Genomic DNA, 113,031 nt, shown 5'->3' on the forward strand with positions numbered 1-113,031 from the left:
TCCCTTTTGCCTCTCCAACAGCAAACCTGAGTGCTGGTTGTGCAGCATGAACATGGCCACGTTGGCCTCCCCTTGGAGAGTGCAGGGCTGTGGGTACACCGCTTCTGAGAAAGACTGTACCAGCTGTGACTCGTTGCACAGCTCTTCAACAGCAGAGAAATTGAAAAGGAACGAAGTAACGCAATGTGGTACCCAACCCATCATGTCTGCAGTTGCTGATGTAGCGGTACCCAAAACATGGTCCTCTTCCACACTCACCGATGCCCACATCCTTTTCAGCTTCCTCCTTGGCAGGGAGGCTGCAGACTTAGTTCTTCTACTACCTTTGCGTGCACAAATCCTGAGCATTGGCATATTCCCTCCCTAAAACAAACAGGATCACAGTGCTCAGGCCCAGTGTGGAAACCCTCACTCCACCTCCCAGTGCTGCTCCTTGCAGACAGTCATGGGTAGAGCAAGCTTCTCCAGGGACCCCGACTCTCAGAGCAGCAGGATTCAGACAGCTTTGCACCTTCGCTCTAACAAGAACCAGGCACATGCGGAAGCCAGGCATGACACAACCATCTCCACTTCCTCCTCAGTCTCAAAGCCCACAGGGGCCAAAAAGCAACCAGCCCACCAGGGGCTGCCAAGAAAGGATTTGAATGAAGTAGAGAACAGTGCTGGTCTCTGTGGGGTGCCCACACATCAGGTGCTGTTCAGTTTGGTCATCCTGACTCAAATGTGGCAGAGAATAACTTGGAAAGGCACGGAGCTTATACAGGAAAACCAGCTGGAGATGTGGAATAGCATCTCTGCCAGTGGAGACAGAAGAGACTGGGACTCTGGACCTCAAGACTTAGCAAGAGAGGGGTGTCTGCACTGTAAATCCCAAACGATGTGAAGACGGTGAAAAGGAAACAACTACTTGCTGTATTCACGCCACCTTATCAAGGAACAGGTTCACAACAAACAGAAGGAAGCACTTTTCTACCCAATTCACAGTGCAGTTGTGGAACTCATTGCTACAGGATGCTGTGGAGGCCTAAAGCATGAAAGGGATGATGCATGGAGAAGAGGAGCCTACCAAACATGTCTGTCGCAGGAAACCCCTAAACCACTGATCGACAGAAGCTGCATGGGTACGAGAAGGGCTCCTGCTGCAATTTGCTGCTTTATTGCACATTCTCTAAGCATCTTCCACTGGGCACTGCAGAACATAGGATGCCAGACTAGATGGACCCTTGATCTGCATCAGCTGTTGCCTGAATCAACTTCCACCCACAGGTAGGGTTTAGTTAATTAATAGGTGGGGTTATGCCCAGAGTTATGCCTCCAGGCAGATGGCCAAGCCTTCAAAGGACCTTACATACACCGCTGCCACAGCAGTTTCCAAACCTGCTCCACAGCTCCCTGCTCAACCTTCTTTCATATGCAGCCTATCAGCACGGCAAATCTGCCACAGGGAGAAGTCCCCTCCAACCCAAGCCTCCTTCAGATGGGTGGGAGAAAAGATGAGATAGCAGCTGAGAAAGATCTACAAGTTAACACGCCTTTCCATACCAAACAGGGCTGAAGGATTTGCACTTGGTTGGGTTTGTGGTTTTTTTTGACAGAACGTTTGAAAGCGATAGTCTCTCTTGGGAACCCCTAGGCCAGAAAACCGTGTGACTCCCTCATGGCAGCCTTGCATCCTTACAGGATTGTCACATTTACACTCGCAAAGCGATCCTTCTGCCTTATCCATCACTAGGAAAAAAGAAATAAATCTCAAAATGGTTTTCAGAAAAGCACACGTTCTTTGTGTCTCTGTGGTTATAAAGAGTAATATGGATGGAATATGATTAATATGAACAAAAGCGTAACGCCTCCTAAACACTGCCTGTTTAAGGTTTCTACTTCCCACCCCCCCACCCCCATCTAGAAAAGCCTGAAGACTTGCTGTCACAGAAAGAAATCAACTAAAGTTCCTCCTGCGAGTTTCTGAAGACCTGGTCATTTTCCACTCAAGCTAGTTGATTTACATAGTCCTTTCATAAAGGTATTGCAAAGTACCTTTTGAGAAGGATGTGCTCCATCTGCGTAGTTGTAGGAACAGGTTACAGGTACGAACTACAGGACTGGTTATTTGGCTGCAAGAATCATCAAGATGGCACTCTTCAGTCGTTGGGAAATTACATGCCTAGTGCAAATCCTGCCAACTCTTGGCAAATAACCCGGTCTGTTAACTTTGAGACAGGGGAGTTGGGTACAGACATTGCCCTGTATATCTGTTTCTTCTTACTCCAGAAGTAGTACGTACAGTGTAAAAAGGAGACTCCTATAAACCACCCAGATTTTACTAGTTTTTGCAAGGGAAAAGGTGACTCAGTGAACCATGAAACTTAGTGATGCTTGCAGAAACCCCCCCCACAAAACAACATCCAATTTAAGAATGTTGCCTATGACGTTCATTTAAAAAAACTGATTGCAAGCAGATGTTTACAATCACATGCTTGAAGATCAAACATTTGCACTTAGTGTAAGTCCCTGTCATGCTGAAAGAAACCACTTGTATAAAAATTAAAATCAGTAAGTTCCACATTTCCATACAGAAACATCGTGTACATGAAACTGGGTGCTGTAAAAGGGATGAGCATGGGAAGGATTTAGTCATGTCTCATTCCCAAGGGGACCTTTTGCTCCTTTAATGTTTTATAAGCCCATTTCTTATTCCACCATCTGCAATGAAATAAGGACAAGAGGTTAGTTAGGGACTGCTTTGCACTGAACAGAGCAAGTCTGAGATTCACATAGTTTTTCCAAATCAAGGACAAGATTCCTACTACGAGTGACTCAAACACCTGTTTTACTGTTGAGAGAAGAGAAAAAGCAAAGCCAACCTCTACCCTCCTCGCCCCCAGAGGTCACAGCTAGACTGCCTAACAGAAGGGATGCTAACTGCCTGGGACAGTTCACGAGCTAGTTGAACTCTTCCTCAGGCTCATTCTTTCACTGTTGCATCCAAAGGACTAGGATAGCCCATCAGCACTCAAGATTAATGAGACAGCAATAGCACCATAACTGAATTGAACCAACTAAATTCCTGTGCAAGTCCTGTCCATGCTACCCCAATCCCTTGTTGTCCAAGCTACTTCACAACTAGTGGCCCAACTAATGTCCTCTGCAGCTTTCAAGGCAGTGACTAAAAATGCCTTTTAACTCTTAGGTTGTTCTTGAAGAAGTATGGTAGGGCAGCAGCAAGTTATTTTGCTAAATGAACTAACTTCCCACATAAGCATAGCTTGACCTCAAGGGGACTAGTTGCATGGTCCGCTGGAGAACAAACCAGACAAGACCAAATGGCCAAAAGACTCAAGCTCAACTGTGTTCCACATTCACACCAGATCTTGAAAAGATCAGAGAAGAACAATTAGCCTGGAACTACTCGTTCCTTAGAGCAACTTCAAGGAAGAGCTAATCTGTTCTTGTAGCAGATATGATTCTGGAACTAACACAACACTTAGCACATGTGCACCAGCAAGAAGTTGAGATGTAGAAGTTCAACATTTCATGTTAAATAAGTCAAAAGGAAACAAAACTACTGAATAAGGTGTTGTGGAGCAAATGAAGAAGACATGCAATTAAATTAAGAGCAGTACAGAAATTAAATCTGCATAAAATACATCAAGTTAAACTGTGCAAGTCAAAAAGTTTACTTTTTGTTCCTCCTCCTCTTTTGTTCATCTTGTTTCACGTATCTCAGTCTACATAACTTGCCCTTGGTCATTGCATGAAGGTTGGCATAAAATAATTCTTGGTTTTGGCAGGCAAACAGCATTACCAGGTTGAACATTTGTCCATACTGGTTTTGTGAATCCATAGGGGAACAAGGCCTGGACACAGGATCAGCCATTGTGGAACACTCTACCACTTTGTTTGGAACAGTGGGTGACGACCGCTGTTGTGACTCATTACTTTCTATGCTATTTCAGTAACATAAAGCAGCAGAACCAGCACCTTCAGGAGCAGTGAGCTGCACAACAGAACAGCAACAGCCTTATTCTATATGTATATAAAAAATTCTACTCTTTCTCCTTTTGCCTACAGCAGCAACACCCACTACATTTATTTGTATTCACGTAGAACCTCCAACAAGGAGCATTCTCTTTGCTATTTTAAGCACACTGTGAGTATCAAAAATTGCTCTCTGCAGCAGATACTCGCACTAGTCTGAGACTACAGTATTTGAATCTTTACAAAAAACCACATTTTTCTACACTGGCCCTGTCCTGAGTGGTTACAGCATTGCTCCCACTACTTCTGAGGAGCTAATGGCAGCCACTAAGTTTTCCCAAGGCACCATGGAGTTGATTTTAGGAAGTCATTATTGAAAAAAGCATTGGTTCTTTATCTCAGCTTTCAATTTCCCCTCCCCCATCTCTTCAAGGGCAGGAGAAAGATATTTGAAAAGTGGAAGTCAAAGATAACAATAGAATTTGATTTTGAGAACTTCGAAACAGCTCTCACTTACCAAGATAAAGACAAGCCAATACTCCAAGGAAAACAGTAACAAAGTAACTGTATAACGACTGGAATAAAAACTTTACTATGATCTAGAATTCTGCTTTGGAGGTTGATAGCTACTAGGAAAAATTCAACTTTTGTATTGCATATTATCTTACGTAAGAGTTCATCTTTTCCTACAGAAAATATTCTACACAAAAGCCATTCAAGTCACGCAAGAAACAGGCACAGACCTACTGAACTGAAATTGGAGCACAACACGTAAAAGGTCTGAATGGCTGCACAACAGAGCAGAAGTCATTGCATGAAGGTTGGCATAAAATAATTCTTGGTTTTGGTAGGCAAACAGCATTACCAAGTTGAACATTTGTCCACAGTGGTTTTGTGAATCCATAGGGGAACAAGGCCTGGACACGGGATCAGCCATTGCAGAACGCTCTACCACTTCATTTGGAACAGTGGGTGATGAAAAGAAAATGAAAAGCCTTACTTTAGAAACCAGCTCAACTGGGCAAGAATATCCCTGCATGCTCAAACAGCCCTCATCACCCAAGGAAGCAAACGATGCCACTTGGAGGGCAGTCATCCCAAACCAGTAAGTGCCAGGTAAACCCAGCCTTGGTGCTTTGCAGAGGGGCAGTGCAGGGAGCGTCCCGGTTCAGGTACCAAAGGTGTCTGTGTCCCGAGACCACGGGTGGGATACCACCTCCTACGCACGCTGTCAGCGGAGCAGTACTGGGCAGGGGACAGCGCTGCCAAGTTGGCTCAGGAGGTATCGGCACTTGGACGCAGGCTGTCAGCTCAGCTTGCAGGAAGTGCCAGGTATTAAATCAGGATTTTGACTCCTCCTTCAGCCTCATCACATCAGAACTACAAGCACTTAGAAAGCAAACACAATCTGAAGTATCTTACACACAATGAGGGAATCATTTTATTAGTTTATGGAAGACAGCAGCATAACAGTACAAAAAGTTACAAGAGTAGCAGAAAAAAAAAAGTGTTTTTGGTTTAAATACTCAGGATTATACTGGGGAACATGAGAAGGATAGTACCCTTTTCTAAACTAACTCCTAAGCAGGTTATCAAAATAAGTTTTGAATATTTAGCACAAGTAAAAAAGTTACAACAAACATCATTATAAAATGCTTTAATAAATAGTTTCTTTTCTGAAAGATTTTTTTAAAGAACATGTCAAAAAAATGTACTAAAACAGAAGATCCTGCAAAGCAAATCCTGCATTCCTGTATAAAATAACTGATTTCGAAACATTCATGTTTACATTGTTCATGGGCCAGAGTTTACACTCTCAAACATCCGCTCCTCTCACTGGTAGGGTAACTAGGTGTATGTAGTGTTATGCTTCTTCAGTAATTAAAATAAACTTATGGTTTGCCAAGTTAATAGCGATAATAAAGCCTTTAAAAAAAATTTGTTAAGTCTTCCATTACAATAACCATATCTAACGAGGTACTCCCATCTTCTGAGCTTGCCAGCCTTTTTTCTTTAGAACGAAAGATGAATAAAGCACAACAGAAACAAGACTGAGGAAAATATTGTTCCCTTCATTAGGCCTGTATTTAAACGCAAAAAAAGTAATACCACATGTAATTAACATATTCACAAAAGAAAAAAACAATGCCTCACTATGTTGGTACTGTACAGTAGATGCACCCGTTAGTGTTCTTGAGATGGGCTGAACATGGGGATAAACAAACATTTCTGGATCTATTTACACGTAAGTGGTTATGTTCCTAAGTAAATACAAATGACCAACAGATTCCTAACATTGATTGTATTAACATAATTTTCTAACCTGGACATAATACCAAAAAAAAGTCTTATAAACTGCCATAAAACCTCCTTTTCTACAACATAAATTAAAAGGAATGACATGTAAAAAAAAAGACCAAAATATTTAAGTTATTAAATCAAATATACAGAGTGATTCATTTAATATGTACATATTTACAAAAAAAGCACTTTCACTATTAGAAAATAAACTGTGTCAGTTGGGGAACCTAGAGTTCTCACAATTTTACTATATTGATATGGCAGTCTTTGACAGTTGCTATAGAAAAAGTTTAATCTCAAGGCACTTGTCACATGCTTCAATACTGCAATTCTAAAGTAATTAAACAGAAATAAAAAGGCCACTTTTAAACCACAGTTGAAAGATCTCTATAATTATTTTTTTTTGTTCCTATTAAAAAGTGTGTAAGGCAAATTTGGGAAAAAATCTTACAGAAGCTACTAACGTAACAAGTGCTGTGAGCTGCCATTAATAGAGATTCAAAGTCAAGAAAGCAGTTTAAAGTTCACACAATTTCCTCAACCAGGAGGTTTTAAAGCCACCATTAAATTAGAGCAAGTAATAAAAAGAAATACATTCTGTAAACAGTGTACAGTCTTTTGTAATAAACTTTACACATATTGAAAATACAACCTCTCCTCTGCCACACAGCGAGTGTATTATAAGTAAACTTTACAAAAATAGCAACTATCAAAGATTACTCATTTTTTTCATCTGACAGTCATTGAATAATTTATACAAGGCTAAAGAAACAAAATAAATTTTATTTATTATTTTTATTTTTTTTTTTTACGCAAAATAAAGAAACTATGAACATTTGACTCCAGATATTTTTAGTCCTTGATGCAAAGTGGAGATGTCAATTTTTCCCCTCCCCAGTAAGCGTAGGCGCAGTCTGCCTACATTCCAAATACAGGTTAGTCTCTACTGCCTTCAAAGTTTGACGCATTCACATTTTTTACAGATCTGTTGTCCATTTTGCCTATTTGATGGGATTTCTTTACTGGACTGCTCTCTGACGTGTCAGATGCCTTTGTCGGCAAAGGCTTTGCGAGTTTGTGAGAGAGGAATTTGTCCATTTCCTCATCTCTTTCTTCCTCTTCATCCTCCTCTTCCTCATACTCTACATACTCCTCTACTGCATCACAAGTTCTTTTTTGAGGAGATATGAAGTTCTTGCATTCATAACGAATGTCTTTGTTACTGTAAGATCTGTCTATAGGATTTCTTATGGGATTTAAAGGTGCCCACTGGTTATTGGCACCCTCTTCTCTGGGAGGACGACTTCTCTCTCTCTCTTTTCTTCTCTTCCGAGTCCACCACACGCAGATGATTATACAAGTCAGCCATACAATACTAAATACCGCACAAAGAATTGGAACCAAATAATCTAGAGGGCAAATAAAAAAAAAAAAACACACAACACAAAGTCTTGAGTTAACAGAACTAGATCTATAGCACCAGACATATGCAAGAGAAATATCCATACATAACTACGTTACCTCTCGAAAGATTTGTAAGAATAAGCGTCATTGCAGCACAATGATAGTGGTCTGAATTCAGCAGTCCATCTAGAAATGCTCTTTACTAGTTTAAGCTGAGTTTTCCCTGTGTACTGAGGTTTGGGGTGGGTGGGGTGGGGAATGCTACATTTGAGATTATTTTTTTTTCCCCTCCAACAGACAAACTGGTTATATAAACAGAATCGCTTTCTCAAGCGCCTAAGGTAAGTTGACCCAGAAAACTTCAGTAATGACTCTCTCAAGGGGGGTGGAGGGAAGGTGGGGGGAAGAGTTGTAGGAGGCAGGCTATAGAGTACTATGCCTCTAAGTTGCTCTACAAGTACTGGCATTTGCATCAGAAGTATGTCCTGTGTTTACTATCAGAAAGAAGAGTCCTTTACCATCAAGTCCAGATCTATATATCAGCCATCTCAGAAAACATTCGGGTTAGAGCTATGTAATCAAATCATTCATGCACTCTTTAGGATGTTCCAGTTTTAGTTCAGAGTAAAACACCTGAGTATTGTCCCCAGAGACAGGAGTCTTTACTGCTCAATAAACAAAAGGAGTTACGGCAATTGCTTGTCTCCACGTTCCCAGTCACAAACCCCACGAGTGCTCTCCCAACCACACAGACCCAGGTTCTTTCTCTGGGAAAGAATTCCTGAAAATTTATGTATGCTTGGGCTTCTTTTTCCCCCTCTTCAAGGGCTTTACTGCTAGGATAGAACATTTTTCTGCTTTTCTTGATAAGCAAGAATTCTCACATGGTAAGAGGCAATAAGACATGAGGTGCTCGGCTTTTTGTAGAGACAACAGGACTGCTCAAAAGCTCTGTGTACAAATCATGTCAACCTATCACTCCGATTTCCAATCCAAACAAATTCCCTCTGCAGCTTTAAGACAACTGCTTACAGAATAACCTGCAAATAGCTGCACAAAAACAATCAACTACTTCAACACTATGGTCCATTCTAAAATTTAAGAATATATTCAGAAGACATTTAAGTGGAATATGACACGGTTTCAAACCTTTCCTTCTGATAAAGGGGGATAAACTGTGGATGTGGTTGGCCTTAAGGGATCTAAAAACTGTATGTTAGTAGTCTGCAAAAGGATTGTCCTCTTAGGAGTAACTACTATTCTCTCCTCATTTTTCATAAGCAATCTAATATTAAACCATGAGTGGGGGGGAAATACTTCAATGAAAAAAGGAGCTCTTCATACCAGCTTCCCCAAGATTACATCACATTCTCACTGCTATCACATCTAATATTTCATCATGAGCGTGGATCTAAGTTTACTTTAAGATTCTTATACAGAGGTCTGTATACATATTCTGAACTTGGAATATTTTTTTCTTAAAGCTAGAGGAAATTTACGAAGCATTTAAATGATCGCTTCCATCCAGACACTTGAGCACCCCACAGAAATGAGATTCTCAGAGAGCTTTACACCACATTTTGTGATAGGTTTCTATCTAATTCACCCAATTAAGGGGCAGCAATAAAACAAATGAAATAAAAGAACATGAGAGTCCAGGTTGCACTTTACTTCATAACTCCACTTAAAGAACTAGGGGTGAGAAGTCAATACTGAGCATCCATATTAAAACGAGGAGCCTGGAAACCATTCTCTATTACTAACTGCAAGAGAAGTCAAAGTCTCTCTACTCTCTTAGGAAAATATTTGAATCTTATAGAGATGGGAGGAAATTAATCCCTATCCCTTTTACCCTAGCATTTAACACTATCAGAAGAAAGAGGCTAAGGGATGTCAGAATCTCAGCTTGATTCTTTATCTTCTATGCAATTTCTGTTCAATACAAGAACAAAGCTAGTACACTCCTTCAGGAGGGCCAGGGAAGTAGTACATTTACCAGGGCTTTAACAGATAAAAGGCATTCCCTAGAAGGGAAACACAAGGGAAGTGGAACCAGGCAGTTTACTAACTAATTGTTTGGACTATGGGCGTAAGATCTTCCAGAAGATTATGTGGGGAAGGTCTAGGAAAAATTTGGGAAAGTCTCTTGCTATTGTAAGATTTCCACTCTGGGGCTCAGTTGAACTTGAGCCGACTGCTGGTCTTCCAGCAGACCATCTCCTGCCTCCCCCAGGCAGGAACACAGGCATGCAGAGCTGTCACCTGCTTATACTGACGTGGCTCTTGGAGAGCCAGTATTCAGAGATAAATGTTTCCCCGGTCATACCACATCCTCATTAAGGGGGATGGACATTACATTTTAAGCCAGCTGTGCGCTTGTGAGAAACATTGAAAAAGACAGCAAAGTTTTATGTTATCATGGCCAAGTACTGGAGAATACTAGGCATCCTTAACTGTCATTAAGGTAAACAACACTTAAGGACTTCGGAAGAGACTTGGTATCACAGTATGTGTCTTCCCCCTTCCCCCCATTTTCGTTACCTCACAGCCTCACTCCTATAGCGCAGCAGCACCAAGGGCTGAGGTTGGGTTCAGGTTAATGTGGGGAAATAGGAAAGGATTGGAACAGTGCATGAGGAGGACGCTGGCTCTTGTGAAAGCTATACTTAGACTGGAGAATGGGGTTGGAAGTCAGAGCCAAAGCAGTGGCAAGGGTAGCTAGGGATATTACACTAGGGATGAGGTTAAGTTTGAACTAGCAGACAAGCACAGAGTCTTGATTTTAAAACCACCTTCTCTTCAGTTAGTAAAAGCAATTAGCAAAACAACTCAATCTACCTTTTTCCCCAACATGTAAAGAAAGATGAGAAAAACACCTGACAGCAGGGGAACAGAAAATGCTTACGCACACAGAGGACATATGCATTTGGAACCTTACCTGATGATGAATTCCCAACAACAATGGTCTCTACTTTGACTTCAGTTACTGCCAACATAACAGTGCTGTTTTGCCGCTTAGTGATTGCATTTACTATTGTATTAGCAGCATTCTGTATAAGACTATTATCTTGTTCATCTCGATGCGGGACGAAAGACTAAAGGGAGTGAAGGGCAAAATCAAAAAGTTATTGCAGTCACTTAACTGTGGAAATCTGCCTTTTAAATCCAGCTACATCTTAATTGAGTTCACTAGGTTGAATTTACCTGACAGTAGTTACAAACAGTGTCCTAAAAGTTTACTGTTGCAATAGCATGGCTGGCTCTATCCAAACTGCAGATACAGCGTCAGACTTGGTGGGTAACACACCTACTTGCTAATCTAGCATACCTCAAATAAAAGGCAGCTGACTTCCATGTTACTTACACTGCTGAGCTAAACTTAGTCATAGTTTGGAGCACTTCAAGACATGTGGATTAATCTAGATAGAAGCTTGGACTAATAACAGTCTGCTCTATTTATACCATACACTTTGCTTCCTGCATCATGGCTCAGCATGTTCTTCACAGTACTGGTAGAGACAGTCAATCCAGCTTCTGCCTGGATGAACACTTTACTACAAAAATTAACTCTTTCCTTGAAATTAAGCAATACACAAGCCTTGAGTCATTGGGCTGTAAATGCCTCTGCAGCAAGCCTTTAGCTCAGCAGGGCAACAGTTACTTTCACCTACTCAACTTGCACCTTCTTCCACTTAGCACTTATTTATTTAATAAACATTCTCAAGCAGTCACACTCTAAACGCACAGCAGAAACTTCTTCACAAGAGCAAATCCAGCCACCTGCAATCATATCTCCTTACTGAGATCAATAGCTCAAGATCTGACAGAACAGATAGGCACCTGTTCACTAATTTGGGCTGAATTAGTCTTTACAGTAATTTAATCAGGAGGTTTAGGGAGTCTTCTGTCATTAATGAAACCTGTGTTTCAGCTATCTAGCATTATAGGAAATTGAGAGATCACAAAATTGCTTTGTAGGCAGGCTAAGCCACTGACTGCAGTACCTGCATTGAAGTGAAACAAGCTTAAATAACCTTTTCCCAGCTCAAACTAAAAATAAAACATTTTCCTATATATACTAATGCAAGTCTCATACTTACAATAGCAACTTCCACTGCATTCTCTGTGGAGTAAGAGAGATCACACAGTATTATCAGAGTTCTGTCCCTAGAAACAGTCCTAGTAGCTGGTAAATACCGGATCTCAGAACAGATATTTTCAGTTGTAGTGCCCTGTTAGAAGCAAGGGAGATTGTATGACTTTAGTTCAAGTGAAAAATAGTACATAAACACCTTCAGAGTTTTTGCAGTTACTGAGACCTGATCAAGGTAGCAAAAGGCGGCAGCAAGGAAGGGCAGAAAAGCGAACAGGATTTCGGAATGAAGGGTGAGAAACTGAGCTTGCATGACTATCCGAATACAGTCTGAGCCCATCTTGCAATATAAGAAAGTAGTTCTTTGAGATTTAAAAAAGAAAAGAAAATACTCAGTACAAACCCTAGTTCTGCCTTGTCCTTTAGACAACGCACAAGACAAGGAGTCTCACAAACCTGCAAAATTTATTTTTACAGCAAGCAGTCATATTAGAAACATTAATCTTCCATGCTTTGACATGTAATATATCCCTACATATATTGCCATTCTTCATTAATAATTCTGTTCTTACCTGAGGGACTTTGTCTCCGTTAAAAATTAAAGTAATTCTAGCACAGTCATTGTCCAAGTATCCAGAATTAGGCAGACACTTGATATTGGCAGGCAGAGGTTCAGAGGCACTGCATTCTCCCCAGTCCGTGCATGGCGGCTGAAAACATTTCATATACTTCTCCTGGCATTCTTGACCCATGGGACACTGGTTATTCAAATTATCCCAGTGTCTGTGTAGCAGACAAGGTTTTTTCCCACACCACACCTAGAAATTAAGAACAAAGTACTGTTACAGTTAATTGCTCTTATGCATCAATTCAAAATAAGCAGTTTACACAAGACTGTCATGATCTACTACTGACTGGAAAAAAAAAATCCGTATTTCAATACTGCTGTAGTTTTAGTAGCAGATGGGGCTCACTGTCCCACAAAAAGAGGACATTTTGCACAGATAAGAGTAAAAACTGCAAAAATTACCCAAGGCACACCTGACTAGTCTTATCTCCTTAGAGCCTTACAGATTTGTCCCACATAACTGAGTTACAGTAAAGTTCAAGCATTTATTTTAAACCAGTTGTCTAGGCTTCTATGATCTAGAAAGAGAAACACCTCCACAAAGATTAATTTCTTCAGCACTTATATGTAACTCTTTAGTATTTAGACTGAAATCCTTGCCACAGGATGCTGAATACATTAAGAGTTGATGCATATTGGTGATAAGCACTGTCACTTCAACCAGTCTCCTGAAATAAAATAGTATGCTGGTACCCCCAAGTTACTGAGGTGCAGCAAGCTCCCAAACACAGCTCCATGTCATGATGTAACCTTTAAAGTTCTATATAATATTACACAGCTATTAGTTTAGGAACTTAAGGATCTCTTAAAGCACAATTATCAGCAAGAAAGCGTATCTGTTCCATCATGCATGAAAGAACCAGACACCACATGTGGATAAATTGCATTTACTGCACCACCATTCCTGAGACTCTAGTTACCTCCACATACTGTTATGTTCTGAAGACATCTCAAACTTGAAATCACAATGCCATAAAGGGTCTAAAATAGCATTTCTAAATGAGTAAGTGCAAGATTTAGTTCTTTGCCTACGGTACATACATAGCTAAACAAATTAAGATTAAGGATGGATAGATCAGCAAGACCCAGAAGTTTTTTAAACTGGTGCTTCCAGTGAAATGTGGGAGACAGCCGTGTGAGGCAACGTTATAAGTGCTATTAGTGCTCATCTGGAGCTGCCCACCTAGCCCTACAACTTGTTAGCAGCACTGATCTTGTCTCTCTCCAGCTGTGATATAAAGCTGTACAGGTACCAAAAATCCATGGAGAAATGATCTATCAGGAGGGCTGAAAGGCTTGGAGCACATATACCAGCGTGTTCAATCTGCATTTAGGCTAGTCTTATTTTAAGTCACAATCACCAGAATATAGGCCATAATACATATACAAAGGTTGTAATCTGTCAATTCATAAAACCTACTGAAGGATAATACAAAAAAAGTGATCATTACTCACTGAAAAAACTTTTCCTCCCACATGTCTTCTACCTTAGAACTAGCGTTTCACAAAATTAGGAGCTCTAAAACTCTGTTTGCAAAGCTTTGGCAGAGTGATTTATTTATCTTTTCAAGGATCATTATTCCATTCCAGTTCATACTTTTGTGCAAAAAGTGCCTTTCTGCTTCTAGAAAGCTTGTTCTAACCAGTTAGAGAGCAGGAGAGTAGCTTATCATTATAAAGAATATCCCACAAGCATTTTTACAGGCAGTCATTAGGCATTTTGTCCTTTTTTTCTTTTAAACAAAGCCAGTTTGGGGGAAAGATTAACTTGTGCATGAACAACAGTAAGTTCAGCCAGAAGGATTTAATAAAATAGGTCAAAATGCCTACCTTGGTGCAGTCAATACGGCCATCCAAACAGTGGCAGTTGTTGCATTCTTGATCCCACCTGCTGCCATGGGGAAAGGTTATTCCTTTAAGCCAGCAAGGTTTTCCAATTCCAATAACTACAAAAAAAAAACAAACCCAACAACACACTCAGACACTTGACCTCTGAGTTACTGAAGCTATACAGATTTACATTCAAAAAAATACTAGCTACTGTTCCTAGTCTGTAGCACAGACTACTTGTGCATAAACTCTATACCGGCTACATTGTACTCTACTGGTTTTTGGGTAAAAGCAGACAGCAGATATAGGAATACCTTCTTGGCACCTAGGACCAATTCTTCCAGGGGGACAAGTGCATCGGTATCCATTTATTTCATCTATACAAGTGGCACCATATCCACAAGGGGAAGACTGGCATTCATCAATATCTAGATAACAAAAATAGATAAAACTCAATGTCAAGGACATAGAACATTGCAGTTACATGTTTACAGTCTCTGTAATCAGACAGTACCTGCTTTCTTAACAAACAAAAGACAGTTTGGCTTCAGAATTAATCTCCTAACTGGACAGTTCTACCATTTTAGCAGTAACCTCTAACAGATTTCTCATAATTGCACGTTAATTGAAGTTCTGATGATCAAAGAAGCAGTCATATGCTGACTCATCTCACAGAGCAAAGGTGTTGGACAGCTGAAAGTGCTAATGTCTTCTCCTTCAGCAATAGAACTGAAGTCCCACATCTTGTGCTAGCACTAATCTCAGACATTTAGGTTTCCCAGAAAAGCACAAGCTTTCCAGAAGTTATCACAGTGCAAGAGCTGAACAATGAATTGGCTCAACAGTGCTCAAAAAAGTGACTTACTGCAATACAATTGACTATAAGGAAGAAGAGTAATAGCTTAGTTTGTAACAGCCATTTCGTGTTACTTTATTAATAACCTTGATATAGAGAGAGTAGATTAATTTAGTATATACACACTTAGCACAAAAGCCTCTTTAAAAAACCTTCAAAGATTCAGAGGCTTAACCCTAGAAATCTACTGAAAAAGGCAGGGAAGCATAGCGCATTCAGATGCACAGCAGTGTTCCTTGTTATCCTGGGGAAGTGACCAGGAGTATTTGATGCAACAGTCCACCAACAAAGGCGACAGAAACCAACCTGGCAAGCTGGGAGCCACAACTACTTCATTTTCAAGCATAACCATTCTCTTCTGAAGCATCTTTTGAAAGGTTTTCTGCCATTAAAAATGAATGCCCACTCCACGCCCTCAGAAAAACTGTTTAAAACACCAATTCTGAACTGATACACAGTAACAAGTCATCATCTGTGTTTAAAGGACTGGACTTCGAAAGCAAACATTATGAACAGCAGTAGTGGGACCATTAACCATGCAGGCAATGGAAAATATCAAATGCATGTGGAAGGGCTTTTGGTTCTATCACAGCTTCCTTCAGAAGTACACCAAGATCAAGTTTTATACAAATACAGAAGAATATAAAATACTAAAGTGTTATAACTACTCTTTCTTCCTCTCCTCAAGCTATGTAGATTTAAGATTCTCCAGCCTCTGTATGCTGAAAAAAGTGATTGTTAACTCTGTTTTTGTTATCAGCCATAAAAGGCATTTTTGTCAGAGCTACTCCTTTTTCTCTACACCAGTCTAAAGCAAAATAAAAAAGTCTGCAGTCCCATTACAAATGTACAGTATTTGTCTTTGATTACAAATAGTTCTCTTTGCATTTCTTGTCTGTAAAAGGAGAGATCCATATCCCTCATTGTGTGTCCAGACCTAGACATCCGATTTTCTGTCACCCCTGGTCCTGTGTCCAGAGATCACTAAGCTGATGCTACTACAAGTAATACAGTCACCCTCTGACTAGAAGGGCTGGCTCATTTACTATCTGCCAGAATGAGGATGAATTCTCAACTTGACAGCACACCACCATACCGATGGAGTGGAAGGACAGAGTGCAAAAGCCTTGAGGCTACAGAAGACACAAAGTCTGATCTTCTGAGGAGATAGAAATAAAATAAGGTATCTATCACATACAAGTCAAAATGGAAATATTCATTAAAAAAATCCAAAACCAAAACCATCTTCTAAAACACTCAATGCAGTTTTAGGGTCTTCTGCTCCCCCTTTTCAGTTTCTATCCTTCAGGATAACGTCAGTGTAACAGGTTTGGTTTATAGTTTTGAAAGACCTTCACCATACTTCTGTTATTCACCAGCACTACACTCCTGCTGTTTTGGTTTTCATTTGTGATTTATCAGTGGATTTCGGTTTCTAATGTTAAACAGAACATCCAGTGATATATGTCATCTTTAACAAGCTGCTTATCAAGAAAAATACTTAAGCTTCTACGAAGCCTGCACTCCAGAACCTTCAGAATTGTCTGACAAAATCCAGCAACCAAGTCTAAGTATAAACCAAGCCAACTCATTTCAGTTCCATTCAGTGAAATGAAGAAAGGTACGTAAGTTGCCATTATTAGCAAGGTATCAGTACCTGACTGACTGACAGGTGGCTTCTGCTTTGTTATTTGAAGTTCAGCTAACCTAATGCGAAAAGGGTCACAGGGTGTTCTTTCCAACTTGTGTGTCAGAATGGTACAACCTTTCAGTACCTATACCAGTACTTACTAATTCTGCAGTCAGGACCAGCAAACCCAGGCGCACATTCACATCGAAACCAATTCACACCGTCAACACAGATGCCTCCATTGTAACTGTAAAAACAATAAACCTATCATTAACACAGACTGTTCTCAGAGGTAGATTCACTGGTCTAAAGACAAGCAAAAACCATAGGTCTCATGCAGCATGTTCAAATGCAAATTTCTATAGTTGCTATTCACAGTACTTTCCCACCACTCAGGAATGCAGAACTAAAGTACCTGCTAATACATAATACCAGTCTACTTAATAAGCCATCCACATTGTTTCATTGCTCTCCAATTAAAGCTTTGTTAATTAAACCTTTTGTTGCTGTTTAGAGGCACAATCTATCCCCGTCAACAGAGAAAGCATAATATTAGACATTAGCATTGCTTAGTAAGTCACCTGTTAAAACAGCAACATCCTACAAAAGTGCATGCATGCACGGGGAAGCAGATCAACAGAACTCAAGGAGATAAGACAGCACTGTAAAGTGAATATGGGGAAAGCCCGAGGTTTTGCAAGGGTTTGGCTTTTTTAGTACACAAAGTACAAATTATTGCATCAGAATGGACAACAGAAAAAGATAAGGTACATGGTTTGCTTCATCCACATATCAGTATTTTTCCCCTTCAACTATAAATACCAGCCTATGTATTTTAAATACTCCCATTATATCTTCCCAAAATAGTAATTTTGTTTTAAAAACACATGTATACATAGTATTTGATCCAACAGGACATTTTTTATATTATCGATAATTATTTCCTGTAAACTAACAGGTTTTGGTTTCTCATTTTTTATTCTAAAATTCAATTTAGATGCTTGAAATGTTATCAAGACATTCATTTCATATTACTGTAATTTACTAGTCAGTTCTGGCATGAAAACTACACAAATACTTTTATCTGTTCACATATGAATCAATTCAGGATTGTTTTGTGGTCTTTGCTGCTGTCAAGGAATAGATAAAGCATAGCAAAAGTTTGGTTTAAGATTTTTACAGAGGCTGGCTTCAATTGTTTTAGGCTAGAATGAGTTCTAATCTAGAATAAAAATCTGTATTACTGTGTTCACTTATTTTCAAAACAGGTACAGAACCGCAGTTCACATACTTACCATGGATGAGGGTTGCAGTCATTGGTATCTATAAAAAAAGAATATGGACTAGTGTAACTAGTGGCACACCTATTTTCTAATGTATATTATAGTTCAAGAGACACTGTATTTGATAAGGAAAGAAAAATAGAGAATTGAACATTTTCTTCCACACTCGCAAAGGAAGTTTAACTAGACATAACAGACCAATTAAATACCTTCAATTTCATGAACAGACTGACAAATGCAAAATTGTACAGCTTCAGTGTTATTTTGATAGATCAATGGCACAGACTGATACACAGCATGATGACAACATAATAGAAATAAAATGGTATCAGTTGCATTGGTAGAGGGTAATTCAGCCAGGCTCTAAAAGCTTTCTAAAAGATTACTACTGCTTTGGCACTTCACATGTGCATGTGCAACTAGTCAGATTTCTTATAACAAATCCTTCCCATTATAAATAGCTCTAAACTACTTGATAGCGTTTATACTAGTACTGTCAGTTTTAAAACTGCTAATTAGGGCAAACATCAATACAACAGTAATTTCACAGTAGATTCAGAGTAAAAACAGAACTCAAATTTAGCTTTTCCATTCCCCCCCTCTCCCTTTATGTTACGCCTTTAGGAGGAAAAAAAAATAATCCAAGTTACAGGCTTTATTCCACCTAACCAATTCATTGTGTTGGTACGTCAAAGTAGTTAGCCGCTATCCTCGGAGAAAATGATGGAATATACACTACTGCCTGCATTTCCACATACTTTTCATTATTAAATTATTTCTGAGGGGACTTTTTTTGTTCGGCACATATTCCCAAAACCTATTTTTATAGGAGGCTGAAAGTCTTATTTTGGCAGAGACTAGTTGCAAAAAGCAGCATGACAAGGTCTCCATTCATAACTTGAGCGTCATCTTCTTTACCTACCTCCCACCCTGAATGATTCAGATATTTTGGCAGATGAACTCTATAAACTTGCTTTGTTTCAGTTAGCAGTTCTGTGCCAGACACTCCTAATATCCCAGGGGAATGCAGGGGAAGAAAGGAGAAAAGCCTTACTCTGTGTGCATGTACGTCCCTCCCATCCTTCTTTGCAGATGCAAGAAAAGGAATCTCCACTGCCAACACACGTTCCATCATTCATGCAAGGGTTTGGAATACAGCTGCTGTTTTTAGCTTTGAAAACAGAAAAAGTCTCTGTTTAGCACAGAAAACAAAAAGTATCATCTGGATCTGTCAATATCACAATCCTGAAGAGCATTTAAGTCAACAGTGCAAGACTTGCAAGAAGGTTGAGACTCCCAAACCAGTCACTTTGCATGATAATCTCTCACCTACCTTCACCATCATCCCAATTCAATTGTTTAATTGAACCATGATATTTTATAAAAAAGATTGTCTACTGTTTCCCCATCTGTGTAAACATCCTTCAAATACTGCTAAATTCTTACTTTGGCAATGAGTTGCCCAGGTAGTGAGGTTTACTTCATAATAAAATACTAGTGTTTAAAATTCAGATTTTGAGTAAATGCTGCAATTGTACATATAAAGTAGAAGAACTAAACTAAATTCCCTTCATCCAACTTCTTGGTCCTAATGGAAGTTTCACATTCAAAAAAAAAAAAAAGTACCATGGAGACTACATTCAATCCCCCAAAAGCTCAAGAGTAGCTCCCTATGGTAGGCAGAAACTGCAAATCCCCTAGCAAGAATCACTTAATTTTATTTTTCCTGAGTGTGTCTGCTCATACACCTTTCAATCACAAACTTATTCACATTATGAACCATCGAGCAAAGCAGGGGACTAAGTTCCCAAGAAAACCTTTACACAGTGGTCTCTAAAGACTAAAAGAGAGGGGTCAAGACACAAGTCCAAGTGTTGTAAATCTGCCTAGCAGTAGCTGTGTAAGACCATGTAAGCAGCCTGCAAAGAACAGCTTCCTAATAATCAGTAGGATGTCAGGTAAGTGGAAGAAATTACTCTAAACTCCAGTCACCAGTCAACCAGAACACCTTTGAACTACCCAGCTAGAAGAACAGTGTGCCTGTTTACTAAACAGTTAAGTATTACTTGAACACTTCTCCGCTTCTTCTGGAGACACTTATCTGTAGATGATTTTAAAAGCTTACCAGTGTTGCAAGTACTTCCTATCCATTCTGGAGGACATGAACAGCGGAATGTATCTCCATCATCATAGCACGTTCCACCATTGCTACAAGTATTCGCATCACATTGGTATTCACCTATACGTCATAATAAAACAGTTTTAGCTTCCATTACTCCTGCTGAATTTTAAGACCAGGTACTTTTTTACCACAGTTACTTTTAAAGAGACTTCACATTTAAATGCAACAGTAGTTCTACTTGCTGTATTTACAGTAAAAAATCAGAAGGGTGGAATCCAAATGCATCTTTTACAACACTATTTCACTACATGAAGGAATACATTTTTTAAATATTCCATTTTGTTGCTGGGAAACTGGAAGAGGTAATGAAAATATGCCTGTTATTTCACTGCAATTGTTTTATTTTAAATTTCAGGAACTCTAGTCTCCTGAGAAAAAAGAAAACAAATCTTTGGGTAAACTAAAGATCAAAGTAAAGAACACTTACGTGAATGGCAAGTTTTGCCTTTCCAGTCATTCTTACACTCACAATAGAAGTCATTTACCAAATCAATACATCGGCCACCGTTATGACATGGGTTAGGAGAACAGTCATTGAAATCTAGAAAAAAATTATTCAAATTAGATGATCTAGCCTAGCCAAGGCCATGAGAAAGTATAAAATACTTCTTTATAAGAGTAGTAGGTTGTGCACTATTTAGGAAGACAGCATTCCTAAGTGTCGTGGGGTTTACATAAGCAGGGGAAAAAACTCTGATTTAATACAGAACAACATGAAATAGGAAAGATTTTTCTGGCCATTTAAAGCAGAAAAGTATCATTCAGTATGGCTTCTAAGTAGACCACCAAAATAGTTTCATTTTTTCAGCAAATAGCTGTATTCTGACCTTCAGAAAAAACTTGCTAGTAGGGACCACAATGTCCTGAAAAGGAGCTCCAACGCAGGACATCCACACAGGACAGCTGAGACTCCCTCTCCTGCTTTACGTCTCAAAATACAGAGTGCCTTTAAGCCATATAGATGGCTTAACAATACATATACATATATGTGCGTGTATACACACATTCAACATATACATAGGTACATGAATTTCAGAGAAAGTTATTTTCACTTGAAACAAATGTTTTAATAGGTAGAACATAATTATTCCAGACTGAACTTCATCTAGACCACACAAAAAGCTCTTCTGACAGCGATAGCTGCCAAAAGTTTCTCAGTCTTTATTTCACATCTCAATTGGTGCATGTCCTGTAATAAGTCTCAGCAAGTCCTTGCTATCATGTTTAAGAAGGGGCTTCATTCAGAATAGAAAAGGAACCAGCTGCAGTCTCCTCTGAGTTAACTTAACCATCTGCTGGCCTAGTACACTACTTTGTCAACTAAGGCCAGTATGTCTCAAGCCAGAGCAGCAAGAGTAAAGGCCTGCTCCCACTGATCTCAGAATACAAAACACTGACTCATATTCATCAAGAAAAAATTCAGGCTTCAGCAGTTCTTGTCTTACTAAAGGAATAGATATTAAATTTATAAATTCCTTCAGTAAGGTGGAAGGACATTATAACTTGCACTGGCTTCAAGCTAAAAGGCTTTTCAGGTTTGGAAAATACTGTGTATGAGTGGATTGGGTAAGGGACAAACTTTTACATACAGTAAGTACCAAGTAGTACCTAAGCTTATAGCAATAAAAGCAATATAATGAATAGACCACCTAACAGGGTCTCTTCTCCTGAGATATATCCTGTACTTTACTGAAGAATCAGATTATGGTCCTATTCAAGAAACTGAGACTTTCACAGCTGCTACCCAAAAATCTTCTTGAAAATCCTTTTATAAATAACAGTGGGTAGACTAATTACAGAACAGAGAAACTACCCCATTGTTATTAACCACATACCAACCGTCACTAACAGTTACAGCAAAGCTGTAATATTTGAACCTCCAATGCTTAGCAGTACTCACTTGTGTCACACAATTCTCCTTCCCAGCCGCTTGAGCAGAAACATCTAAATGAATCGACCTCATCAATGCATGTCCCACCATTCTTGCAAGGTTTCCCAAGACAATCATTGATATCTATGACAAAAAGTCAATTATTACTCAAGGCTGTCTTCACCTACCTGAAGGAGTGATCAACATTTGTGTTCCTAGGAAACTCAGTACAGAATTACACTCCATTTGTACGTATGTAAGAACAGCTCAAACATCTGTTTTCAAGCCTGGTAGCATTTCTAGATGTATTCTCTCTTACCTTGCAAGTTGAAACAAAGTGTTAAGTTCACCTGGCAAAAATATCCCAGTGTTAAAAAAAAACCAACCCAAAACAACAAAACACAACCCTAAAAACCCCACCAAAAACTGGAACACCAATACACATGCTCCTCCTAAGCTGTGCTGTCAGCGTGTCTGTCCATTCTTTATCATTCCCATGTTGGAGAACTCCATGGCTTCCTGCAAGACTGTGCATAAACGTAGTGGATACAGACACATTCACACTGAAGTTGGACTAAAACCAGTTTTCTTTCATAGAAGTGTGAACCGCTACAAAACCTGTTACCAGAAGAAACTGCATTTCAAGCAGTACACCAGAGAATGATCCATGCAACTTTATTAAAATTCTAATGTTTTATTTGAAGTTGTAAAACTTCATAACAAAAACTAAGAATGTTTTAGAGCAACAAAATCATTTAGAAGAAACTTCTACTTACTTTCATGACAGTATATTCCAGTAAAACCTCTTTCACAGGCACAAGTAAAGTTCCCTCCTGGCTGACTAATACACCGTCCATGAGGCCCACAAACATTAGATGAAATGAAACGGATTCCTTCTTGGGTAGCATTAGTGAAGACTTCTATTGTACAGCTGTCTATTACTAAGAACAAGAAGTGTATCATCAGACATAATCTGCATCACCAATCACTTCTTAGTTTTAAAAAAGTTATCCAGAAATTAAGACTAATCACAATGCAAAAGTTAAACTGTAAGTTAACTTCTGCCTCTTCATAAATAAGGGCTGTTAACAAGCATTTCTTCTCACTACCTACTTCACAAAGTGAGTACAAGAAAAGTTTTTCTGCATTATGCTATTCCCAGAAATACTACTGTTCTTTTTTTAATGCACCACCAATACATTAAGACAAGTTTCTGGACAACAGCAGGTACCTTTACAAGAGTTATTCTTGCAGTGGTCCTTGAGATGAGAACAATTCTTTCCATCATAGTCATCAGGGCAGGCACAGTAATAATCTCCTCCCAGATCATAGCATTTAGCCCCATTCTGGCAAGGATTAGGTTCACAGAAATCAATATCCATCTGTAAGAGACACCATAGTTAGCAGCAGCTACTTTGTCTCCCAGGAGTAAGCAGTATTATCTGTAGTGCCAAAGCTGATGAAGCTAATATACAAGGAACCTCAAGTTTTAAGAAGGTTTATGAATCACATATATTGCATTCCATCCTATAACACAGAGACATACTTCAGGTTACTGTGGTCAATCCTAATACAAAGCATTTCTGATACTGCCAAAAAGATACTCCTTCGCAAGAGGCTGAATAAACACATTTGCAAGAACTTACTTAGCAAAGAACAAGCCATTAAGAGAATCTTACCATTACTATTCTGGATCATTTTAAGTCACTTCCCTGTCCTTCACTCCCACATACCAAGTGCTACAACACAAATTAAATACCAGTGCACTTGTCAACTTTGTGTCTGCAAGACACTTAGAATACAGAGAACCGTAGAAAAATCCTATTACCTAGAGCGACTTCTCTTCCCATCTCAATTAACACATATAATTTATTACAGAACCACATAGCTTGAAAGGGACCTCTAGAGGTCAGCTACTCCCCACCTGCTCACAGTGGGTCTAGCTAGACCAAGCTGCTCAGGGGCTTATTCCTACAGATATTATCACCATACCAATTTACACACAGAAATACCAGGTACATTTTGAATGCTTCTTACCATCTGAATTAAAAAGCAAAATTCAAACCTAGCTTCATAATATAACCCTTAATACAGACAAACTGCTGTAGCAAAGCAATTCTACTTCTACATCTTATGCTGACACAGAAGATCAGAGTGGTGATGCCCTAAATTGGCCTCAAAATCCAAAGGAATATTGTTACATCACAGTATCTTTCTTCTAAATTGTTGGTCTCAAGGATTGCTTTCTTCCCCTCCAATGAATTTTTCCCCTCTCAACATCTCATGTGAGAAAGATAGCTTTCTCAACATTACAGACATAAAAGTAAGTCCAATAGTGGACTTTGTCACTATTTTCAGTAGTTCTGTAGCTAAACAGGAGAAAAAACCAAAACTAACTAAAACAGAAAGAATGCAAATGGTGCTAAGAATTTAATTCAGAGGAGTACTAACAATTCCAGCTGCAATAGAGAGATTTTTCAGCAAGCTATTTTGTGCTCTCATATGGTACATTCAAAGCAAACTACTAAGAACAGCTAAGGTCTGAGAAAGATTCTCATATCTCCTCTATCAGATGTCTCCATTTGCTTCCTTCCATTAGTGTAAATTTCCCCTTCCCAATGCAAGTTCAGTAGCTGGTACTTTAGCATCTGGAATCAATGGTAGATATTTCCTGCAACACACAAGGCAAGCAGCCAACTCCCCCCTATTATTCAAACCCATTTGCTAAAACTTTAATTACATAGTATGGTATGAATCAGCCAAGAGTAGAGCACTCAAGCTATGATCCTTATGTAGAAATGGTACAGGATCTATCAGGTACTGCATCAGTTTAACAAAACTGGTCAGTATCTGCAACCTTTTTAAATTTCAAATAAAAGGATGGCATTGTTTCTTTAACAATGCAAATAGAGTAAGATTACTTCAGCATATAACAGACATCACTCCAATACCCTCCACAAAAAATTCTGGAGCAAATCCAACAAAATTCTAACACAATGCCTCCAGTTGATACTGTCTTGCTAACCATAATGCATGAATTTGGCTATCAGCAAAAGCCAGAAAGTGCATACTTAGGGCAGTATAGTTTTACATTGAAAAGTCTAATGTCCTCCCTAGAATGAAGATCTTAGTGATAATTCATAAAGTACTTCATGATAATTAACACTTCAATATTTCAGATCCGAATTCTTATTTAAGCAGCAGAACTACACATCCCTAAAATGATCTCAAACACAAAGTTCTGAGAGCTAATACTTGAGTATCTGTCTGCCTTTAATTATGTGGCTACTCCTACCAACAACAGCAGGATTCCTTGAAAGGCAATTCAGTTTTGTACTTCAAAGTTACTAGGATGAAGACCCAGTAACAAAAGACCACAGGTCCTGAAAAAATTTCCTTCAAACATTTAGGAGAGCCAACACCTATGTGCAACAACTTGCAGTTTATCAGGCTGCAAATTAAAGTGCTACAGCACCGCACAACAAATTTGTTTATTCAGAGTATCAAGTAACAGCTACATTAGTCAGTAGCACTTTAGGCTTGGGTTACTCCCATTTAAACGCAGAGATATGTTTCTTTCAAGAACTCAATCCATGAGAAGTATTGCAATAATGTCACCACTGCCCTCACCTCACAGAAGACTCCCGAGAAGCCCTGTGAACACAGGCAGCTGAATCCATTTACCAGGTCTTTGCAACGGCCTCCATTTTGGCATGGGTTGCTTTCACACTCATTTGTTTCTGTCTCACAGTTTTTTCCTGTGAAACCACGAGGGCATAAGCAATGGTAACCATTCACTTCGTCCTTCACAGAGATGGAGGAAAAAAGCAAGAGTAGAAAGATTTGTTTAATGATAAAACTTGCCCACAAGAATTCAAGTTATCTCTATATTCTGGATTTGTGAACTGCAGCAGCGCCAGATAAGATTATTTTGTGAAATGGTGCAAGAATCTGTAAGTGCAACACTACACTTAACATTTAACCTCATTTAACCAACCTGTAACTGCAAACTATAAAAATTCATAACTAGCCAAAACAAGATTAATTTTCAACATGGCATGTAATAAACAAGAGTTACCTTACAAGTACCTCCATGCTGACATTGTCCACGGCAGTCATTAGTATCTATGGATAAAATACACAAGGCATTAGAATTTGTAGTGGAAGACTGTAGAATACAGGTCTAACAAAAGAATGGAGATCAAAATTTTTAGAAAAGATTTTTCTAGATGTTTCCATGGAAAGCAAGGACACTTGATGATTAAGAGATTCTCAATTTAAAAATATGTAATAGAAAATGACATTACATATTTCTATTACACTGTAATCAGCTAATTTCATATCTAACAGTTTTTTAATTTTTATTTGAATCATCACATGGTATCATAAAATATTTTTAATTGAATCAGCACATGGTATCATTCATAATCAGGGATGAGCGAATAGATAATTCTAATAAACCTCTCCCTAAGTGTATATCTAATCTCATTTTAATACCAATTAAATGTCCAAATAAATTTTCAAACAGGATTTTCAATTTAATTTGCTGGAGGTTAGAAAAATCCTGACAACAGGTATTTTTTCTTGTACAAGTAAATGGACATATCATTCATCATAAAACTTTTTTTAAAGACTAAAGCATCCTATGGTCAACATATATACTAAAGAAATACTAACTGATATGACAATTTACTCCTGTCCATCCTGGAATGCAGTCACAGTAATATCCACCAATGAGATTTTTGCAAGAGTAAGCATTAACACAGGGTTTCCCCTCACACTCATTAGCATCTGTGAAAGAAGATAAAAGAAAGAAGAGAATAAAGAACAAACCCAGAAACAGATTACCACAGCACCAAGCAAAGTTTCCATGCAATCCAAGCATCAGAAGCTCATATTATACATTGGTAGGGCTCTAAAACCATTTATATACCACAGTTTTTTAATGCACACTTGTCTACAGTAGCACATGCATGTTATCTTACTTATCCCTTTGCCAAAACTCAAAAAGGCAATATGTTAGTCAGGGCAAATCCCTTCCTTGCCTTGATAAGTTTATAGTCACTGTTCTGCCACCATGAAGAAGGAGCTACCATCACCAATGCCATATTTTGAAACAGAAAAGTTATCGGGCATTCTAGAAGAAGTACTGTAAGTAAACTTAAGTTGGGGCTTAAATAGTTACAGGTTAATTTGAAACTTCTGACTGTAAAATCTACTAAAGAGCAGCTAAGATACCAATAACAACACATCTTCAATAAAAATCATGTTGAACACTTACACAGATTTATTCATTATTTAGGAATAATCTCCAGTGGTCTTCAAAACTTTGGAAGGTAGTAACTTACCAAGCTGACATGTTGCTCCAATCCACTGTTGTGGACATATACACTCAAATGCATTAATGCCATCAATACAGGTCCCTCCTTGAGCACAAGGGTTAGATGCACACTCGTCAATATCTGGAAAAGTCAAAGAGTGCCTTCCATTACATCATCTAAAACTTGGCTTAACCTGTTGGGTTTTTTTACAGCATGATATTATCAAGCTGTATGAACCCTTCCAAGCGAGTGGCCAGTCATCAGTAAATGCATACCCACCGATAGCACACGTTGGTCCACTCCACCCCGATGGGCAGTGACACTTGAAGCCTGATGAAATTTCATGACAAATTCCACCATTAGCACAGGGATTAGACACGCAAGCATGCTCCGCTGGGGAGAAAGAAGGAAAGAAATTCTTGCTAAATACTCTTCCAGTATCAATTAAGCAGAACTCACATGGTTAGAAATTGCATTCTGATTAAAAGTGACCAAGAGCATGAGCAGTGTACAGAAGTTGGAGCCTCCCTCTCCCAGCCACAGAGTAAGATTCCCAGGAGAAGACTGAAAAAGGATTTTACTGACGATGCATGATCCTTCATATCTACTGACTAGAAAGCCTAAAGATAGATGATGGGTCACTATGTCAATATCTCAGGAGCTAGAGAAGTTCTCCATTAACCTACTGCATTCAGCCATGCACTTCCATATCTGGAGTGCTACAGCATTTTTTTTTTCTTTCCCTTCAGTGAGACAAAACAGATATGCTGTACACAGAAGTCTGAACAGTAGTAATAATTTAAGTATCAAAGGTCTGTTTAGCTTCATTCTAATACTGCTCCTTGGAAACAGCAAAGAATAGAGCTACTTGCAATTATAGGCAGTCCTGCTTGTTGTCACTCCATGTAGGGCTGTAACACTTGCAGAAGCTGTGCTAAGCAACAATCAAGTTGAGGAGGGACAAGCTGTATGCCATCACTTTTGATATTTTCTCTCTCAGAAGCCAAGAAAGCTTTTGGAAAGAAGAAAATAATCCCCTTACTAAGTAAGAGTTTCAAATCGTTGCTAGCATTTATGTTTTGAAAACTTTCTCTTAGGAATGGTTATCTAGTTTGCAAATTGAGTTTACGTAGCCTATGATGTTAGGTACTAGTACCTAAAGCAGCACATACCAATCTACTGCTAATAATCAGCACGGAACTCATTAAGTGTACAGCTCCCTTTATCCCTGCCTCCTTATTTGAAAAGCCAAGGTGCTTCCCCAGAACTTCTGGGGCACGCCAAGACAAGATTTCATCTATTTTAGCCAAAACTTTGCATCACATTCTACCAGCTGCAGAAAAATTCAGATTTGGATAGTATCATTAATACCATATAGCAGTCTACAGAAGTTCAAAGGAGATCTACATCCTGACAAATGTGAACACCTTCTGCTGATAATAGTTCAGTGAACTTAAGGCCAAAGAGTTACGTGAAAGGAAAAAAAAAAAAGGTTCTTTCCATCTACACTTATAACTATCAAGGGATAGCAAATTCAAAGCCAGAAAACTGTGAATGTCACATTTATGAAAAAGGATTTAATAGTCAATCATGGGAAAGAAAGTCACTGCACAACACCCAACTGAATACTAAATGTGAAAAAGTTGATCTGAAAGTTTTCGGTTTTCTCCAAACATCAAATAGGCAAGAAATAGAAATTGCATATTGTGTTTCACAACAAAGGGACAAGTAATCAGGAAAAATCTCCAAATACCAGAATAGTCTCCAGTACATGAAAACTTTGGTCTTTGTGTAACACATCACAGATATAAATGAAAATAGCAATATGCTTTCACATTGGACACAGAACTGTTAAGGCTCTAGACAAGACGGCATACTTCATCAAAAATATGGTTTAAATGCTTTCCTCCATTTTGCTAATGGGAAGAGGAAAGAGTTAACTTTGTTTAGACTGCTCAAGTTGACTCTGTAAGAGGGCTTGAGCACATTTCCATAGTAGTTAACATCTCATTATTAACACAAATGAAGTCCCATATTGAAAGATTATTTTAAAAATCAAGTTTCAGTTGATCAAAAAGGATAGTCAACACATTTAGACAGCCAAAAATTGAGCCAAAACCACACATGACAGTTAAAACTGAAGCGCCCATCATAGCTACCTCCTGTAGTTCCCAGCTTGTATAAGATGCATGTTTGCAAGCAAGCCAGAAGACAAGAAAAGGTGTAGCAGGGAGAACAGTAACAGGGAAAGGTGCAACTGTAACCCATTTCCATGAAACTATAGCCCAACTGCATGTTTAGATTAAGGAAGTGAAGAAATCAAAGGGAAAAAGTACTCTCAGTCTTATCTAAATTCAAGGGAAACTGTTGCAGCATTTCTGTTGTTTTCAGTGGGTTTTTTGACTAGCCAGCCTAAGGCACTAGACAGGAGAGACTGAGCTGGCCTATCCCGCTATCACACAAAGGAACAATCAAGTTGAAAGGACAGGTTGCACACTACCACTGTTCACACCTCCCTTCTCAGAAACAAAGCTAGCTTTTGAAAAGGAGAAAACAGCTCCTCTAGTCTAAAAAACAAAACAAAAAAACCCAAACAAACAAAAAACCACAAAAACAGCCCCCCAAAAAACAACAAAAAAACAGTAAGCATGTAAGTGGCACCTGGCTAACTAGAATGTAGCCATGCCTAAAACAGTTTCAGATTTCTAAAGATACGTGCAATATCCAAAAGTACCAATTTCGCAGTTCTTTCCAGAGTAGCCATCTGGGCAAGCACAGCGATATTCATCTGGTTCAGTATTCATACAGGTTCCACCATTCAGGCAGGGATGATGACTTCCACAGTAATTCAGATCTGGACAGAGAAAAGCATCAATCAACAGGGAACACAAATCTCACCATTTTAACCCCTAGTCAGACATACAGATGTCTTTCTGGCTTGAATATTCACCCACATCATCCCCATACTCCGTTAGCTAGCCTATCATCATCCACAGAACAGGAAAGGATAAGCAAGAGGACAACTGCATGAGAGTTAGAAGACTCAGGACCATTCCAAGTCTTTGGTCTTAAATTTCCAACACTTATGACATTTAGACATGATCTGCCACACAAGAATTAGGCAGAGAGATACTCAGGTAGTCACACACTAGCAGGAAAAAAAAATATGGGGGGGTTAATGAGTTATCAGTTAATCATGCAACTTTATTTTTCCTGTACATTGATGTTAAGTACCTTTGTTACAGAGCAGGCCACCCCAGTTGGTTTCACAATTACACTGCCATGGTTCATTACAGCTCCCATGAGCACAGCCCGGGTAGCGGACACACTCATCACAGTACTGTCCTTGCCAACCATAATGACACCTAAGATGTAAGTTTACATGTTAAAAGTTAGCAACATGATGCTTAATTCTCAGCATTACAGGTATTTAGAACACTACACTTACCATTCTCAAGAACAAGGTCAACTGTTCAATGTGTAACAGGCAACACAACTTTATTTCTCCTGTTTAGAAGGGACATACTAGTGCTGTTGAACATCCTTACTGCAACTCATCTTGCTCAACCGTATTACATACTACAGCAAACACCACCAAGCACTACTACATGTTATAAGAACCGTACATAAACTAGGCTGTTCTTTCACAAGAAGTCCCATCTTCACATAATCATCACACACTAGGATAAAAATTGTGATTGGTATAAAAAAATAAATTGAAATTACTTTCAAAAGGAGACTGCTGGCTTACTGCACCAAGTACCATAGCTTTTTTCTCTCTATCAAGACAGTTTTCAAGATATTACCTAGTCTGCTTTAGAGTGCTACAAGTCTTGAAAGACCAGGGCAGCCAGAGAGGCATGTCTTGACAATTTTCTCAGGATTTAGTTTCTTAAGAGAACCTTTTTTACAGATTTTTCCTATTATATCCTCAGTGATCTCTAGTGACATTATGACAAAAGTGCTCTTTGGAGAAAGGAGAAAAGAGAACAGAAATAAAAGCTATTAGTAATTCATTTATTACAAAATTTTAAAACTGTTTAAAACTAAACCTCTTCAGAGACCAGTATCTTTATGTTATCTGTAACAGAACTCTGCTAACAAAAGCAACTGATTATGCTATAGGAAAAGTATTAAAGTCTGAACTGAAAAAGAAAAAAAAAAACAAAGAAGGAGGACATAGGCTAATGCTTTTTTTTTTTAACATATATTTCACACACATTTTCATAAAAAAGAAATAGTAAGCTTGCTCTTTTGGAAAAACAAAAAAAAAAGTTCTGCCTGTCATTTTAAGAGTATTTCTTACAAACGATTTAAGAGCCATACTAGCAATAGAGATGCATAAAAACACACTGAATGGGAGCTGATCACATGCATGCTAGTAGAGCCCTAATGCCTAGAGGAAAAATGCATTAGAAAGGAAACTATTTTTTTTTAGATTTAACACCACCATTCTATTATCAACATGCTTTGAATACCAACAGAAAATAAATTCTTAAGTCTTTGGGGTGTGGTGAGAGAAGACAAGGAAAAAACTATAAGTGAGTAGCCTTGGTTCCTTGTGAATATTTATTTCCCCCATTTTAGTAAGCTGTATCAATCCCCAAAGGAATAACATGGGTTATGCCTGCAGCATATTATTTAAATTTCTACTATTTACACAGGCAGAAGGAATCTAGATGCAGATCTTTGCAAGACTTTTTTTTTTCTATAGACTTGTCAGTCCCAGTATCTGCTCCTCATTCTACACCTCACAGCTGTGGGATCCTACAGAGACCCTCAGCCGTGTACCTAGCCCAGGGGCCTCCAACTGCTCCTCTGAGGAAGCCTGGAGAACATACATATTTCAGAAGCAGCTTTCTTTTGCTGTATTAGCAGTAAGAGGAAATAAATACTGCTCCCACTAAATTTGATCTCTTCCTTCCTCCTCAAGGACAGAAAAGAAAACAAAATCTTTGCAGGGGCTGGTAATAAGCAATAATAATAATGATTAAAAAAAAAAAAAAAAGTACTGTAACTCACTTTACTGGCCCCAACCCAAATCTCCATCCACGCCAAAGCTGGCACTACTGCCAGTGATTCACCATGACTATCCTGGCCAGAGCCAACTCCCCACCCACATATAACAAGCATTTTCAAGGGCTGAAAGTCTGCATCACAAAGCAAATAATCACAGTAACTCAATTTGTTTTCCAAACCCAAAGGATAACAAGTTTCTTTGTTCAACACTGCACTGGTGATAAAGAGTGCAAAGAAAAATACAGCCACCTTCTTCGAACTAGGAGGCACCTTAAGCACCTACTTGAGTTTGTAGGTACGCTCGACTGCATTAAAATTAGTTCAGCAGAAAAGGGTGGCTGGTTTTTCATGATACTCAACACAAAGTTTACTGTCAGTTACCACCAAGCCTGAGGGAAATAATTTCTAGAGTCGAAAAGCAGTCCAAAGGAACACAGTGTTTACAAGTCAAAAGGTTACTATGTGGTAAGCTGATCAGCCTTCAGTTTACAAGGAAGAGTAAATTAGGATTTCCTCTTGAACAGGAAAGTCTGGTCGCATCCTACATTAGCAGGTGCTAGAGCAGCTTTAATTCCACTTCCTTCTAAAAAGATAATGTTTACATGGATCTCAGCTCACCCCTAGAGCAAGATGCGATCAATAAAGTGAAATCAATTCAGAAATGGGCATTGTCATTTATGAGAAAAATATCAAGCCAAAACACAAGGATGAAAAAAGGTTAATGATCCACTATGAGAAGCCCAAAAGGTACAGTATAAAAGCAACATCTTTATTTAAAAAACCAAACCAGAATTCCTTTTTAAGTAACAACTACTATGTAAAAGCCAAAAGGAAACAGTTAGGAGTGGGCTAAAGTTACTTCTTCCCTGACCCCCACAGCTGAGAATAATCTGTTGGAAGTTTCTACAATTCTAAATTTTTTTCATGTCTGACTAAGTAAGAGCACCAAATTTAGAGAATTCTTAAGGATTCCCATTGTTCAATGGGCAAAGAAAATTCTTACTGGAATCAAGATTCTACTTCCTCTGTCCTTCCCCTCTGCTGACTTCATCAGGTCTAACTTGTCTTTACAACCAAACGCACACAAAACAAAAATCAGAGATCTTAGCCCTTGCTGGGTTATTAGCAGTACAAAGAAGCTACCATAAATAGATTGTTACAGTTTAGTAACTTCCTGATGGAAGGCTGAAGTACAGGCATCTGCTCCCAGACCAAAGCATCCCTTCCGGTCAGGATTAACGCAGAGCAGGCAATAGGAATAGAAGAACAATTGCTAGTTATCTTGAAACCAAGAACCTGCAGAAAAGATCCTGATAGTTCTACAGACACGCTTCACAGCTTTCATTTTCCTTTAGATGAAAGTCTGGTGGGCAACAGGAAAATGAGAATTTAAATACATGGTTGGAGGAAGGGGAGGTGGCAGGAATTAACATTAGCAAAGCTTCTAGATAACATTTCTGTCTCGAGATTAGAGAAACTGCAACCATGCAGGAAAAATACTGGTGTCATTGACAAGTATATAAAGCCACAATAATTTAACTTGTAGTGTATATTTGGTTACAGTAAGACAGTGGGGCTTCAAACAGCCAAATTCCAGGATAAGAAAGACTTTCTACAGTAACTCTCAACATGTTTGAAGTAGTAAATTTAGTATCAAGGAATCCTACAGAAGCACCCGTCACTACACACAATTCAAAAGATACACAGGTACTCAAGAGGCAGGAGCAGGGCGAAGTGCAGAAAGGAGAAAGAAATACAAGACTTGGGATTTGGTGGTGTTTTTTTCTTTTCTTTTCCCAGGGCTATTAAAAAAAGCTAAACTAGTCAAGTTCAATAAAATAGATTTTTCTACAGCACTGTGCTTTCCTTATGTTCCTCTGAAACAGTTATAACTAAGGAAAAAGCTGATACTGATGCCTTTATTTTCCTCTGAGGATGTTTGTGTTATAATTACTTACTGAAAGCTAGGTTGAAACTGAGCATTTCCAAATCAGATGGCACAAAGTGTTGGAAAGATCTCATGTTGCTGTATGTAAACAGTTACATGATTTGTGAGGACAAGGCCCTGAGCAATCTGGTTTAGCTAGTCCTCCTTTGGGCAGGAGGTGGGACTGGACGACCCCGGAGATTCTTTCCAAACTCCATGATTTTATATCAAATCCTACAATAGCACTTATGCAACTGATGTGGAAAAGCAAAGAGATGTACCCTGTCCTGATGGTCTGTAAACCATGGTCCCTCAGCACCTTGCATGATTAACTCCTCATCCAAAAGGAAGACAGACACCTGCTACATTGCCAAAAGTTAGTGTGCTGTCAACAGTCAACTTTAACTCTGCTGTTTAATACTATCTTCACACATGGTTTATTCCTCTGGTTATTTGAGAGTTCTGGACTTTCTGTGCAGAAATTTCAGCTGAGAAACTTCATATTGCAGGTCTCATCCAACCACTAATCTACCCCGACTAACTGTATGAAAAGGCTCATAATACATGAGAACAAGAAGATAACTCAATAGGTTCTGTTCTACACCTAGCTACAGAGCTTTGTCAGCACTTAACACTTAAATACACCTAAACCACTGTCCTGCTTTCAGCTGGGATTGAGTTAATTATCTACTTAGGAGCTAACGCGCTCTGTATTGGCTTTGACCTGAGACTCTGCAGTTTGTCAGCCCTTGCTAGTGAAACGGCTGGAAGGGCACAAGGAATTGGGAAGCGGACACAGCCAGGCCAGCTGACCAGAACTAGCCAAAGAGGCATTCCATACCATGGGACATCATGCCTGGTATGTATACCTGGGGGGCTGGCCAGGGCAGGTGGATCATTGCTCAGGGGCTGGCTGGGCATCAGTCACAGGCGGCGAACTGTTGCGTTGTGCACCATGTGTTCCCTTCTTCCTTTCGCTCTGGATGTTATTCTTTCCCTTTCCCTTTTCATTATAACTGTTATTGTCATTATTAGTGTTCTTTCATTTTTATTCTATTTCAGCTATTAAATTGTTTTTCTCTCAGTCCTCGAGTTTTACATTCCCTTCCAACCCTCCTCCCATCCCTCTGGGTGAGGGGGGGAGTGAGCAAGTGGCTACATGGTGCTTAATTACCAGCCAGGGTTAAACCACAGCAACCACCAGTGTGAAGGAAATCAAAACTAAGCTGTTTCTGAAGTCTATGTCAGAACATGGGGCCTAAAAGTCAATTTAAAAAATCCCTCCATAGGGAGGATGTAGGCAACATGGTGTAAGTCTTTAATTACCATAGGTTATACTTTAGTGGTATATTGCACATCCTACAAAGGCCAAAGTAAAGATTACAGAGACATATTTACACATCATTTTTTAAGCAGGCTTTTTGGAGGGAGCTTCTCCCACTCGTATTTCAAATGGAAGCTGTGGCCAAAACACTGAACACAGGAAAACGAAGCAGAACAGTGACATTAAGAGCAGAAGCAAAATGCATCATTCAGGGGTGGGGGAGAAATAACCCTCTTAAATGGAAAACCACTAAATTTTCTAGTGACGTGAACAGGATGGCGTTGCATAGGCCAGAACAATAGCTTTATATTAGTTATTTACTTAAAATAACTATAAGAAAGTCTGTTTAATCTTTTAAGAGATTAATTATTGCACAGCAGGCAGCAATATGGTCTAGCTGTTAGATCCTACAATTCTGAGCATCCGGCTTCAATGTTATAGTTAGTACAGTACTCATTCACTAAGATTTGTCACGGAACCACTTTCCCCACCTTCCTACATTTGAAATGGGCAAGATAGCTTTGTGAATAGGGAAGGAAAAGATGAACTTAAATAATTTAATTACCTGAAAGCTTGTCATCTTTTCCTCCCACCCCCAGCATTCTTACTGCACCAAATGATACAAACCTTTCTCTACAAACTTTTTCTCCTCTAATAAAGGAAGTTAGTGAAAGCTACCCTTCTCATTTACTGTATTTAGAGTTTTGTGAAGGAGCTGATAGGAGGGACGATTTAACCCTTGCTCAGTTATCCTGCAGTAAGTGGCCCTAAGGGTGTGCTTGCATTTGCATTAGTTCACACCAGGAGCATGCTTTTTAAGTGAACTGCCTGATTGTTCCTGTCGATGGTGTGTTGGTTCTCATCAGAGCTGTTTTGGAACAAAGGAATTGAATTCCTTTTAGGTTAAGCTAAGGTAATGTAAGACCATGTATGCCAGGAGGCCACCTAATGTGTTCCAGCTGCAAACAGCCATTCAGTCCACAAGAACAGATGAGAGCTAGGCTAAAATTTGTTTAAAAAACAGCCTTAAGTGGTTTTAGCATGGATTTTGGGTTCTCAACGCTGCTTTGATCTACTATTCTAATTTTTCTGCAGTGCCTACTATTGCAAACACAAATTAAAGCACTACATGTTTTTACTTCCTGTATACCTGCTCACATTCTCCTGGAAGCAGCATCCACCTTTAGGACATACTCTCTGCCTTCCTACTCACTAACCATCCAAGCAAGTGCTGAGTGTGCCTCAGTTCCTTCACCAATAAAACATGGAATTCTTTTTTGTCTGAGTATGTTTACTTGTGAAATACTTGCCAACAAGGCATACCACTAGGACATAAAAAACAATAGTAAAAGCATACTGGTTATATTAACAGGAAAAAGAACTTGCATAATAAGACAGGCAACAATTGTAACAATTTTACAAGTTCTTGAAACTTGAAGCTGTGAAATGGTATCTTGCATCAAAGAAGAGACTAGGAAGAAGATGTCCAGGTACTAGTACCAAGTGCACTCCTGGCAGGGCCAGACAATAGCCCTATGCTCCTTAGGGACCACAGCTGCTCCAAGACCACAGGAACTGAAATGGTCAGATGCCACAGCAGCTAACGCACTCCTCAAGGTTTTTTCTAGTTTACTGTTCAGAACAGCTTATGAGCTGTCTCATAATTCCATTCCGGAACAATTGTGTAAACCAACCATATCAAATAGATCTGGCTGATCAATTTGATCTAGTTAGTATGGAAGCTTACCATCTCTTACTTTCTCCTCATTTTTAGGAGCAGGCATTTTATTGCCTTCTTTTTTTCAGTCATTTATGATCTTTTGTTAGTCCTCTAGAAGTCTTTCAATAACAAACTGTTTTGAAATGCCTTACCAGATCTCCTTGTACCCAAGAATGAGTTTACAGGAATCCAGCTGTCTGGATTTTTTGGGTTTTCATTTTACTGTTTTTTTTCCCCTCCACTTCAGAGTTCCCCAATGCTGACTGTTAACCATGTAATCCACCCAACTGTCCTGAAAACACAAGCAACACATTAGTGATATTGGTAGGCCTTCTACTAAAAAGGGTGGAAGACTATGCAATCCATTAACATTTAACAAAGGATGTCTAGAATACTATGACAACCCCAACACTCCAGGTAGTTAGCTGTACCTCATTTTGCAACTCAAGCTTTTGTTCCTGTATCTCCGTAAAAGTCTTGAATAATAGTTGAGCAGGTTCTGGCCCTTATAGTGACAGAGTAAGGGAGCAAAACCACTTGGGAGAGCAAAACCACTACAGCATCTGCAGATACTGCTGGACACAAGAAATCAGCCCTGCAAGCAGGGCTGAAGTGGAATACGAGGACTACAAAAGGCATGGCACCGGACAGGACGTTTGAGAAATCTGTTTCAATAGGGCAAACATCAGGTATGTGATTAAATAAAAACAAACAAAAACCCCACCAACACTGTAAAACCAAAATTGTCACATATAGTTCAGGAGTAATTCTAGAATAAGACAGTTCACAGCACAGATAAAACAGTTTACTTAAATTTTTAAAGACTGTATGCTTGCTTTGCTCACCTTGCACAAATTCATGTTAGAGTACTATTAGCAATCTCACTTCCAATTCATTTCCGTTAGTCTACACATTCTAAAGAAAGTTTTCTATCACAGTTGTGTGAAGCAAGACTTGCATTTCCCAGGACGTAACCTAGGTCCTACCATAGCTCCAGAAGCTGAACACAAGCTGAGCAATGTTAGAGAAGTGATCCCTTATGTTTTGCTTTGGAAGAGAAATTTAAACATTCAAAGGCAACAGGAAAAGTAGAAACATTTCTGAAAACACCATCTTCCTGGCAGGAATATGACAGTGTAGGCCAAGATACGAGGCATATCTGGACTTCTGCCAAACCCATACCACTCTGGATCACAAGGAAGTGAAAGATTAAGCCATTAAGCCTACTGACAGTTTATGAGTGGTACCAAACATACTCAAGTCAGCAGTTTTAATCAAGGAAGGAGACTGTCACTTATGGTTTCTCTATATTCAACTTTCATAATTTCATAAGGCGATTGAGCCTAAGCCAGTTATAAGCCATTAGATCAAACTTCATTCTTCTCTAGACAGTTTAATGGAATTTAACAAAGTACTTAAAATGATGCAAAAACATACAAAAAGCACCAACCATCATTGCTTGGCCATGTTGCTTCTCTGACAATCCTTCCTACTACTTTGTGCTGGTGAATCAATCAATGAGACCATTTGCCCTGCCACTGCAGGCTTAAAAACAAACAAAAAACAAAACCCCACCCACAAAAAACCTGAAGAAGATTACAGTGGCCAAACCCTTTGAGTCTAGATATGAATAAAGGTTTTTTTGGTTGTTGGTTCGTTTTTGTGTGTGTGTGTGTATGCACGTGCACTTTGGTGTGGTTTTTTTTTAAGAACATTTCAATCTCCCATCTTTGCAAGAGTTAGCTAAGATGCTTTTGCTTTCCTCAAGGATGTAATTTTGCTATTATTTAGCAATTTATTTTTTTTTTCTGAAATGCCTCCACAGTCACAAAAATCTATCACCTAGACCCAGCCAAACCACAAATCATTCCTACATCAGGTCATGCCCCACTTATTTTCCATTTCTTTGAAGAAAGCTTAACAGAAGAAATGGCAAACTTCATAACTCCATAACTTTCTCAAAACAATGGGTACATGAACCTGCCCAACAGATGATGTACAGTTACAGCTAATAACATATTCTTTATCAACAGTCTGCAGCCATTCAGCTACTGAAGATCCATTTTTGGTATAATGTTTAATCCAAGAACAGCTCTAAATTACATTGAAACATCAAAGCATGGAAGGTAGATCCTTTCTATGGGAGTTAGGCTGAAGCCTCAGAACCATTGCTTAAGTCACCTGCATGTTCATACAAGTTGAAGGTGGAAACAATTTTCCAACTTTTCTATTTATAAATGCCACTGCAGATTTTTGAAACTCATTAGCTAGTGGCACCAGTAGATTTCCATGAATCTCAGGCCCATGTTTTTCTCGCATTTTCATTTTCTTTCTGAATTAAAAGGACATTGTTTTCACCTGTTAAATGACAGTGGCAACTGTCCAAAAACCAGGATGAAGGAATCCAGATTATAATTCAATAGCACGAAACAGCAGTTTCTTTTAAATAACAGCTTCCTTTGTACTGCTGAAGATAAAGGTCATGTCTGTAAGCTTTGCTTATTTTTAGTTCAGCATCATTTTTCTACAGAAAGCATTATCCATTTGGGTTAAAAGCAACATTTCTAATATAGCCTAATAACTATTACAGAACACAAAGTTAAAGTTATCTGTGTGAGCAAGCTCAGGCTACCAAATCATATTTAAAGAGGTAGCCAAGAGTCTTATGCAATACTGCAGATAAGAGTGGCCACACACAGAAAGGCCATTGCTTTTCTTCAACATGCTGATCACAGATCCATCACTTCAGCAGACAGGCATTAAGAAACAAGGCAGATGGCACGCAATCCATCTGAAACGAAGTCCCTCATTCCTTCCCCCTGAGAATTCTCTGAGAATGAGAAGTCTCTCATTCTCATTTCAAATGAGAGAATGCATCCAACAAAGCAGTGAGATTTGTGATCAGAATCCTTCAATAGACTCAGCGTTATTTTTGTGAGCTTTATTTAGTTGGACAGGTTAGAATGAGGCATCTAGACTTAAAACACTAGATGCTTCTTCATGGCAGTGAACTGATGTAAGGAAAGGTTTCACTCATGAGACCACCGACTGACAGACACCTTAAAGGTACCATGGCCACCCAGCCCCCATCTTCAAAGGTTTTGTACTCCCTTCCTCTCCAACTTCTGTTTTCCCAGACACAGCTGGTATCACACAGAAATGAAAGCTAAGAAGGAAACTGCATCATCCCCTCTCACCCCCACCAAAAAAAGTGTATTGTTTTGTATTTACTTAAACTTGTTGCTTTTTTACCTTTCTTCAAAGGCTCATTGCATTGAAAAAGCAAACATTCACAGGCTCTTAGGACACTCCTACAATACCTACAGGACTTCAGAAACCCTTACATGAATTAAAATTCATTAGAGTAGGTTCTCAAGGGGAAAAAAAAAAAAATCATTCTTGGAAGGCTCCAGGAAAGGCATACTACTTAGTTGGGCAGAAGTGATACTGGCCCAGCTCACAACCACAATCAAAATCTCTACTTGCAACTAAATAAAAGTATCACCAACATTAGTAGGGACACACAATACTTAAGATTACAAGCAAAACATTTAATGATACAAAAAGATCACAGACAATATTAAATAGAAATGTTCTTTTTTACAAAAAGGAAACTGTTTTAAACATCTGCCTTGGGGAAAAAAAATATCTTTTAAGGGAGGTTTTATAGCTCTTCAGCAGTAAAACTGCACATGCGCTGAAGCGCTGCAGCTCGTACACTGGAATTTACGGTTTTCAGTCAGTTCTGAGAGCTACAACACAACAAATCTTTCAAAAGTCAACAGCATCTGATTGGTTTCTTTCTGTCCTGAAACTTCTCTGTGGTGCAATGATTTAAGGTTTACTTTGTTATCTGCCATACCCCACTGTCAGAAACTTCAGGCTCTTTAGCAGGACAGGACTTGCTTGCATGTCACCCAAAATACCTCAGACTGGCACTTCAGCCCCAGCTTAGCTCTAAGCCCTGCGAAGCTATGCAACCTGAATCTTATTTCTGCCACTTCTGTGATGGTTGTTGCAGTTACTAGTAGGAGGATGAAGCAGAATTGCCTTAAACTATCACAGCTTGCCACAAATGGTATTTGACAGCTCTCAGGGGTTCTGGCAGCCAGTTCAGTTTCACATCATTTCAAGCAAGCAGATTCAAATACAGCTTACAATGGAACTGCTGCACAAATCTGCTCTTACAATGATGCATAACACCTCTAACCACAAATAAACTCGGGAACTTACACAGGATCCCAAACTTGCAAGTACACCTGCCCCATTTCTTCAACAGCCAGTAGAAAATAAACACCCCATTTCCCCTTGACCTACTACACTGGATGCCTGAACCTTTACAAGGAAACAATCAACTCCCCTTGCTATCACAGAGTCTACTTCAGCTTCATCACAAACTAAAAGAAACATTTCAGACAGTTCTTTCACATTTAGGAAACAAAAACCATTCACCTGGGGTAGAAAGTTTTGGTTGGGTTTGCCACTGTATCTCCATTGCTACCAAAAAGACCTTTTTTTTCTTGGAAAAGCTAAGTTTACTGTATTTTGGTGATCAAATATATGTATTAAACATTCTAGGACTGTGAGCATTTCCTAGTCTTAATAGTCCAAAGAGCAAGTTCCCCTTTTTATTTGAGGGGAACAAGTAGCACATAGAGATCAAAGCCCCCAAGGATTTTAAAAAGAAGAAAAAAGATTATTCTCGTTTGATAAAGGCAGTTTTGGATTACATGAAGCAAATCTGTTCAGCCCTGTATGTGAAAAAAAGGACTGCAAAACAGTATAAAGTATATGCAGTTCTTACACACGTGAAATCTCCTTCAGACCTATTTCCATTCATGTTCTGACACAAGATTTTTTCCATTTTAAAGTAGACTTCTTAAAAAGTAGCAACATACACAGAAAATGCTAGAAATATCAGTACTCCAAATAAAATACTCAAGTGCACACAGACTTACTTGCATTCCCCAGGTGTACTGCAACCCCCATGGAGCAAATTACATCCTTGTTTACATACAGCTGTAAATATAAGAAGAGATTTAGGCATCAGTCTGGGCAGCTAGGTATCCATTAGTACAGCAGCAAGCTGAACAGTTCCAGATAGGGCTTCTGTCATTTAGCCTATTTGTTAGCTGTGCAAAGCAGACTGTCTTTTGCCATGCTCCAATAGCTGTTGCTTCCAGCTAGCTACTTCACAAAACACAACCCCATTACAACTCTTTATGAAAAGAGTAACTTAAGGTAACTCCTTGAAAAAGTTGCTACCAAATACATTTGCAGAAAGAGTATCAGCACTGAAATGTTTATCAAATACAGGTTTTGTTGGTTTTTTTGTTTGCTTTTTTTTGTTTGTTTGTTTTACACCTGGTATTAGACTGGTATTATGCTGGAAATCCCAAGCTTCAAAAGATACACATGATCTTGAGTAAATACTAAAAATGGTCTCCCCTGTCATTAACAGGCTTTTTACTGAAAAGGGCCAGAAAACAAAACTAAGTACTTAACACACTCTTCTTTCTGTTGAGGAATTTTAGTGCTGATTATTCACTGAGACTGAAGGCAAAATGCAGAGATTTGATTGAGTGGTTCATTAAAAAGGATGACTACACTTGAATTTCTGTTCACATTAAGATCTATTAAAAAGCTTCCAGTCTTGCGTACATTACACTTAAAACTTTTTCACTGCAAAAAAGTGTTATAAAGGCATTTTTACAGTATCAAAGTCTACAATATTACTGAAATCATCGCTGTTCAAGAAAAGCTTACGCTACTGGATGTAACGTCATTTTGCTTTGAAGTAACACCACCATCCAATAAAATCAACTTGTAAAAAGATGTTTCACTATTCTAAATCTTAAATTTGTTGTACAGCTCCTGTAGCGCACACTGCAAGCAACACTGTATCCTATGCTGGGCTCCACTCTTCACAGAGGATATGTTTTCAAAGATAATAATTTAAAAAGACAATGTATATGTTAAAATTAATATGCTACAGCCCTCACACTACAGAAATACCTACTGCAGTTTACACCCATTATATATACACTAGACCTAATCTAAAATGAAGCAAACAATACTACCTTGTTTACATTCTTCTCCCATCCAACCTTCCATGCAGGCTTTGTTTCCATTTTGATCACATGTGTAGTGACCAACAAAGTCATCTCGAGGGCCACAAAATTTATTGCACAGAGCACTGTAGTAGTTTTCATCACACTTCACTCTTATTTGTACTTCAAAATGGGCAACAGGACCATTAAACTGTAGTGTCTTCCATCGATCTTCTGGGTTGATCATGCCAGCATGTGCCACTCGTTCTATCAACAAGTCTTCACCTTTTTAAAACAAGGTAAATTCAATAGGCAACAAATTTGAGAGATACAAGAGCATATAAATTCACATCAAAAGTATTCAACTGGTTAAGAGAAAACCTAGTAAGAAAATGTTATGATGATAGAGATGTACTGTATAACTGAATTTTCCTTTGCCTTGCAAAGTCCGTTACAGGAAGGCCAATTTAAAAGAAGTCTCCCAAAGGAAATATTAAAAAACCCTGGAACATAATCCATAGGAAATAGCTTATTTTTCAAGTCAGCCAAACATACCACACCCACACACGGATAACTAGCAGTTTTATCTTGATCTGAGGCTCTTTTTGCCTCCTTTTTGTTCTTATAAAATTGCAAAATCTGCATAACCTCATAGCCGAGATAAAAGTTCTCTGGTGCAAGTTTAGTTTTAAAAATAAAGCAAAACACATAGTAAACTCACCTGGCTGCAAAATTCCTAAGCAATAGTAAGTGCTCTGGTAGGCTTGTGTTATGTACATAAACTAACTTTTTTCCATTTTTATCATTCTCTCTACAATAAAGGCAAAATATCTTTAACAAACATTTCATAGAACAGTGTGTAGCTAGTATTTGACCTTTTGAGAAGAAATATACAAGTGAACCTACGATTGTCAAGGGGCCACTGTCAGCTCTGTATCCTGCCTACCCTTATCCCCAATGGAAATACTGGTAATTGTGATTACTGTTGCAATATTTTATAAGCACCCTGCCTTGCCCTCACAGAAAGCAGCAGCACTGCTACTGCCAGTTTGCACTGAGACCAAATGTGCACAAAGTATATCTATCTATCACACGAGACAAGATGATTCTAGGATATAGGACCATGGAACTGCCAACAAGTATTTTCATTTTTATGAATATCCATTTTGTATTTTTATCCATTTTAACTCTTGGTTTAGAAGCTTCAGTACTAAGCAATAAGATGCAATTATAGTCAGTAAAATTAAATTACACAGTTGGTTCAGTAAATGTTAAGAAAAAGCAAAGCACAGTAAGGGTAACTGTAGACAGTGAGTAACCCCAGTGAAAAGAGTTTTCAAGTGTTTTCACTATTCAAATCCAGCAACATCCTACCACAAGAGTTTTTCTAGGTGGCTCTACAAGCTGCAGCTGGAACTCCAAACACCATTTAGGAAATAAAAAGTTATAGAAGCTTCACTTGTATATATGAATTTCATACTCATTTATGAAATAGCTAGAATATTGCCAGCTCAGAACTTCAGCATCCGTTTTCTTTAAATAAAGATTCTTTAAAATGCACTTTAAAAGAAATAAAGAACTAAGAACTTGCACACAGGAAGAGACTGTAATGGCAGCGACATAATCTAAACTTCAGATTATTAATACAAAACATGGCAAGCTGGTAGCAAGCAATACTAAACTATAATTTTCAGCAAATGCCTTTCACCTCTACTTACTTTCTAGAACTCATTCATCTAATCCATTTATAAAATAAAACCAAAAGGAGTAACTTTCTCACCTAGAAAGTTATTGACACCATAGAAGTATCCTGTGCATCTTATCAAAGCTGTACTCTCCCTCTGGCATGTAAAAAGGCTCGTGACAATTTTCAGTCACTCCAGTATTAAAGGAAAAAGAAAGCTACAGAACTGATGGGCTCTGCAATGTACTCTGTTACCTTAACATCTTTTTCCAAGCTTGCTTCTATCATAAAAATCTTTCCTCTACTGAACTTACAAAAAAACAAAGAGCTGTTTTAATTAAGCATTGAAAGGTTCTCCAATTCTTAAGAATTCAAAGTGTCTCTCTGATTTAATATTAGAAGTGGTATTGCCATGTATAGGCTACAATTCATGCTTGCCTGCACAAAACATTTTATGGCTAGACAAGACACATTGAAGTCTACCTCTGTTCTTTAATTTCTACATGTGAACTCCTGTCATCCAGCAGAATGTGGTCAGTAGCAAAGCTGACAAGAAACCGGCAAGCTAGAAAAGGCTGCCTCTTACTTTTGCACTGAGCAGGTTATCTATCATACCACTAGTCACTACTAAAAGCTACATGATTAGATTCAACATTCTTTTATAACCTTTTCCTTCTCTAAGGACTATTGATCTGAAAAACTAAAGGAAAAGTGCTGAATCACTGGATGCTCAAAGAATTTGAAAAACAACAAGTATGTCTAATAGAGCTATTTTCCAGCTATAAGCAACACATCATCAAAACAGCTGCAACAGCCACTGCTGGAGAAGTGTTTCCTCAAAGTGCATCAGATGGACTGAAGAACAAATCCAGAGATTAAGAGAGTGGTTTATGTAACAAAAATCTTATGAAGCATCTTCATGTTAATGCAGATTCACCAGTCGCAGTTAAACAACAGCAACAGGCATTACACCTATTGCAAATATACCTATGCAGAATAGTCCTCTTGATACCTTGGGGTCGAGAACAGGGGAAATAACCCAATAGTGCTTTTTTTTTTATTTATTATTTTTTTGGAGCATTCAAACTTTATCTCCACAAACTCCTCTGGAAAAGAATGTATTGAGTCTCAAGAGCTTTTCCCCTAGCTTGTATCAGTAAAAGTAGGACTTAACAGCCTAAACAAGCAAACCAAATAATTTACTCTGAACTACAAAAGGCATCAGGAAACCAGCTCCAAGCCATTTAGTTTCTAATACTAAATTCTTAAGTACCAGAGTAAGCATAAGAATTATGTTTTACTTCAGATTTAAAACGGATCCAAAATAGAAGGTCCATCTTTCAAAGAGATCTGTAATCACAGGAACATGTTTGTCAAGGTTTCTCCTTCCTCCCTCACAATGCCAAAGTGTTTCTGAAGATAATCAGTCTCCCACATTTAACTGTTTTGATGAGACAAGTTTGCTCCCTGCATCCAGTTTACCATTAAAATTAATGGTGTTAGGAACTGTCACACACATTATTTATAGCTGTCAGTAAAGGCAATGAGCTGCATAACAGAATTTGTCTGGTTATTGGTCAAAAAAGCAGCATATACTGCTCAAACCTCCCTTCCCCACACACATCTCAGAAGCAGTAAGGCTTCTCTTCCTTGTACTAAGAAGTTTTCTTCTAAAAGCCTCTCTAGATAATCAGATAGTAGCACAGATGCTTGCATAAAAGGAGATGATGGCTAAAAGGTGGTTCTTTAATGTTCCCAAGACATCTGATTTTTGGAAGAGGAAGCCTTATCTGAAGGGTATTTTAACTGTAACTGCAATCAGGAGTCATGGCTACACTTAGATAAGAACGCTGCTCATCAGCACCCAAACTTTTAGCAGAGGTCAGAAGTTCCCAACAAGCCACTCACAGGGCAATACAAAAGGTAATGCTGGTAGCTGTTTGCAAAGAAACACACACATGGTAGCACATGAACTTCATGTCCAAAGGAACAGGAGGTGCCCATCTCAGGAAGCACATTCTCCTCAGCCTTTTTCAAGCAACCATTTAAAACACCTGTAAGGGCATATTAAGCCTCCTACAGACTAACACAGAAGGCGGCAACCACTGCATCCCTGCAGTGGACATGGTCAAATAAAGTTACTTTACATGTGAAGATCACACAATCACAGAATGGTCAGGGTTGGAAGGGACCACTGGAGACCACCTAGTCCAACCCCCTGCTAAAGCAGATTCACCTAGAGCGGGTTGCACAGGATCACATCCAAGGGGCTTTTAAAAGTCTCTAGTGAAGGAGACCCCACAGCCTCTCTGGGCAGCCTGTGCCAGTGCTCAATCAAGGTAAATAAGTTTTTCCTCATATTCAGATGGGCCTTCTTGCATTGCAGTTTGTGCCCGTTGCCCCTTGTCCTGTTGCTGGGCACCACTGAAAAGAGCCCGGCCCCGTCCTCTTGACACCTGCCCCTAAGATATATATGCATTGCTAAGATGCCAGCTTGCTTCACAATGGCAGTGCTGGGTTAGGCATTGCCAAGAGCTCTGCTATACAACTAGAATCTTGTTAAGTCAAATGACTTACCTGGAAAGCAGCCTGAACTGCTGTGACAGGTAACAGAGAACAGGCCCTTTACAGTGACTTTGTATCTAAAGCAGTTTCCTCTCCCCCTCCTCACCACTCTCAAAGCAAACTAGCAGTAACATTATAGTGTCATGAGCTTACCTCCAAGCCAACCCTGCTGCTCAGAGGAGGAAAAAAGCACACTTGTAGTTCAGGAATCAGAGTCTGAAAGCCCCTCTTAGAGTCCATAGTTTGTAAGTACTGGGGAAACATTTGCCCTGGAAGACTTCTTGTTGAGAAGGTACTTCACAGATCTGCTCTGAGCACCCCTGCCTTGCTTTCACTGAGTGCAAGTAAAAATACAGGATGCTAGGACACAGAGAGAGGGAAGAATGACAACTGTTGTAAAATCTTGAAGTTGTTCACTGGAAACTCTTCTTTCCAGGTTTTGAGGTTTTTTTGCTTGTTGGCTTGTTTCTGTTGTTGTATTTCAAAATACTCACTTGTGAGTCCAAGCTAGAACACAGGACCTGCATTTAACTTTCAGCCTTACTCATCCCCATTAAATAAGAGCAAAATCTGACTTTGGAACTAATTAATCAGCTTATAAAGAGACTCTGACAATTAATTTGATTAATCTTTCTTACAGTAGCAACAGAAGACACATGTAATCTGATCCAGAGATCAGCACAATATTCAGGATATGATGGGGAGTTCGGCTTTTCACAGACTCTTTCTTCATCCCCTCCAGGATGCAGATAGTGTCTTTTCTCTGGAGGAGTTGCCATATTCCCTTTCCTGTTCTCTTACATAGGATTTTTTTACTGATCTGTCCCTGTTTGGCAGCTCAGCAGTCCTTGCAGAAATATAACGGAAGTGTCTTTGCATCTTGACAGATTCACAAGCCAAAACCTACTGGAGGGACTCTGTGCCAAGACCATGCAAAGGAAAAAAAAAAAGCCAGCATTAAAGAATTCTTCCTAGGAACCCAATATGCAAGTCTAAATTACAGCACGGCAAAGCAACAATCTCAATTACGGAATTGGTAAAACTACAGAAACATTTAACTAAGACAAGTATTTAGCTAGTCTTCTGCCAAATCACAGGCCACGACAGCCTTCCTAAATTCACATGACAAGCCTTCTAGGTTTCAGATGCAATGCAACTTAACAGCACCTCTCCAGCAGCCTACATTAAAGGGAATTTCACCTTCCATTAGCAGTTTCTCAAGAGAGCTAAACTGTAACTCGATGCTGTATTATAGACTCCCACAGTTCACGGAAACTTTAAGGAGATGGCCCACTGTGCCTCCAGAAAACACTATATCCTGTTGGCTTGAAGTTCAGAAAAAAACCATAAAAACTACATCAATGCAAGTAAATAGATTTGTTAGAGCTGCATTAAAAACTAGAAAGCATAAGAAAGACTTGACACAAGCTTAAAGTTACCATGCCCTTATCAAGTGTACTTAAGAAGAAACCTGGGGTTTAAAGCTACATGTTTGCCAGAGGATTCTACAGACTCTAAGACATAAACATAGCAAGTTACAAGACCATTAAGTAGCTTATTAAAAAACAAAATTCAGCACTTAAATGCATACAGATCTGTTTTGCAGGATAAGCTTTTCGTGTTCACTCCCTTCTACACCACCTCATGAGCCCATATGCCACCTAGAACAAGGGCACAAGTATCTCAATATTCGCTGTACTATTTGCCCCTAGGTAAATTATTCCCAAGCTGGAAACTAGTGAAAGAAGTTAACTTCATGAAGTACTTTTTGAACAAAACATTCAAAAGGACTCCCCCAGTTTGTTGCTGCGTAGGGTACCTAAATTTATTCAAGATTCAGGCCTACTCCGCTCAGCACACAAGATCTCATTTTTAATACCATGTCCAGCTTCAAGAAGTGGCATTCAAGAACGCTGTGGACCAACTGAAGGGTTGCGGCAACATGAATTACCAGAGATCTAAAGAAAATATACCTATTAGAAAAGGTTGAAGGAGCTGTTAAACAACAAGACAAAAGAAGCTTAATTCTAACAGAGGAAGGGCACAGGAACAAACTACAAACTCATCATTACTTTGTCTATCAGTGGAGATAAGGTATGTAAAAAAAAAAATCTAAGTTAGGAAAGTCTGTCAGGAAAATGCAAGTGGAGCTGGTCCTGATCTTCCAAGAAAAGGACCTGGAAACTCTCACATAGCCTTAAAATCAGTTGAGCTTTGCCAATTGTTTATTTTTTATCTATTTAATTTGATACATCTTGATAAGGATGGTCAGTGAAGCAGCAGAGAATGGAACCTTAATTAGAAACTGATGATGACTTGGGATATAAACCTTTCCTATCTTAATGCCCAAACACTTATCTTCCTCTATATTGATCCCAGTCTCGATTAAATAGTCCATCATTAACCACAACAAAAGCCTGAAGTTCACAACACTTGCAGCCAAAAGCACCAATTATTTTAAGACAGGTTTGTAAACCACTACCAAATATTAGGTTCAAGCTGGAGTCCTAAATCAGCAACAATATGGCAATCAGCACCTTCATATGATTTTGAAGTATTATACAATAATCTTTGTTTTCTTTCAGATCAATAACCCTGCTCTGATACTGAGCTTTAGCACTTACAGACCAGAATTGCAAGGTAATTTTCGGTACTTCAGAAGAAACAAAAAGGAGAAGGAATCACACCAGGATTTAGAACACACTAATCAAAACCATCAAGCACGGTTTCTTTATGGGAAGCAAGAATGCTTATTTGTTTACCTGATCATGAAAAGTATTGCATAACGTGGTTATGGGTAAACTGAGTAGAATGTGAAGTACAACTCCACAGTACAGATTGCTTTCCTTTTAGAAAAGGCCTACAAAGATTTTTAAACATTTTTTAAAAGCTAATTATCAAGAGTCATGTATTACAACCTTCACTTACTATTGTTCATTCTTCTTCCTATCAGTAAGAGTTTTTCACAGTTCCTAGCCCAATATTCACTGCCTGGATTTGTACACGCTTGCATTCAGACTGATTTGAAGAGATGGCTAATTGCAGCAGCATACCATTTCCCTTCTCCCCAGTCTGTGTACATACAGCTCAGAGTAATAAGAACTGAAAGTTTTACATAAAATACTCACCAGCTTTTGTATCATTATCCCAATCCCATGCTTCTATTACTAATGTGAACGATCTCTGAAAAGAAACAAGACAGTAGTTAGTAACAAAAAAACTAGTTACACACCAGACAGTGATTTGGAATACACAGATAATGCTGCTAACAAGAAAGCCAACTGAGAGCAGTTACAAATTTTACTTCTCTGCTGTCATGTGAAAGCCCTTGCAGGCATCTTCTCAAAAGCATGAAATGTAACAGCATTAAAAATTATGGGGCAAAGCATGCTAACAGCAAAACAAAAAACATCCCACACACACACCAAGAACTGAATTATTATTCTTCTCCTCCCACTGCAACTAATTTTCAGCTAGCCCTAAAAGGTTTGAATGAAGTGAGGCATTCTGAGCACTGGAAAACAGCTAGGATATGTAAGACTTAAGTACTAAAGACAAAAAAACACAAAAGAAACCAACCGAATAGAACCAGAGCCATCCTTTACGGAGATGTCTATCCAACAGATTTTTTTGCTGTATTCTAGAAAAACATATATATCTGAAGAAGAAACACACAAAATTCCACCCTGCATCTATCAAAAATTCAGAGTTTTTTCTTATGAAAGGGGTAGTGTGAAAAATGGACCTGCAAAAGACACAGCAGGAACATCACTGTTAATGGAAGTGCACTGGGTAGTACACTTTCCACTGAGGAAAGAAGAAAAGCATGATTTCAAAGAGTTTTAAAATTATATGGAATGAGCACGAAGGCTTTACTTCACTAAAGCATAGCTTTAGACATTTTTCTTGGTTTTATGACCAAACATGCAAGTTAGCTGTTGATATTCAAATACTAAACTTATTTAGGAAGAAGTTACCTTATGCATACATGTAATGGTTGCCTGTTTTGAGTTTAACATGAGTAGCTGTCAAATTCTTCCAACTTCGCTATTTTTCAACTTCACCAAGCTCACAGAGATTCTCACATACATTTAGAACCAAGGAAAAAACCCTCCAAGAACAGTTACTGCATTGCAACACTATCCTAAAACACTCATGTATACATCTTTGTGCTTAGAGGCAAGCCACACCAAAACCTGAAGCTCATTAAATACAGCAAGGCCAAGCCTTAATGTGCGCAGAATTCACAGGCTAATGATCTACAAACTCACATGATCCTGGGGACTTTCAGCCAAGAAATTAAGAGCACCGTTTTAGGATGAGGATTATGTAAGAATTCAGCTATCTTTTATAGGGTGCTTAGGACTCTGTTACTGTTATCTCAAGAGGTGTAGATTTTTACTTCGAGATAGCTCGTGCTTTCTATGCCTCTTGCCTCCCCACCGAGGAGGGGCTTGACCACAACACTGAAATATCCCTATTTTAGAACAGCAGCAGCAACAAGACAAATCAGTGCAGCATCCTAAGCAGACGGGCTCTTTGCCCGAGGTCTTTCATGACTAGAGCAAGGGATTAAGTCTATTCAGAAGGGCACTTAAGTGAGCACATATTTTCCTACTGCTGAGTTACATTAACATATAAACTATAAATTATGCCTTTGAAAAACATTTTTCTTCTTACTTTCAGCTTCAGACATATAGTAGGGAAGATGATTTTCCATCATTGAAACTGATAAAAATTTAGTGGTAAATATTTAGGTTACTCTCAAGGAAGGAGGGAAAAAGGGAGGTCAGCAGGGACTATACTGGACAGAGGCATACTGAACTGGAACTGCCTTTGGAAAAGGACAACTGATTGAGATCAGCTTAGAAAGTAAACACCTGTACTTCTGAGGTATGACACCACAGCAACAACTCCACAAATTTTTTGGAAACAAATGTTAGTGGAGCATTTCAGTAGCTTCACCCTCCAGCTCCCTGCTCTCCCTGCCCCCCTGCAGTCTCAGCATTTAGGGAAGCAGGACAGGATCCTACTGCATTCTGAAAACACTACCTACCGCCCCCCTCCTAAACTGCTACCAGAAAAATAAATAGTATCAGCAAATACGTACCATATAGTAATCTTCTGTCAATTACAAGTCTCTTTATTTTGCCCTAGGCAGAATTCTGATCCAAAGCTGTTATGCACCTCTCCTGTTAACAACTTATCTTCTAACATATTCCCCCAGTTTTTCCTGTGTTCCATTGATCTGTATTAGAAATACAAAATAGTGCTCAAGTGCTCCCAGATGTCCACTTACTCACTTTTATATAAATGCTGGTCTTTCCTACTGCAAATTGGCTGTTGCATCTGACTGCCCACACAGGCTAAGGCAGAAAAAAAAAAAAAAATTAAGCTGGACTTGCTGTCTTAGGAAACTGATCAGTCAATTATGCCTTCCCATCATTCCACTTGAGAGCAGATTTGTATCTTTGCCTAGGATGCTAGAGAATTCTTGTGGGTAAAGAGTTCCACACAACACACTGCTCCTGCACGCTCATGCTGGAAGGTGTGAATGGGGATGAAGAGACATTCTACCAATTTTAAGATGCGTAAAATAAGTATCTCTGGTGGCAAATCTGACCACCTAAGCTGGCATAGACTCTGGAGTTGAAAATATTCCTTTACTACTTTATAAAAACTTCATAGTATGTCACAAGCATCTATGACTGGCACACAGCTCTTCTTCCAAGATGTGAAACAACTGCATTTTTGGTCAAACAAGTGACCCCTGCAGCCCGTGTTGCCTCCTGGTGGCAGGCAAGGCAGGGACGTGGCTCTGCAAGCCCCAGCTTGCACAGGCTTGGTCTCAAGCATTTGCTTTTACCACCCTCTCGCTAGTGACCATCAAGAGCTATAAGCCCATCTCTAAAAAGCTTAAAGAACATACACAAACAAAGACAAGACCTAGACTATTAAATCCTTTCACTTACTAGCACCCCATAGCCTCAGTTTCCCCACATCTGCTTAGGGGCTAACAGGCTACCAGTTGGATATTTACACGTGAGCAAGCATGTGGAGGGTAACATTTTAGGAAGGCTTGTACCCACACTTGCAGGAAATTAGAGATGTTTTTCAAATGGCAATAAACTGTATTGATAGACAAATGTGTATTTACTGGAAGATCAGTTCCAGCTGGGACAGTTCTCAGTTGTGCAACTTCCCGCTTTCTACTGACAGTTACACAGTCACCCTTCAAAAAACCCCCAACAGGCACAGGAATAATGTAACCAGAAGAGAAACTGATTTTTGTGGCTATTCTACCTCTAGAGAAGACAGTTAACTTCACAAACCCAACTTGTCGTCTTTTCCTCACCCTCCAGCTAGTTAGTAACTTTAAAGAGGAATTCCTCACCACGGTAGCATGATGGATCATCATGTTACAATTACTACATCTCAAAACAGGAAACTGATCCTTAATCTATGGTTCAAAAACACTTCTCACCCCCAACCACAAGTCTTCCACTAAATCTGCCTAAATTCTTTTGAATTTTGCACTTCACTTCAAAACAACAGCTGAAAATTTACAAAGCAGCCGTGTTACTGAAAGCTTTCATGGTATGCTGCACTGAGAGCTCTCCAGTTATTGCTCAACTATCAAACGTCTGACTATCAAAAACCATTTATTAGTGGAAATTTTGATATCCATACACTCACTCAAAACTGTAAACCTGCCCAACAACCACAGTAAGAGCTATAGGCTGCACTGATATAAATTCTGAGGAATATTTTTAGCTTATGTAACAGACATACTTATTTTATAAAAGCTCCACCATTGGCTTGCATTAGTCATGTCTGCACTTTCTGACATAAAGTCTAACACAGACTACCCAGCACATCTGCTAGTACCAACTGCAACTCACTCTTCTGTAGCACAGATACTTACACCAGAAAACATCTTTAATTGCACTTACAGAAAACAATTGCAGGACTTTCATTACTTTAGCTCTTGCCCAGAATCTAAGATCTACCCATACTGCAAATCTTTAAACCCCTCACATCATCCAGCAGTGTATTGGCTCTTTGATGTATCATTAAAAACACCAGGCTAGCTTAAAAGCTATTTAAGGTAATAAGTTCTCCACAGAGGCTATTGATACAGATCTAAGTGTGCTCAAGTTCCAGCACAAATCTAACAGAAGACTCTCATTTTCTAACAAGTATCCTAAGAATGCCCCAAATTCATGCGTCTCTTATACATAATGTACGCACACACTTCTATTCGAACTTGCACAAAACTCTTGCTGTAGGCTGGTACAGCTAACACTTCACAACAGGACATGCACATTCCAGTCTGTTCTTATACTTAAGAAAAGCTTTGTGAGGTACTGTCTGTTGTTCAACTAGTACTAGCAAAATACTTAGAAAATATTTTGAAAGTGGGGGGAAGGGATGGTGGTGAACAATAGCACTGAAAATGCACTTGATTCTACTGACTTTCGTGTCTAGGTTTTTCTTCCAGAAAGAATTAAACATAAGGCAGTATTTGCACTTGTCAAATCATAAAATAGAAGATGTTAAAGGCTACAAGTCGGAAGAGCATCAGCACACTTCTGCAGGAAAGTACAGCCTTACTAAAGCACTGTTTTGTAGGAGTTAACTGTACAGATAATGCCAAGTAGTTTGGAAAGATACAGATTAAGCCTGTTTATCCAAGTGATGCTGCTGCAGTTGTGTTTTTCTTCTCAGGATTGGTGTTGACAAAAGCAACTTCAAAGCATTATTCCACTGTTTACACTAAACAAAACACTCCCCATACTATCCCAGCGACCTCCTTTCTGGGGAGGGGGGAAACAGACCTGTAATATTGGTTTGGCATTGTCTTTTCACAAACTATTACTATTACTTTGATATTTGCAAATTGACATTCAAAGGCGGGGTGGGGGTGGGGTGTAGACAAACAAGACATATCAGACTTTTAATCCCAAGAAAGATGATCAATCTGCTGACAGCACTTTCAGTCAGGTATAGAACTTACGTTCTCCAACTCAAAGTCTGAAAAAAGCAAAAAGTGAAGGTTGAACAGAAATCAATGTTTTCTGCATCGATATTGTGCTATTTGTATTAAAATGCTTTTATTCTTTTATCCTAAAAAAGAATTACCAATTTCATGTGAATAAAAGGACTGACTTTCTACAGGGAAAAACCTTGGAAGACATCAGGAATTGTCTGTGAAGTAGAAAAAAGGGTGGTTCCTGAAAAAATCCAGAGCCCACCTTATCTTCCTGTTTCTCAGTAACACAGTAACTGTACAGTCTCATCACCAGTCAATACATTTCCTTTCATATTGCGATCAAGGATAAGCAACACTGGTATTTGAGCACTTCAAGTGCAAACACATGTCAAACAGCAGCCTATCACTATCCTTATTACTAGTCTAATTTTTGTAACTTCTGGAAGAAGTCATTGCCAATATGTCTTGCAATGAAGTCCGTTAAGTCTTGATTAGCACAATCAACTCACACTTGCTTTCCAAAGAAACTTCTAGAGAAGTGAAGCAAGCACAGGTCCAGGGGCTTCCCCCTCTTCCTCCCCCCCCCCCCCCCCCTCCTCGCCCCCAAGCAGCCTGCTTGCCATGGAAAAAGCTGACTTCAAGGCAAGCATATTACATTTCCTTCCCCAGGAGCTCTGCACCAAGTTCTTACAACTTCCTCATGAATAACCCAGAGGTGCAAAGGGAGTAAGGAAAACACAAAGAATGATTCTAGAAGGTCCGGGACTCATCTTCAACACAGGTTTAACAGCAACAGATGGAACAAGCTTGCAGGTTGACCTTTTAGAAGCAGACATTATAAAGCCATAATGGAAACCTTTACTGAAGGAATAAGTGCTCCCCTTTTTGGGGTGGTGACAGTGGTGGTGTTTCTTTTAAACTTGAAGGGTATTCCAGCCACACTCACATGCAAAAACTTGTCTGCTGAACTCAGAGGCTATTCCATCACACAAAATTATAGGGATGCCCATCCTCTAAGCCCTCATTTTTGAGAAGCAAGCACCACTGGTGTAGCAAGTCCTAGACAAAAGCCTTCCCTTTGGAAACCAGGGCCAAACAATCACATTTTGTTAGGAATGCTGTGGAAGGCCAGGTTACATCAGCAGCAGATAGCAGAAAGCTGTTGAGCAAGTTGAAGCCTTCTATTTGAGAGCAATTACTGCAGTTATACTCCTTCTGGCCCAGTCACAAAAGCAAGACAATGTTTACAAACTTTGGAGCCCTCCTGTTGTGTGAGTGGAACTCTACCAGTTAGCCCCACCTGACAATCTTTAGGAAGCCTGCAAAACCAGGGGTGTAAGGGGGATATTTTTTGCCATGGTTAGCAGCCAACAGGCAGATTATCTCTGCCTACATGAGTTTGAACACCTCATTCCACTCCTACCCCAAACTAAGCCAAGTCAAAACTGAAGGGGGGTGCATGTGTGTACGCGTATGGGGGTGGTAGGAGGAAACCTAGATGTCTAGACTATTAAGACTCATTTCATTGCAAAATGAGCACAAATAAAAACAACAGGTGAATAAGTTAGAGTCAGTCTTGGAGTTGATACATGAAATTTAACATGCAGGTAGACTCACCTTCAGTTACAGAAAGTTACCCAGCAACTAGGTAGAAGAATCCTACCAACAACCAGTTGCATGCATCTAAAAGATAAAACAACTTCAAGGAGGAACTCAAAGGGGCATTACATCATCTATTTGGCAGTGCCTAGTATGTTCTGAAACAGGAGCATAGTGTGCTTTTTCCAAGGTGATAGAACTACTAGATCATGACATAGTTTACCAGATGATATATCTATAGGAAGATCTTCAAATGAAGGTTTGAAGATACTGTGATCCTGCTGCAATGGCAGAATGCAACAGGAGTTTCTCAGTATGAGGGGTCCTTGATATATCACAGGACAACAAACATTTTAGCTGTGGAGTTCTAAAAGTCATCTTAAGTCACATATCAGCTTTAGCTAATGCCTGTAGAAACAATGACCTATTTTCAGGTAGCTCACAAGAGGCCAAAATGCCGTATCTCCAACTAGAGCTCCTCAAGGGAGGACATTAACACAATCACCTCAGACCACATACAAAGTCAAGAGAAAGACCACTGGAGATCCACCCACATATGAGAAGCTAAACCATCAGAAGGAAAGACTCCACAACTCTAAGCAAATCTCAGCCAATTCAACCTTGTGACAAATGACAAGTCTTAGAGGCAGTATTTGTTCCCAATACCTCAGTACCGGCCCTGACATTTGACAGCACCCTGTCAGACAGCTGCTGAAGACAGAGCAGCACCCCTGAGTAAATGGGAAGCATGCACCTCACTAACTGTTTTTACAGTGCCAGAAGCAAGTCATTATCTTCTTATTTATAAGAGCTGTGTGAGATCTGACCAGGCAGTAGTCATGTCAAGACTCCACCTGAAGGAAAAACCTTGACCTGCTGGCTACTCTCAGCTCACAGGAGACTAAAGGTTCTAGATAGTCCATTCCTATTTTAAAGCTGTGCCTTTCACACTTACACACATAGCAGCAATGCTAGTCCTGTGGAATAGAAGTAATTCCTCCCTCTGCTTTTTGTAGCTATCTGCTCTTCATCCCCACCCTACTCCAACCCCCCTCCTGATTCCAGCATATACACATCTCTGCTGTACTCAGCTACATTAAGCTCCAACTCTGAAGTCCAAGCTGTCACCTGTAGTCACTTAAATTTGAACAAACACCATAGGACTGGCTTCCAAATAATTTTCCTTACACTTCCGGAACTAAACACAAAAAAGGCATCGGTGAAAACTTGGCTACTCTGGTACAAGGGGTCCTGTGATAGCTTGCCTTTGCTGAGAGCTTCCAGCAAGAAATGAGAACAGTATCTATGTTTAATGCCAATTTATGCTATCAGCCACCACATTTACCAGTGCTGTTGAAACACTTCTATTTTACTGCAAATGCTTCCTGCCTGTGGCATCTCCAGTCACATCCTGTGTGCCACAAGTCTCAACAAAAGTATTCATTTATAAAAGTAATCAATACATCAATGGCGACATAGATTATTTTTTTGTGCCAACCATATGAGCAAGCACAGAGCTCATGAAAAAAATAATGAATTTAATCTTACGCAAACGATCAGTAGCTACAATTTTATTCTAGTGACTAGAATAGTGGCATTCTAGGTGGTCTTTAAACTAGTTCTTAGGCTAACATACACAAAGTTTAATCTTACCAATTCTTTCTTTCTCTTTCCACAGTATCTTTAAGAATTCTTTGCACCAACTCTCATAATGGGAATACAGTATTTCAAATCTTGTCATTTAAGCTTCCAAGCTTGCTGAATGTAAACTGATTTTCAGACAGCCTCATATAACCCTGAGTTAATGACACCTGTAACTTGGTGGTTCTGAGCAAATTTGTATTGCTAATTGAGGTTTCACAATGTAAGTCTTGTGACCCATCAATTCGATAAACAGCTGCTACTCCTTCAATCCATCAAAGCCATCTTGTATTCAGCATGTGAAGGGAACTCGCTTAGCTAGAAACAAGTTCTTTGATCAGATCGCAGTAAGAGGTTTGCTTCCCATTCTCATCCATGTCTTCACTATATAATATTCAGAAGTCAGTTGCAGAGTGCACCGTGGCTAGGAGAGGTTAGAGAACAGGGGCAAAACCAAGGAAGACTACGTTCGGTGTTATGCCACTATGTGGTTCTGTAACTGAAGGTGGAGGGAAGCAGTGTGGGTTCTCCTGTTTTCCCTCTTGCAAGAGATGGGATGAACAGCACCCCTCAAGACAGAGATGTTAGAAATCAAAGGTCCAGAGAAAAGCAACAAGAAGGAAAATAGAATCAAGTTATTTCCATGAGAGGAATCAAAGTGTTGGTGAAGACTTCCCAGCCTAGAAGAAAAACAACAGGAGTATGTTATAGATGTCTACAACACTACAAAAGGCCCTGGGGATGGTTACGAACAGATCATCCGCTTACTTGTTCTTGAAAAGAACTAAAGGGCATCAAATTAAGCTTACAGCAGCCACGGTGAGAAGAAAAGAAGGAAGAGAAGATGGCACTTCATGCAAAGCTTGGCAAAATGTTACACAGAATTGCCCAAGTGGTTTTAAGAGCTTTGTTGATCCAAGGGCAGAATGGCACCAATACATAGCAGAGACCAACCACAACTAGTTCAGAAAGTTCCCAGGCTGAAAACAGAGCTTGGAAGAAAAAGAAAAAAAAAAATTCCATATTCTTGCCCTTTGCCTTCCATGAACATTTGCCTATGTTCCCTGAACTCTGGTTTCAGTACAGGTGCTGTTGTGAAGCAAGTATTCTGCTTTTCCTGATGGCTGACATTAAAACAAAAGTACAAAAAAAAATTACACTGTAGAATCTTGTATGCCTGTCTGAACCATCAGTATCTATCCCAGGGTAATCAAAATCACGACCAAGGAATATTTGAGGGGAAGACAGGGAAGCCAGGATAAGTAAAAAAACAGTTCTAAATTAGATTTATAATTATACCTCAGAACTCTGCTTTGAAAGCCATGACAGAAGTAGTCATAATTGAAAAATTTAACCAAGATTCACCTTTCTGCAGTACTGAAGTGTCACATAAAATAATTGTAAAAATCACTAAAACATGTACACAATATATGCATAGCAAGCCATGTAACCATTGCAGTAGATGGAGCAAATGCTATTCAGAAAAAAGACAAGAGCTGAGCTAGACCTATTAATTGGGGGACCTTACTATGCGGAATAAAGGTTTAAAGGACTGTAGGCTTCTGAAACTTCCCCTTGAGGAAAAGGTAATCACTCTTAAAAGACTGTCTGGATTAAGTCAGGTGACACAAAGCACAACATACTGTCATCCAAAGCCAGAGAAAAGAAATGCACAAATACAGCAAGCATTTATCATTTATTAACTAGCTGAAGATTGACAAGTGTCAAGTGAAATACTAAGCCTACTGATTCTATAGCAATTTTTCACATAAAAATTTGTCAGCACATTTTTGATAAAAATCATGGTTTAACCATAAGAAAACCAGTATTTGCCTTGGGGAAGACTAAACTGAGGCTTACACAGAAAGGTAACTGAAATAACTAGGCACTTCAGCTCCAAACTAGCTATTCTCTTTACAGTAGTCAAAACCAAAGCCAAAGGTGGCTGGAGCTTCTCCTAGTTACTCTTACTCCACTAAGAAAGTGATTCTGTAATGTGTATGTATGCCACTGAGCCAAGTATCACGGTTCTAGACAGACATGTTCTTCTACACTAGCTGAAGAGCAAGCAAGAAATAGTTCCCCATTAAAGGCCAGACCTCTCAGTCACTTAGGTACTAGTCTTTCTAATATGGAACAAACAGCTTTCAAAACATCACCTGTATTCTCCAAGAGGAATTAGAGGAAGAACAGAATAGGAAGGGTGAAGATTAGGTTAGCAGGACTGGCACAAAAGCTGTGAAGGCAAGAGTATTTGTGACAGTCTGGAGATAGCAGCTAACAAGAAAGAAGAAGTGTTAGAACTTTAAAGCTGAAGTGGAACAAAAAGTAAAAATGTCACAGACTTACTGAAGTTCCCCTAACTTGACCGAACCACCTCAAAATGCAACACTGCTACCCATAAAACCTGTCTTCAAATATAGTAAGGAATCCTTGTCATTACTCAAGATTCCAGACAAACTACAGGAAGAATCATAGAATGGCTTGGATTGAAAGTGACCTTAAGACCATGTAGTTCCACCCCCCTGCCATGGGCAGGGACACCTTCCACTAGACCAGGTTGCTCCAAGCCCCATCCAGCCTGGCCCTGAGCACTTCCAGGGATGGGGCATCCACAGCTGCTCTGGGCAACCTGTGCCAGTGCCTCACCACCCTGATTGTGAAGAATGTCCTTAGATCTAATCTAAATCTACCATCTTCCAGTTTAAGGCCATTCCCCCTTGTCCTATTGCTACAGGCCCCTGTAAAAAGTCCCTCTCTGGCTTTCTTGCAGGCCCCCTTTAGGTACTGGCAGGTGCTGTAAGGTCCCCCTGGAGCCTTCTCTGCTCCAGGCTGAACAACCCCAACTCTCTCAACCTGCCTTCATAGAAGAGGTGCTCCAGCCCTCCAATCACCTTCACAACCCTCCTCTGGGCTCACTCCAACAGGTCCATGTCCTAATTACATTGGGGGCTCCGGAGCTGAATGCAGTGCTCCAGGCGGGGCCTCCTGAGAGCAGAGGGGAAGAATCACCTCCCTCAACCTGCTGGTCATGTTTCTTTTGAAGAATATCCAGTCTCCAGAGCAAGCCAGATTAATTGCCTAGATTTCTAAAATATGATCCTAGATACTCTGCAGGGATATCTAGAATCTCCTGATAAAGGGAAACTGTACATATATCTGCTTAGCCCTTTGGATCTGCCTCAGTAGCTCTGAGGCCAACAGTGGCTATAGGCTTAGTCCTGGGCTCAGACAACACAGATCCAGAACTTGAGCCAAGATCAGACTCCTTCGTGACCCCTGCAAACACATTTTAGACCAAAAGGAACAGGGGTGGGGAAGAATTAAGACATTACAGGCCTTCTGGAGCCATAACTATACAGGTGAACCTATTTCAGGTCAACTTTTTGCTTTGAACTTTTGCACACTGTCCAGTAGGAAAAAAAAAATGCCCTAAACGTCTTTGTCAGTACCCACAAAAGACCTTCTCCTTCAAGTCTCTAACAAGTCATGGGAAAAGACTTCCAGAAACTCAATGCCATTCAACAACTCAGTAAAACTGCTTTTCTTCTACATAAGGAAGCCCACCCCACCACACACACACCCCAATCTGCAAAGAGCATGGCAGATTTTGCCTGCATCTTGGAGGTGAACTTCAGATCTCCTGGACAGAGGCCTAGCACCCCACGAAAAGCTTTAGGCATGGAAAACTGGCCTCAAAAAGGACAGCTTCACCCAACTGTCAGCTCTTCCACAGTTGACTAAGCACTACAATGCTCTGCTCACACACAACCACTGCAGAAGAACAACCAACACTATAAAGAAGGATGATACATACAGAAAGTAAAATCCAGGTGAAAACAGTCTTAAACCGTTCTGCTTTGTTTCAAACGGCTGATGAGAGCTAATGATGCACACAGAGCTAATGCAACCAGCAAATGCCCGCGCTCACAAGAAGCATTAGCCCTTCCACTGCCACAGCCCCCCTTCTGCTAGCTAATTTACCTAACACATCCATAAACATGAAACCTTTACACAATGTGATTAAAAATTAACTGATCTTTAAATATCCTTTGATATAGGTGTTAGCGTGTCTGTTCCATTGACGTTTTCTGGAAAGTAAGTGGGGATATAAGAAGATATAAGTTAGATAGTAGAAAAACGAGCCAATTACCAGAACAAAACTGTTGTAAATGTAACCACTACCAAAGCAATAGAATTTGGTATGGTATACTACAACCATACAAAAAGACAAGACAACATCCCAGTAGTTTACCCTGAGGGTAGTCAAACAAGTACCAGTTTGTATTGTACCTGTTTGAGAAAAGCAGGAAAGCCTAGTGTAACCTCCCCAGGTTTCACAGTTCTAGAGCAGAAGCAGCAGGAAGGGAAATGAAATTAACCCCACATGCATCAACCCTGCAAACCTGCTAGAACCTCAAGTAATAGCCTTCCCTTCCATCCTATTCAGGGAGAATACAAGGTGTTGATTTTTAATGAAGATCAGAAACTGAGATTAAATAAGAAGTTATACAAAAGAGAAAGTCTAGCAATTCCAGCAGATGTTTCTCTGCTAGTATCTGATTTTGGGGAGGGGGGGGAAGTCAGAAACCTGCCAGAAAACACAGGTTTAGATGGAGGGTCACAGGATTAAGTTTTAATAGATATTTTGCCTGATCATTACATAAAAGGAAATAAACAAGCTATTTACATTTTAAGATACTTTAATGACTTTGCCATCTATTAAGATACAGTCCACACTACCACTGCTGAAGCTAGCACTAGCAGTTCCCAGAAATCCACTGAGTTAATCCAACAGCAAAGAACAGAAGAAAGTATTGATGAAATTAGAGAACAGAGGAAAAAAAGCATTTTAGAAAGAGATGTGTACGAGTACAATACCATGCAGACAGCTGGGTACTCTCTTAACCTCATTTTATTAGATTTAAGCAGGAGCTTTCAGCTTTGCTACCACCTTTGAACCCTTTCAGACAAACTTGACATTAACCAAGTATCCACATTCTACTCTTTTTCTAAAGTTTTGGAAGAAATCCAAGATAAATTAAGCCCATTATACATACACTTTCTTGTTGCATTAAAGAAAGTGTAGCTAGATTGTCTCTTTTGAAGTGTATGTAACAACCATGAAGACCCATTAATGGTTAGTGCAAGATTTGTTTTATGCTAATGTTTAGAATTCAAAAGATGAGCTAGTAATTAATACTGGTCTTCCCCTCCCCTCCATGCGGCATGGATATTAGTGTCCTCTGGGCACTTTAAGCCATGCATCGTTATAATTTCAACTTGAAGTCAAGGGGGAATTAAACTAACTATGTAATAACATACTTTAATTATTGTTCTAAACACAGAACACCTGCATGCACTCTTTTGTATTGGAAATATGCATACTAAGAGGGCGGGCAAATACAGAAAAATAGATATGCCCCCAAGTTCTAAGCATGCAAAGTTCCCAGGAATAGAGAGTAGTGTTTTAATCTTAATCCTTTCAAATAATGTTAGCTGCTGACAGCACTGCAGTCCTTCCCTTGTTTTTGAAAAAGCAAATGCCCACAAAACTAATTCAAGCTAACGAGCCTAAATGTCTTGCCGAGGAAGAGGGGAGGCCCATCTGAGCCTCTGTTCCTAAGGGAGCACAGAGATTAGGGTACTGGCTTCTGAGCCCTCTTCAATGCTCTCAGTCCTACCCAACAGGGTCAACTCTGGAGCTAGCTGGGCAGCATCAGCCACATATGAAAGAGGACACACGAGGCAAAGGCAACAGCTGCCTGATCAAGCATTCACGGAGCTCCAAAAAAGAGGCATCATTTTTCTCCAGTGGTGTTGACTCCTAACACAGGTATCTGTATAGTTCACCATAAAGGAACACAAATGTCTAGGTTTTATTGCTACATGAGCTGTACAACAGCTTCAGCCAATTTGAACTTCACATTTTCACATGAAAATTATCAAACAGGTTGTAAATTTCCTCACAGTTGGTGACAAAAATGTTGTTCATCCAGAAAAAGGGGATAACACATTTAAGTTGTCCTTTGTTTAGGCCCCAAACTGAACACTAGTTCATTTTTTAATTTCTGCATATGCCAAAGAGGCTGACAAAGTGGGTTTTTTTCTGTTTGTTTCTCTATTTCAACTTTATAGATAGCTGCCCACCTTCCCTTATAACCTCCTCGGCTCTGAACCAGGACACTACAGACACAACCACAGCTACATTCGTATCTTGTTGTGTTCCATAAATTTACAGGAATAAGTTGAAAAGAAAAACAAGTCACCACTGTAAGAGATGGTGCAAACTCTTTCATGTAGATCATACACAAGGAACTTGAATAAAGGATTAAAGAGAGATTCTGCACACAGACATGCACACTTAGTTAAATACACATGGTAGCACCAGAGCTAAGCTGTGAAAAAAGTTTATAAGCATGTTCCTGAACAAATACTTGTATCATATTCCAGCAGCAAGACTGAATCTTCTGAACAGCACTTTGTGGCTACAGTAAATCTTTATCACATGTTTGCAGCACCAACCACTATGTTGTTTTTAATTACTATTAAAAATGAACAGCTTACAGCAGCAAATGAATGCAGCATACAATACATGTAGCCTACAATTCAAAGATACCTATTTGAATATATAAAAACCAAGACCTGATCAATCTCATCATAACAAAGCAGCATCAGAACTTTAATATAAAACCATATCTTTGAGATTAATATAAACTGGAAGGGATCTGATATAGCTTTCTTTTACCACAAAGCAGGCAAAACCCACAAATTGACACATTTTTGGAAGGAAAGCTTTAAGTGTAGCAAAGTACATGGAACAACCTTTGAAAGCAGGCACTTGCCCTGTAAATTTACTCTAAGCAAGTGAATTAAGAGTGCTCCTCTACTTTTTCCCTTCTCCCACTGACATGGATCCGGAAGCTATGAAAGGGAGATCATCTCAGCAAAACTTTACGTTCATTTCATTGTTGACCCCTAGTTACTTCTCTGGTGGGTACCAATATTACAGCCTTCCTCATAAGGATGAGTATCAATGGAGAATAGAATGAAGCCACATAAAGCAAACTAACATTAAAAAAACCCTGGAGACTAATTTTGCTAGTCCAAAGCTGGACTCATAACTCATGAATATGTACTAGTGAATACTTTTCAGTTTCTTTAATACTTTATTTGCCACTGACTCCTTCTGCATGTTCTGTATTCTCCAGACTCCTGGCAAGCTGAAGTTTCACAGACTAAGCCCTTAGGCTGGACTTTCAGGATTCGGTAGGGACAACCAAAATTATCATTGAGAGCGAGCTGCCACAAGTCAAGAGTATCTTTTCCTGCCAGCTAAAGGTTACTTTGTTTACCTTACATTTGCAGTGGCCTGGGAGTAGATACAAACAGCATGAGAAGATCTGTTGACATGCAACAATTTGTTCTGTCTAGACCCTATGACAATTATGACCTGACAGTACAGTTTTAAGTCCAGGACATGCAGCGTTAAAATAAAAAAAATCTGAACTCTGGAAGTTAACCTCTAAAGAATTGTCACCAGCTAGGTTTGAGCAGCCACTTTACTCTTCACCTCTCACAGAGCAAGAGGAGATGCAAAGCAACTGCAAGCTATAAAGCACACAACAGTGAACTTACCACAGCTTAACAGCAATCATGAGAAGGCAATGCAGGAGCACTAAATATCTGACAACCAACATCTTAAGTGTGTATGCAAGTCTAAATATTCCAGTTTCTCTACCTCCTTCCCTTCCTCACTTTCCAATAGAAGCAAGTGCTGGTCTGTGTGGATGAACCATAGGAACAAATAGTCTCGTCCAACAAAGGTCTCCAACAGCCAAATACAACATTAAAACATTTTAGGCCTATATATAAACATATGGTTTACACAACAGTTTATTACCAACACAGGAGGTGCCATCAGCTCATTGTTGCATACAAAACCCAATTATTAGTGAGGGGCAGCAGGTAGTTATACTTGCTCTTAATACTGCAAGTAAACACAGCCTGACTTCTAGACTTCAGTGATTCCATGCAGCCAGTTACAGTAAGAACTCCATGTTGCGATATAAGGAAAATCATGTTTATTGCAAAGTAAAACATAATTAGAACTATAAAGAGCACCTAAAAAAATTATTATCTGTGCATTATATAAGAGAAAGGAACTGCCACTAAAGGCTGTTAAGCAGTAGTACAGGTTACCAGACCAATGCTATCTAAAATTGTCCTCAATGAATAGGAAGAACAGTAAGTGGTTCCAAAGCCTGCACACCCTAAAAAACTTGTACTTCAGTCTGGATTGGAGCAGATCAATGATGAAGCTATTTACATATTTCTCAACTTACTGCTTAAAGCACATGTAAGTCAAGCCTTCCAAGTATGAACAAGCTCCCTAATTAGAACTTAAGTTCTCCACTGAAACCCTGGACCTCTAACATTAAAAGTTTACATTGTGTTCAAGTAGACATTAAACTTTACAATGCTGTAAACAGAACTATACATATTCAGGGAAAAAAAAAAGATTGAAAGAATCCTGTATGATGTCTTAGGTTAACTGCCAGCTCATGTGGTATTTTACTACAATTTGCATGTACAGAACTGCTTCTGAAGGAGTAAAGAAAGCTAGCTCTACCTGAAACTAGCATTTTTCAACCAGCTGTAGGACACTGCATCAATATTAATTAATACTGGCTAGTCACTGAAAGTCTGAAAACGTAAGATTTATCCAATTTGAACATTAGATGCTTAAAGTTACTTAAGCCAATATGTCCAGTGTACTAGAAAGCACTGGAGAGACTCGAGACCTAGTGGACTACCTGGAAGTAGAACAGTCATTGCAAGAACAATTTAAGTATAATAATAATAATCATCAAATAGTAGCAAACTGCACAAAAACTACCAGAACACATCCTGCTAGGAAAAATATATAAATATATATATATAAAATAAGGACTTTCAAGCCTGAAGCCGGATGTAAACAGATTACAGTTTACGTACTAATAGGCCAGTCTTATCTCAGATTTCAAAACAAAACAAAAACAAAACAAAAAACCCAGCAAAACTTCAGAGAATAAGCACCTGTGCGTCTGTCCAAGGAGCATATAATTGGTTACTCAAGGACTATTAGGTTGTTTCTTAGCAACCTCTGCAAGCTCTAATCAAGTGAGACTAAGATTGTAATTCAGCCTTGAAATGCCTTGCCCCTTCCACCTAATATAGCATTGTCACTGCTATTGAGGAGCAGTCATTTCAACCACAGATAAGATCCATGCTTACTCTGTGTTTCAGCTGAGAGTTCCTCTTAGCACTTACTAGCAGATCTTCATGTCAAATACACTTTTTACACTTTATTTAGTATCTGAAACAGCAATTAATAAAATGGACCTTTAATGTTCTTCCTTTTTATACAAAATAAAGGTTAACTACAAGTCTAAGAAAAAAATCACCTTGGGAACAAAGTTTAATAAGGGAACATAAGCTATAGCTCAAGTCTTAAACAACAACATTTTACAACAGTAAAACATTGTCTGAATAGAATTACAAGAAAAATGTTTAATAGCAAAAGCAAAAGTAAAGATATTTCAGGTTAATAGGAAGCATTTACCTCAACGCTGGATGGTATTTAAATCTGGTGATGCTGAGATCTACCATGTCAAACACATTGCATTTCTAAAATTAAGTATCTTTGAGCAAAACTCTAGCCATCAGACTAGAAAAAAAAAGCCAAAGGCATCTGAGTAATTGAAAAAAACACTCAGCTGTTCAGTCCTAGTCTAGCATCTCTGCCATAGTATCAACAGACATATGACAGTCTCCATTTAAGACAGCAGTCTTAAAGATTAAGTTTTATAGAAAGTATTTTTCCTTATACAGTAAGCAAAGGCACCAAAAGTCTATGGTTAAATCAGGGACAGCCACTCCTCCATAACTCAAGATGATCTGCATGACAGCCATCACACAGCTCTCTTCAGCTCTCTCCCTCCTGACAGGTCTGCCTGGTGTAGAGCAGGAGTAGGCAGCAGCTATAAGGTCCCACAACCCATGGGAGGTGGAAGTTCAGCAGCTGTCTGACAGGACCTAGCACAGATGGTCTCAGCCACCCCTACTGGTTCATATCCCAACCCTGGGGGCAGCGGCATGGGGCGCAGTCAGTCCACATGTCTGCCTCCTGCTTGCAACCATTGAAGATGCAGCTCGAAAACCACCAAATGGTTATGGCAGACAGTACTGCCAGTGGTCACCTCCAGCCAAAGATCAACCAATTTTAGACACTCAGAACCAGAAGCCAGAGCAGCTTTCTGCCAAGAAGCCCAAACACATATCAGAGTGCTGAAGAGGAAAAGAATGGTGGAGTTACTGCCAAGGAACAGTGGCAACTACCCTTTGGATAAGCATCTGGCTAAGCATTAATATGCCAGAAGCAACATCAGTATATCCTTATTCCTCACTCTTTGAAGTAGCTTCCAAATTGCTGCTCCCAAACTCCTTCCAGATTAGAGGATTACTAGCAGCTAGAACTGGAGAGGACCAAGGGAAAGTAAATTGGTGTGCTAGCAGGAAAGTGACCCTCCCTTTTTATTCTCTTCAGTAGGCTGAGCAGCTCTGAACCAGAGCAAGCAATGCAAATAGGACCCACACAGAGTTGACAAAACATTGGCCTTGTTTTCAGAAGAGGGAAGGGAGGCTTTCAGGCACACCGTATTTTAAAGCTTCTGCAGGTGACTAAGTATATGATGTGATCATAGCTGCTTTATGAACTTAGAATAGTTTCTAAAGTATGTTCATAGCATGTATTTCAGAGCCAACACTCACACAAAGCAACAACTACAGGAAAAACAAATGAAGGAGTCAAACTACACAGAAAGGATGAATTCCACTCATCTCGCCTACATGCAGAGACCCAATGGTGCTGCTTAAGAAGGGCCAGACAGCCCACAGTTGCAGCACAAATGAAAGTAATTTTAAAGGTTTTAAAAAAATTTAATATTATCATTTACCTTGCATGTCCATCTCAAAAATAATCCTTCTCATAAATGAAAAAATTGTAGCAACCAATTAATGACAAAGATTAAAAATGCATTACACCACTTTGGCTTTTTTACATCCGGAAAACATAGTAGTTTTGCCTTATTTATTGTTTGACAGAAACTTACTTCGTTGCAGCTTCTGTGGTGATAAACAGTGAACCCTAACAGTAACTCAATGCCAGCTGGACCTGTGCAAGGAACGCAAGCAGTAGCATCAAACACAGAAGGTAGCTTCTAGAACAAAGCTTCTCAACATCTACACCAACAGATCTCCTTGAACTTCAACAGGATCGCTCAGAAAGTCTACAATTCAGTCAGAACAGGCCCAAGTGGGCCAAACATCACGTCTGGTATAAAAACAACCAATTATAGTGTCACCCTAACCAATTACATTAAAGATAAACCTGATTGTTTAAGATTAAAGCTACAAGTAGTCATGTCTTTACTAGACCTTTTGTATGCAATTTTTTTTTTGAGAAAACAGTTTTTGAAACCTCTTCAAAGTGCCCAAAGGCAGTAGCACAAAGTCTCTATCACACTGTGGTGCATGGAACATGCTCTGTTTTTACCTCACCCTCTTTTCCAGCTCACATCCTCTAGTGTTAAGAGTAATCCCGACTGCTTTAATACCTATTCCATTTTCAGTCAAAGATTTAATACCCACACCAGCTGTGTGGCCAAGAGTGTAGCATTTCACAGATAGGCTGGCTGGAGTACCTTCTGGAATAAAGATTAGAAAGTTGGTGAGAGGTGTATAAGCGCTCTGCTCTCAGTATCTGGGAGGTAAGGTAGTTTGTCTTCAAGTTTTGAGTTCAGCCTCAGTGTTTCCAATAAATAAGCAAGTGTTTATTTAAGGAAGCTTTGAAGGAGTATAAATAGAAGTGTTCTTTACTATCTGACCATCTCTGTGACATTCAAAAGCCCCCCCGAACTATAAGGTACAAAAGCTTAAATAGTTAACAAAATACTGTTCTCTGAGGCATATTTGTTTCAAAGACACATGAAATTCTAGGTTTAGCAACATCAATGTAAGAAAGATTAAGAGTGCAAAGAACATTTCTGCTTAAAATTAGAAGACAGATTTTCTATAGTTACATGAAACTTAAGTCTTTAGGCTTTCTATTCTGGGCAAGCTGCAAATAGTTGCTGGCACACACAGCATGCCAATAATAAATCCCTTTTTCAAAGAGGGGTTCTGAAGTGCTCACCATTAAGGCCTTGATTCTTTTTTAGAGGTGACACCTGCAGCTGCTATTGAAATCAACCAGAGTTGTCACTGCCCAGCATTGCTAAAGTCAGTCTCTAACCCAATTAGCTTCTTTTAAGAAAGAGCATAACAAACCCCAAAAGCTACTCCTTGCATTCATGTCACCTGAAACTAAAGGGATATCATTTATATAATAAACCACTCCCCCAACCTCAGCCTTTCATTTCTCATGAGAAAAGTTTGAAGGCAAACACAGTACTGAGCAGGTGAAAGCGTAAGATTCCCCCTCTACTTCCCCAAGACTGAGGAAACACCGATCCACATTTTCTGACCCACGACCTAGCTGTCCATGAATTGCAACAGGCAGGGCAAAGCTTTATGAGCACAAGCACTGCAGGCGTTTTGTCAAAAAAAAAAGAAACAGTTTGGCATGGCAGCTCCACAGCAGTCCTGGAGACTACTGACAAACCAGTCGGGCAGAGTCAGTAAGCAAGCACCAAGTTCAAGGTGGTAGGGAAGTGGTCAAGTATTAAAAAGGAAGTTTTGTGCTATCAGCAGAGCCCTCCCCACCCTGGGGAACGAAAAAAAAAAGTTAGGCTGCTGGCAAATAAGACATTAAACATTTATGTAGTTCATCAATATATGGCTATCAACTACATTATTTTTTCCATGCTGACTTCCTCTGCTAATGAGGTGGGATGCATGTGCATTACAACCCATCACTACACCAGGTCAATTTTACATTTTGGCATAAGATCTTGCTCTTTCTTCTTATTCCCTGCCCTCAGGTCTTACGTGGGATTGTGTTTGCATGCACTTAGTTTTTTTTAAGGGGAGTTTCAATGGAACAAAGTACAACTATTTAGAGGTAATGCTTGCTGTGTATCACTTGAAAATGCTTCATTTGTAAAATTCTGATCTTTTTCATGGTAAAAGCGTACCTACTGTTCCTCAGGTACAGTTGTGTACAAGTACCTTTTCCAGTGCTAAATGCCCTAACTTTAACCTGCCTAATTGAAGCATACCTGTCACAACTGGTTGTCATTCACACTGACAGGATGCATGTTTCCTCTATCAGGGAGCACAGAGTAATTAATCCAGGATATTTTTGTCACAAAGCCTCAAGATCCCGATCTTGAGCAGTGATGGCTGTGTTAAGACAGAAGGTAGACCAACTGTAGATCTACCAGCCAAACAAAAATAGACAAGAGCATTTCCTACAGTCAGGCTATCAAGCTCCCTACAGGCAACAAGGATCCCAGATAATGCACTTCACGGCTAGACACCTTCCAGAACCTCACCGCCTTGTTTTTTCAACGTAGAAGGACCAAGAGAACTTGATGCAGAATCCTGTACTGAAACAGACAACATCTGAAAGTGCCAAACACAACACTGTACCCTTTAAGTAATAAAAGCTGTAAGGTCAAGCATTCCTGCTCAGGTTTTGGCAGGGGAGGGGAGGGGTTGCTTTCTAAGAAATTCAACGTTTACCACTGCAGCCAAGTTATCCTCTCAACAGCTTTACATATTTGATGGTTCATGCTCCTGTCTGTGTATGTTTTAGATCAAGACTGAACCCTTCCAGGCATGTGGATGAGACTCACACATGGACTGCACATGGATGAAACTCACACAGAGCCTGGCTATTAAATTTATGTACTTTCACAAATTCTTATCTACCTGAAAATTAACAGTCCTTCAGAAGTTTAGAGAGGTGCTATAATCACACTATAAATAGGAAAAAAACCACAAGATCAGTGCTTACAAAAATAATAAATCAGTTGCACACATTCTAGTGGGGAAGGCACTCTTTATCCAAGCAAGTTGCGAGGACTGCCTGAACCTCTTATGACCCCTACTTCAGGCAGGTACACAGAGTCCTAGCTGAGCACCAAGGAGAAAGAAGTGAAATTGCTGGTCTCCGTTACTTGCCTCCAAGGCCTTGAACTCTGGAGTTCACCTGTGGAGTTGAGTATACTGTACTCATACGTATATTGCACTGACTGTCACACTAGAATCTCAAAAACAGAGGAGCTGAGGGGAGATAATGATGTATACTGTAATACATGATTTCAACATCCACAACTAGTCAGAACAATTCTTCTATGTGACTAATTAACTGAAGTAATGGATGGCATACCAATATTTATGGTGCAGGAAAAGCTGTGAATTCCCTGAGGGAAGGAACAGGGTGGAGGAAAAAACCCACACACAACTCCATTTCGTGCCATCTTGTGAAGGAGCATGAAAAATGGTTCCACACACCCCATCCAGCAGAACATCTATAACTTTAAAACATCATCTTCAGAAGCAGCCTTCAATTAAACCCAAATCTAAAATCCTGCCAATAACCTAATCATTACTGATAAACATTGCTGCACAAGGTATTTCTGCAGCGTCAGTGTCTGAACAAACAGCTTTGTGGTAGAAAAAAAAAATATGCTCAAGACTAATGAACCTAAACTGTGTAAGTGATCAGAATCACTTTTTCAAAGCTAGTTGAATTCTTCAGTCTTTTTTGTTTTAAAGTTGTACATAAATTTCAATTGTATCATTTGTTTGTTAACAATCTCAAATGAGCTTCAAGTTTTACAGGAGGAGGCAAAGAAAAAAATGTGAGGTAGGTGGGTAAAGAAGACAGCTGTATTGTTCTAGCTGTTCCTCAGCCTCTCCCACTGCCAGATTGCCGATGATATATCCCAAGGTAGCAATTTTAAGAACTTTTTGGCAATATCCCAAGTTCCTCTTGCAAATCAGAGATCAGACAAATGATATTAAAAAAAGACAGGAAATAGGAATAAACTGGATAACTGACACTGTATCAAACAGTGGAAGCCACTGAACTCTGGTACTGCAGCTTTACAGAAGAGATACCTTGTTCACATCTTGAAGTTTTAGCATGTAAAATTTAAAAAAGAAAAAATCAGCATGACAAAACCAAGGCAAAAAAACACCTTTCAAGATACTACTTGCCTTACAGCTACTGCTAGCTCAGGACACTGCAATATCAAACAGACATCAAGAAAACCTCCCTCGAGCAATGTATACACTAATACATTATTCTCCTTAAGTGAGGGAGGTATTCAGATGCGGTTCAGTAAGAAGCCCACATACACCAATTCTGGCTTTCATTAGGGTTGGATTTTGCAGTCTTACAAATCCAAACTAGAACTACTGAAGTAAGTCTTTCACTCACTGCCACCACCAAGGCAGATTTGTTTCAAAAGCGAAGGATGCAATTTCTGGTTCTCTTTAGTCTTTTCCCTTCCCAGCACATTCAATACAGGAACATTAATTTCATTTCGTTACTGGGGGTGTGTGGTGTGTGTGTGTGTCATACAAAAGACTATGTCTATATTGGCGTTTCTTGTTTGCAAACTTGAGTATAAAAAGAATATTTTTAAATTACCCCAGGGAGCTGAAACCTAACCATCTAACTCCATCTACTTCAAAAACCCGTTGCGTTACACTAGCATTACGATTAAGCCTCTCCTTGCAGGGTCTGTACAGCTTACATACAGTTGTGACGAAGATGCTGCTGCATTCCCCATCAACAGACTGCATAGCCAAAGTTCAAGATGTAACTACAACGTACAGGAGGGACTTTTTTCCATCACTGCATCCACAGACTGCAATACAGGGACTGTTTTTAAAAGTACAGCTACTCCACACCTTATTTTTAGACTCGAGGGTGGGCAGGGAGAGTATTGAGTAAACCTTCCAAAAATCAGCCAGCCACCCACTAAACTGCAGTGGCACTATATAAATAAATTACTGGCTGCTTTGCAACAGCTGCAAAAAACACAACCAGTAGAAAGAAAGACCAAATATTTCAAGTCCTTTAAAACACTGGAGGCAATGATACAAGAAACAGCAACAGACAGGGTACTATATGCTAGAGATGCTGTGGCCATTTACCTGCAAGAGGCAGGTCAAACAGGCCTTTCTTAGGACTGGATGAGCATAGAACAACAATATCCAGCTGCAAGGTTAGAATGTGCTTATTCCAACAAAGAAAACCCAAAGTAGGCTGGGCTTGGAGACCTGCATTGCAAGGATGATCAAACTCTCCTGTTTCAAGTGGCAATACTAGAAACTGGCAAAATAAAAGCATGAGTTAAGTTACCTTTACTTCCTCACACAGATAACTTATAAAGCGTGAGGTGCTAATGTTACCAAAATCTCCTACAGAGGAGTTTATGATTTCACCAAGCCTGTACTAAATGGTCGATAAATAGGAGAAAGCATTTTCCCTTTGATCTTATAACTTCAGAGCAAAATTCTGAATACCCTGTCTTTATGGTATTGGCTATATCTATTAACGGGAATGCTTCCAAACTCAACAGGCCACAGGACCAACAAAGGCAATTAAAGAAATTGCCCAGCTTGGCAACCAGAATGCAAGTGCCTCTGTGCAGAGATTTTTATCGGTTGTACCATTTTTTTCAATCATCTGACCTCTGCAAAGCCCCTACCTTCAAATAGCAGTCAGTTCTTAATATAAGGTGCACAAGCATCAGGCTGGAGGGTCCCTGGTAGCACAGAAAGTGATTTTAAACGGCCTGGGTTCCTTTAGCATGAAATACAAGTGGGCAGGTTTGTCCCTGGCCATTATTAGCAGTAGCTTGGCAGGCAGCAGAGATCCTGCGAGCTGCCGGGAGGGGCCGGCAAGGGCCATTTCACGTTAGTCACCAGGTGCCAAAGGTAACCCGCAGGCTCCCGATACTCACCCCCCCTGCTGAGCCAGCGCGCTGCACCACCCCCGCTCCCCGGTGCCTCCCAACCTGCCACCTTGCACCCCGCGGCCCACTCGGAAGGGCCGAGAGCGGCAGCCGCGAGGCTCCCTGCAGGAGCCCACCTGCCTGCAGCCCGGCCCGGCCGCTCGCCAGCCCGGCCCCCGCGCCCAGCACCCCCGAGCGGCAGAGGGCAGCGCCCCGGCCCCCGGGAGCGGGCCCAGCGCCGGCTGCAGCCCCCGGGGACGCGCCCCTCGGGCAGGCGGGGGCTGAGGGAGCGGACTGGGGGCGAGTGACGGCCCCCCCCGGGATCCTGCGGGCCGGGGGCAGCACCAGGGTCCCGCACGGCCGCAGCTCCCGCCGCCACCAGCCGGGGCCCGGAGCCGGTCTGTGACAGGATCCGAGCAGGGCTCCGCTCCGGAGGGGGCAGCCCCGGCCTCCCCCCGCCGCCCGGGGGGCGGAGAGCGGCGCGCTCGGCCCTGCGCAGGTGTGTGGGGGGCGGGGGTGCCGCCCCAGCCCTCACGCCCACCGCCGGCGGCTCCCGCCCCTCCGGTCCCCGCGCGCGCCGCCGCGCGGCCCCGCCCGAGCCCCGGGAGGGGCGGCAGCTCGCGCCCTTCGCGAGCCCCGGCACGCGCCCCGCGCGCCCCCACCTGCGCCGCCCGGCAGCGCCCCCTGCCGGGGGCAGCCCCGCGCTGCGCAGAGCCGCGGGGGCTCCGCGGCCCCGGGGCGCGCTGCTGCCGTCGGGCTTCGGCTTTCAGCGGGATTCTCTCCGCCCCCCCCCCCCCCCCAACCCCAAGCCCCCTCTCCGGTTTTCCCCGCACCTGCAGCCTGCTCGGGCGCCCGTCACGCGGTCAGTCCGCAGCTGCCCCCTGCCGCCGGCAGCCCCCAGACAGGCCGTGGCGGCCCCTCCGCCGGGCCGAGAGCTGCGCATCCCCCCCCCCCGCCCCCCCCAGCCCCGGGCCCCGCTCCACCGGCCCCGACCGGGCTGCGCTCCGGCCGCTCGCCCGGCTTTCTTAACGGAGGAGCGGGCAGGCGCTGCAGCACCGACGGGGGTGGGGGCGGAAGGCACACACAAAAAAAGGGCGATAACAGCGCGATCATCAACCTACCGGCCACGCAAACTGAAAGGGAATAACAATCCTGCCCGTCTCGGGGGTTCTGCCTTGATGGGAGTATTTGTTGCTGTTCAAATAGAAAATATTTCCACCGAGAACGGGGGTAGATCCGAATCCGTAGTTGCAGGGTCCGACCGGAGTGATCTTGGCCTGATATTCCTTGAGGCAGACTTTCACGTAAGTGTCGCACTCGTCCCGGGTGCAGTCCTGGTTCTGGGGGCTTTTCATGCCATCGCAGCATTCCCCATTGAACAACTCGCCGTTTACATTCCGCACCGAGTTAAGCTGCAGCTCGAAATAGCCCGTGGACCGGGACACCTAAAAATAAAAATCAAAGGGGAGACAGCCTCGTTACTACCGCGGCCGGGGGCGCGGGGCTGCGGGGAGGCGCTCCCCGGGCCCCCCCCCTCCAACTTCGGCCGGCCGCGGGTCTAGCCCCGCCACGGCGGCGCGTACGCGCACCGGCGCGGTATCTCTATAAACAGGGCAGGCGCAAGGTGGACGCGGAGCGGGGAGGAGGGAGACGTGCCGCGGCGGCGCCCCGCGGCCGGGCGCGCAGCCCCCCGCGCCCCCCTACCTGCACGCAGGAGGCGAGGAGCAGCGCCAGGCCGAGCGCGGCAGCGCGGGGGGCCCGGCTCCGCCGCCCGGCGCCCCGCATGCCTGCTGCTCCGCGCGGCCGCCTCAGAGGAGCCCGCCGAGCCCACCGGCCACGGACCGGCGGCCGCTCGCGGCATGGGCGGCGGGGGAGCCGCCCGCAGCGCGCCGGGGGGCGCAGGGCATGGGCTGCCGGCGGGGCCGCCCGGAGCGCTCCGCCGCCGCTCCCCTCCCGCGGGCTCCGCTCGCCCTCTGTGCGCCTCGGCTCCGCGGACACCCAACAAGTAGGTGCCGGAGTGACAGCTTCATTACCCATTCGCCGCCGCTGCCGCCGCCTTCATATTAATGAGGGGGACGGCCCGGCCCCGCGGCCGGCGGGTGGGGCCAGCGCCGCTCCCGCCGCGGCTCTTAAAGGGCGGCGGGCGGCGGCGGCGGCCCCCGCCCTGCCCTGCCCCGCCCCGCCGTGCCGCTGCCCTGCCCTGCCGGCAGCGGGGGGTCCGCCAGCCCTGGGGACGGCGGGGGTGCCCGCCCGCGGGCGCGGAGGAGCGCGCGCGGGGTGCGCGCACCCACGCGGGGTGGGGAGCGCCCGCAGCTGCGTGTGAGTGAGTGGGTGGGTGGGGTGCGTGCGCGCGCCGCCCCGGAGGAGCGCGCAGGGTGTGCGCGCACCCGCAGCGTCGGAGGAGGCGTCCGTGGGATGCGTGCACCCACAGCTGTCGAGGGGTGTTTGGGGTGGGCGTGCCCCTGGCCGTGGACACGTCCGTACTCATGCAGAACTGCGCAGGGTGCACGCGTGTGCAGGCACGGAGGAGCACGTGTGATGCAAGCACACGCAGTCGAGGAGAAGTGTTGTGTGGGAGCACCGCAGCAGCGTGTGCAAAGTTCATGCACTCCACAGCTGTGGAGGAGAGCGCAGGGTAGGAGCACCCACAGCTGTAGAGGAGAGCGCAGGGTATGAGTATCCACACCTGTGAAGGAGTACACAGAGTAGGAACACCTGTGGAGGAGAGCACAGGGTAGCAGCACCCACAGCTGTGGAGGAGTGCACAGGGTGGGAGCACCGGCAGCTGTGGAGGAGTACTGTGCACTCACAGCCGTGGAGGATTGTGCTGGTTGGGAGTGCCCACAGGCATGTAGGAGCACAGTGCATGCAGATTTAGCTGTGGAGGAGAACACAGGATGGGATCATCCATGACTGTGGAAAAGCACGCGTGATGCATGCACCCACAGCTGTGGAGGAGTGCATGGGATGCACAGGCCCACACTGATGTAGGAGGTGTGCACCCCCAGCCACACAGGAGTACACACAGCATTGCTTATAGAGTTCTCTCGGTGACATGTGCACTACACAGAGCAGATGGCCGAGTGATGGGATCGTGTCCTCCTCCAGTGGTGGCTCAAGCAACTATGAGAGTAACTGAGCAGAGATTTCTCCTTTCGTTTAAGCATCCTGTGATTTTGATCCCTGCTGACAACTATGAAAGCTATACATCCAGACAACTGCGTGCTGTGGATATGCTATCAAAGCCCAGATCCGCAGTTCGGACCTAAGTTTTCCTTCTGTTTCTCTCCCTCCCCCCTCTCCCTGTTTAACTCTTTAGCACTGATCAGCCACTGGAGTGGACAATTGGAGAACAAACAGCTCAGAAATCAAAGGGCTGTCATGTTCCCCTGCACGGAAAACCTTTCAAAGAGCCTCCCCCTGCCTTTTCAGTGCCCCGGCTGCCTCCCGTCCCTCCAGCAGCCAGCCGGCACGCTGCTCCTCTGCTATTCATGGCCAGCATGCAGCTGCAGCTACTCTCCTAGGCTGACACAGCAGCAGCTGCTATATGTGTGCCAGCTGGCTAGCTGCTCTCCAAAATTCTCTTGTCCTCCCTGCTCCCCTTGCTTTCCTGCTTTCCTGCTTCCCCATCTACAGACCTGCTTCTCCTTCCCCACCCATGTCTCCCACTTGCCACAATCTGCTCCAGTTTCCTATCTCCCCACTGTCCTGAGCCTACCCCTCTGCTGTCCCGGTTCACCTTACTTGCTCTCCAGGAAGCATCCCTTACTTTCCCTCTCATCCCTCCTGAGCTCAAACAGGAGCTCTCTGAAGTGGAGTGGTGAATATTGCTTTTAATTATTTTATGTGTCCTCTCTTTGAAACTGTGCCTCCCAACATAACTGCATTCAAGCATTTTTTTGGTTAAGATAACCTCTGATATAACCACCCTTAGAAGGCAGCAAAGGGAAAGCAGGGGGAGCTGAGGGAGGGCCAGTACCTTGGTCTGAGGTGTTATTTTAAAGTTGCTTTGTTTTGCTAATCAGAAACTCTGCTGGGTCCATACCCTTGCCCAGCTGCACTGCTTGCTGGGTTCCAAATGGACAGGCAAATGCTCTTTAGTTTTTAATTACTTTTTCTGGTGGCTGAAGGGAAGGAGTTTCTTAGATGAGCTTTCTGCCTAACGATTATTTTTGCAGTGGATGGCAGCCAAAATATTTTGCAAGACAGGTATTTTGTTTGCATGTATCATCATAAACAAACATAAAACCTCATAATCTACATTCAGCATTATGTGGTCAATATGCCTGTGGAGGAAGACATACATTTTTATCACTAAGCTAAGCAAATGTAATACAGAAGAAAGATGATCCAGTAGTTACAGCATATGCTCCGTCTCTACAGAGCCAAGCTCGGTTACCTGCTGTATCACAGAATTTCTTTGTTACCTTGAGCACACTGCATGCTCTTTCTGTGCTTTGGTTTCGCCTTTGTAAATATTCTACAGTACTCAAAAACTCTGCTGCCATTTTAAAATGCCTTTTCTTGCTGTAACCTGACTTCACAGGAGCAGAAAGTGGAGGTGCAGCTATTTCCAGGCATTCTCTCTGCTCAGGAAAATTTTCATTTTATTCTTCTTGGTGCTGTAGCCCCATTTTCAGCCTGAACTCCCGGTGGTTATTATTTCTCAAGTGCCATGGATTTCGCTCTGATCTTCTTCAGGTATGGAAAGTTCTTTCATTGTAGGTTTGCACAGATAGTGATGGTTTTCAGAAAACGCAGCAGAAAGATTTCTTAACATACAAACTCTGAGCTTTTAAAAAAGCTGGGTGGGCAGATCGGGAGGTGAGCGCTGAGCGAGGCTGACGGGAGCAGTGCCTTGCAGCTGAGGCAGCCTGCACCAGGTCCTCCCTGCGGTGCCAGCCCTGAATGGTGACAGCTCAGCCTCCGGCACAATCCCTGCCTTCCCACCAGGCCTGCCTCTGGCTAGCATCCTGAGGAACGTGAAGTTAGGTTAGATGAAACACAAGAGGTCCTGAGCAGTCCTTGGGGTACCTTGGTCACTTCTGACGGGCCACCGAACTCTTCTTCATCCAGGAGTACGGTGACAGGGTTTGCCGCCCTCTTCCTCCAGTGCTTCCCGGGCTCTGGACCGCTGCCGCAGGACAGCTTGCAGGACCTGGCTTTCCCTGCCCCCAGCAAGCCCGCTGGAGGTGGCTGGCTCCATAACTCATTCCCAATCAGCTGCGCTCTCCAAGGCCCGCTTGAAGCCCTGGCTGCCAAGTGTGACGTGTCTCCTCTTACACCCACACCTGCAGCCCAGCCCGCTGTCACCCAACCCGTTGCCTTTCCCGGCCGTCCTGCATCTGGCTGCACCCTGTGCCAGCAGCTGTCCTTTCCCCAGTGGGTGAGGCCAGGACCGTTCCCTCCCCGCTGTGGGGTCATTCTCCTGTCCCTTTCCCCAGGGAAGGGTCTCTGGGCCTTTGTGTTGAGTCATGGGGCCATGGTGCAGCCTGGTGCAGGCAGGCACCTGCTTGCAGCTCAGGGGAAGTCAATATAAATTCCCCTGTGCTGAGCACAAGCTTTGAGGTGCTCTTCCTTCACTCCCTCCCGACCAAAACAAGGGCTGTCATGATCCAGATAAAAAAACCCCAAACATAAATATCCTTCCATCGCTGCTCCCTCACTTCCTGCTGCTCCTTCTCCTTTCTCCAGCAAGCCCTGCTGATGGTAGCAAGTGGGAACTGGGGTCTGTGCATGGAAAAGGGGTGGAAACAGGGCTGAGAAAACTCATGCTTGACTTTAAATGGGGTTTGAGCTTTCAGTTCACAGTTACTCATCCTGCATGAGGGGCGCGACTGGAGAACATCGGTCCCTCTGGCAGGGAAGGGATGCGCTCATTGCCAGTCTCAGGCAGGGTGGAGTGCCGGCATCCCACACCTCCTCATTCCCAGCTCTCTGGGCCAGGATTTTTGCTTTTGTGCTCTGGCTGTGCACTTATGCTAATTTTATGCCTGTATGCAAATTCTTTGCAAGTGTGCTCATTAAATCATCTGCATAAAATATCCCTGGAGGCTCACAGCGGCTAGGAAGGGGCAGGGTTTATCCATTTGCCTTATAGACAGCAGAGGTAGAGGGATGTCATTAGTCAGTATGAGTATGGATGTGGATATATCTCATTTACCCGGGCCAGAATGTGTCTGCTTGGGAAAGTTAAAGGCAAGAAGATCATTTTGGATGTTGTCCATCTGAAAATTGGCAGGGTAGGAGTTAACCCTCCCTTTCTGGCCAGAAAGGCTACAGCTGCCTGTCCTGAGAGCAAGGCACTGCAGGACAGAACCAGCTGTGAAGAATTAATTTCTCTCCTTCCTCCTCCATGAGAAGCCTTGTGAGCTGGGGCTAAGATTATGAATGAAGAAGACTGCTCAGGAAGAGAGCTAGAGGGTAACCAGAGGAGAAGGATTTTTCTTTCTCTTTGTGGAAATTGGCTGGAACAAGGTATTTTGAACTTTGCTATGGACTTGGCAAGGTACAGACATGTCTTCTCCCTTGAATTTGACTGAAGAGTCCTGTTGGATTTGTGTGGCTCATGTAGTATCTTTAATGAGTGTGTACATGCACGTGGGTGCTCTTCATGGAAGCAAAGCAGACTTGAACTGCAAAGATGTTGTTATGAAATATCTTCCAGTATAAGTCCTGGGATTGGTTTCTCTTAGTTAGGATTGAGCTGCATAGTACAGCCCAAGAAAAGACCAAGCAGAGAAGACATAAGGTAGTGCCTATATTTGTCTTCCTTTCTGACTACTACTAGGAATGTAAAGTTATGTTTGATGGAAGTTGTGCCAGGAAAGGAGCTGAGATCTTGGCACCACCCTTTCCTATGTCAGGGGTTGCCCAGCTCTCAGCTGGCGCTGGTCTCTGCGGGCTCCAGAGCAGAAAGAAGGTGGTTTCCTATCGTTTCAACTTTGCTGCTTGGCACGCTTTCTACTTTTGGAGCCTGGTCTTCTGCCAGCAGAAGCGTATGCTGAGTCTGGCTTGAGAAGTCAGCTGGTCTCAGTTTGTACGGCTCGGTACTAAAGGCCAGCAATATTAATAAAATGAAGGAGATGTACTGAACAGTCTTTGAGAGTTCCTCCTAACTGATCACCTCCCGTGTTTCCAAGACCTGCCGAAAATGTTAACACTTGAGGGTGAGGGTGGAGGTGTTAACTGGTCACTTGCCGGGCGAGGCGGGGGTGGGTGGGGGAGAGGAATTAGAAAACCAGCCTAGCTGATCTGACTTCTGAAACTCAATCCACTGCTTTAAAAGTGTAGTTCTTGCTTCCTTAGTGGCTTATCTTTGTGGATTTTCAGAAGACGACCCATCTGAGTAGCCTTCTCAAAACTGACTGAACCATGCTGTATCCACTATCCACAACCAACTTTTGCTCTTCAGGTTCATTGCAATCATTCTCAAAGACTCTGTGACTTCCCTGGTGTGTGAATCAGACAAAATAAGGTCAGAAGGGATACCCAGAGATTATCTAGTCCAAGGAAGGACAAATGGCCCCTGCTTCTTTCATAACATGGGTATCTGATCTCTTCATAAAAACATCCCCAGATACAAATTTCTTAGCTGTGATAACCTGTTCTAGTGGTTAGCTGTCAGAAAACGTGTGCTACTGCATTGCTGTGCTTTGATCCCACTTCTTGACCTGTTTGCAATGGATGTGGAGCCCAGCATATGCCCTTCCTCTCTACTGCTACTCTTCATGTATTTGAAGACTGTTGTTGTGCCTCCCTCTGATGCCTTTTCTTTACAATGAAAAAAAAAAAAGTATTTTTATGGTTTTACATGATCATAGGTCATATTTTCTAGACCCTTGATCATTCATGTAGTCTCTCTGCCCTTGTTCCTCTATTTACTTAAAATCCAGTGCCTCAAATGGGACACAGAGTTCCAGTGTGATCTAAGCAGCACTGGATGAAGTGAGAAGACATCACAGACCAGGCAGAAGTCACTCCTAATTATGCAGACAAGTGTGATTATATTCTTTTAATTTTTTTTTTTCTCTTTCTTGCAACAGCATGATATTGTTGGCTTCCGTTTGGTTTGCCATCCACCAAACAGCTTTTCAGCTTTGGAGCTTTAGATCGTGTCTTCTAGTTATAAGAATGTCATGTGAATGTCAAAATCCCTGATAAAGGATAGGGTTTATTGCATCTACTAGTTCTTCTGTACCCTGCTGCCTCAGTAATAGGAAAAATATCTGGGTGATTTAACAAATCTGTGTCAGCCATTACTCACTTTCTTGTTATTTTCCAGATGTTTACAGAACATTTCTTTATTTGTTCCAATTCTCTCTGGGAATTCAAATTCAAAAAGAAGTTATGTCTCCCTTAACCAGCCTTCTGACACCTTGCTGGTTCTCTGTGGCGTCCCAGAGAGCTGTTAGCAGTCTAAGCACATAATACTTAATCCAGGTAAGTGTTCTTCACTTATTCTGTCTTCTTTCCAGACTGAGATCTGTCTCTATCATCTGTGGCACTAACTGTGTTAACCATTTGGGTGCGAGTGGTCTTTTTACTGAAAGCTGAAGTGAAAAAGGCAAGTACTTCCACTGTCTTCACATCATGCATTGCTCGCTTTCCTTCCCTGTTGGATAGTTCTTCCATGGCATTCATGTCACTAAGAAAGTATTTTGTTTTCTTGATGCAGTTGATCCTGTTAGTTGTGTTTCTTTTTGCATAGTAACTTTTTCTTGTTTGGCCCCTACATCTTCAGCCTATGCGTTTACATTCACATGCAAATGAATCTCTCTTCCATTTTCTGAATGCACTATTTCTTGTGTTAAAGGTCAATGAAGTGGTCATGATTTAAGCAAATCATCTGTCTCTTACGACAGTTGCTTTCCCTTCTCTGCTGGGATTGTTTGAATTGATGTCCTTACCATTGTTTCTTTAAGGTGCTGCGAACTTTCCTGAATTCTCTTTTCTCTGAGACTTGTTTCTCATGATTATCAGTTCTATGAGGTTTTTGAAATATGGTTTCTGGAAGTCCATTGTATTTATTTTGCTGTTCTCCTTCCTTCCTTTCCTATGACTCGTGAACTCTGTTGTTTCATGGTCATTCTCACCCAAGCTGCATTCCTCTTGCATGTTATAAGCAGTTCCTTCTCTTTAGTTAGAGTCAAATTCAGTTCTCGTTTTGATTGTGTATCAAGGTTTTAATCTCTTCTTATTTATTTCTCATGCTCTTTGCATTATTTCATCAGGTGATCCATTATCCTCTTCAGCATCCCTCCAATGATTTTCTTACGAGTAATGGTATTTCCCCTAGTTTATAACGCCTCTGTCCAAGTACTTGGTGCTTGTATTTCCCCATTCACTTTTGAAACCAGTCCTTGCAGATCCTAGTTGCATTAATTCTGCAGGTCAGGACACAGAGATGCTCTTCCTGCCTTGTGAGTTGAATGCTAGTTCTGATCGCCAGTTCTTTTTATTGGGACATCCATCCAGGTTCAAGCAAGTCAAAACCTTCTTGGTGATACCACCTGCACAGCCATGCATTCATTTCCAGGAAAAGCGTTATAGGTAGCTGGTGCCACTCATGACCAAAACAGCGAGTGCTTAATCGTGGAAGGAATTTTTCCTTCCTCCCTTCATACATGAACTGGCCTGACTAATGCTGAGAAAACCCGCTCTGGATATGTTGATTCTAGCCAACTGCCAACATGCCAGATCTCTAATTCCCCTGGAAAATTCACACGAAATTATCTAAGATGCAGTTAGAAGTTTATCTAACTGAAACCCAATCTACCTTTAGACTAAGCCACTGACATCTTGGATAATCTGTGGTCAGAGGAGGGAGGCCTGACATGCTTCTCCTGTGTCTAGACCACTTGGCAGAGCAGGAGCTGTTGTTGACAGGAGATCCTGTTGTCCTGCTAAAAGTAGACAGCAGAATTCAGGAAAATGTGATGAAATATCCATGTCTGTGGGAAGGGCATATTCAATGAGAAGGGAGGAAAGCAGGCATCTATCTATGTGATTAATGGTTAAGGTGCAACATATTGAGGTATCAGATGTATGTACATAGATATAATGGTGCATTTCTCTTCATCCAAAGACATTCCTTTCACCACAGTAGTTGTGTGGTTGGCCTTGACCAACTTACAGCTTGTAAAATGCAAGTAAGGTAGAGAGTATGGTAGATGACAGGAAAAAATGTGAGGTGTTCAAAGCTAAAATTCCATCTTCTCTGTTTGAAGCATCCTACTCACTGTCAGTGGAGTAGGGTTCATGCATTCCTCACTGCTATTAGGCAGCTGATACTGTCCACTATTTCTGGTCACCTGGAAAACCTACCCAACAAGGGATTGTTTTATGTTAGGATCCTCTGTCACTTAGGGACCACTGTAACACAAAGTGCTTTAGAAGTAAAGCAGTCAGACCTAAGGAAATGCAGAATTCTACATGGCACTGCTGAACGCCACCCTGGGGATGTCCCGGTGTGAGCATCGTGCCAGCCCGGCCTCAGCAGTGGAGATGCGCAAGAGAAGCTCTTCCAGTGCAAAGATCCAGTAGTGCACCTATTCAGTGACACTGATTTAAAAAAAAAATAAATAAAAAAAGATGACCAATAGCTAACACATTCCTATAGTTGGGTTTTTTTTCCAGTTACTAATGCATTTATTTGAATCGCTGCTTGATGCATAATTTGATCTGATGTGCATGGTCCTGCAATCTTTCTTCTCCCTCACTGGCACTTCTAGCCCCTTATATTTTGATAAATGAAGTCAGATCTCTTTCTAAAAACTTCTGTCTTTGGGCTTTTGTGTAGATTAGGTTGTCAGAGAAGTGACTGTCCACATCACAGCTCTTGAACTAAAATACTTGTCTCCATTAACACTTGGATCTTGGTCAGTCTTTGACTTTTCTTTCACCCAGTGCCTTCCAGCACTTTCTGTAAGAAGGTGATGTGCAGGAGCAGACCTCTAGCTTGCAGAAGACAGCTCAATTCATTTGAGATAAGTGATTCTGAGCCAGGACATCCATTGTGCTAGATCAGAGTCACATTCACAATTCATCTGTTTATGCCCTGATTAACCATTCAAATAAAATTTTTATCACTCCTAGTTAAAAGCAGACATAAATGAGAGCTTCCTCTTCCGAACAAGAGACTGTGCTCCAAAACAGAATTCCTTCTTCCTGGAGCCAGGCAAAATAACCAAGAGGGTCGACAGATGATTCATCTACCAGTGCTCTCCATCAAAAACTCTAGCTAAAACAAGATTACTTAGAAGAAGAGTGCTATTAAAGGAGGAAACTGCTGCTGTAATTTTGTTAAGGAACATGAGATTATTTAAAAGCCTTTTTAAAAGTGTGTTTGTTCCGGGAGAGGAGGGGTGAGGGAGGATTTTAGAGGAAGGGAGAGAGATTACTAGTCTTTCTTGCCTATAAAGATTCATGCTGCTTGCTTTGCCTTAGCCAGCAAGGGTAGTGATTTCAGGAGCTGTTGTAAGTCATTACTCCAGCCCTAATGAATAGAACACAACCTACACCTTAGCTTTGCAGAGGCTAAAAGCTTGGGGAAAAAAAAAGGTTGTGGGGCACAGAGGATTTGGTGCACTACACTGCACATAATTGCAGGTTAAGATTTTTTTCCAGCCTGCATTTTTGTTCCTGGCCATGATGATCCCTAGCATACTCACACAGCAGCAGTCCCACGTTGTTAGGTATTGCTCTGTAAACTCTCAAAGCCATGAGCAAGCAAGTCTCAAAGGATGTGCCCTGCTTCACTCGCCGATAGCCAGTTTTGCACGTGCCTAGCACATGAAGCAGCGATGAAGCAAGCAGTGAAACAGGCTGCCACCGCTTTTAGCACACTCCGCTGTATCTCACTCACAGCAAATTACACAGTACATATGTGTTAGCGCACTGACCCTGTAGGAAGTGGTTCAGGGACCTACAGGGCAGAATCTCAAAGGTGGGTGATTCTGCCAGGGTGGATCTGGCACTGGCTGCAGACCTTACCTGGGGATTGCTGTTGGATCTGGTCTGCCCCTGGAGCCCCAGGTCCCCCCCCAGAGTACAGCTGTCCCTGGGATCGAGGGCAACGCCTTCACCTGGGAAGCTGGAGATCCCGTTCTGCTTCTGAAAGTGGCTTCTTCACGTACCAACTGGATGTACTGTAGGCATTACTGTGAGAGAGAAAGAGGATTTGTGCTCTGCAGACACAGATCACCGGCCTGGAGTTACATGTAGCCACTCCAAATGTGATTCTGTGTGGAAAAAGCTAAGGGACCAAAGGGATCCATTAAACCAGATGCTTTGGTCGTATGAAAAGCATTTTGTGTACAGTGTCAACTCACAGCCAGAGCTGTGCATTTTGATCAGATTTTCAAGGTCAGTCGGAAAGCTGATGGTGATCCGGTCTGACTTCAACTGGTTTTCAGGCTTCCACTCCGTTTGCTGTTATTAAAAGAGAGGCTTTGCAGCAGGGCTCCCCACGTTGGGCTCAGGAAGGGCCACTTACTGGGAAGGATATGGCCTGAGAGCTGCCTAAAAAACTGAGAAAACACTGCTGAGTGGCAGAGAAAAAGCTCCGGGACACGGTACAGGTTGTGTCTGTGCATTTATCCCAGGCAAAGGAAGAATGCTCTGGAATGGAGCTGATACCTGTTCGTTAACTGTGTGTTGAAGTTGTGCTGCTATTGTAAATTAATGGCATGTTTTAAATGCAGAACTCCACTGAACAGAATGTTATAGAACTTTGGCTTTGTTATGGGGCGGGATGAGGAGTTTGGAGGAACTGTGGCAGTTCTGGACTTCAAAAAAAGAAATGTTACACAAAGAAGCTTGGAAGTTGAGAGAAGTTCCAGCAATGAACAATTTTGAATAAAAAGATTTAATTCATGCTGCACAAAAATGTTCAGGATGTGGCTTGTTTTCTGTAGTTAATCCCTTCTAAATATTTAATAAAAAATAAAAAAAAGAGAGAGAGGGGGAATGGAAATGGTGCTTTGTTTAAAAATAGGACCAGAGGTTCTACTAAACACATGAAGAAATCCTACAGTTTATTGTACCCTGGGATCCCTCCCCTCGAACAGGCTCACCCTACTCGATGCAGTCCTAGAAGAGCCAAAACCGAATTAGCATTTTAAAAACATATATCTAGGATATGGTAGCTCCCGAATTTGGGTTTAGCCCTCAAAGCGTGTGTCCGAGGCATATGCCGCACACAAGCCGTGATGTATGTATGCAAGGAAACAGGGGAGCAGACCTGCTGCTACTTTAACGGCAAACCGACCCTTGTCTGGAGAGATGCTCCCCCAGCTCCTGTGTCAGACCCACTGTACGGCCAGTGCAGGCTCCCCTCCTTGCCATGCCGTATGAAATCTCTCTCCACAGGCCAGTAATGTGCCCGGGGCCTCTGAAACCCTGGATCTATCCAGCATAGACCAAAACACACGGAGCTGGCTGCACGCCAAAACGCAGGGTTTTGTGGGTGTATTGTGTCCTTGCATATATTTCCAGGCAAAACATATTACACCTAGCTTCGGATGCCAAACTTTTCCAATTATGAGAGAACAGTAATTCACCAAGGAGTAAGTATTCCTTCAATTTCCTTTGCTTGGAAATGATACTGAGAATCTGTTCTGAATGGAGGCAGATGAAAAATGCTACATGTTAATGCATATTCTGGGTTAGCTGTCTTTGTTAAATTAGAATGAATGCTGTTCATTTCCCATCTGGTCCTCTTTGACATTACTTCCAGAATATATTCACAGCTCTTATTTGTACAGTACAAATGGCTGGCTGTAGTACCAACTTTACATTTTATAAGCTGCTAAAATGTTGGTGCCAGATCGCAAAATAATGTTCTACTTCTAGGAAGCATCTGTGGACATTACTTGCTCCAACAGCTTTCTTTTTTTCCTCCCCTTATTTTCTTTAAATGTAACCATATATGTGAAGTGAGTTTGTTGTCAAACCAAGTGAAAGTTGACGGTTTGACAGTCCTGGAGCCTGCAATCCTCCTCACACAGCGAAGATGCAGCAGGCAGATCAAGAAACGTGTTATCAGCCTCCTCATCTCTTCTGTGCAGTCTTCCCCGAGGGCTGAGAGAGCAGATATTTCTCCATCTGCAGCTGCTTGTTGGTGCCTTTGCTGGCTGCTGTGCTGAGGGATTTTGTGCTCTGGATCCCTGCACACTTGGGTTGCCCTGAAAAATAGCAATGCATCAGAAACTGAACAGCTCTCAGCCAGCGCTGGATCCAGTGCTGCTGACCTGAGCTGGTTTTCTGATTATTCCTAAATCTTCCAATCCGTGAGTGTTTGTTTCTGGTGGTTTCCTTAGCAGGCTCCCCATTCCAGAAACCTCCACCCTTGCCGTCCGATGTGTTTCAGACCTACCTTGGTAAACAGAGTGTTGTGATCCGAAACGCCCACGTTTGTCTGCCTGGAGTGACCAAGGGCTGCAGCGCCACGCCGGGAATTCTCACCATAGCAACTACTGGCACTGACAGAATTTGGTACTTATTAAATAGGCTGTTTGTTTACCTCTCAGACTGTGAGAGTAGGCTACAACCTGTAGTGAAACACCACGAGCTGAACAATGCTGTGCTGCCACTAGTATCTTCACATGTAAAACAGATAATTACTGTGTTCTGTAAAGGAAACGGATACAGAAAGCCTGCGTGGGGTAGGAGTGTTGAAGATGTAGGGTGACACAGTATTATTATCGGAAGATCAGCAAGCATGCTCATCAGATGCTGCCAGGCGGTCTTAATGGATCCAGCAGAAGGTGAGTCCTGCCAGTCACATCTCCTTGACAGACTATTTATGTGACTGTGTTTATGGAGGTCAGTTCATGGGCTTAGCAAGCAGCAAATATATGGGCAAAGACCAAAAAGAAATTACTGGCACCCCAGCAGAAAATAAGCAGGCTTGCAAATAGAAGCTCAGTGATCAGCCTCTCAGGGACCAAATATATGGAAGTGGTTTTTAAGGTGTTTGTCAATGTCCAAATTGCAGAATCCCATAACAGTGCAAAAGTGATTTTCACAGAACACCTCCCGTCATCTGTGCAACTGTTTCAGTTCTGGCAGTGTGGCAACTGCCGAGCTGTGGTGTCCCGTGGATGCTGTGCACTGGCTACAAACTGCCCATGCATGCACCCTGGCAGCAAAGCCTCAGGGCAACCCTGTAAAATCAGCTAATGAGTCCCCAGCACCGCCAAATCCCCAGAGAAGGGACATGTGCAACATGGCCAGAGCACAAACTGGGGGCACCAAGCACTGAGCATCACGCATCCTGTGGCACGCAGCTGCAGTTTTTATCCAGCACCCGAAAGCGTTGCCCACTCTCCCACATATCACCTAACAGCCTGTGATCTGGGTGGGAATTCCTGCTTGCCCCTGCCTACCACCTGCCTGAGCACCACGGAGGCTGAGGATGTTCTCAGCCATGAGGGGCCCAATCCAGGCAGCAGCCACAGTGCGTGGCTATAAGATGCTGAAAAAGGAAAGAGAAGCCATACTGCATAACCCCCTCCTGGCATCCACACTGAAAGGGGCCAGGGCTGCTGCTTAGATCCCTACCATAGGCAGGGAGGGGAAGGGAGGTGGGCTGGAGTCACTTCCCATACCATCACCCCATCAGAGCATTTCTGTAAGAGGGACAGGTCTGAGCCCCAGTGCCTTCACCTTTTAGGGAAGCACAATAGCTGTCCGGTCACGGATGGGATGATTAGGATTTTGTGCAGGCAGGTGCTTGCAGGAAGGGAGGGCAAAGGGGAGAAATACCTCCATAGCAAAGGTGAGCCCGGAAAGCAGCCTCCATAGCTCTGCTGGCTATAAAAAACCAAGGACTCCACAGGTGTTTATTAACACTTTTCCTCAGGTCTTACCTTGAACTAACCTCTCTCCCTTTCTTATGCAGTAATTCTTGCTCTTTTTTTCCCTAGCCTTATCAGTTTGTTAGCAGTCCTTTCTTCTGTGCAGGTGCTAACCCTTCTTTTCACTTACCTTAAGTAATTCACAAAATTAAGCTTAAGGAATGGTTCTCAGATATCCCTATACTGGAACTGCTGCTTCTCTTTCAAACCCAATGAGGGGGTTTAGACCTGGAAACCTGCCTGTTTTCTCCAACCATGTGAGCTTGTATGATGGGTCGTTATATTTCCATATAACCCTGGCCTTGCTTAACAGCAAGGAGAGGAAAGCCCTGTGCTCTTGTCCCCATTCCCCCAACTCTTTCAGCACCTGTTTAATTGTAGATGCGGAGTGCTATCCTTAGGGGTGCCTTGAGCATGAGGCTGGGGGGCAGTTGCAGCGCACTCCTCACCTCCTAGCTAACAAGAGCCTCAGTTTTCAGCTTTTTGTTTCAGCATCAGTGGGAGGAGGGATGGAGAACACCTCTGTATCCCAGCCAGGCATGGGTGCGCTGCCGGGGGTCTTCCAATGGGTTTGGCTCCTTGTCTGAATGTGTGTGTGGTGGGAACCAGAGGGTCTGGTCCCCACAGCTGGGCTTTTTCCTGCTCACAGCAGCAAGGAGATACCCTAGAAGACAGCGGGTAATAAATTGCTACTGCAGCAATGGTTTTGGCTGCCAGGATCTTGGGAAGGCTTGGGCAGGCTGGGCCACCACAGCTTTGCTGCCACCACTTCGAGCACAGCTCTGAGTGCAGATCATCCCAGCCAGACCCACACCTTGATGTGTGGGGTAGCACTGCAGTTTGCTTGTATATCACAGACCCTCATGACTTTGGTATCCTCCAGTTCTGGGTGACTTTAGATGGCAAAGGTTTCATTTTCTGAGGTGCCAGGCTGTCCTTGCTCTTGCTGCAATCAGGGTAGAGCACAGCAGAAGCAGTAAATTAGAACCTCCAGTTTGGTTAGAGAATGGGGATAGCAGCAGCAGCATACCCAGAGGGGAGAGGTTATTGCTCTCCCTTTGAAAGGGCAAGGATGGAGTTCAGTGAAGGTATGAGGATTAAGCAAATGCTAATGGTGAACATGTAAATGGGAGATCAGATTAGATGGAGGGCTGCAGGCCCTTCCTTACATGTAGGGACAAGCAGAATTGTGGGGCAGCTACTGGCCACAGGGCTCTTCTCTTGCTTTGGCTGCTCCTGCCTTTCAGAACAATGCTGCTGAGCCTTGTTTCCAGGTTGGTCATGGCAGGTTACTATGTTGCTTTTGTTCCAGCCTTACCACGTACTATGACCATGGACATTTTACTTTTCGAAGTATTTTTCTACTGACTGTCATAGGAGCAGGAGTATGACCCAAAATGTGGCCTTGAATGTGATCATATGAAAGACCTTCAACAGCTAAAATTTCTTCAGTATCAGGCATTGCGTGGGGCTTGAAGATACAAAGATGTTGAATGATGGTTTCCTGCCATTCAGTTCTGCAAGGAGAGGGGCAATGGCATGTGTCAGGCTCTGATGGGATGGTAGTTCCGCACTCACCCATGGGACCTTTCAGCCAGCCTCATCTGCACCTTCCTCAGTACAGGATAAAATCATGGTCCCTTGGAAATTCACCATAGGTTCCCAGGACAAAAGGACACTTAGAAAATGTATCTTTGCTGAAGAAGTACTCACTGTGCAAAATTAATTACATTAAACAGAAAAAAAATATTTGCATGTGGATTTTGTACGTGAATTAGTTAGGTAAGAGGGAATGTTTTATTTTCACCAGATTATTTCTTGCTGCCTTCCTACTTCCATGATTTCTGAAGAATTGCAGTTCCCCAACTGCACTTCAAACATTGAGAGCGGTTGTGGACAGTGTGGAGTTGCGCACCAGAAGAACATCGGCTCATTTTTCTCAGTGCATAAGGAGGTCCCAACATGAGTCTTTTGCTGGATTCAAACCATCCATGAACACCAGCAGTCACTTCTGGTTAGTGCTTTAGAATAACATCAGTGGCTTTCCTGGGGATGTGTTCAAAGTAGGGACTGCTCCGCATCTGTAGGTGCAGGGTTTCCCTGTGGGGAGGGAAGGACCTGACTCAGTGCACATTAACCCTGTGGGACAGTGGTACTGGGCTGTGAGGGAGGTGGAGGTCAGGAGCTGAACCTCTCCCCTCCCAGGCCCTGAGCTATGGGACTGCCTGCAGATCCCCCTGCCCACTTTAAATATGCTCCTTCCCTCTGTGAAGCTGCACATCCATGATTTGGGGCTGAATCGAAACTGGGTTTCAGGGGCAGCTGAGCCCAAACAAGACCCGAACCCCAAAATTTATCCTGTGTCAAACACCTGGGAGACGACTGCTATGAATTAGACAAGTCCCTTTGTTTCCCATTTCTGACTCATCCTCTTTTACTGCCTCACGTTTCCAGCAATGAATAAGTCCAACTGCCAGTTTGGAGAATTATTTTTGTGACAGAGCGTGCCTGATGGAAGAGACACCCATTGCTATCCATTTCCATTAGCAGCCTGTCAATAGAAATCAAATTACACGAACAAGGCACTATCAGTGCCAACATCACTGCAGGAAAACATTAATTAATCCTCATTTACATTAGTCAATGCTACCATCAAATAGACTCTTCAGTTGCTACAAAAGACATTTCCGCAAATGATTGTTGCTGTCTGATAAACAGATTCACAGAACCTCACTGACTCACTTGTTGGGCACTCGCCATTGCATTCAGGGTCTGAACCAAGCAAATGCTTTGTGGGCTCCTATTCAAAGCCCAGGTTAAATGCTGGGCCTCCGGGTCCTATCCAAACCACCCCAGACACCAAAGAGGTGGGGCTTTGGGCTTTAAAGAAAATAAATCCCCAATTAACTTACAACAGTCAAAGCAAATTTATTTTTCTAAGGAGCTCGTGATGTGCCTGTCACTGTTACATCTAAACATCACTAAGGGTCTAATGATCTTGCAGAGGGTGCTATACAATAGGAGGAAAACAGGGGGGACCGATCCTTCCCTTCTGTCTCAAGAAGGAAGGATTAAGAGCTAAACTCTCTCCTGAGTGAATGTGTAAGACAGACGTGCTGTATTTAAATCACGCGTTGTCTTTACTTTTGGAGTTTTGAGCCCTGCTGAAATTCGGATTTGTGAACAGGCTCTGTCTTCACCGCAGGCTGAATGAAGCTCTGGACACCACTGCCCTTTGCGAGGCTGCAAGCCCTGCAGCTCATTCACCTCCGGGGTCCTCTGCCCAGCTGCCTGCCCACCCTCTGGGAAAAGGAAGCAAGGAGCAGGGCTGCTGCATCACAAGAGCTGTCTTTAGCACCCAGCTTTTGGGAGATCAAGAAAAACACGGTACATGGCCAGATTCACATCTGGGGCTCATCCCGTGCAGTAGAAGTGACAACAGTGTCACTGTAAAGGGTCCTCATGAACCCAGAGGCTTCCCTGATGCTCCCACACTCTCACCATCCCATCCATCTGTTGAGCTGGCACAACTGACCTCACTGCCAAACATCATGGATGTGGATCTGAAATGTAAGCAATGCAACCCTGTTGCCAGCAGGCCTTGGTTTCCTTCCAGGGCACCTCCTGGGGAGGGAGGGTCTGCCAACTGGGATGGGACAGAAAGCAGTTTGGAGAAGTCAGGTGGCTGCTTTGGAATTGTAAGCCCAGTTGTTAGATCTGGATACTGCACGCAGCAACATTCACGCTATTTCCAAGCCCTCTCCTGGATGTGGAAGGAACACTAAGACCCAACCATCAGTCCCAGATGGGGCGCGTTGTTGCTCCGGGAGCTGCGGAGGCATCGGCTCAGGCTGAATGACACACCAGGCAGAGCTGGTCACTGCAGGTGTCTCCACCTCTACTAGAAGCCAGAAATGAAGCCAGCAGTCCTGGTGACAAAAAACAGTGATGAAGAAGGAGTGGTGAGGAAAAAGCAAAGAAAACACCAGGGTGTCTTTAAATCATGGCAATGACTTTCTGCATAAGTTGCGTTGCACAGCTGGCTTTGCTGGCCACTGAGGTGACCGCGTGTACCAGCACTGCAAACACTTGATTGTTCTACTTTGCTACGGGAGACAAATTGGTCTAATGGGAAGTGGGAATGGGTGGAAATGGAAATTGTGATCACCAGCAGCTTTTGCCAAGAGATATGAAATGCCATTAGCAGTTCTCCGTGGCAGACTGCTGGGTCGTGGGCGCTGCTCCTCCTCCCTCAGTGCTCAGGAGAGTACTTCATCCAGCCACCACCACTGCTGGGCAGCTGTTTGGAGGCATGGAGCTGAAAATTCTTAATTCTGCTGGAGACCTGTGTGCTTGTGCTTGGGGTCTTTCTTTTACCCCTGAGGAAAAGTAGTACTGGTATGGGTCTGTACACTGAAAAGTGCTATTTTGAGCCAGTAATAGGGGACAGAGAAATATGAGAAAAATCAGCCTAAAATCTCTGGATTTGGGTAGGTTTTGAAATCCTATTCATTGCTTTGACTGTATAGTGTCTGTCACTAACTGCTGGTTACTGTAATAAATCTCTAAACCTACTGTAAATGCCCTTCTATTTCTTTCCTTCCTTTCACAAGGCACGTGTTCTACCACCAAATGACTATATGGGGCTGTATTAAGCAATAAACAGCAGAGTCCAGATAAAAAAGCTTAGCTGGAATAAAGATAAGGCAGTACCCACACAATCAGTGCATGCACAGGCAAAACCAAGAGCAGGAAATGAGAGATGCACCTCACGAACACTGCGCACAAAAGCAAAGTAAACCCCATAACCCTTCAGACATCTAGCCTGGGGAAGCGGAGATGTAAACAGCATGTATTTATTGGTCCTGCCTCAGCACAAACTGTCCTGGGAGTGCAGGGACTGGCAGTGGTTTCCACCCTGGGTAGGAGATGCTGCAACGGGGCTTTGAAGCTCTGCTGGTCCGTGTAGGGGCTGCTTTCTGCGGTGCCCAGCCTGTCCCCAGGTGTGCAGATCACCAGCCTCATGCTCCACCTCTCTCTCCGCTTAAGGATCCATTGCTAGGGAAAGAGCATTCCAGTGCACATTCCCCCAGAGCTGACACTTGAAAAGATCTCCGCAGGAGATGACGGTGAGCAGCCCTCAATGAAAGCATGAGCTAAATCTGATTCACAGCCATCATTTGAACCGTGTTACCCAGTCACCTGCTACCTTGCACCGAGTGCCAACGCTAATATAATGAACCGCTGAGCCTTCACTTAATAGCTACACTGTGACTGAAAAGCGGGGGACTCCTACATCATGTAAATTTGCCTAGATTTCATACGCCTACGGCTGACCTCGAATCCCTTTTGAAATGGTTTAGCTCCATTTAGAATGGATTTATTCTGGGTTTTTTTGTAAAGTAAATGAAATGGGAATCAGGTCCCTAATGTTATGTTAAACTGCATTGAATTACCTATGGCAGAAAATCTCAACTCAGGTAAAATGGCAGGTATCTAACATTTTTATATACTTATCTCTAGCTTTCCTTGCATAAGCTGCTTTTTTTTTTTTTTTTTTTTTTTTCTCTGAGTCTTTACCCACTTTTCCAGATCATGAACCTTTCTGCTTCGAAGCCAAGAGTGAGGATGTAAGGGCTGTTACTTCAGGGGATTCTCACCAGGCAGAACAAGTAAAATCAGGAATAATTAGATAAAAATGTGGCACCATGAAAGACTGATATTGCTGAAAGCAAAGAAACTGTGGATAGTCTTACCTTGGGGTTTTTAAAAAGCAGTGATTTAAAGAAGCCAACTGCAGTATGTGTTAAGACATCAAAGCCAAAAATCACCTTCAAATTACTCATCACCTTAGAAAATGCCCATTTAATTGAAAACAATCTCCTTAACTAAACTCAGAGACTGGTTTCAGTCAAGACCTCATGGCATCTGACCAAGGCTTTATCCAGCACACAGCCAGGGTATCTCCCACGTGGCCAGTATTCCCATGGCACGGTGACGAACAGTGTCCATGTCCCATGCCCCCTGGTTTCTCCCGCAGCCTGGGGACAGGCAGCTATGCAGGGCACAAGGGACACTCTGCCCAGTGGCAGTGACAGAGGTGATTTCATTCTCTTTTGCTCCTGGACACAAAGTGAATCCAGCCGGCTGGAGGCTCAGTTGATTGTAAGACAAGGTGGGAGACCCCTGCCTCCCACGCTGTATGCCACCTCCCTCCAGCGTCTAAATCTTGGCACTCCAGGAGGGGCTGGGGACTCACTGGGAGCACACGGGGCTCTGGGGAGCTTTTTCAGTGTCTGCCAAAGAAAGAAGGTGGTGAGTTAGATGAAGGAGAAGAGATGGTCCAAGGAGGGTGTTCAAACACCACACTGGAAAAACTGTTTCTTCCCCTGCACCTCCCATTGTGCAAGTTGCACAAAATATATGATGTGGCAAATGACTTGCTTGCAATTTTTTAGTGTTTTCCTCATTTTCTATGTGCCCACCATGAGACACTCACTTATTTTACTGTGATACATTGCTACCATGCTTCACAGCACCTGAATGCCTTCCACATGAAGTGGAGAGCCAAGGTGAAGTCCCTGGAATTTAATGATCATTGCATTATTTGCTTTGCTGTCTTTCCTGTCCCTTCATGGGTCTGCTGAGCATCCACGTATGCATGCACTGGGGGAGGGAAGAGAGAGGATAGGTGGGAGATATCCCTTGACTTGGCTGTGGTTCAGTAGGGCTGTAAGGGCACAAGCGCTGGATTAATACTTGACTTCAGATTTCCAGATGTCTGAGTGCTCACAGCTGATGCAAAGCTTTCACGTTCGAACTACAAAGTCTGCTTGATGCTATAAAACATGAGCATACAGAAACATCTCCAGCCAAGCACTCCTAGTAATTGGGAAGGTGGCAATTTTGACCTTAATCTCCTAGCTTCTCCTTTTTCCAGCTTTCAAAAAGAGGTCACACTATCAGGTCTCTCATGGAGTCATGCTGGTGAACTCAGTGCTGGCAAAACAGCTCAGCTACTGCAAAGAGCAATTGTTAGCAATGGGGCAAGAACACTGAGGTGGTGGTGTAATTAAAGACATCCTTAATCCTGCTGTTTTACCTGTGCAGTACTTGGTTTTGTGGTACCATTTATTGTTTCAAAGATATGAACAGTTCCTTATCAGTCCATGAGAAATAAGAGGGGAAAAAAGGATCATCCTCAGAGATTGCAGTTTCATGTCTTTATCCTGGGATGGTTGTTCACTGACTCACTGAAAGTAACTTGAAAGATTTTCTACCTTTAATGTGAGTTACATCTCAAATGAGACACAGCAACTTGGTAGGGTGAAAAGCTGCTGTAGAAGGGACATGGAGAATTGCCAGGATGGTGAGATATTGAGTACGTTTGGCTACACACACTTCTTAGTTGTGTTGCTGTAATCCTTGGAAGTCTAGCTGTGGTTCAGCATCCCATTTTGCAAAGTTCTTGTTGATTCTCCTCCTTTATTGTACATTTGCTTTGAGATAACAGATAATTGCATTGGAAATAGAAGTTGGGCAAGAGACCAGGACGGGCTTTTGCTCTCAAAGGCTACCCAGAAAAAGTGGGGCATTTCCCTGGATAAGTACATGCCAGACATCCCATCAGGATTGTGTTTAATCAGTCAACAGTGATGACCCCCCTAAAAATTGCCATTTGCCTTAGATAAGACATATCTCTCTGATAACCTCAGTATTTGCCTTATTCAAGATATTTCCCATAACGAGTACAATGAACTAGATGCTATTTGTTTAAGCAAAATTATTTATGTAGGGAAGGCTGGTGCTGTGACTCTCATACTCGCAGGCACTCTTGGGTAGCTGACAGTCACAGGGATGTCCTGTTCCAAAGGGGCCATCTCCTGCAGGGCTGTGGTGAGCCACCCCAGCCCCCTGCCCACTGCTCCTGGGAAGCTCACCCACATTTGCTACAGCCCAGCTTGCCATGGAGAGACTGAGCAAAACCGCTGATACATTTTTATTCTGTGTTTTCAATGTCTTTCTTCTGTTTTCAGCCAAGGTCTTCCCTGGTTTTCAGGTGCCTTGGTGGCTGTGGCCAGGTGGTGGCCAGGGACAGAGAGTGGGTGAGGATGTGACCGGGTCCACCATCTGGAGGACATAGAAGTGGATTAGAGCTTGCATGGCTGGGAAGAACAAGCCTGTGTCTTTCTTATCTGGTAAAGCAAGAGGCTGAACATAGGAGACATTTCTATGCAAGCCAAGAAATGGAGGAAATGCTACAGAAGGGAAATGGAAGAGGAAATCTCCTACTGGAATCAAGGCAAGCTTTCACCCTCAAGAATACTTCTGGAAAACAATCAGCAGAGATTTTAACTTTTTCACTGCAGTTTATAAATACATATGTGTGTATATATATATATATTATATATATATATATATATATGCATGGATGTGTGTGGGGGGCTGTGTCTGTCTATGCCAAATCCCCCAGCCCAAGCATGGTATGCTGACCACTCAATTGAACCTGTGAAGAACATTATACAGACCTACAGACCCAGGAATGACAAGGATTTTACAAGGGGCATATACACACACAGGACCCCGAAGCCTAATAAGGAAACTCTTTACCATTTGTTTAAAGACTACATAATTTATGTTTTTCATCATCTCACAGAGAAGGTTGTTTACTTTGATTTGTTGATGCAGCAATTTTAAACATACTGTATGGTATGTGGAGTCTATCTGGAAAAGAATACACCTTATTGATCATGGCGTAGCCAACCCGAAAGCCATGGCACATAAAGAAAATTGAGTGTAAAGGATAGAGAGAATACCATTCTCGCTCATGTTATGCACCAGCGGCCTTAATGCAACGTTTGTGATCAAAGACACCTTGCAGGAAGAATTGCAGAAAAAGTAAAGGGAAAGGTTAAAAATGCCAGATTTGAGGTGTGCCTTGGGGGTAGAAGGAGGGAGAGGCACCCACGGAGTCACCACAGGCTGCACAGTGCCCTGATGCCGTGGGTTGAGGTTTGAGTTCTCGGGGACAGGTAGCCGTGAACCCAGAGGAACAGCAGCGAGGCTACTCCATGGAAAATCTGCAGTGATAAATTGTTTGCTCTTAATATAAGCAGGTTCATAAACCAATCTGATTCCTGAAGCCTGATAGAGACCAGATACCAGAAAGCACATTTTCAGCTGCAGAGCTGGCAGAAATCATACCTGGGATCCTGACCCAGGTGTAGCATTACATCGTGCTTCGAACAGGTTTGATTAGTTGCGATGTCCTCGTGAACTTACCCAGCACTGTCACGTGTGGTGAGGCTCTGAGGGCTAAAAAGCTTTGATTTTGTCATCACAGGCAAAGTGTTGTGTCTTGGGTGCACACAGGCTGCCTGGCAGCACTTTGGGAGCACGGACTGCTCTTTGCTGGGCTGCCAAGCAAAGCACCATCGGCTGCGGGGCTGCGTGTGGCACATCGCCACTACCTGCAGCATGGAGGTGGGCAACCTGGACAGACGCCTGAGATGCAGCTCTCCCTGCAACTGCCCCTTCTGTGCGGGAGCCCGGCCAAAAGGTCCCCTCTTGGTTGCAGAGCGGGTGTAGCAGCAATGCCAACCTGTGGGCTGTGACTGTGGGTACCAAGCCAGGGTGACCCCATGATTTCCCTCTGCACACATCTCATCACCCCCTCCACCCCTCAGCTCCTACAGCAAGGAGTTTAATGCCCCTCCTTTTGCTCTGGTTTCCTTGCATCTTCTCTTGTTTTCATTTGCGGTACACAAGCACGCTGATGATTTTAAGTGGGGACAGCAGACCTTCAATTCTTCAAACTTTTTACAAGAAAAGAGTGCACTTTGCCTAATATGGGCTGCTCCCTGGGCTCTTTGCTTACATCTATAACTTTAAACAGAAGGAGTGGGTTTTGCTGGTGGCTTTTATTCCCTCCTTGCTCTCATTTGTTTTACTGTAAGGAAAATGTGGCCATGTAGTCTCACTTCTTTGTGCAAAGGGTTCGCATTCAGGCAACAGATGAGAAGTAACAAATTAAGTTCAATAGCACATTTTCATAGACCTGATATGCAAAATCTGAAAAAGCCAGATTCTGCCTTCAGTTCCTGAGCCAGATTGAAGTAGGTGGGCTAACCAAACTAAAATCTAAATCAAACCTCTGACTTTGTTTATAGTAACTACTTTTTCCATCCTGAATGCTCTTAACATAAATTGTTTCTTTTTTTTCTTTCTTTCTTTTTTTTTTGGGTGGGGGTGGGGTGGGGGTAATGTTTGCCTTTTATGTTTACATCTTAATGCAGCTGGGAATTTATTGGCAGTATCTCTTATCAGAACTTCTGGCATTGTGCCAAAAATTTATTGAGGCATTTTGTAGATACAGAAAAAATAACTTAATCTTGCAAGGACTCTTCCCTGTCCTGTAGCTTAATTTTTCATTAGAAGTCATGAAATCAAGATATCAAGCAGCAAAGTGGCTAATGGCTAGAAGTGGACTAAGAAAATCCTCTCCTTATCTCTTCCTCCCACTTTGCAACTGATATATTTTTAAACAAAATGAAGTTTTAGCTCCACTAAAGTATTTTGGCTTTTGTCAGAAAAAAAAAATTGATGACTTTTCTGGAATAGAGAAATGCTTTTTATGTAAAAATGACTGTTTCTGCTAGGAAAAATGTCTCAGCAGGAATATTTCAACTAAATTTACTAACAGCTGTGTGCCCTCTGTTCCTATTTATTAGTAGGATATATTCCAGTCAGTACTTGAAATTAAATAGGCAGTTATTAATACAAAGTAGTTTCAGCCTCTGAATTCTTATGTTCAGATGATTCAGCCTGAATTTTCTTTGTTCATGCAATAATCCTTATTTTCCTGTTTGAGAGATGCACTTGGTTTACCTTCAGTGTTCATTTTGCACTGAGGACCTAATCAGCCGCCACATGTGAAGAGCATAAACATGCAAATCCTTTTCAGCATTTCATCTCTCTGTTCCCTTGGTTTGTACTGCAGCAATACCCACGTTGTCATTATAGATACATATATGCCCTGCTGGTATATAAAGAGCAACAGCTAAGGGAGCATCAGGCAGTGTGAAGGAGGGGAGGTCACCACCATGTTGTCTCTTTTGGAGACTTGGAAGGCCTGCAGGTGTTGCCTGCATGGCTTGGTGCAGTGGCCCAGGTACCAGCGTGGTACTGCCCAGACACACCAGCCCAGGCCAGCGACCCATCTCCAGGCTCGTTAGCTCCAGCCATGCCGAGTTTCAGTGAAACCAACCCTTCCCACTCCTCCCTCCCCGTTACTTGTTCCTGCCCTGCTCCATCCTCTTGGCCATGCTCGCAGGAGGGTACCGGCATCTGTTGAGGACAGCGGCAGAGATCAGATTTGGCTGCAGGGAAAATGTGATTTATTATTTTTCCTCCTTCCCCACATTATTTTCCAGCTGTATGTTTCCTGAGCTGGCTGACAGAGATGCTGTGTGGGTAGGTACGTGGTGGGAGGGTTTCCCTGGTGCTGGCGAGGGACAAGGCAGGGAGAGATGCAGGGATGCTGAGAGCCAGCTGTGTTCTTGAACAAGACTCCTCACCCCTGCATCTCAGCCCAGGTGGCCAGAGCAGCCTCTGGTGAAACAGAGCCCAGCTGCTCCAACAGGCTCTTCATTAAGCCACTGTACTTGTGACTAATTTCTTAAATATCTCTTTTCCTTCTTATATTCTCTCAAGAGCCTCCTGCCCTGCAGTTGACTCACATGTGAGCAGGTGCTGCCGGCAGAGATGGTGCATGCCAGTTTCTCCACCCCTGCCTCTGTACTGAGCCCCAGTGCTGCTACCCCAGCGTCCCTCGTCTTCAGCACTGGGGACGGATTCTTCCCAGACTTGTCCTGCTGCCTGTGGGGTCAGAGAAATGATGTCGTGAAACATCTCACAACATTCAAAGACCCATCTAGGTGAAGAAAAAAGCAATGTTACTGTTTGCTTTACCTCTCCATGAGGCAGAAAGGGTTTTGCAGTGCACAGGGGGGGCTGGGCCTTGGAAAACAAAGCCTTTTCCACCCAGAGTCATCTCATAATTTCTGTGACGATATTTCTAAAGAAATCACTGTTCTCAGTGCTGAGTACTGCATGGTGCAGTTTATGGTATTGTGGCCAGGCAGTCAGGGTAGGCCTATGAACAAGCTGGTCAGCTGCATAACAGGGATGAGAATTGGATTTAGCCATAGCTGTCACACCACTGACAAATTAACCTGCCCTCCTAACCCAGTCAGTCTTTCTTAAGAGAATGACAGGAGGGGCCAAACTCACACGATGTTGTAATGCAATAATCACTGGAGGACTTGGTCAAAAATTGTAGATCTTGCATTGCCTGAGAGTAAAGTAATTCAGCAGCCTCAGCCCCCTGCATACAGCTCAATGTGCACCGAGAGAAGGCATGGACACCAGAACTGGACCTCATTTTGCATCGAGGGAGAGGTCAAGGAGGAAGTCAAGGGAAGGGGTTGCATTTCCTTGAGCCAGGCATGGGCAAGGGGATTTTGACTGTGGTGCTGCTGTGGGGTGTCCCCTCTGTCTTCTGGCAAAGCCCTTTTATTGATTAATGGTTAAGGCATAATTTGAGGTGCTGTAGGCTATGGGAGAGGAGAGGAGGCAACCGTGTGTCACACACATTCTTTGTATTGATGTTCCCTTTGGTGGCCCACAGGTCACATCCTGGTGCAGCAGTTCCATCCATCCGGAGAAGACAAGGAACTGTGGTGTGAGCAGCAAACACTGCCCAGCTTCCCGATTGCTCTGCATGGACACTGGGTTTGGCCAGTGAGACTGAAATGGCACAGCCCAACTATTTTGGGAGCTACAGCTGCTCCTGTGAGCCGTTTGCCAGCCTTGCTCTGCCCTCTCTGCTGCTGGAGGCACTGCACGGTGTCAGCGAGGGCCATGAAAACCAGCCATCCCTGCAGCAGCGGAAAACATCACCTCAGAGCACTCTGCACTGCGAAGAGAAAGGGCAGCAGTTGCCTGTCTGCAAGGACCTCACACCATGTTGTTAATGTTTGGTGGCAAGAAAAACATCACTGGGAAAGACTTTCCTCCCCAGTGCAGGGGCACGGCTGCACTCTGTGTCGGAGCTGTGCTGAGCCAGCCAGTGGATCTATACAATTTCCAGACTCCTTTCTTGCTCGTCCTTAGCTTGGGAGAGCAGATGCAGCATCACTGAGCTCATTCCTGCTTTTTCTTCCATATTAGGCAGACCCCTAAGTGTTGTGCCCTTCACAGAGCTAACATGATCTCCAGATAGCAGCAGATGGCACTCGACGGCTTGTGTTGTGTCCGCAACTCCTCATGCATGTTTCACCCTTCTCCAGGCTTCAGTTCCCTCCCCCCAACATTGCGTCCCATCACATCATCTCTTGGGGGTGCACCCGCTAGACCATGCTCTTTCTCCTGTTCAAAGCTAGCCAGCTGGCACTGGTGGATGTGGGCTCCTAATGAGCAGGTACCACTTGGACCAACTACTGATGCTGTGGAGAAACGGTCCCCAAAGAGGAAGCAAAGATGTCTCTTTGCCTTGGCCAGCGGCCTCCCTGTGACCTGTACCAAATGACAAAAAAAGACAGTGGAATAACTGAAAAATGCCATATAACCTTTGTTCACCTTGGCCTCTGCTGACACATCGTCCCCCTCCCATGCTGTCGGGCTGCAGGGGAGTGAGATCATCCACGCTCTCACTTGCGGCGGGTCAGCCCTCGCTGGCCCACCTGGTGTTCATGTTGCTAAATATAACAAGGATGAGTGGCACCAGCAAACACATCTAATTGTCATGCAGCAGATTTCTGCAGTAGATGTCTCGTGCTGATTTACCACAGTAGTCATCTGAAAGATGGAGCGTGCACAGGATAAAAGCCTTGGAGATGCCTTACAGACACTTGTCTGTAACAAGTGAAACTCCTACAGAAACCCATCCCAGAAACAGTTGGATTTTGAGCCACCGCAAATGTTTGAAATATCTAGGCTACATATTTATCTTAGCTCACAGCTTCGGCACTGAGTGTGTTCTGCAGTCTGTAACCACGGGCCAAGGAGGTTTTGCCTCTGCCTGGCAGATAAATGACCCAGCAATTGGTTTTGTGTGATGGATTTAACCAAAAGTTAAGTGTGTGCATGATCAAGGCGTTGCTCATGCAACCCCCCCAACCCAGCAATCAACCTGGGTCAAGAGTTGTGAATTCACATGCTGGTAGGCAGATAGATAAAACCTGCTTTAATGCACAGAGAAGTGACTTAACCCCAGGTATGCAAAACCAGGCTTGATTTCATGCAGCTGATTCCCACAAACGAATCCATCATTTTGGCACTTGGTACAAACAAGAAGATGGGAAACAATGGGCTTGCTTGATCACAAAGGGTAGATTACGTGGGTCACCTTCTTGGGTGGAAATATGCCCTCTGCCCGTGTGGATTATCTTTGTTCCCCAGCTGCTCAGGAGGGATCCTCAAGCACAGATCATGGCAAAGACCAGCTGGCATAGCTCCCTGTGCCTCCTTTGCAGACCTTGCCAGCCCCACACCATGCTCTGACTTTGCTTTCTTATCTCTGATGGTATTTGGCTTTGGCACCCATTTCATCAGAGCCTGGGCAAAGAGTTTTACTGCTACCTGCCAAAGCTCCCTGTCTTCCCCAGCTATCGGGAAGGGTGGTGGCACCCTGAGGTCTTCCACCCTAGTGGGAAGGCCATTTCACACCTTGTCCTTCATGCCTGCAAGGCTAACTTCAACGTGGATGCTGTGCAAGGAGGAATAACCTGAGATCTGGGACAGCGTTCAGACATTTACACCTTCCCCTCCCATCACAGAGCAGCCTTTGCAGCCAAGGGGAGATGGTTTGCACTTAGCTCATAAAAATAAACAGTGTTCTCTGCTGCATTCCTGGACGCAATGTTTGCAGATCTGATATTCACTTGTGCCGCTCCGGCAAGCATTAGTTGGCTCAAATACTAAATATTTACATAGCACGTGTCACGTGCAGACTGTGAGGAGGGAAAGCATCATTGCTCCCACTTACAAGGGAGTTAAGTGATTTGTCCATGGCTGCTCTGGAAAGACCCTAGCAAGACCTAAAAACTTGCAGAACCCCGGGTCACAGGGCTGCCGTCTTTCCCTGAGCATTTGGAAGCCATCCTTCTGGGGAAAGGTGTCTCTTGCCAATGTGAAGGGAGCAGCAGGGAATTCAGCACAGGCAACTGGATAAATCTGTGGGTGCCCTGTGGAAAATCAGGCCCTTGCACACACTGTGACGGCATCACCAAGACCAGGCGGCTGGACCTGGTGCACGGCTTAATTCCATGCGGGAGGTGATGCCAGAGGCTTTAAAGAAGCAGCTGCCCCCTAATTCCAGAAATCACCCGGACTTCTGAGAAAACTCATCTTTTCCAGCCTGCACAGAAAACAAATTGTAGCTCTTTCTGTTGATGACATGCCATAAATTATCCCGTTATATAAAAGGGAACAGCAGCCCGAGGAGTTGTGCTCCGGCCAGCTAGCAGGCGTTGTGTTTTAGCAGGGAAGGGCAACCCCCTTGTGTTTAAGTGAGATGCCCCCAGTTTACCCAGGTTGTTGCCCAGCCGCCTGCTGCCTTTCTATAGGTTTCTACAGTAAAGGTCGCATAGATGGCTTGGGAATAACGCTCCCCTTGCTGCGTGTCATGTGGATGGAGCTGAAAGTCTCTCAGGACTGGTTGTCTCCTGCATGTTTATTTTATTCAGCGGTATCATGTCAGTGTGTCTGCCTAAATATAGCTTCTGTGAAGAGCATTTCTAAGTTTCCTGTTACAGTTTCACTCGCAGTTACCTTACAGTAAATGGAGGAAAATCAATGTAATCTCCATTACGCGCTGCGTCTAAATGTGCCTTGCTGGAAATTCTGCCCGGATCGATTCTCCTCTCATGAAAACCACCCATCCTCTCTGCCTCCTCTCCTCCCTCTCCCTCCTTTTTTGTTGGAATAAACCACAAATTTACCATTTAGAAAAACCTTTCCCTCTCCTTTGTCTGATGTGCCCTGCAGATAAGGCTCTCACAGGAACTGACAGTGCAGAAACCATGGAGTCACTGGACAGGGTTGCAACTGCAAAGCCCAGATTAATTGACTCTGTGGCATTTGGACATGACCATTTCAGCAGCTTCTACAGAGCAAATTGAGCAGAAGGGTCAAATTCAAGGTAATCACTGAACAGCAAGCATTAGCCTAGAGCTTGCTTCTTTTGTCTTTTTACAGACTAGACAATCTACAAGTAGCAAGAAAATGATTGATTTAAAAATGTATTCCCTTTGCTGTGGTGTTTAAACACAGCTCTTTTACCCGTCCCCACTGCCTTCCAGTACCATGTATCCACAGATAGAAAAAATACTATTATCAAATCCCTGCAGTGTCGGTGTCAGCTGGTCACCAGTAAACAATCACAGCTATAAAATGATCCAACAGATGTTATGCTAGAGATGAGTAGTCTGAAATAGAAAGTCTAAAAATACATCTGCAGGGCCAAATCACACCCTCTTTATGCTGTGCTCTGCCATTTTTGGCCCACAACTGGCTTCTTGGTTCCAAGTGCAGGTAGTCCCGCAGCCACCAGCACACACTGGGACAGGGCAGGGTGCGGGGATGTTGTCACATGGAGCTCTGCCTGCAGTGACCACCCAAGGAGCAGTCCTTATCATAAACAGGTTCATTTGAGTATTATTACTACTACTGCTATTGCTATTACTATTATTATTATTATTGTTGTTATTATTATTATTTTCCCCTCAGATATATCTGTAATCCAACACAAGGGCTTTGCTGATTCCCATAGACTTTCAGAAATGGTGCATATTGATAATATATATTGTAAAGACTTGGACCCGAACTAGGGTCTAATACCCAGTTGGGCTGTGCTGGTATGTGGAAAAAGAAAACCAAAAGCCTCAGATGCTGTACGAAAGTGGAGTGGGTTATGGCAGAGAGAGATCAAGTCACAAAAGGTGATGGTACCACTGTGCTACCCATGGCAGGATGGAGCTGGAGCCAGGGGTCCTGCACTCTCATCATGGGCCCCCAGTCCCTGAGTCCAGCAGAGATGTTTCATCAGGAGATTTTGTTTTTATCTTGCTTCCACATCCTGGGACTCTGAGCCAAAAGAAGAGCCCTCAGGGGTTAAGCAGCTGCTTTACATAACAGTATCTATCAAAGCCTGGAGGCAAATGCAGGCTTATTTTGTGCTTTTTTGAAAGGAGGGACCTAGGAGATGTGTCAGCAGCATCCTCTACACAGAAGGGTGCTGGGGACAGGAGGACCCCAAAGAGGGACCCTACAGACCTGTCACCATCGGGTCGTCAGGGGCTTTGTTCCTACAAGTGAGGAGCAGATGACACCAGCCGTTTTGGCCTGTGGTTGTACTATCTGGGGCTGTGATCCTATCAGACCTCGTGAGCCAAACAAGACCAGGCGTGGCAGCAGCTGGCTGGGACATTTCCAGGAAAAAAGCAGCAAGCAAGCAAGCAGCCTTTACAAACCTGACCCTTTGCTCAGTTCAGGGCCATGGGAGGAGGACACGGGGCAAGATGGGGCATTAAAGCCTCAAATCCAGGGTCAGTTCAAAGACCCCACTCCCAGCCCAGCTCTGTGACATGGCCTGAGCAGGAGGAAGCTTTTCCCAGCTATTCTGGGCTGTCAGTACAGTTTCTTTGGCTATTTAAAGGTTGTGTCTTCTGTTTGGACTGAACAGGGAGGGATGGACCTGACACAATCCCTGAGCAGAAATGGGACCTGCACAGCCAGAAAGGAGGGATGGGATCGGAGGAAGGGGGAAGAAGCAGAAAAGCTCCTGGGAGAGAGTAATATGTTCTGCTTTCGTCTCTGAAGGCAAGTGGCCAGCAGCTTCGATAAAAAACAGCAACAGCTGGAGAAGACCTGGCAGCTTCCATCACTGCCAGCCTCTGGGGCAGGAGGGATGATCCAGAGGACAGAGGCAGATGGCACAGGGAATATCTCAGTGCCCGGGGATGGGGCTGGCTGCCCCCCAGCCTGCTTGGCAGGGCTGCTGTGTGATGGGCTTGATCCTCCCAGGCATACTGGTCCACACCAGCGTGGCACATCCATCAGCCACACATCCATGGACCAGCTGCCCTGTGTGCTGCCACTTCCCTGGAGCAGACATCTCTGCTGGAGGAGGTATGGAAGTGCCTGATCCCTTGGGCTGCAGACACTCCCCTGTTTCTACAGACAGGAGAAATGCAAGCGACAGGACATGAAGGAATGCAATGATGCTGTGTCAGAGGAAGTTGAGATTGGACTTTAGGAAAAGGTTCTTCACTGAGAGGGCAATCAGTCGCTGCAACAGGCTGCCCGGGGCAGTGGTCACAGCACCAAGCCTGTCAGGGTCCAAGGAGCACCTGGGATGAGACTGTTAGTCATATCATTAAGTGTTAGGTAGTCCTGCGAGGAGCAGGGAGTTGGACTCAATGATCCTTATGGGTCCCTTCCAACCTGAGATACTCTATGATTCGATGATTTTATGTGTTTTGATGGCTCTGGGGACATTTGCCTGTAGGAGATGGTCACCGTTGCTCCTCCCAGTCTGTAGTGGCACAAAGACAATTCCCATGTTCCCAGTCTTGGAATGAGATGAGGATCAGAGACTTAGCAGCTCTTTGCAGTCATTGCTCCAGTGAGTGCTGATTTCTTGTTTCACAGCTTTAATAGAGAATCTGATGTGATCACAGGGTCTCCCCCCCTTCTCCACTGCCTTTGCCTGGTGGTGAACATGCTTGTGTCAGCTCAGTCTCAGAGACTGAACCATGAGAGCCCAGTCTCCGTGTGGCAATACAGGAGCTACCAAAGACATGGAGATGGTTTTGTAATGGAAATCAAATGAGATTACTTCTAAAACACACTGCCTGGTAGGGTCCCAGCTCAGCCCCAGAGGTGTTATATGAGCTCTCTCCTGCCCAAAAGACAGTGCTTCCAGGGATGGTGTGCTTCGACTGTCTGTATCCTTCATCCAACACCTTCTCAAGCTAGGGCACACAGTGCTAGCTAGGATGCTCATATTCCTCTGTGAAAGCAAATAATAAAACCAGAGTGAGTTTGAAGGGATGCCCAGCCTGTGTCTATTTTCTTCTGAGATGGCTGTCACACTTCTAATTTTTCACAGATTAATTCTTGCTCCCTGTGTTGGTTTTTTTTTTCAGTTTTACAGAGACTTGAAACTGAACTCATTTACTCTAGAAAGAATGCTTCTTGCTTCAGCTTCCCGACATGGGTTAAAATCAATAACATTAAAGTTTGTTTTAAACACTTTAGTTTATCAAAGCAATTTTCTTAGCATTCCAGCCTGCTGTCAGTTTTTTCACTGTTATTTGCAATGCATTAGGTGCAGTAAAAGTGTTTCACAATCCCGTCTGCTTTCAGAGACCTTTCTAACAAACCCTGCAATGAGGATATAATTCATTTGATGACCTTGGTCAAAAACAAACACAGGCCCCAAGGTGCAGCATGTGCAAAGGGGTTGATACACTCACAGGTTTTGTTATAGAAAAGGTTTTATGTGTCACCGTCTTGCTGCAGGTGGCTGGCTTTGTGTACATCCAGCAGCACCGCTGCTGCTGGCTGGGCAGCTAGCTATTTCTTTGGCTCATTTGGAAACCTTGAAATATATTTATGCTTTTAAATAAACCCCATAGCCTGGCAAATTTCTGTGCCCATGAGCTGATGTTTGCAAATACATTATGCCGTTATCTCATCAGCTGAATAAATGCATGTGCAAAGTTGCTCAGCTGCAGAACTTGAAACGGATGATCAGGCATTTTTGCGAGTGAGAAGAGTTTGGAGAAGGCAAGGTGGGCAAATAAATCTGCCACGGATGAAACACCTCTGCAGGTCTATGTCCCCTAATGGGAGGGCAGGTGGATTTTACCACTGGTGTCCTCCCGTGTTGCAGACCTGCCCGATTGGTACAAAACAGGGTTTAAGCTGATTCAGAGCTGCTACAGACTCAGCCACTTCCATGGAGTATCAAGCTGTACATGGACCAGGCTTTGAAATTTCTTCAAAAAAAACCAAAACAACAGGTCACCTCTTGGGTGCTGGCTGTGGCATTAAAAGTCTAATTTTAGGCTCTTGGCTGCAGCAAGTACCCCTGTACATGCTCAGCTCCTCTGAAAGCTTCTGTAGGCTGCAGTGGAAATTTGCATCAGGGAGGCTTTACCTTCTGCACTCTGAGTTGGGAATGAGAAAACAAGATACAGAAGGATCATCTGGATAGAGCTGCCTCTGGGAGGGCAACACATGCAATAGAGATAGAAATACTTGATGTTTTTCAGCACAGTTTTAGGGCCAAACTTGTGACTTCCCCCATCTTTCCACCCTCCTCACATTAGCTCCTGGCAGCTGCAGGCTGCTGCTGCCCTGACCATCCCCTGGAGCCCATGGAGTGGTCCAGGCTCAGCGCCAGCACCAGCAGTTACAAGTAGAAACAAAACTGAACCAGAAGGGTGGGTATGAGCAGTATGAGATGCTGTTGACTCTGATGTCCCATCTCAAATCTGCTGCACATGGGGAGGGAGATGGGGACTGCAGAAAACTTGTCTTCTTGTGGGAAGGAGGTGGGAGCAGGAATGGATGGATGGTGGATGCTTGGAGGAAGGAGGGGACGGCTGCCTGCCACCCTATACCCATAGTTTCATATACATAACTGATACTCTGAGATGACCTCTGGGTTATCTGAGGATGCAGATTAGCTAAGTACTTGTTTGCAAAGGACAGTTCTTTTACAGTGGTGTGAGTTATCTGAGATGCAGGCTATATGCATGAAAATACAATACTTTGAGCTCCTCAATTCAAAGCACTGTGATGTGATAGTGAGATACATATTCTAGGGTCTTAAATCATGTCTACAGCACTGATTACGAATTCGCATAGTCCTGTCTCAGCATGCACCCGGATCAGGGTCAGACCTGGAAAAGATTCTTTGGGGATGGACTATTCAAGTGCTCTGAATTCCTGCTCGGTCTCTGCAAGAGGGTATTGCTTAAGTGATACCTTCATTTTCCAAGACTTTCAGCTGGGAGAAAGCCTGTGCCACTTGCAGAGAAGGTCCTGCCCATGTCTGGGACACAGCAGTTACATGCAGCCGTTGCTACGCTCCTTACACAGGACTGATTATAGACACAGGGCAGCTGGCACAGACAGATCCTGCCCCTACCAAAACCAGGGACTGACTCGCACATGCCAGCGTTTCACCAGGCACATTTCTGCTCTACTTCGTACCCTTTTTCGTTGTTCATTAGAACCTAAAATCCAACA

General features: G+C 42.6%; 1 protein-coding gene across 2 annotated transcripts; it reads right to left on the reverse strand.

Annotated features, from left to right (window-relative positions):
• Nucleotides 1-5,384: 5,384 nt before the first annotated feature.
• Nucleotides 5,385-77,987, reverse strand: JAG2 (jagged canonical Notch ligand 2). Of its 2 annotated transcripts, none has more exons than XM_037395656.1 (26): nucleotides 77,884-77,987; nucleotides 76,972-77,295; nucleotides 50,791-50,845; nucleotides 43,444-43,698; nucleotides 42,322-42,382; nucleotides 30,608-30,738; nucleotides 30,108-30,227; nucleotides 27,653-27,766; nucleotides 27,401-27,514; nucleotides 26,730-26,843; nucleotides 26,131-26,177; nucleotides 25,683-25,856; nucleotides 23,284-23,434; nucleotides 22,829-22,993; nucleotides 22,083-22,196; nucleotides 20,610-20,723; nucleotides 20,126-20,239; nucleotides 19,055-19,171; nucleotides 18,013-18,040; nucleotides 16,879-16,964; nucleotides 14,546-14,659; nucleotides 14,232-14,347; nucleotides 12,346-12,591; nucleotides 11,781-11,912; nucleotides 10,619-10,775; nucleotides 5,385-7,685 (listed from the first exon to the last, which is right to left on the reverse strand). In XM_037395656.1, exons 2-26 carry the CDS (start codon nucleotides 77,203-77,205, stop codon nucleotides 7,213-7,215), a joined length of 3,546 nt encoding a protein of 1,181 aa, XP_037251553.1. In that variant the 5' UTR covers nucleotides 77,206-77,295; nucleotides 77,884-77,987; the 3' UTR covers nucleotides 5,385-7,212. The 2 variants fall into 2 exon arrangements, with proteins under 2 accessions (XP_037251553.1, XP_037251552.1); XM_037395655.1 differs by having other exon boundaries at nucleotides 77,555-77,887.
• Between the last annotated feature and the right edge of the window lie 35,044 nt (nucleotides 77,988-113,031).

The sequence above is a fragment of the Falco rusticolus genome, chromosome 7 (genome assembly GCF_015220075.1).
Source record: "Falco rusticolus isolate bFalRus1 chromosome 7, bFalRus1.pri, whole genome shotgun sequence".
Classification (NCBI taxonomy): Eukaryota; Metazoa; Chordata; class Aves; order Falconiformes; family Falconidae; genus Falco; species Falco rusticolus.

Bases quoted from the DNA above. Each gene is read 5' to 3' on its own strand.
- JAG2 (XM_037395655.1), bottom strand. From the start codon at position 77,887: ATGGGTAATGAAGCTGTCACTCCGGCACCTACTTGTTGGGTGTCCGCG. The intron at 25,857-26,130 runs GTAACTCTTGTT...ATCTCTGTGAAG, and splicing joins AGCATGGAGGTACTTGTAAG to GACGAAGTGAATGGTTACCA. The intron at 12,592-14,231 runs GTAGGCATTTTG...CTTAATTTCTAG, and splicing joins GCCGTATTGACTGCACCAAG to GTGTGGTGTGGGAAAAAACC.